The 129,840-nt window shown below is 38.5% G+C and overlaps 13 protein-coding genes across 21 annotated transcripts; 7 read left to right on the forward strand and 6 right to left on the reverse strand.

The window, feature by feature from the left end:
- Positions 1-7,516: 7,516 nt before the first annotated feature.
- Positions 7,517-13,798, forward strand: LOC121979733 (alpha-1,4 glucan phosphorylase L isozyme, chloroplastic/amyloplastic-like). Of its 2 annotated transcripts, none has more exons than XM_042531719.1 (15): positions 7,517-7,861; positions 8,027-8,265; positions 8,351-8,452; positions 8,662-8,838; positions 8,970-9,245; positions 9,885-10,156; positions 10,779-10,896; positions 10,979-11,404; positions 11,538-11,690; positions 11,986-12,114; positions 12,201-12,437; positions 12,589-12,665; positions 12,934-13,120; positions 13,200-13,400; positions 13,496-13,798. In XM_042531719.1, the coding sequence occupies exons 1-15, from the start codon at positions 7,645-7,647 to the stop codon at positions 13,610-13,612; spliced, it is 2,928 nt and encodes a 975-aa protein (XP_042387653.1). In that variant the 5' UTR covers positions 7,517-7,644; the 3' UTR covers positions 13,613-13,798. The 2 variants fall into 2 exon arrangements, with proteins under 2 accessions (XP_042387653.1, XP_042387654.1); XM_042531720.1 differs by having other exon boundaries at positions 7,517-7,858.
- Positions 13,799-14,293: 495 nt separating this feature from the next.
- On the forward strand, positions 14,294-33,549 carry LOC121979737 (probable inactive purple acid phosphatase 27). 3 transcript variants are annotated; one of them, XM_042531725.1, is made up of 13 exons: positions 14,294-14,450; positions 14,811-14,994; positions 16,363-16,454; positions 16,682-16,748; positions 16,862-16,984; positions 17,379-17,471; positions 18,336-18,465; positions 22,915-22,996; positions 23,140-23,272; positions 26,503-26,708; positions 26,785-26,910; positions 32,506-32,815; positions 32,933-33,549. In XM_042531725.1, the coding sequence occupies exons 2-13, from the start codon at positions 14,824-14,826 to the stop codon at positions 33,236-33,238; spliced, it is 1,839 nt and encodes a 612-aa protein (XP_042387659.1). In that variant the 5' UTR covers positions 14,294-14,450; positions 14,811-14,823; the 3' UTR covers positions 33,239-33,549. The 3 variants fall into 3 exon arrangements, with proteins under 3 accessions (XP_042387659.1, XP_042387660.1, XP_042387657.1); XM_042531726.1 differs by having other exon boundaries at positions 14,299-14,414; XM_042531723.1 differs by lacking the exon at positions 14,294-14,450 and adding an exon at positions 14,698-14,729.
- Positions 29,307-31,417, forward strand: LOC121979738. The gene is made up of 3 exons (XM_042531727.1): positions 29,307-30,102; positions 30,173-30,379; positions 30,461-31,417. Exons 1-3 carry the CDS (start codon positions 29,322-29,324, stop codon positions 31,354-31,356), a joined length of 1,884 nt encoding a protein of 627 aa, XP_042387661.1. The 5' UTR covers positions 29,307-29,321; the 3' UTR covers positions 31,357-31,417.
- A 507-nt stretch (positions 33,550-34,056) lies between the features above and the next one.
- On the reverse strand, positions 34,057-36,163 carry LOC121979739 (ninja-family protein 3-like). The gene is made up of 2 exons (XM_042531728.1): positions 34,951-36,163; positions 34,057-34,643 (listed from the first exon to the last, which is right to left on the reverse strand). The coding sequence occupies exons 1-2, from the start codon at positions 35,558-35,560 to the stop codon at positions 34,228-34,230; spliced, it is 1,026 nt and encodes a 341-aa protein (XP_042387662.1). The 5' UTR covers positions 35,561-36,163; the 3' UTR covers positions 34,057-34,227.
- An 11,367-nt stretch (positions 36,164-47,530) lies between these two features.
- Positions 47,531-54,846, forward strand: LOC121979742. The gene is made up of 2 exons (XM_042531731.1): positions 47,531-47,994; positions 54,586-54,846. Exon 1 carries the CDS (start codon positions 47,607-47,609, stop codon positions 47,985-47,987), a length of 381 nt encoding a protein of 126 aa, XP_042387665.1. The 5' UTR covers positions 47,531-47,606; the 3' UTR covers positions 47,988-47,994; positions 54,586-54,846.
- A 78-nt stretch (positions 54,847-54,924) lies between these two features.
- Positions 54,925-56,102, reverse strand: LOC121979741 (protein PYRICULARIA ORYZAE RESISTANCE 21-like). Its single transcript, XM_042531730.1, has 3 exons — positions 55,914-56,102; positions 55,694-55,775; positions 54,925-55,551 (listed from the first exon to the last, which is right to left on the reverse strand). The coding sequence occupies exons 1-3, from the start codon at positions 55,959-55,961 to the stop codon at positions 55,079-55,081; spliced, it is 603 nt and encodes a 200-aa protein (XP_042387664.1). The 5' UTR covers positions 55,962-56,102; the 3' UTR covers positions 54,925-55,078.
- Positions 56,103-73,141: 17,039 nt separating this feature from the next.
- On the reverse strand, positions 73,142-76,160 carry LOC121979755 (leucine-rich repeat extensin-like protein 3). Of its 3 annotated transcripts, none has more exons than XM_042531745.1 (5): positions 74,869-76,160; positions 74,645-74,691; positions 74,257-74,533; positions 74,048-74,129; positions 73,142-73,908 (listed from the first exon to the last, which is right to left on the reverse strand). In XM_042531745.1, the coding sequence occupies exons 3-5, from the start codon at positions 74,299-74,301 to the stop codon at positions 73,295-73,297; spliced, it is 741 nt and encodes a 246-aa protein (XP_042387679.1). In that variant the 5' UTR covers positions 74,302-74,533; positions 74,645-74,691; positions 74,869-76,160; the 3' UTR covers positions 73,142-73,294. The 3 variants fall into 3 exon arrangements, with proteins under 3 accessions (XP_042387679.1, XP_042387680.1, XP_042387678.1); XM_042531746.1 differs by having other exon boundaries at positions 74,603-74,691; XM_042531744.1 differs by having other exon boundaries at positions 74,257-74,691.
- A 2,029-nt stretch (positions 76,161-78,189) lies between these two features.
- LOC121979753 (chlorophyll a-b binding protein 5, chloroplastic) lies at positions 78,190-79,269 on the forward strand. Its single transcript, XM_042531743.1, has 2 exons — positions 78,190-78,393; positions 78,483-79,269. Exons 1-2 carry the CDS (start codon positions 78,248-78,250, stop codon positions 79,132-79,134), a joined length of 798 nt encoding a protein of 265 aa, XP_042387677.1. The 5' UTR covers positions 78,190-78,247; the 3' UTR covers positions 79,135-79,269.
- A 7,675-nt stretch (positions 79,270-86,944) lies between these two features.
- Positions 86,945-91,395, reverse strand: LOC121979752 (inositol monophosphatase 3-like). The gene is made up of 12 exons (XM_042531742.1): positions 91,255-91,395; positions 91,120-91,181; positions 91,002-91,052; positions 90,088-90,168; positions 89,886-89,989; positions 89,727-89,811; positions 89,067-89,121; positions 88,876-88,919; positions 87,697-87,765; positions 87,529-87,629; positions 87,396-87,452; positions 86,945-87,302 (listed from the first exon to the last, which is right to left on the reverse strand). Exons 1-12 carry the CDS (start codon positions 91,268-91,270, stop codon positions 87,206-87,208), a joined length of 822 nt encoding a protein of 273 aa, XP_042387676.1. The 5' UTR covers positions 91,271-91,395; the 3' UTR covers positions 86,945-87,205.
- A 351-nt stretch (positions 91,396-91,746) lies between these two features.
- LOC121979751 (remorin 4.1-like) lies at positions 91,747-93,652 on the reverse strand. Its single transcript, XM_042531741.1, has 2 exons — positions 92,205-93,652; positions 91,747-92,103 (listed from the first exon to the last, which is right to left on the reverse strand). Exons 1-2 carry the CDS (start codon positions 92,835-92,837, stop codon positions 91,912-91,914), a joined length of 825 nt encoding a protein of 274 aa, XP_042387675.1. The 5' UTR covers positions 92,838-93,652; the 3' UTR covers positions 91,747-91,911.
- Positions 92,791-94,935, reverse strand: LOC121979750 (extensin-like). Of its 2 annotated transcripts, XM_042531740.1 has the most exons (3): positions 94,813-94,935; positions 93,824-94,726; positions 92,791-93,735 (listed from the first exon to the last, which is right to left on the reverse strand). In XM_042531740.1, the coding sequence occupies exons 1-3, from the start codon at positions 94,883-94,885 to the stop codon at positions 93,704-93,706; spliced, it is 1,008 nt and encodes a 335-aa protein (XP_042387674.1). In that variant the 5' UTR covers positions 94,886-94,935; the 3' UTR covers positions 92,791-93,703. The 2 variants fall into 2 exon arrangements, with proteins under 2 accessions (XP_042387674.1, XP_042387673.1); XM_042531739.1 differs by having other exon boundaries at positions 93,385-94,726.
- Positions 94,936-104,374: 9,439 nt separating this feature from the next.
- LOC121979756 (G patch domain-containing protein 8-like) lies at positions 104,375-111,489 on the forward strand. 2 transcript variants are annotated; one of them, XM_042531749.1, is made up of 9 exons: positions 104,375-104,532; positions 104,623-104,737; positions 107,419-107,505; positions 107,776-107,971; positions 109,148-109,302; positions 109,551-109,694; positions 110,191-110,291; positions 110,418-110,601; positions 111,264-111,489. In XM_042531749.1, exons 3-9 carry the CDS (start codon positions 107,437-107,439, stop codon positions 111,267-111,269), a joined length of 855 nt encoding a protein of 284 aa, XP_042387683.1. In that variant the 5' UTR covers positions 104,375-104,532; positions 104,623-104,737; positions 107,419-107,436; the 3' UTR covers positions 111,270-111,489. The 2 variants fall into 2 exon arrangements, with proteins under 2 accessions (XP_042387683.1, XP_042387682.1); XM_042531748.1 differs by having other exon boundaries at positions 104,413-104,534; positions 111,250-111,489.
- Positions 111,490-113,163: 1,674 nt separating this feature from the next.
- Positions 113,164-114,652, forward strand: LOC121982611. 2 transcript variants are annotated; one of them, XM_042535751.1, is made up of 4 exons: positions 113,164-113,580; positions 113,889-114,153; positions 114,234-114,387; positions 114,533-114,652. In XM_042535751.1, exons 1-4 carry the CDS (start codon positions 113,429-113,431, stop codon positions 114,547-114,549), a joined length of 588 nt encoding a protein of 195 aa, XP_042391685.1. In that variant the 5' UTR covers positions 113,164-113,428; the 3' UTR covers positions 114,550-114,652. The 2 variants fall into 2 exon arrangements, with proteins under 2 accessions (XP_042391685.1, XP_042391684.1); XM_042535750.1 differs by lacking the exon at positions 114,533-114,652 and having other exon boundaries at positions 114,234-114,462.
- Positions 114,653-129,840: the final 15,188 nt, after the last annotated feature.

Below are 129,840 nucleotides of genomic sequence, written 5' to 3' on the forward strand. Positions count from 1 at the left end.
AAGCTTCAATCGGGTGCTTACTACTTGGAAAGCGAGGATGGATGACGGCTCGAACGACCATAGAGCGCAAACCACTTCCAACCATACCATGCTGGGTAAAAGGTGCGCCAGTGTAATTCATTGTGTATGCTCCATGCGTCTGTATCCTTTGGCTGCAGGAGTAGAGATTAACAAAATAACAAAGGATATGAACATTGGGTGCCGAACGACAAAGCTCCATAAAGACCGTCGAGCGGCGACGTTAAACTCTAGAGTCGGACCGACGACTATAAAACCCCCGGCCCGAAGACCGTCGAGAAGTGACATTAAACTCTAGAGTCGGACCGACGACTATAAACCCCCCGGCTTGAAGACCGTCGAGCGGAGATGTTAAACTCTAGAGTCAGACCGGCGACTATAAACCCTCCAGTCGGAAGACCGTCGAGCGGCGACGTTAAACTCTAGAGTCGGGCAGGCAACTATAAACCTCCCGGCTTGAAGACCGTCGAGCGGCGACGTTAAACTCTAGAGTTGGACCGGCGACTATAAACCCTTCGGTCGGAAGATCGTCGAGCGGCGACGTTAAATTCTAGAGTCGGACCGGCGACTATAAACCCCCCGGCTTGAAGACCGTCGAGCGGCGACGTTAAACTCTAGAGTCGGACCGGCAACTATAAACCCCCCGGTTTGAAGACCGTCGAGCGGCGCCGTTAAACCCTAGAGTCGGACCGGCGACTATAAATCCCCCGGCTTGAAGACCGTCGAGCGGCGACGTTAAACTCTAGAGTCGGACCGGCGACTATAAATCCTCCAGTCGGAAGACCGTCGAGCGGCGACGTTAAACTCTAGAGTCCGACCGACGACTATAAACCCCCCGCTTGAAGACCATCGAGCGGCGACGTTAAACTCTAGAGTCGGACCGGCGACTATAAACCCCCCGGCTTGAAGACCGTCGAGCGGCGACGTTAAACTCTAGGGTCGGACCGGCGACTATAAACCCCCCGGACAGGATAGCATCGCGTAGATATACTAAGGCCTAGCGTCTAGGGCCGATGATCAGCAAGACTTGATCCTAAGGACAAGGAGAAAACAATGGCATGCGCCTACCAGCGCCAACCAGCGAAAAGCTAACGGAATGGAAGGTCGTTCGACCGAGCGACGTAGTTGAGAAAAATACTTCAACGAAAAACTAACAGAAGTTCCATGCGGAATGAAGGTCGTTCGACCGAGCTGTGCAGTTACAAGAAACACTTCACGGAAGGCTAACAGAGCAAAAATTGGCATTCCAAAGTTACATTTATAAGTTCGTCGATCAGGAGGGTTACAGAAAACACTTCATTCAAGATAATTGAAAACATGCTTTGGAATGGTGGTAAGAAGCGCCGCATGCTCCGTAGCAGGGATGACCACGGATTCGGGGAGCTGACCCTTGGACTTCAGATAGTCCGCCGTGGCGGTGATGGCCAACTCGAAGGCAATGACCATCCGGTCGCAGACCTTCTCAGCAAATTCCGCCGAGCGGATGTACTTCTGCCTCAAGGTGGCGACACGGCCTGGCTCCGCCTCCTGGTACTCCTTGAAGGCGGCACGAGAAGCGTCGAGAGCTTCCTGCAAGGCCTTCAATTCGTCCTTGAGTTTGGTCACCTCCTCCGAACGACCTTTTTGCTCTCCGTCCAGCAATTCGGCTAGCTCCTTCACACACTGCTCCAAAGCTCGGGCCTCCACATTCTTCGCTTCCAGATCGGCGATAGCGGATTTTTCCGAGTGGTTGCGAGTTCTATCTTGCGGTCATAAGTTTTGACCCGCTGTTCGAGCTGGGACAGCATGTATGCCTGGTCAGCCGTCTTCTTCCGCTCGGTCTCCAACAGGTCCTTGGTCTTCGTAAGCTCCTTCTGCAGCTCGGCATATAACGGGCTTTGAGAAGAAGACAGGTCGCCTAGACTCTTCAGTCTCTTCAGCTCCTCCTCCACCATGGCCAAGCGGTTGGCAACAGCGATGTCTTCCACCCATCTCTGATGTACGTTGGAGTGTTAAAATGCCGACCTGGAAGACTACATAAAAGAGCAGAAATGAGGCTTACCCCTGTGGACTGCTGCATGTGGCTGTCAGCCAGTTTGTCGAGCGGTATCATGGCAACACGGGCACGGGAGTCCGCCCACATCACAGCAAGGGACCCCTTGATAGTGATCATGTGTTCAGGAGCCGTCGGCTGATTTGACTCGGCCATAAACGCCTCAGTGGGGAGGTGCAGGGTGACCTTAATAGTGTGGTGCCGGTCCGGAGTTGTGTGAGCGGACGCCGAGGGATCGGAGGCGGGGCTGGACATCGAGGACAGAATGTCCGAGCGACGGACTCGGCGGGGTACAGGAGGAAGAGAACTGACCGGCACCACTTCGATGGGGTCCGCAGGCGGATCCAGTTGGGAGGGGGTCCGGTCGGAGGAGAGCGCCTCAACCGATGGCGCTTTGCCGCGGGGAGATGCGATGCTCGTCCGCTCGGATGCTTGCACTGCGGAGGTGGCCGAACGGAGGGGCATCTCAACACGCCGTCTCTTCTGGTTGAGTGGGAGCTCGTCCTCCGGATCAGATCCCACCTCCCGAACGGTCGGCTCCCGACTGGAAGTCACTTCCGCAGGCGAAGCCTGAGCAGCCGACTCCCCTGCATTTGCCTCGCTCTCACCCTCGTGAGAGCCGACCGGGGTGAGGCCCAACTGCTCCATTTCCTTGGCAGCGGCCGCCTCGAGCACCGCCGCTTTTTTCTTCAAGATCCCGAACAGCACAGACTCCATTACGATGTTCGCTGCAAGGAAAGGGGAAGAAAATCAGTTAGAACTCAAGGCAAATGCACAAGTAAATTTCTTACCAAAGCTGCTCGGGAGGGGGGACCGGCTCGGACTCAAGCCAAACATATACATCACGCCTTCAGGAAGAATCTTATTGATGTCGAGCTTCAGACCGGCGAGCATATTGGCTGCCTAAAGATAATCCAATTGGGTTTTATACCTCTTTAGTTCGGGGGAGGTGGGCGGTCTGACCTGCCATTTGGTCCGAAAAGGAAGCCGACCGGGGATATGAAGAGAAAAGTAGTACTCTTTCCAATGCTTGTTGGAAGAGGGCAGTTTATCAAAAAATATTAAACCGGGCCGAGCCTGAAATAGATAAGTGCCCGGCTCGGACTGCTTGGGATAGTAGAAATAATAGAAGGCCTCCGGGAGGAGGGGAATGTTGTGTATCTTAAATAATACCACAACTCCGCACAGAAGGCGAAAAGTGTTGGGAACCAACTGGGCGAGCGGAATGCCAAAGAAGTTGCAAACTTCAACGATGAAGGGGTGGAGAGGAAACCGCAGACCGGCTATGAATTGGTAGCGGAAAAGATAAAAAGCGCCGCGCGGAGGGTTGTGTGGCCGAGCAGAAGGCGAGGGTAAAATCAGTTCGAAATCAGAAGGGATGTCAAAAGCGTTTATCAGGCTCTCGACATCACGCCGATCGAACCGCGACTCCATGGTAGTATACCATGGGCCGAGAGCGAGGTCCGCGGGCTGGGAAGAGTTAGCCATCGTCGGAACAGTGACCGAAAGGCAAGAACGCGGCAAGGAACGCAAAGAAAACATGAGAACCGAAGGGGGAAAGGCAGAAAACCTTACAGAAAAGATGAGGATCGAAAGAAGAGGGCAAGGGGTCGTCGGAGTGCCGAGGAACGAGGTCACCGGAGCAAGGAGCGCATGAAAAGGCTTTTGAGCACGCAGCGGCGAAAGTGCGGCGGAAGAAGGCGACGAGAACTTTATAAGGATGGGCTCGATCCGCCCGAGTCGTCGGATGCAGGTCACATAACCCGAGGCCTGCATCTAACCGTCCATTTCAAACCGATGAACGTCGCATCGGGCATAAGACAGCGGGCGTACGATGACGTCAACAGCGCCACGTGGCACTCGGTCAGAGGAGAGCATTTAATGAGCCCCATCACGAGGCAGAACCCGCGTGCTCAACCATAATGGCGGAGATTTGCACGTATTCCGAGAAGATCCCGCGGACATCATCACAGGCCATCGACATGCTAGTTGGGCAGCCCTCGGCAATTAGCCGACCAGCGCTATTCGACCCCATAGTGGCCGAGTGGAGGTACACTTTCGGGAGTGGTAGGATGGCTGTCACTTGGCCAAACTCATAGTCCAGTCAGTCGGACTTAGCGCCTCCTTCGACTAGACTTGAGGGGGAGGCATGTGATCTGGTGGTAAGGACGGAGGACCCTCGTTGGCGGGAGGTCAACGACACGTAGAGGTCAATGGTTAAGAGGGTCAACCCCAAGGTCGTGCCGAGCGGACAAAGGTTATGTCGAGCGGACTGGCGGGCTGACCGAGCATCCGACCGACCGAAATCCGGCCAGGGGTCTCCCAGGCCGGACGAAAGACAACCCGACCAGAGGTCGAGTTTCCGATGCTCAAGGTAATAGAGTCTCTGGGCCGAGCGGACAGGCCGCTCGGCCGAGCCACAGGACAATAAGGCGCAATTCCATTCGAGCACATGAGCAGGGTTTCCCCGCCCGGTCCGAGGTATGGGCATTCCCGGAGGCCATGAGCGCCGAGCGACCGGTCCGCTCGGCCCGGGAACAGGTAAGAGGCACAAAGGGACAGAAGGGACCGCTGGTAACATTATCCTCGAGGCACCTGCCGCCGACAAACAACATGGTTGGCTGCCGGAGCGGGCAGAGTATCGTACGGTGGAAGTTTCTACCGTCACGTCAGGGATATGCTCGGACGATTACGGAATGGCGTCAGACATGCTTTTCTGACACAACCCTACTGAAGTATGTTTGGGGAAGCGTGCATGCATCAAGAAGCGTGCCCACACCTCCCCGGGGGTCTTATATAAGGACCCCCAGACTTCGATGGAGGTATGCGATTCTCATCACTGTAGCCACAGTAGCGTTACTTTGCTCCTCTTCTTCTTCACTGCCTGACTTGAGCGTCGGAGGGTCGTCGCCGGGAAACCCCTCCCGGCTCGGCTTCTTTGCAGGTTCGCCGGAGGTCTACACCATCATCAGAGGATAGCGGAGAGAGCCATATCCCCAGCATCCATCGACTCAACGTTCGGACAGGATCACCAAGGATCCACATACGATGCTCACTCCACTAATAAAACTCTCATTCTTAGTAACTACCGGAGGTGGAGAAACCTCACACAACATTCACACATATAAGAACTCAACGTAAGAAGAAAAATACAATGAATACAAATGCAAAACTCTCTTCTTGCTCATTTGTTGCTTGTAGTTGTCTCTTGAACCTTGGAAGTACACCAGCACTTGTCCCCAAGAACTTCTAAGAACCGGTGAGAAGTGTCGGAGAAGCTCGCGTGAAGATCAAGAAGAAGGATTTTCGCGTTTGAATGATTAGTCGCCTTTATATTTACGCTTCTAGGACTTCCAATCGATTGGGGCTCCTCCATATTGATTGTCACGCCAGATCCCAGCCATCTCGACCGTCCAAAACTTACATCCTATGCAACGATCGTATCCCAATTGATTGGGGAGGCTTGAATTGATCGGCTAATCAATTCAGAGCCCCTTTGTGCTCTTCGCTGGAAAAGCCTGAATCGATCAACTGATTGATTCAGCTTTCTCGCTTCACACGCGATTTCCAGCTCCTAATCAATTGGCTGATCGATTGACGGTTCCCAATTGATCGACTGATCGATTGGGAAACATTCTGTTTGCGCGATATAAGCTCCCAATCGATCGACTGATCGATTGGGCTGCTGTTTATCACAATACTCTCCCAATTGATCGGCTGATTGATTGAACTTCGGTTCAATCGATCGGTTGATCAATTGACCACCATTGACTTGTTTAACTTAAGCTTAAGGGCCTCCAATTCCAACATCCGGTCAACCGTGACCTGTTGGAACTCCTTATGACTAGCATCCAGTTAACCTTGACCTGTCGGGACTTCTTCACCAAGTGCCTGGTCAATTATTTGACCCACTTGGACTTTTCTCCTCGTGCCAAGTGTCTAGTCAACCTTGATCCACTTGGACTTACCATCTCGTGTCGAGTGTCTGATTCTCCATGGCTCACTTAGACTTCCACTAGATGTCCGACCACCCTTGACCCATCTGAATTTCCTCATGTCTGACTTTACTCATCAAGTCTTTCCATTTGTCTAGCTTCACTCACTAGGACTTTCCATCTGTTTTACTTCATTCACTAGGACTTTCCATCTACCTGATTTCACTCATGAGGACTTTCACCTAGCTTCACTCACTAGGATTTGCCCATTGTCCGACTTCACTCACAAGGACTTTCACTTGTCTAGCTTTACTCACTATATCTTTCACCTGGCTTCACTCATCAGGATTTCCAACTGCCTAATCTCCAGTTAGGATTTTCCCAGTCAAGTATCCGGTCAACCCTTTGACCTACTTGACTCTTCTTCACAATCTCCCTAATAGGATGATTGCTCCTGCAATCTCCATATATTGTAAAATATCGAAACCCAAACATCAAAACTTAAGCTTGAGCCAACTTAAGCTCAGTCAACCTAGTCAATCTTAATCCAGAGATATTACACCAACAGACAATTGTTACCATATAAAAATTAAATATTTCATTAAAATCTTAAATCCTAAATTATAAACTCTCAATACTATTATATTAAAAATATTTTTACCAATTTAATTTAATTAATTATTTTATCAAAATCATTAAAAATGGATTTAAATCATTTGAAAACAGTTGTATAAAATATATAAGTAGGTGCTACTAACTGACCGTTACAATATTATATTAAGTGTTTTACATATTAACTATTACAATATTATATTAAGTGTTTTACATATTAACTATTACAATATTATATTAAGTGTTTTACATATTAACTATTACAATATTATATTAAGTGTTTTGCGTTGAAGTAGTTATCTAATAATTATACATTAAAATAACTATTTTGTAATTTTTCTATGTTTTAATCATTAATCGTAGTTAATTCTTCTCACCCTTAGTCAATTTAACTGTATTGATTTTCTATTTATATAATTTAGAGATGAATTATGATGAGATAAATGTCCTCTTCCATTTATTATTTTAAAAATTAATAGTTATTCATGATTTATTTTATTAATTTTAGGATGAATTGACATCTAGATGAGCATAATTTTCATCTTAATGATAGATTATGAGAGACGTTTCGAGTAATTGTAATCAATTTTTGTTATAATAAACAATCGTAGTTGCTGGAGAAAATAATTTGACGTAGTTTTTTATATATGATGTTCTTTTGATTTATTTAATTTAGACGCTCTTTCATTCTTTTTCTTCCTTTCATATTTTAATTTGAGGATTATGGGTCCACGTGGCCCCTCCGTACTCCCTCACAGGATCATGCTTCCTGCCGAGGCAGGTAATTAATAAAGAAGTTAAAACGTGCGGTGGAAAGCTTCTTTATGTGCAAATCAGGTGAAAAGTAAGGTGGATTATGGAAATTTGAATTCCTCGCCTCAACTATATAAGCCACCGAAACTGCCACTCCGCTACAAAACAAAGCTCACAGAGATCGAGAGCAAACGAAGCCGAAAGAATGGAGATCTTTTGACCCCTCTCTCTCTCCCTCCCATCTCGCTCTTCCCTTCTTTTATCGAGTCACGATCCGCCTTCTGGGCTGGCGCGATGGCGTCTTCGCCGATCTTTCCTCGATCCGCTTCCTTCTCCCGAGTCGGATCCACTCCGAGATCGCCGTTTTTTCTTTCCTCGGCCGGCGTCGTCGTCCCGGCCGTCTTTTTCGGCGGGATCGGTAGCAGGTGCCGCAGCCGCCTTCTCGGCAGATCTATCTCCGTCAGGAGCGTCGCCAGCGACCGGGAGGTCAAGCGTTCCGTCAATGATGGTGGTAAAGGAATTGTCCTGGCTTCGGTCTTTCTGGCTTAATTTTTATTGTACTAGTTCCGATTAGCTTTTCCTTTTCCCCCCTTTGTTTTGGTTCTAATACTACGACATTTTCTTTGATTTCGTGATTTGCATGTGAGTTTTATTAACTGTTAAAATGATCTTGTAGGTACCCCAAGTTTCAAGAAATCTATTGCAAATGATGCCTCAACTATAGCATCAAATATAAAGTACCATGCTGATTTCACTCCCTCATTCTCTCGGGAGAGTTCCGATCTTCCAAAGGTTTACTTTGCTACTGCTCAAAGTGTTCGTGATGCACTAATAATAAATTGGAATGCGACTTATGAATACTATGAAAAGATGAATGTGAAACAGGCTTACTATCTTTCAATGGAGTTTCTTCAGGTTCAATGATTTCACAGGTAGTATTGTTTTAAGTTCAACTTATATTTCCTTACTAATTCTTTTTATTCCTTATTGAGAACTTTAGGGAAGAGCACTGTTAAATGCAATTGGTAATTTGGAGCTAACCGGCCAATATGCAGAAGCATTGAGGCAACTAGGACACACTCTTGAGAATGTTGCGGAGAAGGTCAGACAATTTTTTCTGCTCTTCTTTTGTCTCCGTGGTCCTAAAGTGATTTGATCTCATATAAGGCCCGTATTTTCTCATTGAATTTACACTGGCTAATATTATTATTTTTGTAATTATTTGGGCTAATAAATGTTGATTATGTCTCTCTTCTTTCTACTTCATTATACCTTCACGACTTCTTAGCTCTGTGCAATAATCTTATGCAGGAACCAGATGCTGCACTTGGGAATGGAGGTCTAGGACGTCTAGCTTCGTGCTTTTTGGATTCCTTGGCAACTTTGAATTATCCTGCTTGGGGGTATGGGCTTCGTTACAGATATGGTTTATTCAAACAGAATATCACAAAAGATGGACAGGAGGAAGTTGCAGAAAATTGGCTTGAGGTGTGTCTCCTAACCTTGGTTTTAAGTCATCTGATTTTTTGTTCCTGTTCATTATGGTTGTCATTTGATTTCATTCTACAATTTCATACAAATCTTCATGGCTTTCCACTGATAAAATATTTGTGCTACAGATGGGAAATCCCTGGGAAATTGTTCGAAATGATGTCTTGTATCGTATAAAATTTTACGGCAAGGTGGTCATTGGTTCAGATGGAAAGAAGCATTGGATTGGTGGGGAGAATATTGAAGTTATTGCCCATGATGTACCAATTCCTGGATACAAAACTACAACCACAATTAACTTGCGTCTCTGGTCAACAAGAGTGCCATCCGAAAATTTTGATTTGGGAGCTTTTAATTCTGGAGAACATGCCAAAGCATCCAAGGCACATTCAGATGCTGAAAAGGTTTCTGCTTCATCGTATCATTAACAGAACTCTAAATTGTTACTTTTATAAAAGTAGCAATTTTAAACGCATAATCACAAAGTTTAGGAAGGCGAACTTTTCTTGAACCATTTATTCATGATATTTATTTTTATGGCTATTTGATTACCTCCCTAAAAAGTTTCTATGTCCTTGATTGTTATTGTTTCTCCGGCTTATCTTAGTTCATTTTAGTTATTACAACATTTTAATCGTGAAGGAACATGATGTATAGAGGATCAATCTCTAACTACAAATATGCATGTTCTCGTATAGCTGCAACACATTTCAGAGTAGCAGTATGTGTTTATTGTTAATTCCGTGGTGATTCCCAAAAGCATAGGTGCCTATGTTATGTTTAGAGGGTTCTACACGCTAAAGATTACATTTAAGATGTATTTATCAAGATGCCTTTCTGTTAGTGCACAGGCCTCTGATGCATAATTTTTGAAGATAACGATTCTTGATATTGTAAGGATGTGTTATTCAAATCTTTCTTATGTTCCTATCCTTATTTTAATTGATACTTTTAAATGCTTCAGTTCTTGCTCAGTTGATACTTTTAAACAATGCCTAGTACATTAAACGAGTATCCACTGGTCAATACTCTTCCTGATGCAGATATGCTATATATTATATCCTGGAGATGATTCTCTAGAGGGAAAAATTCTGCGGTTAAAACAACAATATACACTTTGTTCGGCCTCTCTTCAGGATATTATCGTGCGCTTTGAGAAGCGCTCTGGAAGTTCCATTAATTGGGAAGAATTTCCTAACAAGGTTGCAGTACAAATGAATGATACTCACCCTACTCTGTGCATCCCAGAATTAATGAGGATACTGATTGATGTGAAAGGTTTAAACTGGGATCAGGCTTGGAAAATCACTCAGAGGTATTTGCCTAGGTTTTCTTGTAGTTCTGAAGATCATGATTCTTTTTATTTCTCCACTTCTAGAAATTTCCAGGAAGAATTGAGCGAAACCTTTTTTATTAATAAAGATTAGGCCAAACCAAAAGTTCTGAGCTTGATTGTTTTTAGTTTGGATTGAATATCAGATATTCCTTAAATTCTAAAGGTGCGGGGCAAGATTTGTTCAAAATTGTTTGATACCTAACTGGTTGGGACCAAGTGGTACCAATCCATTCATTTAGCCAACGTAGTTTGGTTTTAATGTTGTGCTTGCTCTGTATGGACTGGAATTTCAAACCGTGCTTGTAGTAACTTGGTCTTACATGCTAAAAGGAAGGCAAAAGTCATTTATGAACTCCTTTATTGTGTTCCTTTGAAATAACTTTTTAGTGTAAGCCATATTTCTTCCTCTCTTATGTCACTTAAAATTTTATGTATTATAAATGCAAATTTCCTGGTAGATAAATTCTTACATTATTTATTTATTTATTTATTTCAGGTGCTAAAGTTAGTCACTGATATTTCTCACTTCCGCTAGAATGTGATCTACTTGTTTCTTGTTGCACCCTCTCTGTTAGATTCTAATTTGTACTTGCATTTCTAGAACTGTCGCATATACAAACCATACAGTTCTTCCTGAAGCTTTAGAGAAGTGGAGTTTGGAGTTGATGCAGAAGTTACTTCCACGACATGTGGAGATCATAGAAAAGATAGATGATGAGGTACATGGTTTTGCTTATAATTTGTTGTATGATTTAACATTAGAGAATCACCATTTACTTGTTTGTTTATTGATACAAACAGTTGCTTAAGAACATCATTTCGGAAAATGGAAAGGAAGATCTTGAACTTTTGGAGAAGAAACTCAAAGATATGAGAATTTTGGACAATGTTGACTTTCCAGATCCAGTTCAGAAATTGTTCCACAAACCAAAGAAAGAGACCATAAAAGGGAGCCTAAAAAAGATCTTGACAGAAGCTCCCCTTCAAGCTGTACAAAATCTTCTAGTGAAAAATTCCAGTGTTCTGGAAGAAGATTTGTCTGAAAAAGCTGAAGCAGAGGAAGAAGATCCTGAAGATGGAGAACCAACATTTTTGAAATCTAATCTACAGTTACCTAAGATGGTTCGCATGGCAAATCTCTGTGTTGTTGGTGGCCATGCAGTGAATGGAGTTGCTGAAATACACAGTGACATAGTTAAAAAGGAAGTGTTCCACAGCTTCTATGAGGTAAATGTTACTTCAATTCTTACGTGTTGCAAAATCAGCTAATTCAATGTAGTTCAATCTAATGTCACATGGTACAGATGATGTACGAATAAGATAAATGGTGTAGTCAATCTAATGTATTATCATGTCGCAGTTATGGCCAGAAAAATTTCAGAATAAGACAAATGGTGTAACTCCTCGTCGCTGGATACGTTTTTGCAATCCTGAATTGAGTGGTGTATTAACTAAGTGGCTTGGTACAGATGAATGGGTTCTGAACACTGAGAAGCTAGCAGAACTTAGGAAGGTAACTAAGAGTCTGACTGCTCCTTTGGCTTTGGTTCGTTCGAGCATCTGTTAGTCTTCAGTGACTTTATTATTACCTAGACATGTATTTTAATGTTTTTACCAAATTTTTGTAATGAATAAGCCATCAATTAACTATTTTGAATCTGTGATAACTGGAGAAGTTAACTAGCCTTTATCTATACCATCATGCTCATCCCTTTTTATAGAATAAAATATGCATATATGCATTAACTTTTTAACTAGCGTTATCATTTTCTTTGCATTCTCTAACATATGTACGCAAATCTTGACAGTTTGCAGATAATGAGGACCTCCATTTGGAATGGAGAGCTGTTAAAAGAAACAACAAAACTAAAGTTGCTTCATTTATAAAAGAAAAAACAGGATATATGGTCAGCCCAGATTCTATGTTTGATATTCAGGTTGTACATATATAAAAAATTATCAATAATTGCAAGTTTTTTTTTTTTAATGCTGAGATTACAAGGCTTGATTTATTTCTCATCAGGTGAAGCGGATTCATGAATATAAGCGTCAGCTATTGAATATCCTAGGAATTGTCTACCGCTATAAGAAAATGAAAGAAATGAGTGCAAAAGAGAGATTATCCAGTTTTGTACCTAGGGTCTGTATATTTGGCGGGAAAGCTTTTTCTACATATGTTCAAGCCAAGAGAATAGTTAAGTTCATCACAGATGTTGGGTTCACAATAAATCATGATTCAGATATTGGAGATTTACTGAAGGTATGTTAATCTTACACTGAAGGTATGTTTTGCCAAAAGTCATGGTTGAATCCTAATCACAGTTCCCCTTTGCTATTAGTTTTATACTCTGAAGAAAATATACCCTTGAGGTATGTTTTGTGCCAACAACAATTTTACCTTTTGTTTCCAGGTTGTCTTTGTTCCTGACTACAATGTCAGCGTTGCTGAGATGCTCATACCAGCCAGCGAGTTATCCCAACATATCAGGTAGCTCTAACAACCATTCAACATTAAATATTCCCATGATCCCGTTGACTTAGTGATTTGTTTGCTATATTTGGTAAATGAGCTTCATGCTGTGATCAATTGTCTTTCTACTCTTACCACCAATTCCCCTATTATAAACAACACTTTCATGATGTGACTTGTGTTGCTGAGTAATTATGAGCAGCACTGAATTAGAGATGAGAATTTTCTTGTTAACCTTTGTGGTCTCAAACATGGCATTTATTATTCAATTTTGTCAATGTCATAGCACTGCTGGCATGGAAGCAAGTGGAACCAGCAACATGAAGTTTGCAATGAATGGCTGCATCCTAATTGGAACTTTGGATGGAGCCAACGTTGAGATAAGGGAAGAAGTCGGAGAAGATAACTTCTTCCTCTTTGGTGCTCGCGCTCACCAAATCGCTGGTTTGAGGAAAGAAAGAGCGGAGGGAAAGGTAATTTTATTTTCTTCATTGGAAAAGATTCAATAGTTTAACTAATTGAATAAGCATATTTGCTCCATCCTGCTTATAGTTTATACCGGACCCACGATTTGAGGAGGTAAAGAAATTTGTCCGGAGCGGTATATTTGGATCCCGTAACTACAACGAGCTTATGGAATCCTTGGAAGGGAATGAAGGATTTGGTCGTGCAGATTATTTTCTTGTCGGCAAGGACTTTCCAAGTTACCTCGAATGCCAAGAGAAAGTTGACGAAGCATTCCGTGATCAAAAGGTAATCAATCATCATTCTAACAGCTCTCAGTATTTAGTCAACTTCAAATAATGTCTGCTATGCTAATTGTTCTAAGCTGTTTCTTTTACTTACAGAGATGGACAAAAATGTCAATCTTGAACACAGCCGGCTCCTTCAAGTTTAGCAGTGACCGGACGATTCACGAGTACGCAAAGGACATCTGGGACATCAAACCTGTTCTCTTGCCTTGAAAGAGAAGCTGAATCAACTACAGTTCTTTGAAATAAGTCGACGCGTTATCATCCTTTTCCAGCTTGCATGTTCATGTTTGTATCATTGCTTGGAAAGGAGGCGTCACATATCCTCGCAAGAAAATGTTCAGGAAACACACAACTGTTTATTTCTCAATGCATTTCCCTAGTCTCTTTTTTCGTGTTTCTGGAATATAAACACTTAATAGTTTAAGTGGGTTTAAAATTTCAAACAAAAAAATTATAAACATACTGAGGGACTATTAAAAATGCAACAAATTTAATACAAATCTAAAATTTTAGAGTCAAATATTTTGAACTATAAAAGTATAAATGAACACAAGGAACCACTAGAAGTGTGATGCTAATTTGGTATGAGCACGAGACATTTAAACTTATCGAACTCTTTTACTTAAATAACAAGGGTAATGATGTAAATTTCGTACAAATATAGCTTGTACTTTTTTAAAAGATATTTAAAGATCGAATTTGGGAATTAATTGATTTTTTTTTTTAATGAAAAGATGATTAAAAATATTGAATTGATGGATCATTACTAAAAATATTGAATTGATGGACCACTAATTATTATTGGATAGGAAATGTATACTATATTCAATAAATATCAAGATGCCTTTTGCGGTATTTGCTGAAAATGTTTTATAGGGATATCAGAAAATTTGGGGGTCCATTATAAAATTTCCGATTCCGAGATATTCTTCGCCACTACGCGAGGAAGGATGAATTCCCCGTTGTAGGTTGCTGTCCCGTGACAAAATCGACTACAGCAAGCCTTGGGAGGGGAAGCGGGACGAGTCCGCGGGCTTGATCTCTCGAGGTCTCCTCCTCTAGCCCGATCGGGGAGTCGCCGACTTGTTATTTTTCCTTTTTCTGGCCCTAATACTTTATTTTTCGTATATTCGTTTCCTTATTGTTTGTGTGATTTTTTGCTGTAATTTGGTGGATTTTGCCTACTCTTTTCTGAATACTTTTTTTTTCCTTAACAAACTTTTATGTTTGGTAATGGTTTAGACTTTCATAGGAAAGATACGATTTTTTTAATTAAATTTTCAGGTGGATTTCGCACGTTGAAGTTCGAAATGGGAAATTTTGTTTCGTAATACTTTGTTAATCACTATTTTTTTTTCTTTGTTTGGTTATTTTCCTCAACTCTTATCATGATAGTGAATGGTTACAGGATCTTGGAAACGATGAATTCGTATGGATTTAATTTTTGGGGAATTATATGGGCCTTAATCTGTTTTTGCACTTTGGCGGATATTGAGGAGCAGCCCCTTTCAAAAATTGCCATCCATAAGACAACATTGGCTTTGAATTTCTCAGCTCGTATCAGCGCCTCTCCTTTGGTTCTCGGGACTGAGGTGCGCCTTCTAAAGAACTTCTGAGTTTACTGCGGCATTTGTATTTGATTTGTGTGGTATTACAGTTGTGCAAATGTTTCCGACAAGAAACGAATATTGTAACACAGGGTCTTATCATTGCAAGAATGATCTTCTACTAGGATGTGTTATAGAAAGAACACATATTATAGTTGACGGGTCTGGTTAAATTATCCAGGCCCTGACTTCCCCTTTGCTTTGACTGATGTCTTCGAAACTTCTCCCACAAAGTAAAACCCAAAACACCAACTCACCAAGGAAGCTCATGCGTGATGAGGCTTATAGCTGATGAAACCCACAACTAGCAGCCACCCTTCATGGGACATGATCGCCAACCATATGGCACGTTAAATGACATATCTCACCTTGCTTTTAACGTGATGTATTGCATCACATTAAATACTGTACAGGACCTCGTCGACAGACTTGCAACAACTCTAATTATAGCCTGTTGTGCCAATGAAAAATCCAGGGATGTTATGAACACATTGCCCGGGGGGCAATTTGAGCACAGTGATGAGAAGGAACTACATTTGAACCGACGAGAAAGCCTCTCCATCGAGATCAAGTGGAAGCTTCTCATGCCAACCACCACCACCTAGAGTAGGTAGAATTAAGTCATATTGAAATGGTTCAATGATGAGAGTGAATTCTAATAACTGGTATTTAATCAAAGATTGTACCGGTTTAACTTTCAGATGGAGAGTTTGTTCAAGAAAAGACCAACAAATAACTTGTGAATATTTACAGCTAAAAAAACTTCATGTAGAGGTGCAATTACACAGTAATGCTCACGTGTTCTGGATTAGCATCAATACTGATGGCACATATATCATTGTGAATAAATATGTGTATACACACACACACACAGATACATACATATATGTACACACACAATATGTTCTTGAGTTACTGGATTAGTAGCAAATTCTATGCTGGAAGTATTTGTGTATCGTTGTGTATATATACCAGATAAAGTTGAGAACTCAAATATGTAGCTGTCTTAACTAGATCAGATACAACCTGTCTGATCCCCTTACAATACCAATAATGGTTTAGTGCATTTGAGACAATATGATGCGAGTTCTCACAAAATTCCTTCAAAGATGTTGGCAATGTTTTCACTATTTAAACCTAATGCACAGAAGAAAATTACTTTGATGAATTGCCAGTACCATGAAATAAGCATTTGCACATTCAACTAATGACCAACAAGTCGCTATTCCTCTTGTTTGACAAACTGTAGACCATATTATTTTTGAAGCAAGGAAATAATTAGTCTTGTTTCAGTTTTTGAAAAACTGTAGACCATTCTTTGTTTGAAAAACTGACATCTTTATGATGTTACAGGGTCAATCAATTGAGTGGGTTACTGTCAAATACACACACCCAGATCCATCAAATGATGACTGGATAGGGGTATTTTCTCCAGCAAATTTCAGGTAAAAACATTTTCTTTACATCTTGATTATAAACTTTGAAGTTTAAAAGGAGTATGAAGAGCTTTTCTAATGTCAGAGGTTTAATATAAGTCTTAAATAATAATGGTTGCAAGGGGATGCTTTTCATAGCTGCAATCTGTAATTTTTATTTGGCAAGGAAATTAAATTAATTGAACTTCTAAAGGTGTAACGGTTTAACAACTCTTGGTGTCAACTTTAATTTTCAGTGCTGCAGAATGCCAACCAGATACTGGTAAGGAATATGAACCGCTGTTATGCACCGCTCCCATCAAGGTCAGTTGTATAGCTGTTATATTCTGGCTGCTACTGGATTTTTAAGCATTCTTAGTTTTTTTTTTATGTTGTTTCAGTTTCTCTAACTGTAGAAGATATACACTATTTTGCAGTATCAGTTTGCAAATTATAAAAATGATGATTACATCAGAACTGGAATGGGATATCTGAAGCTTCAATTGATCAATCAAAGGGCGGAGTTCTCTTTTGCGTTATTCTCTGGTGGTCTTTCAAATGTATGTCATCAGATGGACATTTAGGTTGTAGTTAAAATATTTGCTCTTAGAACTATCTGGATAAACCCAACCCCCACCCCTGAATTTAGGTTCCTTGTTTGCTTTCATAACCCTCAATTTGTTGTTGGCTTGGACAAGATCAAAATTGTTATCTAAGCATGATTACTCTTTTTGTAATTTAAGTTGCATTAAAATACTATGGAGTATGGACAAAGATATTTGCAATATGACCAATCTCTAAATAACTAATGGTCTAATACATAGCCTATGGAAATTTAGTTACGTGGTGGAAAAAATAGTTTATCAGAAAACCTAGTTGTATGAGGAAAATCATTTTTGTTTTATTTAAATCAGAAAATCTGTATTTAATTGGTAGCTCTTTTGGGTTTGACAGCCAAAGCTTATTGCTGTCTCTAACATCATCAGTTTTGCAAATCCAAAAGCTCCTGTATTTCCTCGGATAGCTCAAGGGAAATCTTGGAATGAAGTAAGTAGTCTATTCGTCTATTCATTTGCTTTCTTGAGAAGTTACAAAGACCTGGAATTTTGTACTACATTCTGAGGCTCCAATTACAGAATCTTGTTGTTTTTAGTAAAAGGGCATGGTAAAATTTGGTACAGTAACAGTGTTCTGAAAACAGATGCATGCAAATTGATATGCATTTTTTTTTATAAAATATTTTATCTTTACCTAAGAATTTAGGTCATTCTTGAGAGCTGTGCTTGAGTTATGTTTTTAATAGTATTGCATTAAATGCATAAACATAACAATGTTGAGTCTCAGATCAAGAGAGAAGTAAACATGTTACTCATCTTCCTCCTGTTTTGAGGTGATAAAATTTTGGAAAGTTTCCAATCAACAGGTATCGCTCAGCAGCCACTTTTGCTCAAGATATTCAAGTCCCTTATTCTAGAAATCTGTTAATTGATTTTAAGTATGTATGAGCCGAAGTAGTTGTGGTGCATGATTTTCATCTCTTGGCCAACTCATGTAGTCTATTAAGGAGAATCTTGTGAATAGATGGCATATTGGTATGGTTCTACATCCAGACAACTAAGCATGTGAGATGCAATTATTTAGTAGCTATTTGGTGGAATGGTTGGTGCTGTAAATCGAGTGCTTGTAAATGGAAGCACGATTGTATAGGTTGTTAAAAAAACAAGACTGGGGAAAAAGGACATTTTTTCCACAATTATAGAAAGAAATGTAGAAAATAATATTCACTATTTTTATGGTTATTCTGGCTTGTTATGTTTGATTATAAATTTCCCTCAAAAAAATGTTGGTTTATGATTTGAACTAGGTTTTGCCAAGATGTTTTAGAATCTGACTTGGTGAACTTGAAATCAGATGGTAGTCACTTGGACAAGTGGTTATAGTTCTGAAGAGGCAGTCCCATTTGTTGAATGGGGTGAACTAGGAGGAACCCAAAGACGGTCACCAGCAGGGACTTTAACTTTCACTAGGAACAGCATGTGTGGTATTTTTTCCGTCCTGTTATCCTTTTTTCCTTGTATCTGTAACAACTTGATAGTTGGATTGTCAATGCCTTATGCTTATATTATACTAAAAGAAAATTGAGTTTTTTTCCCCTAGTACTGTTGTTTCAAATGCCAAATTTTAGGAAATTTGAAAATGATCAATTATTTGATTTGCTACTAGTGCAACAACTTACGGCCACTTTCATGGTGATCAAGAAAGAGGATAGAAACTCACAATTCCTGGGCTCTACACTTGGGATAAAAAACCTATAGAGTCAAAACCTTATTTTTGACACATGTTCTTTACAATGACTGTTTTATCATATTTAAGATAATGTATTTCACATGTGAGTTTAAGCTTTTATAGTCTGATAGAATATTTAAAATATCTTTTTGTTGGGGTTTTGATCCCAAGTCAGAACGAACGATACAGTGTTAGCATTATATTATGCCAACACTTGATACACATTGAAATGTGTGTTGAGATGAATCTTAGTAAGCTTTACTCCTTTGATATCTTCCACTTAAAAGTAAGACTTAGCAATTTGATAATCAATTAAATTAAAATTTTGTAGTAAAATGTTGTGTTGATTTTTTTTACTTCTAAAAATAAGACAATATTGATTAGTTGAAACAAAGAAGAATTTTGTTCAAGTGTTTTACCTCAATGAATGTTGAGATGAATTCACATAAATTTTACTTGCTAATTTTGTTCAACTTATCTTGTTTACTTTTAAAAATTAGATTATAGCAATTCAATAATTAATTGATAGAATTTAAAAAATAAATAAATTATGAAAAAATAACACTAGTTGATTTCATCTCAACACAGTTAGATGCTTGCTAAAGTGTGTACCAAGATACTCATTGCAATTCAATAATCAATTGAATTAGAATTTTAAAAAACAAAAAATTATAAAAAATAACAACCACTAGTTGATTTCATCTTAACATGATTAACTGATTGCTAAAGTGTAACAAGATACTTATTGCCACAAACCACATGGTAGGCATGGGTGAAAATACCTCCGCTAATATTAAGTTTTTGTGATTTAGCTGAATGGGTACATTTTGCTTGTCGCTCGACATGACACGAGATTTTAAATCTTATATGAGTCACTATTCTATTTTTAGGAATAATGATGGTTTAAATGTTATCATATTCAATTTGTCTACATGTTACTAATTTGGAAAAAAATATACGTGTCACCATTGTAATTACTTTGCCTTCTAAATTGATTTTGGTTATAGTCTATTGTTCCTATTCGTGTAAGCTCTCCATATTCATAGAACATAGAAATTCATTTATGAAACTGCTTCTTTTTCTTTCACGGGCATGAGCTACCTATCCTTGTGTGTGTGTTATGTGGATCCTCCTCTCCTACGCCATTGAGATTTACTAACATAAGTTCATTAAAATAGTAAAATATCCCTATTATTGACATGAAATTTAGTTTAATCATCAATCCTCTGATTTTCCGTTGGTTCATACCATACTGACATACTGGACACGACAACATATTGTATATTTGGCAACCATATCCAGAGGATAATGTTTACATTCCTTTGGCAGCACCATATAAGATCCTCTTTGGATCAAGCTGTCACGCCCCAGAGGAGTCCCTGTCCGAAGAAATTTCGGCAGCATCTCCCCTGTACGGGTGACAATCTGAAGTATTACTTACTACATATAAAATATACCTCAGCCACACTCGGCTGGAATATATATACAAAATATAAACAACAGAACACGCAATTTAATATACTCAGCCTACCCGGCTGGACAAAAATAAAATAAACACAACCACGCAGTTTAATAAGCCTACACGGCTGGAAACATGCACTGCGGAAGACACAAAATAATACGAACGTAAAACCAACAACGGCACTAACAAAAATACCTACAACCACCAGACTAGACTCTAAAAAAAACACATCGACTTGTTCAAAACCAAAATACGCAAAACTAATATACATCCAAACAATGACAAGACCCAAAAGAAACTATCCTCGAGTGTGACGTGGGACCCAGGACTGGCAGCCGACATCTCTCCAAGCATCCATGATTCATCTACCTGTTACCTGGCGAAAGAAAACCATTCTGTGGGGTGGTGAGTATTGAAACTCAGCGGGTAAGGAAAAGATAGTGCATGAACAAAATAAACTAATAGAGAATGCCAAAAGGAATACAGTCTTATAAGAGAAATAACAGATACTACAATAGAACCAAAATAATTGTTCATACCTGAAACCATATCCTAGGCTAGGTATAGTAGGTCAGAACTGGCACTACAGTACTGCTCATAACTACAGAGGTAATAAGCAAGGTATATACAAATATCAAATGACTAAACATCTACGATGAGAATATATCTCAACACAAGTAAGCATATCAGCACAAGTGAACAACAGCAGTAAGCAATAACAGCATATATAAACAGCAGCAGCCATAGCAAATATAATAACAACAGCGTATGCACGGATGGTCACTCCCGCCCACCTCTCTGCACCATGACCCCTGTATGGTCGAGAGGCCGGGTCAGTGACAGACTGTACACCACTCCAGCTACCACTCACACGAGTGGCCGAGGGGACAGTTGCATAGTAGCTAACTAGCTACATCTGCGACGGGGTCCCTACTGCTCGTACTCCAGCTACCACTCACACGAGTGGCCGAGTGCGGCACGACAGGACAAGCGGCATCAACTCCAGCTACCACTCTCTTGAGTGGCCGAGGATGCGGCATGCATGCAATGACATGATGCGCACAATGCAACAGTCATCATATATATATAAGAAGAAACAGGTATGCTACATGAAGCCAGTATGCTCAATATCGTACATAAATAAGCAACAGTCAAAGCATACAAACATGGTATCTAGTATCTGCGACTGATCATGGACAACAACAAGAGACTGTATAGATATGGAACGAATTTCTCAAAGGTTGTGTGGAAGTATCAAGCGCAGGAAAGTAAGAGTGGAGTCAAGGTAAACAGTCCTTATCCAAAATAATTCATGCACTAAGGTCAAAGTACTAAAAGAAAATAAAACAAGAAGTACTCGCCTTTATTGCAAAGATCGTGTCAACCGTCTCCAATAGGTCCAAAAGTTAACGTCCAACTCAATCCCTACAAATACAAGACATGAGGCACAACTAAGGATCCTAATCCTGGTATCAACTACTAATCAAGTTAAATTGATCCATACTCTTCCTCCACATGTTTCACTTTAATCCAAGAAGGACATAAACTAACAATATAGGATCAAGGCACTTTAACCATTCCACAACAAACACTCCATATATGAAATTAAACCTAATTTACTGATCAACAACCCTTTTAAACCAGAGATCTTACCCTCAATTGATCCATAACTTCCGGCCGGATCGATAATACTTGCTAAATCTTATCAGAACAGTGCTCCTTGGAGGTTCTGGCCGAAAGCTTCTCATGGGACCAAAAAGGGCTTAAGAATAGAAGGGTAACTGGTGGTTGACAGAGCCGTGCAGATAGCTCATAGTGGCAGTGGCCGGCGATGACGCGATCTCGGCATCAGATGCTCGCGTGGACGAACGGCAACACCGGCGGCCAACACACGGTGGCGACAATGCTTAGGGGAACCACTGGTTTCCTGCTCGTGACCGAAGAAGGGCCGACTGCCGCTCCCACAACGACCGGTAGAATCGGTGCTCGATGGCTTGACGGGGACGGCGCGATTAGGGCATCGCGAGAGGGAAGGGCAGCGGCGATCGGCGCGCAGCGTCGCAAGCAGATGCGACAGTTGCACGGGCTCAGCGGTCGTGAGGAGGCGGCGGTCACGAGGAGGCGGCGGTCGCGCGGTGGCGGCGGTCGCCCGGGCACAGCGTGATCGTGGACACGCGTGAGGAGGGAGACGGCACATACTTAGGGGTTAATAATAAAAAACCTAACTTCATCTCAAGCAATCCCTCTTTAAATAGGGTATTTTAAAACAGGCTTTAAATCCTACCCGTTGATCCCTAAAAAACTAAAACGTCTCATTTAAAATCTAGAAAAAATCCATAAATTTTCTAAAATTCACCCGAACTTATTTCCGGATAAATTATCTGACCAATATATTTATTTTCCTTATTTACATTTTTTTTTCGTATATTACACGAGCTCAATTATTTGTCACAGTTTTGGTATTTTCTTTACCTATCTCACACTACCTTTCTCAGCTTTTGATCTAATTGAATTATGATTTTTTATAATATTTCATTATCTTTCCAGTTTACACTTGCACCTCTTTTCTTTCCTTTTATTCATAATGCTTATGATTGTCTTAAGCTTCTCAAAATGACTACAAGCATTGCCTTCCATTGTCATTTCTCAATTGTTCTTGTAGTTGCATCTGATAATGTTTTTGAACTTTTAGTGGTCAAACCATATAGTTGTTTGATCGATTTCACACAACAATTTGTGCAGGTTCACCTGCAAGAACAGTGGGATGGCGTGATCCTGGTTTTATCCACACAAGTTCTCTGAAAGATCTGTGGCCTAATTTAGTGTACTCTCTCCTAATTTCACATTAGATTATTCTGTAGTGCATGTTTTTAGTGTTTCTTTCTGCCAGTTAATGCCACTGGCTTGGGTGGTTGTGGCATCTATTGCTTTCTGAAATAACATATTGGCAAAAAAAAATCATTGCAGGTATGCCTACAAGCTTGGGCATCGACTGTTCAATGGAACTTATATTTGGAGCCAATCATACACCTTCAAGGCATCTCCCTACCCTGGACAAACTTCTCTTCAGCGTGTGGTTATTTTTGGTGACATGGGAAAGGTAAAGTCTTATTTAGTTTGGTACATGAACTCAGAGGTGAGAGATTAATTTAAATTTTGTACAAGTAATGCAAACTAGGAATTTGATTTTTAAAATTTTAAGATTGTACCAGTTTATTTTTGTAGGTTCTCCTCTTTAGAAGTGTTTGAAGGAAAATTCTAAGTTAGAAATTATCTTATTTTTTAGTATTAAAACAAAAATTGGATACAAAAGAAGGGAAAGAGATATTTATAATTTATTTAAGATAGATGTAATAGGGTACTAATAAATAATGGAAAAATAAAAGAGCAGTGGAAGATGTATTTTCATCAACTTTTTAATGAAGTTTAGGTAGCCAATTTAACTTAGGTAATTTAAGTAGGTCAAATGAACATAGAAATTTAAATTTTTATAATAGAATTCAAACTTCAAGTAGAACAAGCTTTAAATGGGATGCAAATGAAAAAGTCGTTGGAGCAGATGATATTCCAATAGAGGTATGAAAGTGTTTAGGGAAATAAGGTAATGAATGACTTAAAAAATTATTTAACATGATATTGAAAATGAAAAAAAATGCTTGATCAATGCAGGATAAGTACTTTAGTTCCCTTATATAAGAACAAGGGAGAGATACAAAATTGTGCAAACTATAGGGATATTAAAATAACGAGTCATACCATGAAACTTTGGGAAAAAATAATAGAAAAAAGATTAAGGAAGGAGACCATGGTAACCGAAAATCAATTTGGGTTCATGGCTTGAAGTTCGATAATAGAAGTTATACATCTTGTTAGATAGTTAATTGAAAAATATCGGGAGCAAAAACAAGATCTACACATAATATTCATTGACTTAGAAAAAACTTATGATAGAGTCCCAAGAGAAATTATATGGAGAATTCTAGAAAAGAGAGGTGTTAGTGTAACATATATTCGAACTAATTAAGGATATGTACGAGAATGTAATGACTTCAAACGGAGTTACTTCCTAGAAAAGAGAGGTGTTAGTATAACATATATTCGAACTAATTAAGGATATGTACGAGAATGTAATGACTTCAAACGGAGTAACTGAAGTATTTCCAATGAAGATAGGGTTACATCAAGAATCCGCTCTAGATCCCTATCTTTTTACACTAATTATGGACGAACTCAATGCACACATTCAAGATACAGTACTGTGATGCATGTTGTTTACAGATGATATTGTTTTGGTAGATGAAATACGTGAAGGAGTAAATGTTAAACTACAATCTTGGTGGGAAACACTAGAAGAGAAATGTTTTAAACTTAGTAGAATAAAGACAGAATATATGGAATTTAAGTTTAGCAATATTACATAATGAGACAATTATTAAGATAGGAGATGACGAGTTGCTTGGAACCAAGAGCTTTAAATATTTAGGATTATTTTTGCAAAATGATGGAGGGATTGAGAGAGATGTTTTACATAGGTTAAAATGGAGGAGAGCGTCGGGTGTTTTACGTGACTGTACTCTAAAACTTAAAGAAAAATTCTATAAAACCGCAGTTAGATCTGGCATGTTATATGGAGTTGAATGTTGGATTATGACTAGAGCATATGAGCAGAAGATGAGAGTTGCAGAGATGAGGATGTTAAGGTGAATGTGTGGACATATGAGAATGGACAGAATAAGAAATGAGAGCATTAGAAAGAAAGTTGGAGTTGCATCTATTGAGGGAAAACTTCGAGAGACACGTTTAAGATGGTACATGCATGTACTTAGACGACCAATAAATGCTCCAGTTAGGCGATGTGAAACTATGACAAACACGCATATCAAACGAGGAAGAGGAAGACCAAAAAAGACTTGGTTAGCAACAATAAAACAAGATAAAATTTATTTAAGTATGGATAATGATATAGTAGGAGATAGAGCTCAATGGCATAAAAGGATCCATATAGTTGACCCCACCTAGTGGGATAAGACTTGGTTGTTGTAGGATTCTAGGTAAGTTTAGTAGAAGTTTAAGTTAATTGAGTTTGTTCATACTTTGTAATTAGATTTATTTCCTGATTTAATTAAATCCTTAAGTGTAGATTCATTTCCTTTGGATACTTAAAATTTTTTTCCAATTTTATTAGGTTTGAGCCTTTAGAAGAAACCCAATCCTCTCATGTAATTCAATCTTTTGTATAATAATATGCCTCTACATTTTTTGTGCACTGTACTAAACCAAAAATCTTTAAGTATTCGACCAATATCCCGCATGCATAGTAGAGACATGTTGGGACTTTTTGCAAGAACCTTAGTATCTCACATATAGATGGGAGAGGTACACTGCTAGAGGCTGGTTGTTAACAAGGTGTACTAATGTGATTTTGGTTGGAGCTGGCACTGGTGAATTAGGTGACCCTGATAGTACCTGGGCCATCAGTTACACCAACAGTTTGAAGAGTTTAAAGCTTGGTTGGTCATGTTGGTGAATGCCTCCAAGGTGATGAGCATCAAATTTGAAGCCTGTAACAATATCTCTGAACCCAATGGCAACATTCGATAATTGGACAGCATGTTCGATGTTGTTGTGAGGGGTTGGTGCCAATTTTCTATTGCCTGAGTTAGATCACGTTGGAAAATTTCCTATGTTGGATCAATATCTATCACAAAATAAGGATGACAGTGAGAATGGGGCCTGATAGGGCCCTAATTTGATGCCTAAATTATCTCTTATCTCATGTTTAATAGATTTAAAATCTATTTTCTACTTCATGTGGAGTATTTGTAGTGTGGAAGTAGCAAAGAGTCTGTGGATTGGATATTGAATGGCCCACTATAAATGAACATGGCTGTGAGTTGAAGACATGTTAATGACATATTCTAGAAGTGGTTAGGCATGCCGTAGTCCACAGTCAACGACAATGATTGGAATAAAAAACAGCCATTATTGTCATGAATGATCGACATTAGATTGGAGAGGAATCTTTTCCCTAGGATCAGTCCCTGCTGACTTTCACATCTGGTTGGACTCTTTTTGCTCGCCTGGGTGAGTTAGCAACCACATCCGACCCCCATCCCGTCAGATTGTTTATTTTGTAATGTAATTGACAGCCCAGGATAACTCATAATGTATCATATTTATGATTTTCAAAGGATCTTTGGTTCAACTGTTGGCATTGCTATGAATAAATTTTTCTTCACCTTAGATCATGTGGTGGGCAAGAGAACACATTGCAATTTCCGTTGAAGATACAGAACTTTCAACAATTCTGATAGTTTGCATAATTTTCAGGCAGAGGCAGATGGTTCCAACGAGTATAACAATTACCAGCCAGGCTCTCTTAATACAACATATCAAATTACTAGGGACTTGGAAAATATTGACATCGTTTTTCATATTGGTGACATATGCTATGCAAATGGTTATCTGTCACAGTGGGATCAATTCACAGCTCAAGTTGAGCCAATTGCTTCTGCTGTGCCTTATATGATTGGAAGGTTATTTTCATATATGAAAATAGTACTATGTTCCTTCTTCTGATATAAATTCTTCTCATATTCTCCTTGTGTCCAGTGGCAATCATGAGCGGGATTGGCCTGGGACTGGATCTTTCTATGGCAACAAGGACTCTGGTGGAGAATGTGGGGTATTAGCTGAAACTATGTTTTATATTCCAGCTGAGAATACACAAAAGTTCTGGTATAGTACTTGAGAAAATCTACTTCCGTTGGTTTATTAAATATACTCTTTTAATGGCTTGATTCTTAATTGTATGATGTCTGCCTTCAACTTTCCTAGTCTCATTACCTCCAGCCCAAGGTTTGGAATACCGTTTCGTGCCGGGCGGCACGGACGGTTTTTACCGTTCCGTCGCCCGGCCGAAACCGGCACTCGACACGCAGAAGTTTCGGCGCGTGATACGCGCAGGCGTGGCGCTGTGCTTTCGGCGCTCGTTGATGGGCGCCAGCACGCGCGAGAGTGTCGCGATCGAAAAAATCGTGCGACAGAAGGAATCGAATCGATTCCTTCTGTCGCGCGATCGATTACAGAAGGAATCGATTCCTTCTGTAATCGATCGCGCGACAGAAGGAATCGATTCGATTCCTTCTGTCGCTCGCAAAAAACCTATAAAAACGTACCAGCGATCGATTAGCAGCAGCGAGCAGCGGAGAGGCGAGGCGAGGCGGCGAGGCAAGGCGCGGCGAGGCGTGGCGTGGCGAGGCGAGGCAAGGTGAAGCGAGGCGAGGCGAAGCTAGGCGCGGCGAGCAGCGGCGACGCGCGACGAGCAGCGAGGTACGATTTCGTTATGCATCGAAGGCGGCGCCGAAGGAGTCGCCGGACGCCTCCGGCGCCGCCGGACCCCTGCGATCCACTGCTGCCGAGCGGCGTGATCCGCCGGCGCCGTGCACGCCGCGTGCCCGCGTGCCCTAACAGAAGGAAATTAAATATAATTTAAATTTATAACAATTCCTTTAAATTTTCTCAAAAAAATTAAAATATATAAAAAAAATATATTTAAAAATTAAAATTTTAATTAATATTCTGAAATTTTAATTTTCAATGTTTTAAATTGTATTTAAAATTTTTTTAAAAATTATAAAAAATCTGTTTAAAATTTTTATAAAAAATTATAAGAAATCTGATATATATTATAATATTTTTTATTATTTAAAATTTAATTTAAAATTTTTTAATAATAATAATAATTCAGATTTATATTCTAATACTCTAAAAAAATAAAAATTATAAAAAAACTAATAAATTAAATTTATATTTTGATATTTTTATTATGTTATATTTTTACAAATAATAATTAATTAATTAATTAATTTGTATAATTATTATATATAAAGTAACATCTTAAAAATAATTTATATATTTATTATAGATAATATTTAATATTGGAATTAATTTAAAATTTGGATCCATGAATATTAATTTTTTACTTTTGTAATATGTTTAAAAATATTACAAGTCTTTTATTTTAAAAATTTGGACATGTTTATGATTCATAATAAAACACTTATAATCTTGTGCAATTCTGATCAATCTAAATTGAGAAAGATAAATTAATATTTTTAAGAGATTGTTTCAAATTTCATAAGTTGTTGTTTAGAGTTTATATACTTAATTTGTAAATTTACAATGATAAATACATTTTTGACATTATAAAATGATGATCATTACCTAGAAATGAATATTATCCTTACTTTTTTATAATGCATAGGCAATGGCACCCAAATAACAATCTCATGATCCAGCTTGGAGACACGCACGTCGATTAGAAAATCGATTCCATTGGCAATGTTTGCATTGCGATATGATTAGACGCAGCGGTGGAATCACACGCCTAAAACAGCATCTTGCTGGTGGATATCCGGATGTCTCTAATTGTCCAAAAGTTTCTCAAGAAGTTCGTCGTGCAATGAAAGACGAACTTGATGGCAAAAAAGCATTAAAGTATAAACAACAACGAGAACGGGAACTTGTTGATAGTCGAAGCTCTAAAGAACCAATCTATGATAAATTTGAAGGTCATGGTGAAGTTCCAAATGATGAAGACTTTTTAGCAGCTCTCAACGCCTCTCGAACTCACTATGATTATGAGCAAAATATGCGATATAGAAGTGGCTCTGGTGCCAGTGGAAGTGGCTCAACTACTGCATCAACATTAGGAAAGAGTGCAAGTGTTCATCTTCCTTCAACACAAGGCGGTATTGGTCGTTTTTTTCCTTCTATGGGACGAAGACGTGCAGTCGATATTGTTGATATTGATCCACTGGCATTCCCAGACCAAGCTAGCAAACAGACTAGGATTGATGATGCATATGCAAAAGAGAAGAAGAAATCAATCGGTAAAAGTATTGCTAAATTTTTTAATTTTAATCATATTCCCCCCTAATGCAGCAAACAACACATACTATCGTAGCATGGTATCCAACATCCAAAAATCTGGTCCTGGTATTCAACCTCGGACTGCATATGAAATTGTCGGTCCATATTTAGATGAACAAGTGGAGGAGATCAAGACTTGGATCCTATCATGCAAGAAGCAATGAAGCTTATGTGGGGTTACGTTGATGTGTGATGGCTGGATAGGACCTACACGGATGAGCATTATCAACTTTCTACTATACTGTAATAGAAAGGTGATATTTCATAAATCCATTGATGCAACTACAGACTATCATGATGCACTCTACATATTTCGTTTGATGGATAGTGTAGTTCACGAGATAGGTGCAGAACATATAGTACAGGTGATTACAGATAATGGTGCCAACTTTAAAAGGGCTGGAGAGATATTGGAGCAAAGGTATCAAACATTATTTTGGACACCATGCGCAGCACACTGTATCGATTTGATGATGGCAGATATCGGTAAGCTCGATATAGTGAAGAAGGTAGTGAAAAAAGGTCAATCTTTAACAAAATTCATCTATAATCATCATTGGGTTCATGGATTAATGAGGAAATTTATTAATGGGGAGATTCTGCGACCAGGAGCGACTAGATTTGCCACTCACTTTCTACTGTTAAAATCGTTGAATCAGAAAAAAGTCGGATTAAAGGCCATGTTCTCTTCTGATGATTGGGAAGCCTCTCGATATTCTAACACGACTGAAGGTAAGGAGGTGCAAAAAATTATTATGTCTGTCAGATTTTGGGACTATATTGCAGATATTCTTATAGCAGTAGAACCATTGTACGTTGTTCTACGTAAAGTTGATATGGACAAGAAGCCACAAATGGGCAACGTTTACTGCCTAATTCATGAAGCAAAAGAGGAAATTAAGAGGCGTCTACAATTACCGACCAAGTATCAACATTACATTGATATAATCACTAAAAGATGGGATGATCAAATGGGAAAACCTATTCATTTGGCCGGTACGTATTTTTTAATGATAACGAATTTTTAATATTGTTATTAATAATTATATATGTTTAATTATTATAGGCTATTATCTCAATCCGGCATATCAATATCGTTATAATCTTGGCACAAATGATGATTTATTAGTGGCCCTCAGACATGTAATATCAAGACTGCATACAAACACAGAATCAATTGCTGAGACTATTAATGAAAGTCGATTATTTCGAGAGGCATATGGTTCTTTTAGTGATCCTATTGCAGTTTCATGCAGATATAAAATGGATGCAGGTAAATATAGTAAAAATTATTACTAATTATTGTCAACAAATATAAATAATTATTTTAATTTTGTTCTTATTTTTCTTACAGCTGAGTGGTGGTTACAATATGGAGGATCAGCTCCAAATTTGAAAAAGATTGCAGTACGAATTCTCTCACAGACAACGTCTTCAAGCGGTTGTGAAAGAAATTGGTCAACTTTCTCCCTCATTCATACAAAAGTACGAAATCGTCTTTCTTATCGTCGCTTGGAGAAGATGGTCTACGTTCATTATAATATGCGTCTTCAACTAAGAGCAATAACAGAAGAGAATGAAGAACAGGAGTCTGGTGATGTAGACCCATTTGATATTGGATTTGTCCAGACTGAGAATGATCCAATGATGGATTGGTGGAGCGCTGTTGAGGCTGAGAATCCATTACTTGATGAAGCAGGAGACCCACCACGACCATCTCAATTTCTTACTCAACAGATTGAAAAAATACAAGCTAGAGGAGATATCTGCGAGGAAGAAGATGATGAAGCTTTTGATCAAGAATTTCGATTTTCTGGATCTCGGTCTAGGCGTTCTCAAACATCACAAACCCAACCAAAGTCCATAGATAAAGGCAAAGGCAAAGCTCTTGCAATTTTTACTAAAAAGAAAGAAAAAGGCAAACCTCCTACTTTTATGGGAAGTGGTCCATTTAGAATTAAAGACAATCCACTCGATGCAATTGATGAGCAAGAACATGATGACAGTGATGAAACATCATCACCTTCTGATACTGTAGTCCGACGAGAAGTTCGAAATGAGGATAGTGATGTTGATAGCAGTGCGAGTACTCATGGAAGTGATGACAGTGGTGATGCATCTAGTGGTAAAAATTATGTCCCCCCTACTCTAGCACTAGAGCCATGGACATGTGAGATAGATTACACACATGCAACTCAAGATGATGATCATGGAGCTAGAGGTAGCTATTCAATATCAACGTCGATATAAGGGTGACAAACAAAAGAAAGCTCATAATTATCAAGATATGCGGGAGAGTTTAGCTGAGATTGATTCTAGTCGAAGTTCATCATACTCACAACCTTCTTATTATAACTTTGATGCATCATATGGTGATCCGTCATACCAAAGCTCGCGGACGTATACTTATCCTTATCCTGTGCCTGTACCTGTACCCGTTCCGATTTCAGTGTGCCAGTTCAAATCCAACATCCAGTGATGAATCGAGACACCCTGATGAACATGTGAAGAAATCAATATCAATATTGCATGTCATGGGATGCTTATTTAATCTGGTCATTGGAGAACTATGGAGTTGACCTAAGCAGAATGTCGCAAGAACCAATGCTTCCATCTGATTCACGCCACTCCTTTTGGTATTAATAAGGTAACATATTATGATGTATCAATTTTAATTCAAGTTATTCATAGATCAACTTTTTTTAAAGAAAACTATATTTAATTATTTTTTCTAACCATATTAAGTTGTTCAATAATTAAGAATTTATATAAAATTAATATACAACTTATTTTTAAAGTATACACAATAAACATATTTATCTAATAATTACTATATATAAATAAAAAAAATACCGAAACAGTATCGGCACGGCACGATACGATACCGAAACCGTATCGTTCCGGTCCGGGACCGAAACCTCGGCACGGGTCGAGATTTTAAACCTTGCTCCAGCCTCTTATTGCTTTAATAGTTATATTGTTGCATTTTTCTATAAGACAAATCATTTTTTTTCCTGATCATCATGATAATGTTGCCTCTATATAATTGTAATATAAATACGCTTGAAAACATCCATCCACATCCATCCTGTTCAATGCAGTTACTTTATTAAATTCCTTGCACTTCAGGATTCACAGAATAGTAATTTTGTATTTCGTAATGTACTTTGTATCTTTTCCTATTAGCCTTCTGGTTTGAAGTGCCTAAGTAAAACTCTAGCAAGGTGTAGTCATCAATGCCAAGCATCATTAGCCAGTTATGTGAAGTTGTAATTTATTCTATTTATTTGTAGATGTCTTGTTTGTAAGACATGGTGACTTTTAACTCCTTGATATTTTTCTGTTATCGCCTTTGACATGTTAGTCTCATCTCTTAAGTTGACATTGTTAACCTTGCAGGTATAAAACAGATTTTGGCATGTTTCGCTTCTGCATCGCCGATACTGAGCAGGATTGGAGACCTGGCACCGAACAATACAAATTTATTGAGCATTGCCTGTCTACAGCAGATAGAGAAAAACAACCGTGGCTTATCTTTCTGGCACATAGGGTGCTTGGTTATTCTTCTGGATATTTTTATGGCATTGAAGGAACCTTTGAGGAACCAATGGGAAGGGAGAGCCTTCAAGAACTTTGGCAGAAGTATAAGGTTGACATTGCCATGTACGGTCATGTTCACAACTACGAAAGAACATGCCCAGTTTACCAGGTTGGTAATGACTCTTCGAGTGCTTGCAAAATTCCTTAGAAATAAAACATTCAATAAAACTTTCTTGTATTTCATTAAGCCAGAAAATCAAGTACATGCTCCTTTTGTTGAATGCAGAATGCATGTGTACGTGAAGCTTCGCACCATTATGACGGGCCTTTTGTAGCAACTACCCATGTTGTCGTTGGAGGTGGAGGCTCAGGTCTTGCTGAATTTACCCCTCTTCGGACTCGATGGAGTTTCTTCCAAGACTATGATTTTGGGTTTGTGAAATTAACTGCTTTCAACAAGACAACCCTGTTGCTTGAGTATAAGAAAAGCAGAGACGGGATGGTCTATGATTACTTCACGATAACACGGGATTATCGTGACATATTGGCGTGCGCCGTTGAGAGCTGCTACTCACAAACCTTGGCAACTTGAGCCAATATGCTTGAAACCAGTGATGTCTTAATCTGAAGACTTTCGACAGTGTTCGTATGTATATACGAAGGAGAAAGCAAATAGTTCACAAGAAATTCTATGTTTCCATACCCTGCAATAAACTGCTTAAAACTGTGATTCTTGAATGACTGGACTTGTGGAGGCTTGAGCAAATATGCTTCAATGATGTTATAATATCGATCACAACTTGTCAAAAGAAACAGAAAAAATAAAGTTATTGAGAATGTGACAGTTTCCATTGCATGTGTATTATTATTTTTTTAACGGATAAGTGAAATATTTTACTAAAAGGCCATGTTTATTTCAGTGTTCCTCAGCATTTGGAATGAAATGGATATATTTCAGATAGATGTGCATATTTATATAGATTAGGCCATGTCTATTTCAGGTCTGATGGTCATACATTTATTACTTCAGTTCATGTTTATCTCTGATAGATGGATAGCCATGTTATCAATTTCATGATAGCATTGATACTTTTTTGAGACATTCTTTCCTTTTCAGATTAGTGTGTTGATTTTGTTCTCTTTGATGCTAGAAATTTAGATATGTTGCCACAGCTTCGACGACTTTGATAGCATCCAACACATGGTTCTTGGTTCTTGGCTAGAATCTGAATGCGCACCAAGTCTTTTTGATGCAATGCTTTATGCTTGCCAGAAACTGAACATGTTCTTCTAGGTTCTTGCTAGAGTATCAAGCCTCCTGTAAGTTTATCTTACGAACAGTTGATACAGTTCTTCAATTGTAGTTCTTGTTCTGCTGTTGAAAGCAACATATGTGCTGGAAGTTAGAGGTATCAGACTGAAGAACCATGCATCATTCCACATATGTAAACATTTCTGATGAAACAGTGTGCAATCCTTAAGCTTGCTCATGCCAACTTGCCAACAAAAGTTAACAGATCTCCTACACCTTGCTAAGATCAAGTTCACTGCTAAAAAGTAGAGAAAAATGAAAGCAATCGATCAGAGGATCGATGTCGGTGCCGGGTTCACCACAATGTGCCTGAGTGGATGAGCCACTTCGCCGCCACCGGCATGCTTGACGAACTCAGCAGGAGTGAAGAACCTGCCATGGCACACGCACACAATTCTCACTTCCTCCCCTTTCCTGTACTTGTACAAGAAACCTTCAATCCTCCGGCAATTAGGCCCTCCTCTGGTGGAAACACAGGGCATTTCCTTCATCATGTCCCTCTCTGCTTCCTTCGCGAACAGCTTGGCCCTCCGCGATTCATTCTCAGTGCCAGAGACAGCACGACTCGTGGTGGTCGGAGGAGGATCGATCGCCGGAGCACGATTCTTTTGCTGGGGGAAGAATGCTATTGCGGGGGATGCGCTCTTAGCCTCCGAGGAACTGTTTGATCCCAAGATGTTGAATCCTAACCAACAAATTACAAAACTCAGCAATGGCCATGAAGCTTTACAGCAATCAAGAAATATGCATGATAATAGAGAAATTGATTAGGTTATTTGATAGCAAAAAGAAGAAAAAACAGATTCAAGTTCATGGCTTCTTGAGATGATGATGATAAACAAGGTGGCATCGGTTAGAGTTCAACTAAATTCATTCCATCATGTCGATAATTTGGGAAGATATGGTGATATTTTAAGCACCTGTTAACCTCGAATTGATCGAACTCTAATGATAAATTCTCAAAATCTAATTATCTAGTGATCAATACGCACCTTGCTTCCCTCTGCAAGCGAGGTCGTAGACACCGGAATAGCTACTTCCCTGAGATTCAAAGGACGCTTGAGTCTCTGGTGCCGCGAAGCATTTGGATCCATCACGAACTCGAGCTCGGTCCCTCCTCGCCGGCGGCGTCGGCAGAAGAGAGGGAACGGCTCTGTTAGACCGAATTTGGCTAGCGTCCAGATCATCGTCCGCCAAAATGTCACCTTTTGGGTCTTCCTTGGAACTCGGAACGCTCTTTTCCGACCTCTTCCTCTTCGCCTCCGACCTCTTGAGGCTTTGCAACTCCTTCCGCTTCTTCTTCTCCTGGGCGTCCGCCGGCAACGAGAGAGTCCTCGCGAGAGGAGCCGCCGCCGCCGCCGCTGCAGCGGGAAAGTCGTTCCCGTGGGAAAATAAGGAGGAGAGAGAGTCAATCGAGGGGGACCGGAGGAAGCACCCATCTTTGGGCGCGGAGCACCCGCCCATGGACAGACCGAGGCTGAGCTCCACCTCCGATAGCGCTCCCTTGTTACCCTCCACCACTATCTCGCCGCCGCCGCTCCCGAACCGCTTCAAGAAATCTCTCGGATAGCACTGCATTCGATCCGATACCTTTTTCTCCATCACGAACCAACCACCGCCACCGCCTCCCGCTGTCTACGAGTTGCTCGATAAAATCAACGTCTCAATTCAAAGTTCAATCTTTGCTCGCGAGGAACACGAGAAATCTACCAAAGACGCCCTGAGATCGCCACCAGCCTACGACCGCGAATACATTCTCCAAGAATGACGCTGTACGATGTTAAGATTCAAATCACAACCCAACATTGTCCTCCCCGGCGCCACGTCCGTCCGAACAACATCGAGATCGGGAGACGACGACCGTCAGGAATTGAGATTTGACAGAGACGACGGAGAAGAGAGAGGAGGAAGGGGGGGCTCTTTTCGAGTGTCACGGGAAAAACGGATTCCCCAAACTGTCCCTGCGGGAAGACCGAGACTCCCTCCACGCGTCTCTCGTCGCACCACGCGTCCTTCCCTGGGCGCCGTGAGGCCGCGCGAAACCAGGCGCGACCCTCTCGCTGCCGGCGCGGCCGTGGCGCCCGTGGTCGTTGGCGTCGCCACCTGGTGGCCCCCCGACGCGCGTGATCTAGCTTTCCTTCCTCCCTCCGCTCGCCGTCCGACACGCGTCCCCGCCGCTCCTCGGTCTCCCCGCCCTTGGACGTCCCCTCCGCGCCTATATCCGCAAAACGTCCTGTTTACGTTTCTCGCTACGTGTCGACTCTCCTGCGGCTCTACGTACGTGTAATTCCGGGGGCCCCACGTGCCCTCGCCACCTGGTACCAGTTCGGCGCGGCTCTTTTTCGACTCCCTACTCTACCGCCTTACGATTAGCCACATCGCACGGGGCCCACCGAAAAAGAAACGGACCGTTCTCACTTGACCCCGGTCCGGAAACACTCCGCCACGTAGCTCGTCCTTTCTCGAGGAGATGGACACGTGGCGTGGAGAGAAGGATGGTTGATAAAGACGTGTCGCGATGGTTGTCGGGGACTTTTCGGGGACTGCGCAGAACTCGTAGGCCACCACGATGGCGACGTTAACTCATCGGATGGACACGTGTCGAGTAAATGACGCGCGTAGATGGTGGTGGCTGATTGCTCACCGATGGTTCGTGGACACGTGCCCTGTTAAGAATCTTCTCGATGATCCGTTTGGTACGTAATCCGTTGACTACTAATGCTTCGACTTCTCATGCAATTCTGCATCGCTCAGGGTTCCATCTGGATGTAACAGGCCGGCCTATGACAGGCGCCCGGTCCGTGGCGCCGCGGACCGGTCCATAGATCGGTAAATCTCTAATCCAATTATAAATTATTTAAAATAATGTTCCTTTTTATTTTTCATTTTAATATTAATAATTATAAATTATTTTAATTTATCAAAATTATTATAATTGTATCAAATTCATTTTTATATTATTATAAAATTTATTTAAAATTATTATAATGTGTAATATCGTCAATCCAAATTAATTAAGCGTACAAAATTATATATAATTTTAATAAAATTATTTTATATTATAATAATTTTATATATGGTATAATGATTTTAAATAAAATTATTACACGAGCAACATTTTAGAATAAAATTAATTGCTATATGTTATAAAAATTTTGATCAAAATTTTTATAATATTTAATAAAAAAAATAAAAGAACATCTTTTATTATCAGTTTCATTAAAAAAAATAGAAAATAAAATAAAAATACCATTCTTTTTATTTAGAATTATTTTTATTTCAATATTATTATAATAACCATAATTACTATATCATCTGATAATTATGGTCAATACCAATTATAAATTTAATTGATAATTATATTACATGCGTTATATCTATATGTACAGACTAACTACCTACATATTATAGGATGAAATTAGAAGATATTAAATCTAATATCTTAAAAAAAATTGAAGATCTTCTAGATATCACTATATAAAAAAATTGAATTGGTCTAAACTCTTCATTTGACAGATTTTTTTTTTCTAAATTTTAATTAGAGGTTAATTAATAATGATGAATAAGAGTATTTTCGCAACAAAATTAGCAACGAAGAAGTTATATCGTAAATTAGCAATAAATAATATTTTGTTGCAAAAATCATTGCCAATTAACAATGAAATTCGATATGCGTAGTAGAGTTTGCGACGAATTCCATATTCGTCACAAAGTTTGTGACAAATTCCATATTTGTTACAAATTTTACAATGAAAATGATATTCGTTGCAAACTCTATAACAAATTTAGAATTCGTTGCACAAGCTTGCAATAATATAGGCATTGTTGTAGCCAATTTTGTGACGATAATGAATTCGTTGCAAAATTTTAAAAAATAAAAATAAAAATAAATGAGTTCAAAATATGTTTTAGTCACATTTATTTTTTTAAAAAATAATTCAATTTACTAGCGATGAATGTATGAATTCATCGGAGAATTGAAAAAAAAAAAAATAAAAATAAAAAATTAAATGTGCCCAAAATCGGTTGAGAGATTTAGAGAGTTCGGAATGACATGAACCAAATTTTTATGTGTTTATCTAGTTCTCCTTATTTTATAAATGTCTTCAACCATTAATTGGAACCAATATATTGATATTAGTATTTTTGTTAACATAAGTTAGATTTTGTTAAAAAAAAAACTAATTTCAATATATTCAGACAAATTGATGTTTAAGAGCATTTATATGATCAGTAGAATTAAACGAACGCATATGAACTGGTTTCATGTCATTATGAGTTTCTCAATAAGTTTCAGACACATTTATTTTTTATTTTAATTTTTATTCATCCTGTAATGAATTTTGCGACTAATCCATGGATTCAACACAAAATTAAAATAAACGTGTCTAAAATTGGTTAAGGGACCAAGAGACATCAAAATGACATGAAACCAGTTCTTATATATTTGTCTAGTTCTCTTGATTATATAAATGTCTTTAAACATTAATTTGACTCAATATATTATATTGAGGTTACTAATTTTTTAACATTAAAATGACTCTAAATGTCTCTAAAACTTGTTGCTGGACCTAAAGAGCTCGGAGTGATACAAAACTAGTTCTTATATGTCAGCCTAATTCTTTTGATAATATAAATGCTCTCAAATATTAATTTGACATAATATATATTTTTTAATAGCTAAGATAAATAAATAGATTGTAAAATACTAAAAAAGTTATTGATTAAATATGTTATAGTTATTTTGATGTTAAAAAATCATTGTTCTTAATATATTGGGTCAAATTAATATTTGAGGGTATTTATATAATTAGGAGAACTAAATGAACATATGCAACTAGGTTTATATCATTTCGATCTCTCTAGATCTCTCAACTGGTTTCTGATACATTTATTTTTTATTTTATTTTTTTTCAATTCTGTGACTAATTCATGGATTCATCACAGAATTGGTGACGAAACCATAGATTTGTCGTAGACTAAATTAAAAATTACAAAAAAATAAATGTGACAAAAATCGGGAGATGGACGTAAAGAGCTTGGAATGACATGAAATCAGTTCTTATGCATTCGTCTTTTTCTCCTAATTATATAAATGCCCTCAAACATCAATTTGACCAAATATATTGAAATCAGTGATTTTTTTAACATGAATATGCTTAAAAAATCTAATTTATGTTAAAAAACTACTGATCTCAATATATTGATTCAAATTGATGTTTGAGAACATTTATATAATTAGAAGATTTAAATGAACACATAGATATTGATTTCATGTCATTCCGAGCTCTCTAGGTTACTCAACCGATTTTGTACATATTTATTTTTTTCAATTTTACGATGAATGCATGGATTTGTCGCATAATTGGCAACGAATAATTTTCATCACCAAACCCCTAAAAATTCACACTTATCTGATTCCCCTATTTCCCTATTCTTTTTCCCCTCGACGACGGTGACTTTGGCGATGATTCCACTCCTACGACGACAATCTTCGGCTAGTAAGCTCCCTCTCTCTCCCTTACCCTTTTCTCTCGTCTTTGACTGGCAGCTAGCCTTGACTGGCCATGGGCGGCTGCGACTGGCCTTGGTTGGTTGCGGGTGACCATGGCTAGCTGCGGCTGGCCTTAGCCTGTCGATTTTGGTCTTGCCTAGCCGCGGGCGGCTGCGGCTGGCCTTCGTAGTGTCTAGCCAAGGCTAGCCGCACCCGATAGCGGCTAGGCAAGGCCAAAACTAGAGCGGCTTGGCTGGCCTTCACTGGTCGCGACTGCCCTTGACCAGCCTTAGCTGCCCTTGGCAGGCCTTGCCTGGCCGTGCTTATTTGTATTTGTTATTATAATATCTCATTGTAATATTGTTTGTGCAAGGTCTTTATTTGACATGTTTGGAGAGACACTCGTGTTTGCTGGCCTTTGTTAGGTATACCTACACTTGTTTTAATAACAATAGCATTAGTGTACTATCTCATGCTATTGATTTTATTTGTTATATCTACTATCCATTTGTATGTAAGCTAAGTGCGTATTGACCATTAGTATACTATCTAATTTTTATGTGTAGTAGTTTTTATTAATGTTATGATAAATTGGAAAAAGATAAAATACAGAATGAAAGAAGTTGGATGTATAAAAACAATTTACCTGACTGTTGGAGTTTAACTAATGAGTTCATGACTGGGTTGATCTAATTTTTAAAATTTTGCATCTAGTAAAGTTGAGTACATAGATGATAATAAGATAAGATGTCTGTGTAGAAAGTGTCACAATTATAAATTTTTACACTGACAAAAAGTTTTAGAACATCTTTGTAGATTTAGTTTTACCTTGAATTACTATAATTAGATATGCCATGGTGAACCATTCATATCTGATGATGATTATGGATGAAACATACAAGTCTTTATTAGTGGTGATCAGAGTTATTATAATCAATTAAATATATATAAGAGGATCGTAATTAATACAGTGGGTCATATTTCATTCTCGAACTGCATAGTGCAAGTTCTAGTTGTCCTCTAATAGTTGAACAAATATTTACTACTTATACATCATCCTTGAAGGAGAAAGAAGTACTAGGTGTTGATGAAACATATCTCTAATTTTAGAAAGTGTTGAGTGTTGCAGATGAATCATTAGGGGTTGGTTATGACAGTTTCACTAAATTATCTCTTACCGCAAGACTATTGAATGTCAAGGCAGAGCATAATGTGCCACAAGATTATTTTAATGATTTTTTTTCAAGTTATTGGAGAGACATTGCCATGTGATCACATATTGCCTAATAATTTTTACAGTATAAAAAAACTTGTGAAAGAATTAGGTCTTTCGATGGAAAGAATTAATTTTACAAAGATGGTTATATGTTATATTGGGGAGAAAATGAAAATGCAGATGTTTGTAAATTCTATAATCAAGATAGGTACAGGAGTACCAGAAGAAGTCAATAGCGACATAGATCATACAGTCAGTTGTTTTATTTGTCTTTAATTCCTAGATTATAGGCTTTATGCATCTAAGATAACTGTTAAATACATGACTTGATATACAAATCATCAAACAGAAGAAGGGCTAATGTGTCATTCATCAGATGCACACACATGGAAAATTTTTGATAGAACATATCTGGAATTTACAAAGGAGACTCGAAATATTAGATTAGGTCTCTGTTGATGGATTTGCTCCATTTGCAATCAGGAAGAAATTATTCTTGTTGGCCTGCTTTCTTCACTTCGTATAATCTTCCACCTGAGATGTGCATGAAAACACCCTTTATGTGTTTAACATTAGTTGTGCCTGGTCCACAAAATCCGAAGAAGTTAATAAATATTTATATGCAACCACTGATTGCAGAGATGAAACAACTATAGGATGAAGGTTTTCCTATATACGATATTTATACTAATCAGATGTTTGTAATGAAAGTTGCTTTTCTTTGGACCATAAATGACTTTCCGACTTATGGTATGCTATCAGATTGGAGTATTGCTGAGATCTTAGGATGCCTAATATGTATGGAGAGATCAAAGTCAATTAAATTAAAACATAAAAAGAACCCGAGTTATTCTGATTGTCATACATAATTTTTACCACCAAATCATAATTTTAGAAAGAATAAAGTTGAATTAAATAAGAATAGAATTGAAAGAACACATCCATTGAGATTAACAGGTGAACATATTTAGTTTGTAGTGTTTAACTTTTCATCTGTTATTGAAGAGTCACATGGTACATCATATGAATATGGAAGCACACATAAATGAACTATTGTTGGAGCAATCTAGATGCCCTAGGTTTTGATGTTTGGACAAAGGTTTAAGTTTGGTTTATTGTTGTATTTGATATGCATTGTGAGTGTGCAGGATACAAGTACAATAAGGAAAGTCCAAGTGTGATCTTGGCAAATGAGGAAAGTTCAAGAATGAGTCTTGGCGGTGTCCAAGGTTAAGGACAAGAAGAAATTAACCAAAGACAATATGTCTAAGGTTAAGAATGTGAGTTGTGTAGGCCAAGTGTCACCCGAGGTGCACCGAAGTGGCCTAGCCATAGTCGATGAGTCACCAAGGGAGGTGACTAAGGTTAAGATTCCTAAGGTTAGGAAGATCCTTTGGGACCCATGGTAGATGGGTTATCAAATATACCAAGTGGTTAGGAGACGGACTTAAGTCTCTAACCTAGTGGGTTAGCACAATTGGGATGTGTTTCATGCATAAAAATATGACATTGGGGGTCACATTGCATAAAAATTAGTTTTTGATGTATAGATGTCATATAAACTCATGCTAGGGAAGTATTGTGATTTAGTATGGGCAGATACATCAAGAGAAAGCCAAAACTAGGACTTTAGGTCACTGTCAATTGAACTATTTAGCTAGTTTTAAATTTTATGCCAATCTTGGGATCTGTGATAAATATATTCATATATATATTTTTTCAAAGTAGACATGGATAAAATATACTTCTCCACAAAATTTGGGATTTTTTGGAGGTCAGTGGAATTTTTGGCGCATTTCTGAAAGTAAGTAAAAAAGACTGATTTTTACTAAAAAGAGTACCAGTCGACTGGTACAGTTACCAGTCGACTGGTAACAATGTTTTTGAGCACAGAATGTCTCTGTAAGCTCATTTTGATGAGGCCAGTCGACTGGTTCCGATACCAGTCGACTGGTAACAGTGTATTTCGAACACAGAAGGTTCTGTGAGTGGAAATTGAAGGGGGTAGTCGACTGGTACCTAGTTCAGTCGACTGATACCAGCCTAAAAGTGTTTTTCAATGTTGTTCTTGACCGTGTCAACTCATTTAAATGTATGAAATCCATGGGGGGTAAATACATGAGTTTAGGGTTAATTTGGATGACATGTTTTCAACAATTGGGATATTGTTGGAGCTCTTTTTGATGTATGGCTAAGGGGGAGAAGTTTAGGTTTAAGTGGGAAACCTATACACCTTTGTAAGAAATTCTAGCTCGAGGGGGAGCTTAGGTGAAGGGGGAGCGATTGTTTAGGCAAAGGGGGAGAAGTTTACCTTTGCGGGAAATCCTAGCTCAAGGGAGAGTTTAGGTGAAGGGGGAGCCTAAGGATTTAGGTTCCATTATTTATGCATGAATTGATTTGCATATTTATTTGCATAGGTATTGCATTTATGTTTCCCTAACTTAAACAGGTTGTCAAATATCAAAAAGGGGTAGATTGTTGGAGCAATCTAGATGTCCTAGATTTTGATGTTTGGGCAAAGGTTTAAGTTATGTTTATTGTTGTATTTGATATGCATTGTGAGTGTGCAGGATACAAGTACAATAAGGAAAGTCCAAGTGTGATCTTGGCAAATGAGGAAAGTCCAAGAATGAGTCTTGGCGGTGTAAGTCTAAGCATGTAGTCTTGGCAACATAAGTCCAAGTGTGACTTGGCAATGGATGAAGTCCCGGAGGTGAGGAGCCTCTTGGCAAAGGAAGACCCGACAATATAGACAAGGCCGAAGGAAGCTCCAGAAGGCAAGACGTGAAGGATGGGGAGACATCTGAGGGACGCGAGGCTGATAGAGGAGGCTAGGTCTAGGTTGGTCGGGTGAGGACGAGTGCTGAGTGATTGTACTCAGGGTAAAATTCTATGTGTTCTAGGATTTACTGTAGCAGTACTGTAGCGATATTGAATCAGCACTGTAGCGACACTGTAGCAGTACTGTTGCAAAAATGTAGCAGTCAACTGGTACACTGTAGCAGTCAACTAGTAGCCGAACGTTGGGTAACGGTCGGCTTCACTTAAAGGACCAGTCGACTGATAGCGGAAAAATAGCTTAGTGTTTTCCGGGAAAACAGCGCTATTTAATAGAGCTCGAGATGTTTGGGCATGGTTGACGAAATAGACTTGGTTAAAGCCTATTAGAGTCTCCCAAGCCTTCGTGTGATCGGTGTGCTTGTATTCAAGTGTTTGTGGCGAGGTTTCTCCACCGATAAGGAGCTTGAGCTAGCTGGAGGTTTTCCGGGGAGTCATCCACCGACGGATCGGGATCGTCCACCTTACGGACAGTCGTGGAGTAGGAGCTTTATCTCCGAACTACGTTAAATCAACGTGTTAGGTTTGCTTTCTCTTGTTAGTATTTGTTTTTATATTTCCGCTGTGCACTAACATTATAGGAAGCGATCGATTTGGGTGAGACGCTATTCACCCCCTTCTAGCGGGCGTCAAGGTTCCAACACTAAACAGAGTATATTTTGGGATATACCATATTAGTTTAGTCATTTGATTCATTATAATCTCAATATAATGCATATTAAGGAAAATATTTTTGATAATATGATAAATACAACGATGGATATCAATAGAAAAACCAAAGATAATATGAATGCAAGAAAAGATATGTGACTCCTTTATAAAAGATCCACTCTTGATGTCGATAAAAGTAGTAGGGGACCAAAGCCAATGACGATTTATACATTGAATAAGGATTAGAGACGTGTTGTTTGTGAATAGTTAAAATCATTGAAACTTCTAGATGGTTATGTCTGTAATCTCGAAAGATGTGTCCATGTGAAGGAATGCAAATTGATTGATTTGAAAAGTCATGACTGCTATATAATCATGCAAAAGCTCATTTCTATTGCTTTAAAGGAACTTTAACTAAATTTTATATGGGGTGCCATTACTGAGTTAAATATTTTCCTACATTATATTTGCTCAATAGTTTAAAGATATTCACACATGGAGATGTTAGAGAGAGACATTCTAATCATTTTATGTAATTTGGAAAGAATATTTCTACCCTCATTTTTTAATTCCATGAAATATCTTTTGGCTCACTTATCATATGAGGCCTAAGTTGGAGGACCTATCTATTTTCCATGGATGTATTCATTTGAAAGGAAAAATTTGCATCTTTGATACTTTGACAATCTGAATGAAGTTACTAATTTTGTTATATATTAATATCTAATACAATTTGTTTTATTATCATCAGATTCCTTTATCATTTGAAGCAAAAAAAATAATAATAATAAGGCATGAGTTGAACCTTCTATTGTTAATGCATATATTATGGAGAAAGTAACAACTTTTGTATCATATTATTTTGAACCTTATGTTCAGAGCAAAAAGGTGAAGAGCAGGAAGAAATGATGAGAGTTCTATTGATCCTAAGTTGAACTCATTTTCAATTTTAACTATCTTAGTTGACTAAGTAGACCATGTAAACAGAGATACTTAATTGGTCAAGAATGGCGGCCAACGTAGACATATATTTTACTAAATTATCTAGAAATATCATAATATTACGAGTTAGTACATAATTTTTTATTTTTTTATTATTTCTTATGTCGTAAATTGTTTGTTTTATAATTTATTTTTTTATAGTATAATTTTCCAAAACCTATATCCTGAATTGTCAACACAAGAGTTTGATCGCTTATGTGAAGAAAAATTTGTACCATGGTTCAAATCCTATGTAAGTAGACAATCTAAATTTGGTTTACACATATGCATACTTTTAACAATTGACGAAGTTGACTTTAGGTTCATGATAATGAAGCTCACCTTGACAGTATTTGTTAATTCATCTGTCATGGGGTCTAAAAGATTTCTTACGCACTTAGCCAACATATTTAATAAATAGATATAATTATTAAGAAAGGTTACGAAGGGATCAAGAAAGGTTACGAAGGGATTAAGAAATTAGAGATTTATGCCGGCAACAAAACTTTATAATGCAATATTTTCAATTGAGCTCTGCCCCAAGTAAGATTCCTCTCCCAGTGATGATGGTGGCGATGACGATGACGACGATGATAATGGTAATGATGGTTCTTCATGACTTTATTTATATATGAATGTTATTTGTCTCATAATTAATATTTTTAAATATTAATTATTTTATTGTGAACTTTTTATTTTTTTATTTTTATATTTTTATATTTTTAATTAATATTGTTAATTTATTTTAAACGGGTTAGTAAATATTAAGTTTTATGTTAGTTTATAAGATTATTTTTATTTTTTATAAATAATTCTTTTTGTTTGTTTGTTTTTATTCAGGAAAAGAAGAATAACGGAAGGAGAAAAAAATATTTGTCATGGAAGAAGAAGATGATTTGGTGATGTAACCTATTGAATTGTATGGATTTGATTGACTTGTTTGCATGAATTTGATTTGGATTTGATATGTAAGATGTTTGTTTGTATGGATTTGATTTGTAACCTATTGACTTGTTTATTTGGTTTTATTTTAACAATTTTTGACTTGTATGATTGTAGATTTGGTTTAAAATATAAATAGGATGTGCATGTTATGAAATAGGATGTGTTGTTAAATAGAATGTCTTGGATGTATATGTTAAATATGATGTGTTATATAAACTGGTTTAGAAATAGTTGATATATTATATTAACATGATAAAATGGAGAAATGGCCAAGTTCTAGTCAAAATTTTAGTATTTTAGGACGAATTTGGCGATAAATTATTTTCATTGCCAAATTATCGTAAATTATTATGTATCACAAATCTGTGACGAATCCGTTTTTCATAGCTGAATTGGTGATGAATCTATGAATTCGTCGCCAAATTTGTGGCTAAAACATAATTCATCGTAGATTTGACAAATTAGCAGATTGACGATGAATCTATATTCCTTGCAAATATGTGACAAAAATAGTATTCATCGCCAAATCTGGGGCACACTGGGGATTCGTTGCAAACCATATTTGGCAACGAATACTATTTTGTCACTAAATATGGGACGAAAACCAGATTAGTCGTCAAATTTGGGACGAAAATAGAATTTCGTCGCATGATGAATTTTGTTTTTGTTGCAAAATTACAACGAATTTTATCACAAAAATATAATTCATCACAAATTTTACGACAAATTAACATATTTTCATTGCAGAATTTGACCACGCCTTATTTTCAAAGAAAAATTTTCCATCTCAAAATTCATCACAAAATTAGTTCCAAAAAATCTTTTTTTAGTGACACATCTCTAGGCAACCTATGTGCACATACTGTTATTTTTTTTTAAAAAAAAAATCATTTTCGTATACCTAAATATTAAATCCTAGAAAAATATAATACTATTTTTTTTAGCATAAATCCTAAACCTTAAATTCTAAAAAATAATTAAAAATTAGATACTCACGGATTGTCCATAAATGATTATGTAGGGTAACAAATATAATTTTGTTAACTTGTACATCCATTTATGGACAACATGTGTACTTGGTGCTAATTTAATTAAAAAAAAATTCACTTGCTTTTGTCTAAATACTAAACTCTAAAAAAATATAATACTATTTATTTAGTCTAAATATTAAATCCTAAAAAAATTTAATAAATTAGATGCCCATGAAATATCCATAGAGTCCTAAAATTTAGAATAGTGTGAGCGGAATCATTTATTAGGAGTTTGTTCAATTAAACTGAATTATTCATTGGAATTGAAAAGTTTAGTTAATTTAGAAATTCTATTTTTTTTTAATATTGATTAATTTGGATAATTTACATCATTTGGATTTTAAAATTTTAAATTCGATTAAATTGATTAAAAAAATCGATTATAGGCCAGGGTGTGAATAAATGACCTTGCATAACCCTAACCCTTCTAAATTTTAACAACAAGCGTTTTTTCCTTGCTCCGAATTCCCAATCCCTAGATCTCGCCCAACAATGGCGTCTTTCGTCAAGTCTGCGTTGCAGTCGTTGCGGAAGTATATCAAGAAGCCATGGGAGATCACAGGTCCTTGCGCCGACCCCGAGTATCGGTCAGCCATTCCCATGGCCATGGAGTACCGCCCCTTCAGTCCGGCCACCCCGCCGGCGAAGGTCTGCATCCCCACCTCCGAGCCCGAGACCGTCTTCGACATCAAATACTACACTCGTGATAGACGCCGCAACCGCCCTCCCGTTCGACGAACCGTCCTCAGGAAGGCTGACGTCGAGCGGATCATGGCAGCCAAGACCTTCGGCTCTGATGATTTCCCCAAAGTGTACCTTACTAAGACGATCGAAGAGGACCAAAACACCCACGGTGGTGGCTATCAGAAGTAAAAAAAAGGTTTGATTTCCGCACTCGATTCTTTTCATCTCCTTTCCTGTCGCGATTGTGGTTTCTCTATCCTTCCGTGGTTTGAAATTATGGATGAATTATATATTCGTTTATCTATAATCAGTCTGATAATATATGTATTTTTTTTCTCTCCGAATAGTGGTTCCTCAATAAGGATTCTTTGTTTCCCATCTGCTATGTTTTTCGAGATTGGCCCGATATTGCCTTTCCTTGAACTTAATAAATGGATATATTTGACCTTTCCAGGTAGTTTTTCACATATCCTGAAACCTCCAATTTTTCTCTTTTTCTTTTCAGCATGAGACCTCTAAGCTATTTTTTGTTCAGCCCATTTTGATTAACTCTACGAGTCTTTTGGTGTCATGTGTATTACACTTACCTGGTATCCCGTCTTACGTCCGTGTGCGTTTGGTCATTTTGCAATTCATTGGTTGCTGGAATAGGAGTTGGGGAATGATGATGATACAAATATGTTTTTTCTATAGGTGACTAGATATGAATTTACCTTTGAAATCATCTGGAAATTTAGCAACCTATGATCTTTTCAGCTAAGATAATAGAACATAAATATTCTTGTATCGCCCAATCATATCAAAATAAATCACCTAAGTGAATTTTATTTGTAGATGTTATTGTGCTAATTGGTGAGTGTACTTTGATTGACTTGGAAACTTGAATTGTGGAGAAAAATTTAGAAACCCGAAATTTTAACTTAAGAAAAACTAAGACTATATATATGAAATATAATTTCAAGAATAACAAAAAAAAAAGAGGAAATTGTTTAGACATATGAACATAAAATTCTTGTAAGTAAGAATTGTAGATATATTGAGGCTATTATTCAACAAGAATGAGACATGGATAAAGATATCATTAAGATAAAGAATGTAGAATTCAAATGGAGAGTAGCTTCTGTAGTCTCGTTGGATCCTGATGTGCCTCTTATGCTAAAAGGAAAATATGAGGTATGATCCTCATACTTTAAAGGTTGGAGTATTGGGCCATTAAGAGATAATACGTGCAAGTTAATGTAACAGAGATGCAAAAGCTAAGATAGATGTGTGAAGTTTCTGTAAAGAATAAATAAAAAGCAAGGAAAATTGGACATATATTACTTGGATCATATTCACAATTTATTTCGATACTATAACTAAAATAATGTTTGCAGCTGCAACCAATAATAAAATGAGAGGAAATATTCAAAGACAACAGATAGAGTTTATAGGTAGAAGAGTTGAATCAATTATAAAATAAGTACAAGATAAAAGGAGATTGAAGAAAAAGTAGTTAATTTATTTAAAAAATAATTTAATCGATTTGATATTACGAGAGATAAAGCTTTGCATGAGTGTAATTGTGGAATAAAATTCATGTAGCTAGCCACAAATAGTTGGGACAAACAAGTGTGATCTTATATTAGCCCTTGCTCAAGTCTTATTAGTTGGAAACATAATTACTTTTTAGAGGAATCTCATAAAATATAAGATAACATACCATAACAACAACCAAGTCTTATCCCATTAGGTGGAGTTGGCTATATGAATCCTTCTACATCATTAAGCTCTATTCGCTATTATATCATCATTTATATTTGAATAAATTTTTATTTTATTTTATTATTGCTAACCAAGTTTTTTTTTACTCTTTCTTATTGATGTGCATATTTGTTTTAGTTTCATATCGTCTAATTTGAGTATTTATTGGTCGTCTAAGTACATGTCCATAACTTCTTAAACGTGTCTTTTGAAATTTTCCCTCAATAGATACAACTCTGACTCTCTCTAATGTTCTCATTTTTATTTTGTGTATCCTTGTATGTCCACACATTCACCTTGACATCCTCATCTTTACAACACTCATCTTTTGCTCATGTGCTTAAGTCATAGCGTAACATTCAGTGTTATATGACATAGCAAGTCTAACCATTATTTTGTAGAGCTTCTCTTTAAGTTTTAGAGGTACTTGACAATCACATAAAACACCTGACACACTCCTCCATTTCAACTTGCTTGTACTTTATGTAAGATATCTCTCCTAATCCCTCTATCGTTTTGCAAAAATGATCCTAAATACTTAAAGCTCTCAGTTCTAGACAATTCGTCATCTCCTATCTTAACAATTGTCTCATTACATCTAATATTGTTAAACTTAAATTTCATTTATTTTATCTTTATTCTGCTAAGCCTAAAACCTTTTACTTTTAGTGTTTTTTGCGAAGATTCTAATTTAGCATTTACTCCTTGCAAAATTGAGATCCAAATCGCAGGATCATATGATTCTATGATCTTGAAACACAAAATCGATCCAAGGTCGTTCAAGATTGTCTTTTGTGGTAGAATCATGGTAGGATTGTTAGAATCATATAGGATCGGTAGAATCATGTCGATTTCACGATCCAGTGATCTTGCACACTTTTTGGGTTAGGACTTGTTTTGTAAGCTTTAAACTAGGTTGTGACTCCTTTTTCCCCCAAAGACCCAGCCCAACCCAAAATTTTATTAGGTCTTTTTTTCATTGAGTTCATTCCATTCCGCAATAGCCATGGGCCAACGATCGTTTATCTTCTCATCCCGCAACCGCCAATATTGACGTCACCGACCCTCGTACGGTCGAGGCTGCGACTGGAGGCAAGAGGGACTCGACCGATGTCGTCGTGGATTTTTCGCCAGGAGGCTCGATAGCTATGCTAGAACTATAGCAGCAGATGCCCACAATGCCGAATCCATCCTCTAGTGGCCTCCGGCTTCGTAGATCCTTAAGCATATCGATGAAGGTGGTACTTTTAGGGTTTCTATTTGTTTTGTGCTAGTTATTGATTATTCTTCAATTTGGTAATCCACATTTTGATGAGGTTCTTGCAATTTCAAGAAACTTTGTCATGATAGAGGCATTACAAGCAATTAGATTTCTCTTTTTTTAAATATATATTTAGAGAAGATAAAGTTGTTGCTTTGTGACCAAAAGTCACGGGTTCGAATTTTGGAAGCAGCCTCTTGTAAAAAATAGGGTAAGGTTGTGTACAATGGATCCTTCCTCGGGACCCCGCATTGCGGGAGCTTCGTGCACCGGCCTGCCTTTTTTTATATATATTTAGAGAAGATAAAATGACCCTCTTCATTTTCTATATGAATTATTAATCATAAAATTTTTAGGGATTTTGATAGGATCATATATTTCTACAATTCTAATTCAATCTTGACCTAAAATTGATCCTGGGTAGGATCACGATTCTACATACTACTCTCATCTACCAAAACGATATGATCTGCAAATAACATGCATTAATGTGTCTTGAATGCGTCCATGTTCATAAAGGGCGCCTGGTGCACGAAGCTCCCACCATACAGGGTCCCGGGGAAGGATCCATTGTACGTAGCCTTATCTTACTTTTTGCAAGAGATTGTTTCTAGGATTCAAACTCGTGACCTTTAGGTCACAAAGCAACAACTTTACCGTTGCGCCAAGGCTCTTTTACGTTCATGGTTAGGTTAAAAAGATAGAGATTTAGAGTTGATCTTTGATATAATCCTATCTTTATTGGAAAAGCTTCTTTACTGGTCGTTACATCTCATACATTACATATTCTTAATTAGTTCAATATATGTTACACTAACATCTCTCTTTTCTAGAATTCTCTATATACTCTATCATAAGATTTTTCTAAGTCAAATGAATACCATATGTAGATCTTGCTTTTGCTCCCAATACTTTTCGATTAGTTGTCTGAGAAGATGTATAACTTCTATCATCGATCTTCTAGGTATAAACTAAAATTGATTTTTGGTTATCTTAATCTCCTTAGTTAATCTTTTTTATATTACTCTTTGCTAAAGTTTCATGGTATGACTCATTAATTTAATACACTTATAGTTTGTACAGTTTTGTACGTCTCTCTTGTTTTTTATATAAGGGAACTAGAGTACTTATCCTCCATTGATTAGATATTTTTTATTTTTAATATCATGTTAAATAATTTTGTAAGTCACAATACCTTATTTCCCTAAAACATAATACAAGAATATTTAGGAACGTAGTTGTTAGACTCATATGATTCCGGATTTATCAAAAACAATTGCGATGATATATTTTGATACAATATGATTCAATACAAATACTATTTTATACAATGTTTTGCTTCAAACAATTAAAATAATTCCAACTTACCAAGGCATTAAATTAAATTCAATAGATGGATTTTAATTTTATGTTATATGCTAGAAGAATAGAGGTCGAAGAGAGTGGAATCTCAAATTCAATGATGACATATAAGTAGAAAACATCTTGTCATGTGGTGACATAGGATTGATGATTGGCTAAGATGGTTTTGACACCTAAATCTAACAATGATTAGTGAATAGCTCCATGAGGTTCCAGACTTGTGAGTGCTTTCTTCAACTCATAGACAGTCACAAATAGCTTTGATCGAGTGAGGAAGAAACATCTAGAATAATTTCTCTAGGTGTGTAGCTATTCTTCTTTCTTCATTATTTAATTTGCCACTGACACCAAAGTTTGTCAGTCTGGCATGGAACCAAATCTGTCTTGTCTCTTCGACCACCAAAACTCTGCAAAATGACTTTAATCCTTGGTTTAGATTTACTTGGAACAAAAAATCAAATTAAGATACCATAAGAAATTTGTAGCTTGGAAGTGTAATAATTGAATTAAGAAATACAATCTAAGCTTCAAAAAAAACATCAAAGTACACAAATGAGATGACATATGGCAAATGCAATAAGTTACTATAATTGGTTTAAATGACATAAATCGACACAAATTATGATTCCTCTATTAAATCATAAATTGTCAAGAGATTTCTCTAATGCAATGCACATCATGGATTGATAAAGAACTGGTGTTTCATGTCATTACATTTCAGAAATAATTGATTGATGCCAGATCACACTCCATTTTTTTTTAAAAATAATAAATTCATTTATAGTTATTCAAATAACCTTAATTAAGCATTGGTTAACCAGATTTGTTTAAATTAATTATAGGAAAAGGAAAGCTAGCTAACTCAATTGGCTTCCAAATTGCCAATCCACAGATTCTGTCTTCATTAGAATGCATTTAATCTTTGTTATATACTCATATTTGAATTGGATTATAAGAATGATTCTCTTGCTCATTTACTTTCTATATTGGCATCATTGATAATTGCCCTGTTAATTTTTTTTGCTGTTTGGTTAGCAAAATTGTTTACTACTATATGCTTTATGCTAGCGTGAGATTTCAACTGTAGAAGCTGCATACTCACAACCAAGGTTGTGGGCTTGCTAGTAGAAAAATGGGTGACAATCAATGATAGTTTGAATTGTTAACTGCACAAATATCATTAAAAAATTGCACGATAGTGATACATGTCAGATATTCCCCTTTTGTCGCGCCAGCTTACTCACCGAACATTGTTTAAACGATATAGTTGAGATAACTAAGGTTATATCCATAATTCCATATTATTAAAAAATTGCATGATAGTGATACATGTCAGAATTTCCCCTTTTGGCGCGCCAGCTTACTCACAGAACATCGTTTAAATGATAGTTGAGATAACTAAGGTTATATCCATAATTCCATATTATAGAGATATTATTTGTACAAAGAAGAACAAGTGATGACTGATATTAATTATCTCAGGTGCCATGATATCATCTTTTCGTGACAGGGATTAGATCCAATATGCTCAACCCAGGATGACCAATGAAATGACGTAGGCTAAACATTTTTATCTTAAATTTTACATCTCAAAGAGAACTTATTAATGGTTTAATGATACAAATTGTTTTTGTGACGAATTCTATATAATCTGATAATAAAAAGTTGATCCCTCTACAGGAGGTGCCACGAATATCCATATGGCTCAAAAGGCAGTGTAATCTCTTCAGATATTCTATTAGAATCATAGATAACAAGGAAGAGATGTAATTTACATTAAACTGTCTTGTTTGACGTCTCTTGACCGAAAAAAGAAGGCCAAAATGGGAGAGTAGGCTTTGCTGATACAATCCTGACCATTATTGTTTTTACTTAGCATCCATAGCATGTTTAGCATGAATCAGCATTGTTATGTGAAGTTTTGTTTTATGGGTGATAATCCATGCCTACCTGTCACAAGTTCCATGCAAGAATTTTCTCTGGAATAGGGATAGATATTTACCATGTGATTTACTGAGAAAGATGCGGAGACCTGCCAAAAGTGAGTAGTTTAATCCTTTGTAACTGAAGTTAGTACCTCCCTGAGTTTGAATTCTTCTGTTGTATGAGCTATTATGTCAAGTTCCTCTTGTATTAAAAAAAAAACAGATGCTGTTTTGGTCAGCACAAGCGAAATATCTTGTTCCATCAGCTAACCGACACTTGTATAGTACTGAATAGGCGATTGTGACAGTCCTGTTCAAGACTGACATGTTACTTGTCCTGCCTAGTCCTGTAGTGACCTTGACAACCCACTAACCTGAGTAGTTAATACATGGTGTTAAAGTGATTTGAGCAGTTGATTTATTACCTTTCAATATTCGAAGTAATTAGATAGACCCACATTCTTTTTTTGCTTGATGCTTCTCATCTTCCTTGCAGGTTTCAAGTCGTTGGGCTCGGTCTTTGTGGTCTCCATTTCTTTTGCTGGATTGAACTATGGAAAGGTGTTGCCCCACCTCTATGTTTTCTTCCTTCATAGAACTGATATTGTCATATTGTCGACTGAAGCTTCCTCAGATAAGATTATCTGAGAAATGCCTAGTTGCTCTATTGCCCTGCTGTCTTTCTGGATGTTGCTCGCCCTGTACCTGCAGGCCAATACTTGAATAATGTGACCATAATCATTGGCTTTTGTTTCCACTGCCGTTTTAATGCATTTCTCCCTCAGCTGCGACGGTGCAGCATCGGCCGCCGGTGAACTCACATCGACGCGATATATAAAGAGAAGTAGACTGTATATTTCTAGATAGACAAGCAACTCGATTGACGGTAAATTAAGTTTGCGTACATTATTGCGTTCCGAGGTTGACGTTCCTCAACCTCAAGATCCGCTCAGTGAATTATTTATGTGCGAAGTTATAAGAGAATTGAACTACATGATGGAGCAGATGGGGGAAGGCTCGGACTCGCACACGATTTTGAAGCATGGACAGTCGGTATTACATATGTGTGGCGGCCACGTTGGCGGCCAAATCGGCGGCCACTCTGGCGGTCTAATTGGCGGACACTGGCAGTGACGGCAGGGCTTGGTCGGCGGACACTGCTGCGGGCATGGAGGCGGACACGGCTTGATTGGCGGACACTGGCAGTTACAGCAGGGCTGGGTCGGCGGACACGGCGGCAGGCACAGATGCAGACACGGAGGCAGACACAGCGGCGGACATGGTGGTGGCGGCGGCGCAGGAGGCGGCTTGGGCGGTGGGTCCGGTTTGATAGAGACGTCTTTGATCACCTTGGAGGCCATGCAGCAGAGCTGCTTTATGAAGGCGTTGGGGTCGAAGGGGCCGGAGACCGTCACAGTGTTCTTCTCCTTATCGAACCCGAAGGAACTGATCGTGAATCGCTCTAAAAAAATCGCACAGAATCCAACAACATCAAGAAAAACAAAAAAAAAAAAACAAAAAACAGAATAAGCCACGATTAAAATTTCCTTGTATTCCTATCCATCTACTCAAAAACACAATAGACGAACGAATCGCGTGCTCACTCTGGAGCTTGCACAGAGTGCTCTTTATCTTCTTGGCGCAGCATCGGCATCCAAGATCAACCTTTATGATAACCGTGACGACCTGTCACAGTTCAAAAAAAAAATCCCAGTTTGACATGCGCGCGCACACGCACAAGTCAAATTGCATTAAACAGCTACCAAATGCTCACTACAAAAGAATTAATTAATAGTTCTCAAGGAGGAATTGGAAACTGAGTACCTTTGGGCCTTTCTTCTCCTCCTTCTTCTCCTTCTCCTTCTCAGCCATCTAAAGACTGAATCCGGTAGGCCTGAAAGAGGATGGGCAATGGGTCTCTCTTTTATAGCCATAATTCTATTTTGTTTCTTGTAATTATATTCTTATCTTAATTATCTCTCTTATCCTAGTTGGAGACAAATCAGTGACCATGAACCATAACGTTAACACTTGATGCGCCTAGGAGCTTTGTAGATGTACTCGACAGTCACTGCGTGCTCCAGTCGTGTCCAATGCATGAATCATGCAGCTTCAGCTTCTCTGTACGTAGGAGACTCACTGTACTTGTTAACGAAGTCAAGTAGCGTGCATGACTAAAGTATAGACTGGACCACCCACGTACAATAATTCATCTGTACCTGCAAGCAGAGACTTCTCTCCCTGCGTCATCCCCGAAGCATTCGTGATCTTAATTAACTGAGCTTTTCGAAAAAAAACAAGGAGTTAAACTCATAGGAAAATACAGAATAGCAATCGGCTCACAGATTGTTTGAACTTGTCTATGACAACATTCCAAATCACTCGAGATACTCAAAAACGCACGTACTGTATTTACTAAATTAAAGAGTCACTGATTCTCTAAAATCCTCTTCCATCTATTACAGCCCCAAACCGTCCTTGGCCGTGAGCTCACGGTGGAGCTCGCCAAACATATCACGAGCATTCGTGGCCACCTACCTGGTCATAATTTTGCAGGTGCATTCATTCTCATGGCCATTTCCAGCTAGTCGATCCCAATTTCGCGGCTGCTATTAATGGTGGCTAGCTCACGGTCAAAAACCACAGACAAAGTTGTTGCCAATGGCTTTTTAGTAAGGGAAGAGGTAATTTAGGGGATAAGTGCGTCCTTTAATAAATAAATATCAAACCAAGGTGCGCATTTTAAGTATTTTTTAAACTCGCCCTTCATTTGGGCTTCAAAAGTTCAAGTGATATCCGACCTCAATGAGCCCATAAACAAAGGAGAGGCTAACATTGGGTCGACTAACCCAAATCATTTGGAATCAGATTCTAGATCGATTTGAAATCAAGTAGCATTTTGGTTTTTAAATTTTTCATAAATGCCTCCCCGTCGCCCCCATAGGCATAGCTAAATTGGTACTTGGATAGTAAATTATCACATGTGAGTAGGAATCAAATATCCAAAGGAACAGTCTCTTAAGTAATAAAATCTTTCACATTTAAAGAGGTCACTCAGTCACCATAATATACTCCATCTTACTATGAAACCAACGATGAAGGACTCTTGGGATAAATGAATCACCTTTTACTATATAAATGTCTCCGTGTCTCTATGAATTTGACCGCATATCAAGCTTTTCATTTTATATCTAACAATGTAAGTAGCTTTAGCATCTAATTATGTATTGTTTTCCTGTCCTCTTCTGGTGAACGGAGCAAAATCCATAATGTCATAATTTTTAATTCAGATATTAGAATAAACATTTTTTTAAAAAATCAAAACTCGTCGAAAATCTAGATTTATTACTGAGTAGAACCCGTAATCGACCAACTTTCAGATCCAAAAAATATCGTTTAGGATCTTTTCAGCTTCTTCGAATATCTTTTTTTAATTATTTTTGATAATTTTTTATTTTAGATATTTGAGGGTATTTTTATCTTTTGGAAGTTAGGTCTTGAGTTTATTTAAATGCATGTTTAGTTGTTTTGATTTAGTTTTGATTAATATTATTTTTCAGTTGTCGTTTCCTTCTTGGGAATGTCGAGTATTTCTTATTTTCTAGTATTCCTTCTAGTATTTGTGTGTGCATTTTTTGTGTCACTAGCAGAGAGAATGACGCCGGCAACGTACAAGGACAAGAGGAGGTCGGAGAAGATCTGATGTCAAAGTGGCTAGCAGCGAGGGAGAGCGTCAACGTATGGTGCATGTGGAGAGGAAGAAAATGACGAGAGCCCTCGCATGAGGGAAGGCAACCTCGACATCATGAGGAGAAGAGGCGGCTAGAACCATGGCCAGCGGCGGTGTTCGTCGCGGAAGGAGAGGCCGTTGGAGAGAGGGAGAGAAATCATGAGAGAAACGTGTGAGAGAGAGATAGAGAGAGAGAGAGAGAGATGTTAGAGCTAGAGAGAGGGTGTGGGAGAGAGAGGGGGGCTGATGGTGCCCTTACGCTTGGAATCACTTTTCCTTCCCTCAATCCCAACCCTAAAAAGGGAAGAAAAGATGAAAAAGACAAAAATAAAAAAATATCCTCATCTATGTGGAGCTTATTTCCTATCTCAGCATCACATTGGAAGACGAGTATAAGAACTAAAATTCATTATTTTCGTGATAGCTTACCACTTGAGGAATTTCTAGATTGACTAATCTCTGTAGAGGAAATCTTGGCTTTTAAAGAGGAGCCTGAAGACAAGCAGACAAGCATGTACTCTTGGTTGCAACCAGATTACACGAGAAAGCGACTGCAACTGTATAGTAGCAACAAGTAAAATTGACCTTAAATAGGTTGAGTAAGGTAAAAATTATCAACTGAGAGAAGATAAAGAAACTCACGCAGGAAACCTTTTTACCATACAATTTCTAGCAATTAATGTATCAAAGGTTATAGAATCTGATGCAAGTCACCAAGTCAATGGAAGAGTATACCTCTGTTTTTTTTTTCAATTCGTTGCCAGGAATGAAATACATGAGATGAAAGATCAATTGGTGGCACGGGGTTTAAAATACTAGGTCCAGGACATTGTGAATATGTTTGATCCTATTTCTATATCTGATGCACACAAAGAGTGTTGGTTGTGGAAAAACATGCACGTCAAAATAGAGAAATTTTCTTGACAAACATTGCAAGCGGAGGTCTGAGTGTAGTGACTATTTACAATAATAGTGGTGTGGGAGGACATAAAGGTATCAGACAATTTAACAGAGAAAGTAGTAGAAGTGATAGTTTAAAGTGTTTTAAATATAAAGAGATCAAACACAAGGAGTCAGAATGTAAAAAAAATATAGGAAAAAATCACTATTTGTTGACAATGAAGATTGTGAAGAGAAAGGAGTAGAGATCACGGGAGACCCAGTGTATGACGAGGATGTCGTAAATGAAGTACTTAGAAGGAGATGTTGGGATGACACTAATAGTTTGACTCTTCTATTTAGCGTCGAAGTCAATAGCAGACGATGATTAGCTGTGAAGTAATATTTTTTAGTTGACTTGTACTATCTTTGGCAAGATATGTCACTTTGTGATCGATGTAGAAAGTTGTGAAAATATTGTGTCTGTTGAAGTTGTGCAGAAACTAACCAGATTGAGAATCATCCTAAACCCTATAAATTAGAGTGGCTTAAGAAGAGTAGTGAGGTATCGGTATCTATGAGGATTCTTCCATTTTCTATTGGTCTTAAATATAAAAATGTTATTTGGTGTGATGTAGTAGCGATAGACGATTGCCACTTGTTATTAGGCCGATCATGGCAATATGATAGAGGCATACATCACGATCGACGAACCAATACTTATAGTTTTGTGTTTGAGGGGATTAAATTATGCTCCTACCTTGCAGAGAGTCGGTGGAACAATCCAAATATGTAGGCAAAGTTGTGGCTTTATTATCTCGGGCTCAGTTTGATGAGGAGTTATTCGAAGCCGAAAAGGGTATATATTGATGGGAAAGGAGGTGACCGAATCCAACACCGATCCATAATTTATGGCTGCGCTAATTATCGAATTTAGTGAGCTTTTCCTGAAGAGTTACCAGGCGAATTGCCTCCACTACATGATATTCATCATCATATTGATACAGAGCTTGGACCCCCAACACTACCGAACAGAACACATTATAGGATGAGCCTACGTGAACATGAGGAGTTAAGACGATAGGTTAAAGAACTGTTATTTAAAGGTCATATAAGGGAGAGCATGAGCCCTTTTGTTGTACATATCCTTTTATTACCAAAATAGGATGACTCTTGGCATATGTGTGTGGACAACAAGGTCATCAATAAGATTACTGTCAGATATCATTTTTCCATTTCTTGTTTAGATGATTTCCTTGACCAAATTAGTGGATCTACTGTGTTTACTAAATTGGACTTGAAGAGTGGGTACTATTAGATTCATATCCGTCATGGAGATTAATGGAAGATAACTTTTAAGACTAGGAAAAGAGTGTACGAATGGCTAGTGATGCTTTTTGTGTTATCCAATGCCCATAGTACTCTCATGCGAGTGATAAATTAGTTATTATGGTCATTTATTAGTAAATTTATTGTGGTGTACTTTGATGATATTTTGATATATAGTGTGACCCATGAAAAACATCTTCAGCATATAAGGGAGGTTTTTAATGTGTTGTGGTGGGAGAAATTTTATATTGCAATGAAGAAGTGTATGTCCATGGCCCCCAAAGAGTTGTTTTTGGGTTATGTGATTTCAAGAGAAGGTTGGAAGTCAATGAATCTAAGGTACAAACAATGAAAGAATGGCACACACCGATGACCTTAACATAAGAGGAGTTTTCACGGTCTAGCTTCATTTTACATGCATTTCAATGCTTCTTTCAGCACTATCGTGGCTCCTATAACAAATTAATAAAGGGTGACCGATTTGAATGGACTAAGATGGCAAATTCAATTTTCCTATTGATTAAAGAACAACTCACAACAGTGTCAATCTTAGTACTTCCAAATTTTTCTTGACCTTTTGAGTTACACACAGATGCCTCTAAATTTGGTATTGTCATAGTACTTAGTTAGAACAACTGAGCTATAGTATTTTCCAGTGAAAAGTTATCTAGAGCAAAACCTAACTAAAATACTTATGACCTATTTGTTTCATTGAAAATTTATTTTGTACACGGATCATGATCATTAAGACACTTCACCAGCAGAACAAAGTGTCATCCTGACATGCGAGGTGGGTTGCTTATTCGGAGCAATTCACTTATGTGGCTAGACATAAAGTAGACATTACTAATTGGGTGTCAGATGCTTTAAGTCGCAAGAGTGGCTTACTAGTTATTATGTGGGTTGAGGTGTCAAGTTTTGACTCCTTTTGTGATTTTCTTGCTATACTTTTTTGTGATACTGCAAGATGTACAGGTTGGGAAGAAAATAATTTTTTTACTGCATGATGGTTCCTATTTAAAGGTAATCAATTATACATTGTAGATTGTAGTTTCCTCTTACAGATAATCAAGGAGTTGCATGGTGAGGGGCATGTTAGTCGAGATAGAACATTACAGTTGGTTTAAATTTCCTACTGTTGGCATATATTACGACGAGAAGTCGAGGAGTATATGTGCAGCGATGCAAAATTTGATAAGTCTCAAAGGAGTACATGTCTTTGCTAGTCCCTTCATGTCCTTGGGTTGATATCAGCATGAATTTTGTGCTAGGTTTGCCACGTACCCAGCGATGTACTGATTCCTGTTGGTGCATGTAGAGTTGACAGAGAGGGGTGAATTGCTTGAAAAATAAAGATAATCCTTTCTCGATCTTTGGGCTTAATTAGTTATACACAATTAATTAAATAATATAAAAATGTATGAAATTAATAACTTTAAAGAGAATAGTAAGAATGCTAGATTTACTTAGTTACAACCTAGGTGGTTGTTAATCCAAGGCGTTGAAAAAACTTCACTAGAAATCTCCTTTGTTAAATGTGGAGTAGTCTCTTACAGACGTTGACAACTCAAGAAAGATGCTAGGAAGTGTTTACAGAAATTGTAGTCCAGTTGTTGTTGAATTCCTAGCTCTAGAAGGATTTTTATAACTTCCTAAAAAATATTACCGTTGCTTGGAGGCACCTTCAAAGAGGTCCAGGGCACCTCCAAGAGGATAGAGTTTTATCTTCTTTGTCACGGTAGCCTAACGACTACTGGAGGTGCCTCAATGACTTGAGGGTGCCACCCAAAAAGACACGAGGGCACCTTTAAAGGCTTGAGGACGCCTTCGCTGCCCAACCTAGGTGAGGCTCCTGGACCGGGTCCAGGCGGCCAGAGTCTAGGCGCCTGAACAAGCAGCACTTTCTCCTTTTGCTTGGGTGATTTCAGTCATTTGGAATTGGGCTCACCTAAACTCATCTCTTGACCTTCTTCTCGAGCAATCTTCCACTCCAGCTTCTCGTCCCTTCGAAACGTCACATGCTTCCTTCTTGTCCGCCAATGTACTCTTCCGCAGAATCTCGCCCCTCGAGCTCGTCGACTCTCTTCTCATGTCATCCTTTTTACTAGCTGCGTCTTCTGTTCGACTTCTTGTATTCCTAAACTCCTGCACACTTAGACATAAAGATAAAACCCAATAGAATCTAACTTAACCTAGTTTATCACATTAAAACTAACCCGAGGTACTTACAATCTCCTTATTTTTGATGTGCATCAACTCAAGTTAATTTAGGGTTAAACTAATATAAAATTATTTGACTAATTAAATGAAAATTACAATTATAATAGAAAATTTGCAAGTAAGTACAAGGATAGATTTATAATTATCCTACCTCCCCCTTAATCATATCTCTCCCCCTTTGATCACATCAAAAAATTAGGAAAAATATGAAAAAATAGTTATAAAAAATGTTGAAAAGTTTTCTAAGGGATCATGAAGAGAATTAACAGTAATATAACATTTTTCAAACATAATTTTCAAAAATATTGTAATTTTACTAATTAATTCTCTGTTTTGATAAAAATAATTTAAAAAATTATTTTATATTTTGAAAAATCTTGAAATTTTTTTTGTCAAAGTCAAAAAGAAGCAGTTATATAAATAAAAAAAATTCATGAAAAATATGTTTTATTTTGACAGACATAAATCATTTCATTATATAACCCTATTTTTAGAAAAATAAATATTAAAAATAGATTTTGATATAGAAAGATCTTGCTAATTTTTCTAAGTTGTAAAACCAAATAAACATCTGCAAAAAAAAATAAAATTTTCATATTTAATTTTTAATATTAAAAATAAAATTTTCAATAACTAATTCATAGAAAATTTATTATTAATTAGAAAATTTTAAAAAATAATTAATTTAACATATAATATGCTGTTCTATCATTATATAAATTTTGAATACAAAATTATAAACAAAAGATTGTATGAGAAATATTTTTCTAAGTAATTTCTACCATGGTAAATCAATTAAATGGAGGATTTATTCTAGATTTGATTTTGGAACCCAATATAGATTCCTACCATTTATCAAAAACTCTGGTGGAATATAATTTATAGGAAATTTTCTAATTTTTCCTCTTTGGTTCCTATAAATCAATTGAGTTTTCCATAATTACTAAAATTTAACTTTTGTAAAATATTGGATTTTAAGCATGCATAATCATTTTTCAAAGATTCTATTTGTTCTTTCAATTTTTCATTTCAAATTTTAATTTATCAAAATCTTTTAGTTGGCATGCATTTGCTAAGGTTAATTTTAACTTTATATTTTCTTTTTCTAATTTACATATATTTTTAGAAAGTATTTTCATAAATTCATATAATTGTTCAGGAGGTAGGGAACGTACCTCACTTACCTCATGATCTAACGCTCCTTCATCGTTGCTTCCATCCGTTGACGATCCCTCTTCGTCGATACTCATTTCTGAGGTACTTTTTTCATCCCTCTTTCGCCATTAGTGTCAGTCCGACATAGGCCTTGATCTCAGATTCAGAAGACGAGAATTCATCCCACATAACTTTTGAGTTTCTCTACTTCGTTCATCTTGGCCCATTTTCTTTTTCTTTCTCCTTATTATTTAGTTTAGGGTAGTCATCCTTGATGTGTCCTTCTTCTTGACAGTTGTAGCATCGAACCTTCATTTTGCTTCGAAGGTGTTTCTTTGCCTGCGACCTGTGAAATTTGTTAGATTTAAAAAATTTACTAAAGTTTCTTACCATGAGGGATGCTTTGTCTTCGTCGATAGAAGCTTCGGAGTCTGGTTCATCCATTTTTACCTTTAGAGCAATATTCTAATTTGACTCCTTAGTTCTATACATATAGATTCGTAAAGTTCTAAAGTAGAAAATAAACTTTCTAATGAACTTACCTCTAGATCTTTAAAGATATAATAAGAGTCAATTATGGACATCCACTCGAGTGCTCTTGAGAAAGCGTTTAGTGCATACCTTAGTAAATCTCGATTTGTTAGTATTTCTCTGAAATTCGTGAATCCGGTGATCAGCTCCTTCAGTTTGGCATGTAGTTGAGCGACTACTCTCCTTTTTTCAACCGAAGGTTCGTTAGTTGATTCTGGAGCAAGTCTTGTTTCGCGAGCTTGGCTTCGGAAACCTCGTCATGCAGCTCCAGGAATTTCTCCTAGAGTTCTTTTGTTGATCCGTAGGCACCGATTCTGCTGACTTCCTACGGTGGTAACACACTTAGGAGGTGGAATTTCACTCGTTCGTTCCAGTTAGCTTGTTCCTTCTTGGTCCATAGATACTCTGTTTTCTTCTCCTTGTTGATCTTTAGGTGCTATAAAATTATATTTAATTATTAATAATAAATCAAAATCTATTTTAAAAAATACCTCTATTTTATTTTTCCATGTAGCGAACTCCCCCTCAAAATTTGGCAGTTAGATACTTGGTCCGGTCATTGTCTCATTGCTTCAGTTGACGATTAGTCTTTCCAAGACAATTGAGCTTTGATATCAATTGTTGGTGCACATGGAGCCGATAAGAGGGGAGTGAATTGTCTGAAAAATAAAGACAAACCCTTTCTCGATCTTTAGACTTGATTAGTTATGCACAATTAATTAAACAAAATAAAAATGCATGAAATTAACAACTTTAAAGAGAATAGTAAGAAGGCTACATTTACTTGGTTATAACTTATAAGTTGGTTGTTAATCTATAGCATTGAAAAAGCTCCACTAGAAATCTCCTTTGTTGAAGGAGGAATAACCTCTTATAGACGTTGACAGCTCAAGGAAGATACTAGAAAGTGATTACAGAAGTTATAGTTCAATTATTGTTGAATTCCTAGCTTCAGGAGTTTTTTTTTATAGTTTCCTAAAAATGTTACCGTCAGTTGGAGGCGCCTCCAGAAGCCTAGGCCACTTCCAACAGTAACCTAATAGCTACTAGAGGCGCCTCAATGGCTTGAGGGTGCCTCCCAAAAAGGCGTCAAGGCGCCTTCAAAGGCTTGAGGGTGCCTTTGCTACCCAACCTAGGCGGGGTATCTGAACAGGTAGCACTTACTCCTTTCTCTTAGGTGATTTTAGTCTTCCGGAATTAGGCTCACACGAACCCATCTTCCAACCTTCTTTTCGAGCAATCTTCTTCTCCAACTTCTTATCCCTTGGAAACGCCGTGCGCTTCCTTCTCGTCCGCCAATATATTCTTCCGTAGCACCTCGTCCCTCGGACACATCGAGCCAGTCGACTCCCTTCTCATGTCATCATTCTCCCTAGCTGTCTTCCGCTCAACTTCTTGTGTTCCTAAGCTCATGCACACTTAGACACAAGGATTAAATCCAATAGAGTGATCGAGGATTAAATCATGCGAATGGTGCATGACACAAAGCATGGCACAATACTGAGCAGCATAGCAATATCAATGTATAAATATAAAATGTGTACCATAGAACAATGAGCCAAATCAAAGGTACATAGATCAGATAAGGTATCAAAAACCCTAGGTCCTGAACATAATAAATAACATGGTTATGTCACTACCCCTATAAGCATGTATAATCAGATAAGGTCTAACATGATGTGCGTACAAATAAACAAACAAGCATGTAATAGGTCGGGTAGTGATCAACCAAAGCAAATGAGAAACACAATCATTGCTATATGTTAAAAACATTATTATGCATATCAAATGACATAAAGTCAAAAGTACCCGCCTCCAATAAGAAAGGTCCAATCCGGTCCCAATTTGACGTCGAGATACTCGTCTCACGTCAAAGTCCAGTGTCAACCAATATATATACTTTTATTTAGCTACAACTCAAGTGAATCAAACAGCTAAGTAAAATACCCAAATTACTCCATTGCTCAACTAGGGTTATTTCCTTAACCCTAATCATTATTTATCACCCTAATCACCCTATCCCTTTCATAGCTAGAATTAAATCTAGTTCGTATTCGAAATTACCTCCTCCACTTACCTAATTCAGAAGCCTCAGTCGGTGACAATCAATGGGTGACAATCAATGACAGTTTGAATTGTTAACTGCACAAATATTATTAAAAAATTACATGATAGTGACACATGTCAGAAATTCCCCTTTTGTCGTGCCAGCTTACTCACAGAACATTGTTTAAATGATAGTAGAGATAACTAAGTTTATATCCATAATTCCATTTTACTCTTCTTTAAGCGTAGAGATATTATTTGTACAAAGAAGAACAAGTGATGGCTGATATTAATCATCTCAGGTGCCATGGTAACATCTTTTTGTGACAGGGATTAGACCCAATATGCTCGACCCAGGATGACCAATGAAATGATGTAGGCTAAACATTTTTATCTTAAATTTTACATCTCAAAGAGAACTTATTAATGGTTTAGTGATACAGATTCTTTTTAGTGACGAATTCTATATATATAATCTGCTAAAAAAAAGCCGATCCCCTACAGGAGGAGCCTCGAATATCAATATGGCTCAAAAGGTAGTCCTGTAATCTCTTCAGATATTCTATTAGAATCATAGACAACAAGGAAGACATGTAATTAAAAGAGATAAAAGAGAATTATCAGAATTGATCGAATCAAATCATCAAATCAAATCAAATTAGTTTTAGAATTATTCTAATAATTCTGTTATAATTATTAGAATAATTTTTAGAATTATTCTGTTATTTATTAATTGGTTAATTGACCGAGTACTTGTTTAAACCCTATATATTGTATTGTCTTGAGAACAAGCATCAATGAACAATAAGATTAATTATTACTCTCATATTTTTATCTTCTTTCTATTTTTTTCTTTTAACATGGTATCAGAGTCATGATCCTTCATTCCTTCTCTTTCTCTTAATTCTCCCATCATAACCATGTCTGTCTCCTTTCACCGCTTACATTATCTCGTTTCTATTTCCATTCTCTTATTATTATTATTTTTCTTTTAATTAATTTTTTCTTTCCTCTCTCCTGTTTCTCTTCTCTCTCCCTCACAAATCCTCTTCCCTTCTTTTTTCTGCCGCCGCCCAAGACAAAAGAGGAGTTTCTTTTTTGAAACTGCAAAACAAGACGACAAAAGGGCTTCTCCTTTTGTGCTACTGTCGCTGTCCACCGAATGCCGGCCAAACCTCGACGTCGACAACAAGTGGTTGCTCCAGCCAAGGCTTCTATTTCCTCCAAGGGGAGTTTCTCCAGGCGAAAGGCCCCCTTTCCGGCGATCCAGTCTCTTTACAAGATAAGTTATTTTTACTTTAGATGTCAAATACTCAACACTATCAAGGAGGCCAAAAATAAAATTCAGTCCGATGTCAAATTTGTCGCATCATTGGTCATACTGGAAATCTATGCCCTAAAAGACTTGATTGCTCTCAGGTAAAATGTCAAATTTGTCATATCATTGGTCATCCTGAAAATCTATGCCCTAAAAGATTTGCCTCAAATTTCATTGGTGGTTCTACAGCCTCAAGACAACCGTCTATTTCACAAGCATATCCTAAAGCTCTCTCATCTGTGCCTACTTGCGATAAAATCCCAGAGTTTTCATCTACTGATTGGTATATTGACACTAGAGCAACTCATCATGTCACATCGGATTATAATATCCTTACAAACGTAATGTCATATTATGGCTCAGATACGGTTCAAGTAGGCGATGACTCAGGTTTGCAAATTGCTAATCTTGGAAACACATATATTCATTTATCTAATCGAACTTTTCACATGCGCGATGTCTTTCATGTTCCATCTATCACTAAAAATTTACTTTCTACCCGTCAGTTTTGTCTTGATAACAATGTCATTTTTTAGTTTCATCATAATCATTATCTTATAAAGGATAAAAGAACAAATGCTATTGTGTTTCATGGGAGAATCAAAAATAGCCTCTACTATCTTCAAAGTTCTTCAATCAAAGCTTTTGTTGGTGAACGCATAAATAAATCAGCTTGGCATGCTCGACTTGGTCATCCTTCTCTTCATCTTGTCCAGTCAATCATCAATAGGTATGGTTTACCTACTTCCATTACCTCCTCTCCATCTCATTCATGTAGGCATGCATGGAATCTAAAAGTCATAAGCTACCTTTCTATTCATCTGATTATGTTTCTAATTTCTCACTTGAATTAATTCATTCTGATGTTTGGGGCCCTGCACCTGTTTTATCTAACCAAGGTTTCTAATATTATGTTACCTTTATTGATCATTTTAGTAAATATACTTGGCTATATCCTATTAAAAGAAAATTTGATTTATTGGATATATTCTGTAAATTTCAAAATCAAGTTGAACGATATTTTAATCATAAAATACTTTCTTTTCATTCTGATTGGGGAGGTGAATATCAAGCTCTCCATCGTCATCTTATCTCTTGTGGAATTGTTCATCGAGTCTCTTGTCCTCACACTCCAGAACAAAATGACTCTGCTGAGAGAAAACATAGACACATAGTCGAAACTGCTTTAGCTCTTCTACATCATGCATCAGTTCCACGTAAATTTTGGGATGAAGCTGTTACCACTGCTGTATATCTCATAAATCAACTCCCTACTCCATTGCTCAATCATAAATTTCCTTTTGAAACACTTTATAATCAAACTCCTAATTACACTTTCCTTCAAATTTTTGGTTGCGCATGTTATCCATGGTTACGCCCCTACTCTAAACACAAACTTGACTCTCGTTTACTACAATGTGTTTTCCTTGGTTACAGCAATTTGCACCATGGTTATCGTTGCTTACATATACCAACAGGTCGAATTTATATTTCACGACATGTTACTTTTGATGAGGCTCTATTTCCTTTTTCAGTATCTTCTTCGATCTCTCCTCCAAATACAAGTGGTATCTTCTTAATACCACCTAATATTGTCAGAAATGATGGCATCCTAGGTCCTGCTCCGCTCTCTAATAACTCCCCTATACCTTCAGAATCACCTCAGGATGCTGCTCCAATCTTGGAAGCCTCGCCGGTCGAAGATAATATGCTCTCTAGTTCTGGATCATCAGATAATGCAAGTCCGTCATCTACATCACCTTGTCAGCCTACTTCCTCATCACCATCAACAAGTGATTCAGATGATAATGCTCCTCGTCGCATGCTTCCCATTAGTGACATTTATGAACGTTGCCCACCAAATGCGACTCGATATCCTCTTCCACAGGCTCTAGTGGTCTCTTCAAAATCTATTGAACCAACTTGTTTTACGCAAGCAAACAAGGATCCAAATTGGCGTAGTGCAATGGCTACAGAATTTAATGCACTCCTTCGCAATGGAACATGGAGTCTAGTTCCGCGCACTTCCTCAATGAATGTTGTGGGCTCTAAATGGGTATTCCGCCTTAAGTATCGAGCTGATGGTTCTCTTGAACGACACAAAACTCGACTTGTAGCCAAAGGTTTTAGTCAGCAACCAGGTATTGACTTCAATGACACTTTTAGTCCAGTCATCAAGATTACATCTGTCAGACTATTATTATCGATAGCTGTTAGTTCCAATTGGCCTGTACGCCAATTGGACATCTCAAATGCGTTTCTCCATGGTCATCTTGAGGAAACTGTATTTATGGAGCAACCACCTGGGTTCATTCATCCACAATTTCCATCTCATGTTTGTCAACTTAAGAAATCCTTATATGGTCTTCGACAAGCTCCTCGTGCATGGTTTCATCGACTATCCAATTTGTTACAAGCTCAAGGATTTTCTGGATCAAAAATTGACTCATCTCTATTTCATAAATATAATGGTTGGTCCATGATATTTTTTCTTATTTATGTGGATGACATCCTGATAACTGGTAATGATCACAAGGGCATCATAACTTTATTAAGTCTTCTCAATCAAGAATTTCCTACTCGAGATTTGGGCATTGCTCATTTTTTTCTTGGTATTGAGTTTATTCCACATGAAGATGGCTGGCTATCTTCTCTCTCAGAGCAAATACATTACTGGACTTCTTCAAAGAGCCAAAATGGATGGAGCACGTCCGGTCTCTACACCAATTGCTATAAACAACTCTCCATCTTCATCCTCTCCTGCTCTGTCTGATCCACAGATTTCTCGAAGCATTGTTGGAGCTTTACAATATGTCACTATCATACGCCCTGATATTACTTTTGCAGTAAATCGTGCTTGTCAATTCATGCATGCTCCAACTGAACAAAATTGGGATAGTGTAAAAAGAATACTTCGCTATCTCAAATGTACTATTCTACATAGTCTTCTTTTATATCGTCAACCGTCTCGAGATTTACATGCCTATAGTGATGTGGATTGGGCAAGTTCTCCTGAAGAAAGACGCTCTACTAATGGATATGCAATATTTTTTGGACGAAATCTTATCTCATGGAATTCAAAGAAGCAACCTACGATATCTCGTTCAAGTATTGAGGCAGAATATAAAGTTATAGCAAATACAACGTCTGAAATTATTTGGCTTCAATCACTTCTCTCTAAACTTCATCTTGCATCAAATATTGCACCAAAAATTTGGTGCGACAATATTGGAGCAACAGATCTCACAGCAAATCCAATCTTTCATGCTCGTACAAAACATGTGGAGATTGATTTTCATTTTGTTCGTGAACGTGTGGCAAGTTAACAATTATCCGTCTCTTATATCTATGCTGAGGATCAAATTGTTGATATATTTACTAAGCCATTATTCAGACAACATTTCAACAAGTTAGCAAGCAAACTCAACGTCAAAGATCTCCCGTTAAGTTTGTCGGGGGGTAAAAGAGATAAAAGAGAATTACTAGAATTGACCGAATCAAATCATCAAATCAAATCAAATTAGTTTTAGAATTATTCTAATAATTCTGTTATAATTATTAGAATAATTCTCAGAATAATTTTTAAAATTATTCTGTTATTTATTAATTGGTTAATTGACCGAGTACTTGTTTAAACCTTATATATTGTATTGTCTTGAGGACAAATATCAATAAACAATAAGATTAATTATTATTCTCATATTTTTACCTTCTTTCTATTCTTCTTTTAACAGTAATTTACATTAAATTGTCTTGTTTGACATCTCTTGACTGAAAAAAGAAGACCAAAATGGGAGAGTAGGCTTTGCTACAATCTTGGCCATTATTGTTTTTAGTTAGCATCCATAGTTTATCTGTTGTTTAGCATGAATGGCATTGTTATCCATGTCTAACTATCACAAGTTTCATGCAAGGATATTCTCTGGCATAGGGATAGATATTTACCATATGATTTGTTGAGAAAGATGTGGAGAGCTGCCAAAAGTGTGAGTAACTGAAGTTAGTACCCTGAGTTTGAATTCTTCTGGTGTATGAATTCTTCTGTTAGTGACCTTGACAAAGAGAAGAACACCTTACTGATACTACCCACTAACCTGAGTAGTTGATACATGGTGCTAAAGTGATTTGAGCAGTTGATTTATTAGCTTTCAATATTCGAAGTAATTAATTAGACAGACCCACATTCTCTTTTTGTTTGATGCTTCTCATCTTCCCTGCAGGTTTCAAGTCGTTGGCTCCGTCTTTGTGGTCACCATTTCTGCTGCTGGATTGAACTACGGTGGGTGTTGTCCCACCTCTATGTTTTCTTCCTTCATAGAACTGATATTGTCATATTGTCAACTGATCAAGCTTCCTCAGATAAGATAATCTGAGAAATGCCTAGTTGCTATATATATTGCCCTTTTGTCTTTCTGGATGTTGCTCGTCCTGTACCTGCAGGCCAATACTTGAATAATGTGACCATAATCATTGGCTTAATTTGTTTCATTTGCTATGCGCTGCTTCAATCGACTTTCAAGTGTTAATGTGGTCACGTAGAACTGAAATTTTGGTTGAAGCACAGAGAAGACTTGAATTATTTGGTATTCATTATTAGAATTTTGCAATTTTTTCCAAATTAAGTTTTGTTATTTATTGTTTATTGTCATCATTTTTAATCACATGTGCTAGCTGTTTTGTCTTTCAGGACCACAGATTTAACTTTCATTATTACTACTTCAGACAAAATATATATAAAATGAGACATTATTGTTTTTTTACTTTATGAACTTTTATAAATCTATATCTATTTTTATTATTATCATATTAGTATCGTAAATAAGTCATATTATATATATATATATACTATTTTTGCTCCATAGGTTAAATATTGAATATTTTTATTTCATATTTAAAAAATAATAATATTCACATACTTTTTTTATTTATATTTTTAAATTAATTAATTTAGTATATCCGATGGTTAATTTCAGTTAATTTTACCCGCACGATAAGAAAGTTTATTTCTTTTCTCGTCACATTATCACATCTCCATCTTCAACTACGTGAGCCATGAGCATCCGTGAGCATTCTGTGAGTAAGGGTGAATAAGAATTTGATAAAATTAAATTAATAGAACTGATCAAATTAAGAAATTCAGTTCAGTTAATTCAATTTTTATTTTTTTTAAATTCATTTTGATTTTGAGTTAATTTAATTTGATTTCGGTTTTAAAATTCATAATTTGATTAAATTAAAAATATTAATTTAGTTTTTTATTTTAAAATATAATTAATTAAATAAATTTTAAATTTAATTAGTTTAGTTTTAAATTTTTTATTAGTTCGATCGAATGCTGATATTTAATTCGTTCGATTTATTTAATTTTTTAAAGAAAATTTGGTCTAGTTTTAAAAAAAAATAATTTATTTGATTAGGTTATCACTGAACGTTCAAATATAAACATTTAATGAATGAATATTTCTCTAGATAAAAGAATGATAGAAATTTAAGCTTAAAACCTTCTCAAACTCCACGTGTTTTCCATCCCTGTCCGGCCCGGGCTACAAACACAATCCACATTGCCTTCTGCCGACCGGACCGGTCCACTCCTCGTCTACATTCATTAAGAATCACAAATGGATCCACTGTGGACCCGGTTTTTTTTGTTAACCAAACCATTTGTCCTCACCCGCGGCAGGTAGGTGGTCGATCCCCCTCGCCGCTCGCCTCCATGGGTCCGTCCACGTCCCCTCACTGTCTCACAAAGGAATGCAGCCCCGGTGGACCACCGCCATTTTCATGCATTCCTCCCTCGTCGGGGACGGTGCAACGTCGCCCGCCGGTGAATTCACATCGACGCGATAAATAGAAGCAGATTATATATTTATTTCTAGATAGAGAAGCAACTCGATAACGGTACAGTTTGCTTACAATATTGCGTTCCGAGGTTGACGTTCCTCAACCTCAAGATCCGCTCAGTGAATTATTTATGTGCGAAGTTATAAGAGAATTGAACTACATGATGGTGCAAACGGGGGAAGGCTCGGGCTCGCACACGATTTTGAAGCATGGCCAGTCGGTATTACATATGTCTGGCGGCCACGTTGGCGGCCAAATCGGCGGCCACACTGGCGGCCTAATCGGCGGACACAGCGGCGGACACTCTGGCGGCCACACTGGCGGCCTAATCGGAGGACACAGCGGCGGACACTCCGGCGGCCACACTGTCGGCGGACACGGCTTGGTCGGAGGACACTGGCAGTTACAGCAGGGCTTGGTCGGCGGACACGGCTGCGGACACGGAGGCGGACACGGCTTGGTCGGCGGACACTGGCAGTTACAGCAGGGCTTGGGAGGCGGACACGGCGGCAGGCACAGAGGGGGACACGGCGGCGGACACGGAGGCAGACACACAGGCGGCCACAGCGGCGGACATGGCGGCGGCGGAGGAGGAGGCGGCGGCGGCGGAGGCGGCGGAGGTGGTGGGTCCGGTTTGATAGAGACGTCTTTGATCACCTTGTAGGCCATGCAGCAGAGCTGCTTTATGAAGGCGTTGGGGTCGAAGGGGCCGGAGACCGTCACAGTGTTCTTCTCCTCATCGAACACGATGGAACTGATCTTGAATCGCTCTAAAAATCGCACATAATCCAACAACATCAAGAAAAACAAAAAAAAAACCAAAAAAACAGAATAAGCCACGATTAAAATTTCCTTGTATTCCTATCCATCTACTCAAAAACACAATAGACGAACGAATCGCGTGCTCACTCTGGAGCTTGCACAGAGTGCTCTTTATCTTCTTGGCGCAGCATCGGCATCCAAGATCAACCCTTATGATAACCGTGACGACCTGTCACAGTTCAAAAAGAATTCCCAGTTTGACATGCACACAAGTCAAGTTGCATTAAACAGCTACCAAATGCACACTACAAAAGAATTAATTAATAGTTCTCAAGGAGGAATTGGAAACTGAGTACCTTTGGGCCTTTCTTCTCCTCCTTCTTCTCCTTCTTCTCAGCCATCTAAAGACTGAATCCGGTAGGCCTGAAAGAGGATGGGCAATGGGTCTCTCTTTTATAGCCATAATTTTATTTTGTTTCTTGTAATTATATTCTTATCTTAATTATCTCTCTTATCCTAGTTGGAGCTAAATCAGTGGCCATGAACCATAACGTTGGAGCTTTGTAGATATACTCGACGGTAGCTGCGTGCTCCAATCGTGTTCAATGCATGAATCATGCAGCTTTAGCTTCTCTGTGGGAGATTGTATTTGTCAGCAAGTTATACGAATTCAAGTAGCATTATTGAAGTATATAGGACCACCCGCGGACAATAATTCATCAGTTCCTGCAAGCAGAGACAGACTTCTCTACCGGCAACATCCTCGAAGCCTTCGTGATCTTAATTATTAACTGGACAATTCAAAAAGACAAGGAGTTAAACTGATAGGAAAATACAGAATGGCAATCAGCTCACAGATTGTTTGAACTTGTCTATGACAGCATTCCAAATCACTCAAAAAACACCTACTGTATTTACTAAAGAGAATCACTAATTCTCTAAACGACATCAAACTGTTTTTCTCTTACCTGACTGAATCTCTCTTCTCTTCGTCCATGGACCATAGAATATAATCCCTCCTTTGGACAAGAGATTACGGCCTCTGAGATTTCCCATCCGGACCACGAGCATTCATAGCTGCCTGCCGTGAGCTCACAGTGGAACTCATGACTGCATAATCATACCATCTGGCTATAAACCATTTGCAGCTAGGTGACCGCAATTTCGCAGCTGCTATGAATGGTTGCTAGCTCACGGCCACAAAACCACACAAAGTGGTTGCAAATGCTCACGTTCTGGCTTTGAAATTATGGCCAAGCAGCGGCCGTGATTTCACAGCCGCGAGCTCTACCATGAGCTCACGGCCAAGCAATCGTGAATGCTCATGCTCTAGCCACAAAATCACCACGACAAAAGAGGAGAAAACAACAGTTTGCCAGTTCAATTAGGGTAAAAAAAATTGATTTGATTTGGATTGGGATTGGGATTGGGATTGGGATTGATTTAGGTGTCATGATATTTATCTAGAACACTAGATTTTTATAGACGACGACAAACATGAATTAGTAAAAGAATTATATCGAGAGTTAGATTCGCATGCTTTGAGTGTCAATTATGATGCTTCTCTAAGGTGATTAAGGATCTATGGAGAGGCAGTGGCCAAGGATGATGATAGAGATGTGGGTCTTCCATGGTTGGAGACTGAGGTTGGCAAAGGAGGTCAAGGGGATAGCATCAATGAATATAACTTAAGTTGCAAAAGGTGGAACCGTCACCTTAGCAGCCCCCTGGGCCCGGCCCCACAAATATCCAGAGGGGATAAATCACGGTTAAGCTGGGCAGGAGGAGTGACTGGGGGTCGAGTGGAATTTAAAGCGCAGCAGATCGAGGTTTTACGTCCATGTGCAACTGGCGACCCTCGACTCCTGAACCTCCGTTGCAAGCGTCAGACACCCTTCCAGCTGATCCAGCTCGTGGGGGCAATATAACTTAAGTGATACTTGATTTGGTGGCTAAGGTATTCTTAAGTTGTATTTATTGATTAAGTATTACACATTAAGTCAACATACAATTAGTTGTAGTCTGACTAACACTTAAGATCAAATTGACAATCTTTAATGCCTAACAATTTGGGTTTTCCCTCTTGAACTGGAACTCAAAATTGGAAATTCACCACTTCATTCAACCTTCTTTTTATATATAATAAAAATTTGTTATTGAATGGACTAGATAAGTCTCACTCAATATTGGAGAAGTAGCTGGATCACCCGTTACTAAAGGCATTCACAATAATGAAACCTCTCCATGAACTCTTTCGTTGTCATATCCGCACTAGGTCGAAAGTACAAAACCTTACACATCTTTCCACTATAATAAAAAAAACCTCTCTTTTCATTATATATATATATATATATATATATATATATATATATTCTTCCTATTCTACATTATATATAATTAAATTTTAAAAAAAAATTATAAATGGTTAATATGAATCACCATTAATTAAAAAAATATAAAAATATTACCGTACATGTATGACAATTAATAAATTATTTTTTTTATTGATCACAACCATAGTGTGCCCAAATATACTCAACCAAGCCAGTTCGAAGTTGATGATGCAGTTAATTATTAATATTTGAGATAAAGGATCTCCTTTATCATTCAACCAATTGACTACTATATCTCCCTTATTTTTCAATAATCATGTTGTGCAAAATAATGATGTATACATGATGTCTTTCAAATTATCCTTATACCAAAAACGTCCAAAACCTCTGATCATTGTCAATCGAGATTGGAGCACCCCAAATGTCCACTCGACATCTTTTCTCATGTCCTCTTATCGTTCCTTAAACATTTTTCTCTTGGGATCCTAAGAGCATGGAAAGCTCTTGACGAAAAGTAATCCATTCTAAATAAATCACATAGTTAGATAGTATCATTTTGTATATTGTGTATTATTAACCATAAAATTAACCTCGGGTGCATTTCCTTATAAGATGTTGAATAAAAGTGATTCGTTAAGCACGTTGATATCATTATGCGATTCTACAATTCAAAAAAAATGTGTCATATCCATAAGTCCACAGATGTGACTACTTCAAGCACAATTATTGGGATGTCATGATCTCCCTTAGTAATTAAACTGGCCTTTCAAACGACAGGACAATTTTTTCAGTGTCAATGTATACAATCAGACTATGTCGGAGAAATCATGTCTCTGCTCATGCATTTCAAGTATTGGATATCAGTAGCATTAGATCTTCTCAAATATTGGGCCCCGAACACTTCAATTACACATCAACAGAAGTTTAATATGCATTGGATGACAGTTGTTTCAGCAATTCGTAGGTACTTATCATAATGATCAGCAAGGACTCAATATGCCAATTGACGGATAGCCATCGTGCATTTTGAATGATCAGCACGGCCTCGAAATCTTTTTTTCCCGTCACATCGATCTTCCATTGAAAATATTCTAAATGATTTTTTAAGACATCAACTATACCTGGAAATAATTCTCTTTGCATTCGGAATCGACATCGGAATATATCATCAAAATATATTGGCTCATCATATAAGTAATCATTGAAAAGACGAACATGTCCGACTTCACGATCTAGATTCAATCCTATGTGTTCTACTAGAAGAACTTTGAGCTCTGTGATGTACCGTTTGTTGTTGCTCATATTGTCAGAGCATTCTTTGTTCATTTATATCTTCCATCAATTCATTTCTCCAGAATTCACGAAGCCTAGATCGATCTGGATTTTCAGCCATTGAAATAAATCAAGATATGTTCATGGATGAAAGAAGTAAAGAAATGAGAAAATGATAAGAAAAATAAAAGATTAAAATAATATATTTATAGATAATTTTTTAAATAAAAATATAATATAATAGTTGAACAACAACGATTAAAAATTAACGTTTCTTTAATGTTTAATATTTGTATTTTTTTTAAATAGAAATAAAAAAATATTTAATTTAAAAAAAAACACACAACGAACTTCTTCAAAATTTATGAAGGAGGGGAAGGGGGCTCCTTCTCTGCATCCACGTCACAGTGGAGATGCTATAAATAATGTCCACTTATTTCTCCGCCTAGATTTTTTCCAGGAACCTAGCGGGCATGACCCTGAGAACCATATCAAACCGCCAACGTGTCGTCCCCTAATTGGTTCGTCCCAAGACAAATCATCCGGACTGGATTCTCACAATATCTAGGAATCGAACGACCACCAATGGCCTCCCACTGACGTGGCGGCCTCCTCGGCCACTACTTCCCTTCCTCCGCTCCCTATTAATAAAGCCACCACCTCCCTCCACTCAGACTCGCTCACTCGTCCTTAACCACAACAACTAGAACTCCACCTCGGTCGAGCTCCGGCGGTAAAATTCATGGCTACATCTGCAGTGCAGCACTCGGCATTCGCCGGCCAGACCGTGCTCCGGCAGCAGAGCGAGCTAGCGCGCAAGGCTGGCGCCGCCAACAAAGGCCGGTTCTACATGCGCCGCACCGTCGCCAGCGCTCCCAAGAGCATCTGGTATCTAATCCTCATCTATTTAATATATTATTAATTAATTAATTAATTATATTTGAAAAATATGTAATTAATTAAATTCGTAAATAAAGGTATGGGCCAGACAGGCCCAAGTACTTGGGCCCGTTTTCGGAGCAGACGCCCTCGTACCTGACAGGGGAGTTCCCCGGCGACTACGGCTGGGACACCGCCGGCCTCTCCGCGGACCCAGAGACCTTCGCCAAGAACCGCGAGCTGGAGGTGATCCACTGCCGGTGGGCCATGATGGGCGCCCTCGGATGCGTCTTCCCGGAGATCCTCTCCAAGAACGGGGTCAAGTTCGGCGAGGCGGTGTGGTTCAAGGCGGGGTCGCAGATCTTCTCGGAGGGCGGACTGGACTATCTGGGAAACCCTAATTTGGTGCACGCGCAGAGCATCCTCGCGATCTGGGCCTCGCAGGTGGTGCTGATGGGGCTGGCGGAGGGGTACCGCGTGGGCGGCGGTCCGCTGGGGGAGGGGCTCGACCCCATCTACCCCGGCGGCGCCTTCGACCCGCTGGGCCTGGCTGACGACCCGGACGCGTTCGCGGAGCTGAAGGTGAAGGAGGTCAAGAACGGGAGGCTGGCGATGTTCTCCATGTTCGGGTTCTTCGTGCAGGCGATCGTGACGGGGAAGGGGCCGATCGAGAACCTCCTCGATCACATCGCCGATCCCGTCAACAACAACGCCTGGGCGTACGCCACCAATTTCGTCCCCGGCAAGTGAGAGGGTCGATTAGGTTTCGCCTGCGTCGCTCGCTCGCTCGCTCGCTCGCTGCTTCCCCTTTCTAGTCTTCAATTTCTTCTACTCGTCCGTGTAACAGTGTGCCGATGGAACAGAAGTATATAACGCCGTTTTATATCTGTGCTTTAATCGCTGTGGATGAAAACGATATTTCGTCTTTCTGTTTCCTTGTTAAACCAACGCGATCAAGTGAACTGTGAATCTCAAACAGACTGAATCAATCAAACTGGAAAGTCTACTGCAAAGATATATCTCTTAGACGTCTACTTATACAATTATATCATTTTAAATATATTTTTAAAAAAACTTTCTGCACAATTTAACTTTTTTCTAATATTTATATTTTTTTATCAGGTTTATCATTGCACATACACTTTGATATTTATCTTTTAAGACTTTGTGTGGTACTCCAACATCCAACTTTAAGTATGATAGTAAATCTATCATTTTATAAAACTAAGATAAAAATCAAAAGGAGATCCTTCATATTATAAATTGACTTTTATAATTTACCTCTTTTTATATAATCTGAAGACAGACTGTGAAAGACATCTAATATGAACATAATCACTTTTTGTTATAATTAGATGAGCACTTCTTTTTAAAAAAATGTCAGACGGGTACTCTATTTAAAGTGAACAGTCCAAAATACTCTTAATATAGATTTGATTTGAAAATTGTGTGTTTCTGAACCAAGTTTACTAGTTAGGGTTTAAATCACAGCTCTACTACACTTTGAGGAAGTTAGTAATCAGCTGTTACATGTTGTAACTGTAGATCTCGTGCGATCGGTAAGAGCGGAGTGGATTGTCCTAAAAAGTTAAATATACCCTTCTCGAGAATTTCGACATTAATTAAGACAAATATTTTAATAAACAAAAACTATATTGCATATATTAAAAGAGGTTACTTATTTTTATTTGATACAACCAGGGAGATTTGTTAATCCAAGACGTTGAAAGCACTAATAAAATTCTCCTTTCGTCGTAGACGAAAAAGTCTCTTACAAGCGTTAAAAACATAGAACAACGAAGACAGAAAAAATAATTTGAGTACAAGTATTATTTGTAATGAAGAAGATTAGAGCTCTATTTATAACTCACTAGTCAAAAATAACTGTTTGTTGACGTGGCAAATCCAGGCCCCTGGAGACTCCAGGCGCCCCTAGCTGTGCGCCTGATTATTGAAGAAAATTAGAGCTCTATTTATAGCTCGCTGTCAAAAATAATTGTTTGTTGACGTGGCAAAGCAGGGCTCCTGGAGTCGCTCGATGCGCCCCTAGCTGTGCGCCTGATTTGCTTGCAATGGCTATGTAACGATGCGAAGATAAAGTTTTATCACAGTCCGGGTGCCTCGACCAACACTGAGCGCCCAGAATGCTGCTAACGTGGACTCAACATTGATCCTCAACAACGGGCTTCGTCGAGGCGCCTGCTCAGCACCAAAGTGGTCCAAGCGCTCGGACCAGCTCTGGGCGTCCGGACTCCGAGTGCCTAGACATAGTCCAGGAGCCCAAACAGGGCAACTCCAAGTTGACTTTATCTGGTCTTACACTCCAATCGTTTGGGTGATTTTCCGGATTTCCGAAGTTTAGCTCACCTGAACCGAACTCCTGCCTTCTTTCCTCGAGCAGTCTTCTGCTCCGGCTTCTCATCCCTCGGAAGCGTCGCTCATGTCCTTCTCGCTCCACCAGCGTACTCTTCCGTAGATTCTTGTCCCTCGGATACATCAAGCCCGTCAACTTGATTCCTGTGCCATTATCGTCTGTAATGTCTTTTGCTCGACTTCTTGTGTTTCTAAGTCCTTGCACACTCAAATATAAAACATCAAATACACAGAACCTAACTTGATTTGGTTAATCACATCAAAACTAAGACAAGTTATTTACAGTAACAATATAATTGTTTATTTGAAATACAGTGAGTATCACGAAGTTCCCTTCATTTGTTCTCATTGAAAAATTATTTTAACCATATTATCATTCCTCAATAACTAAAATAAACATAAGATAATGGCATTGTTGTAAAAACTAACAACTATCCTAGTTTCTAATTGTGATCAATAATATTCATTTAAAATATCTAGGTGTCATGAAATATCCTTTGTTTTGTGAGATTACACACTAACAATAAAACAAGACACATGAAACTGAATGCATCAGAGTTTATAACAAACAAAAACTGTCTTTAAAATAAGAAAATGAGAAGAAAAAAAATTATCATGCAAATAGGATCATAAAAAAACCTACAAATGAAAAAAGAAAAAATAAATAAATCCTACATTGGGAGGAAAAGTTAAACTCTAAATTAAAGAAGGGAGAAAGAAGAGAAGGCGTTTTAGGTTGAAGCTCGAGTTTAGGTTGAAACTCCATGAGGTTAAGCTCAAACCCTAGACGCCAAATCCGGTTCAGAAACATATAAAATTTAAATAAGATCTACTTGTTAAGGGTATTTCGAACACTTTAATTTAAATGGGACGCTCATGTGATGTTTTTTTTTTGGCAAATGATGAAAGCATTTTTTATTTTTTCCCCATAAAACTTCCTTCAAATAAAAAAAAAAAAGCTTACAATCATAAACAACACTGGACAAAATCTTTACTTATATTTTATATATCTATAGCTATCAACCTTTTATCATTTTGCAAAAACAATCAAAATACAATCCTCCCCGGTCATCCCACACAGAAGAGTTAACAAAAAAGTTGATTTGCATAGGGGTGCAAACGAATCGAGCCGGCTCGTGAGCTTTTCGAGCCAGTTCGAATAATATTTGATTCGTATTCGAAATTATCGAGCTCGAGCCGAACTCGAACATGTTCGATACTATTTTCGAGCCGAATTCGAATACTTAATAATTTGTTCGAGTGTTCGCTAATCGCTCGTGAGCTTTTATTTAATTTATTATATATTTATTTTTTTAGATAACTGAATAATGATTAATGGGTTATATTTTAATATGTTATTGGGTTAATGGGCTAAAGGGTTAAGTGATTACCTATCCATTAGTATTTGTACATTTCCACTACCAATATATAATCTAATAACCCTAATGTTTACAAACCCTAGCCCTGCTTCAAGTTTTTTTCCCTTCGACGTCGTCGCTGCCCGCTGCAAACATCAACGAGTGGATCAGTGGAAGGAGATAGCCTTGCTTCCAGTTTTTTCCCTTCGACGTCGCCGCTGCCCGCTGCAAACATCAACGAGTGGATCAGTGGAAGGAGATAGCCCTGCTTCGAGTTTTTTCCCTTCGATGTCGCCGCTGTAGACATCAATGAGTGGAAGGAGGTTGAAGGCGACGAGTCGACCATAGAAAGTTGAGAAAGTTGAGAGTAGAATCACATTGAGGACTCGAGGTTGTGTGATCGTGCTTCTAGTGGTCGGGAACTCGAGATCTAAAGAGTGGAGATCATACGCAAGCTTCTTTTCTGCTTCAACGCTCTTCATCAACGAAAATATGAGACGTAAGTTCCTTTTTTTCTCTTCACAATATCTGTTTTACTTACTATTTGTTTTAATTTGTATATTCATTTTTTTTCGTGATGAAATAGAAGCTGCTCGTGTGAACATGCTTCTAGTGGTCGGTAACTTGGGATCTAAAGAGTGGAGACCACAGACGAGTTTCTTTCTCTACCTCAAGCCCTCAACATTTTAATCAGAGGAAATCTAAAAAGTAAGTCTCTTTTTTCTCTTCTCAACCTTTCTCTTCTTTTTTTTTGTTGAAGCATAGAATTACTCTAGTTCTGTAAGAATCTGTATCATTCTTAGTTTTTTTAAAATTTTTCTTTTAGAAGAAATTACTTCTTGTTGTTTTAATCTGCCTGCTCATTTTATTCTTGAAGAAACGAAAGCTATTAGATATTATTTTCAATGGAATAGTATTGATTTTGATAACTTTTCGAGTTTATAGTCTTGCACATTTAACTAGAGTAATGTTCGTTTCCATGAAATTTATTTGAGAAAATTTATTCCTTGCTCTTGAAGATATGTTAATTTCATAGGATAATTTCTCTTTCAATCTTCAAAGAATATGGTTGATTCTGCTCCAGCAGCAAATTCAGCTATTCAAGTTTCGTTAGATTCAAATGAAATCCCAGAACAGATAAGCGATAAAGGGGATAGTGTGAATAATAATGTGACTGGGGATGATAATTTAAGTCCTAAGTTAAAGAAACAAAAGAGATCTCATGTATGGTTAGAAATGATTGATGTTGAGGATCCAAAAGGTGATAAGTATAAGTGCATGCAAACACTGTCAACTATTCCTTGCAAAAATGAAGACAGGTACTACAACACACTTAAAACGACACTTGGATCATTGTGCTAAACACTTATAGTCTAAAAAGAAACTTGAAGATAAACTCAAACAACAACGACTATTGTTAGGATTTGAAAGTGTTGATACAACTATGCCACCTTTGTTACATGATGGAAAATTTTGTATGGAACGCATGAAAGAAGCAGCTGCCTCATGGATTTTAATGCATGAACATCCATTTACATTATTAGAAGAAGAAGGTTTTAATATGTTTTGTAGACGTGGAATGCCTGAGTGGACTCGTATATCACGAACAACAGGAAAAAAGAGTTGTTTTGCAATATATGAAGCTGAGAAGAAAAAATTACATAGTTTGCTGAAAAATGTAACAAAGATCAGTCTCACAACAGATTTGTGGAAGTCAAAAAGTCAAAAAATCAAAAAATAGAGTACATGGTTATCATTGGTCATTGGATTGACTCTTCTTGGAAATTGAATAAACGTGTTCTCAATTTTTTTAATATACCTCCTCCTCGTGGTGATCCTCAAATTTCAGATACCCTTCTTAAGTGTGCAAGGACATGGGAGATTGAAAATAAAATATATATTATTTCTGTTGATAATGCGAGTGCTAATGATGCTGCAATTAAATATATGAAGGAAGATTTCTTGAAAATAAATAACAATATGATTTTTAGGGGAAAATTATTCCATGTTCGGTGTTGTGCACATATTTTAAATCTTATAGCTCAGGATGGTCTCAATGAAATTAAGGATATTATTCATGTTATTCGTCAGAGTGTGGATTTCATTAGAAGAACAAATGCTAGACTCATTCAATTTGCTGAAATTGTGAAGCAATTGAGTTACAAGAAAGAAAATTGGTTGATGATTGTAAAATAAGATGGAATTCAACTTATGAGATGTTGAGAACAGCAATTGCTTTCAAAGAAGTTTTTCCAAGATTTAAAGATCGGGAACCTAACTATGTTCATTGTCCAACAAAATCTGATTGGGAGAAATTGCTTAAAGTATTTTCAGTTTTGAAAGTTTTTTATCAAGCAACCAAAATTATTTCTAGAAGTGAGTATCCTACTACCAACCTTTTTCTAAATGAAGTTTATCGAGTAAAATTAATCTTGGATGAGAAATCTTGTGATGAAGAAGAGTTTATTAGAAAAATGGTGCAAAAAATGAGGAAAAGTTTGATAAATATTGGGGTGAATGCAATTTATTAATGGCTGTTGGTTCAATTTTGGATCCTAAATGCAAAATGCGATTACTTGAATTCACTTTTCCTAAACTTTATAACACATTTGAATCAGAGAGTAATATTAGAGAGGTCCAAAAGCTTTTGTATGCAATTTATAAAGAATATGCAGATGCAGCAATTGAAAATCTTCAAGGATCGAAATCCAATTCTAAATCTCAATCTAGCAACAACTCAACTCAATATATTAGAGAGCAAGCTACCTTTTCTTCTGGATGGTCTGAGTTCTCATCTTATTTAAAAGAAATTGAAATGGTACAACTTGAAAAATCTGAGCTAGATGTGAATTTAGAGGAAGGGTGTCTAATCCAAATGATGCATTTGATGCTTTTGGTTGGTGGAAGCTTAATACATACAAATTTCTAGTGTTATCAACTTTGGCTAGAGATATATTAGCAATACCCATTACAACAGTAGCTTCAGAGGTAACCTTTAGTGCTAGAGGTCGTGTCATTGACAAGTATCGTGCTTCTTTAGCTCGTGCAACAGTAGAAATGCTAATGTGTGGTAGAGATTGGTGTCGAAAACGACATGGAGTGACTAAAAAGACTAAGGTATGCCACTAAGAGATTTTGCTTTTGTTTTTAGCTTCCAATCAGAAAGTTTATTTTAAAAAATAAATGATACATTTTATTCTTATTGTTGTAGGTTGAAAAATAACTTTTGACAATTGATTTGCCCATAGATTAAATGAATCATTTTAGGTTGAAATTTGAAAAATCAGTCATGCCACTAAGATACAAGTTCAGTTTAATTTTTAGCCTTTTATATTTGAGTTTACTAACATGTGTTATATTTTATCTTGTGATGTTTTGCCAAATTGAAGAGGTGGAAGTATCAAACTTTTTAATTTTATGAAGCTTTTGTATATTTTGCTGAACTGAAATTGTTGGTAGCTGAACTGGGAAGGGATAAAAGTACGAACTGTGAGTGTTAGTGTCTCAATTCTCAAATGTAATTTCTTATAATTGATGAAGTAGATAGAATATTATTAGAGGCTATCTCTATGGAAGACATGAACTAGATATTTAAACATTTACCAAAGGTATGCTATTTAGTTTCCTGGGTAGTCTTTAATGTTACATAACATTTACCAAAGGTATGGTGCAAAGTTTGCATAAGATTTTTTTTAATGTTACATGCATTGTTTGTTCATTCTTTAATGGAATATTTAGTCTCCAGCTAACACCAGCTTAACACATAATAATAATATGCAGACAATGCAAATTTCTATATTTACAGTCATCGAGACTAAGCAGATTCGATCTGCTTCAAACCTTTGGTAGAAGTATTAGTTTTTGCTTGTTTTTATAATGACAAAACTTGTTTTTATAATGATAGGTTGAAGATGGTAGATTGAAGCAGGGGTAGCAGCATGAACTTTTGTATTTTCATTAGTTTTGTATGTTTTTTAAACTGGGAAATGTAAGGGCGGAATGAAGATATAGAATACAGATTGAAGCTGGGATAGATTGACTGACTGTACGAACTTGTTATCTTCAGTTCTTGTTTGTTTTTCAAAACTCTGAAATGGATGTTGGGTGTTGTATGTTGGGTGTTGTATTTAAAACTTTTAATCTGCTAAATTTGGATGTTGGGTGTTGTATGTTTCAAAACATAAGAACATCTTATATTTTTATTATAAATTATTGAACTATCATTTTGTTTATTGGCCTTAGTTTTATGTTTATTGTTCTTAGTTTTTATTTGTCTAGATTTATTTTATTTCTGTCTTATTTTATTTCTGTCCAAATTATTGGAATGGAAAATGGTGTTATATTAAATTTTTATTCTGTTTTTATATATATATTTTTTTGATGTATTTATCATTTTATTTATTTTTTTCTATTGCATATAGTTTTAGTGTAAATGAAGCTATTTTGAATCATTGGAATAGTTCGAATTCAAGACATTTTAAGCTAAAGTTCGATTTAGTTCGAATCGAAGTTCGATTAATTCGAATCGAATTCGAATTCATTTCGAATCGAGCTCGAGTCATGGTGATTAGTATTTTCAAACTTCGAATTCGAATAGTATATATATATATTTCGAGCTCGAATCCGAATATTAATATTTTTATAATATTCGACTCGATTCAATTCGTTTGCACCTCTAGATTTGCATACCAAACTTTTCATGCTGTCTCAATCATAAACAAGATAGAAGAATTCATCTGTCATATTTGGCTTCGTTTTTTCCTCATTAGATGACATTTCTTGTGCATGCAGAAGAAAATATCAAAACTATGTGCAGAAAACAATCAGAATTGGATTGGCAGAATATATTCACTGAGGCATCGAATAAGCTTTGCGAGAGCCGAGAGAGGCCTTCACAATGTGTTTTCTAAAGCCTCGCCTGCAGCTATTGAATTTGAGTATAATAGATATTTTAATCTGTATATTAAATGACACTAGTTGAATCTACAACTTGTGAGATGGTTTCTGTAATGTTTTCTCTATGCTCGATAGTTTTATCAGTAGGAAAATTAAATAGCTAGAAATTGATTTCAAACCAGCTCAATAAAGTATTACTCAGATTTATTTAATTCTCGAATGAAGGCATCCTTCAAGTGGCTATTTGATGCTGCAGCTCTTTGAGACATTAGATCGAAATCTCCACCAGATCTGATGCAGCACCAAAAGAAAATTTTCAGAATACCTTAGGAGATACAATTGACGACGAACAAATAGACAAGAATGATGTTAAAGACTTCTTACGGGTCAAACACATGTCCACCTGCTTCTCGAACAATTATGGCACCAGCTGCTACATCCCTGTGATTAGCAACTGATTAAACGAAAGAAAACCTTTAATTCACATGTTTTGAATGTTCATATTAACAATAAGTACCATGGTCCACCAAATCCTATCTCATAGCACAAGTCCAGCCTCCCGCATGCAATACCACAAAAGTTCAGAGCAAGGGAACCACACATCCTGAGAGACCTTACCTGAGTAAAAGAAATACAGTTAGTAAACAGTACTATTCAGATGTGCGCACTGCAAATTTCCACTTACTTTGTAAAGTAATTTGTTGATTTTGCTGGTTGTGTTATCGACTGTCTCTTTATCACGCTTTGTACCAACCTGCACAATTTAACCTTGTCCGTTAATCTTGTGTTAATTACTAGTTCGAACTGCCACACTTAAAACACGGATTTCACAAGCTAATGCACAAAAAACTTAGATACTCCAACATATCAAATGAGAATATGATGGAAGAAGAAACCTTATATTCTTCAATGCAAATTCCAACATACTAGAACGTACACACGTGTAGAAACAACAGAAACGCCAGTGCAGTGGTAATACGGTAAAACTGGTACGGTTAGCTATTTGATTCACTTTATAAGCACATGCAGATTGTTCCATTCTTCATTGATAGATACTGATAAGTTATGGCAAAAAGCGCAAAGAGGAATTGAACTATTTGGGTTAACAAACCAAAGCATGTGACATGGATACAATTAAGAATTAAGAAGGATGATCATTAATAACACTTAATAGGTAAAAGAAATCAACTTCAGAAAAGGAACTATCAAATCTTTCTCAGAAGTTATTATATGTGCATAATTTCCAGATATAGTTGTCATGGAAATCAAAGAAAATACTTGAGCACATTAAAATTGCTAAGCATAGATTAAATTTCTTTGTCCCATTGCCTAGTAGCAAACAGGAACAACGAAACCGAATTTGGATGTTTTTCCAGTTAGATTAGTGTGACTTACTTCTCAGGCCATCTTTTTCTTATTCAATGATTACAAAAATATATAGATATATGAATCAAGCTTATCACCTGAGCATCTAGGCATCAAGCTGTTTATTGAGTTTTCACTACTCTTCCATTAGCAGATATGTTAATTGAAGTAGTTCTTCTGCAGCATTTACTTCTGGCAATATGCCATGAAGTTAATGAACAAACACTCAGCTATCTGATCATCATCATTTAAAATTATAATGAACTACTTTAGGAAAAATTTTCCAAAAACATGTAGAACATGTAATACAAATAGAGGTGAGTCCATGTTCCAGAAGATAATGGAAATAATAAATCATCACAACTGACAATTCCAGTATCAATGTGAACAATGAAAGTGACCACAAAATGCATTGGGAGGAACTACAACCCCACTGCACTGCTGGTTAGTGAAAGATGTATTATTATAAGAACGTACAGATTATACAGATATTGCTGACCTCGGTGACAAGAAGGGCCTTGACTAGTTCATTTTGAGATGAAGCTGCAAAACCAAAAAAATTTAGTTACATAAGTGGAATTTCCAACACTTGTATGTTCTCATGTTCCTCAAATATAGACAAGCACACAAAGAGTATTAAAAAAAAAGGTAAATAACATTTTAAGGTTCCATCTCAATATTGTAATATACCTTTTATAGGAGTTCCATTAAGGAAGGCACCTTGTCCAAGAACTCCAGTAAAGAGCTGCAAAGAATAACAGGTAATTAAACACTGTAGACAGATAAACAAATTCAGCTATAAACATGAGCAATTAACAAATTATAAATAAAAGCATGAAATCTATCATCATAATCAATATATATTACAGATCATATTGATGCCATATTTTATAAAGCTTGGCATGTTAGTGCAAAGCAAACATGACTCAGAGTGATAGTGAAGACATCCAAGATAACAAGGCAATAATAATTATAAGTCGTATGTCCTAAGAACAATGTGAATATCTAATTGCTCTTGTTGTTGTTGACATAAAAATTGCTCATCTAGTTAAACATCTACATTCATATGTTACATGAAATAACATCAAAGGACAAAACTTGGGTAACATTGCTAACTCTTAGTTGATTATCCTCCAAAATAAATAAATGAACTTACCCAAAATTTGTGAAGCACTACTTGTAGCTAAAACTATATCAAATGGAAATTATCTAGCCATTAACTTATAGTAGAATAACAAAAATAGAAAGAAGAATACCAAACAGTTTAGTAATGATTTTCTTTAAAAGAAAAAAAAAAAGAAAATACAGATTCTCTATCATTTTGGTTCGTCTAATATTCCAAGGGCATACCTCCTTAATTATCGGATTATAGACAACACCAACAGTTGGAACCTTTCCAATTGAGAGACCAATGGAGACACAGACAAAGGGGAAGCTGCATGAAATTGCAGAGGAATGAATAAGACAGAAGCAAGAGAGAAGATTAGCAGTGTTCTTTGATTGGTATACCCATGGACAAAATTAGTGGTTCCATCCAGTGGATCAACAATCCAGGTAGGTTCATCGGTCAGCTCAGAAATGCCAAAAGCGGCAGAAGTTTCTTCACCAATAAACTGCAACAAATAGTTAACACGTGAAACATAAAAGGTGCCAGTTGGCCCAAAAAATAAACCAAAATTAATCTACTAGATTACAAAGACACAAGATGTACTTTATGGCAAGGGTAGTGCTTCTTAAGGTAATTGAAGATGAGTTCTTCGCATGCCTTATCAGTTTCAGTGACTAAATCCACCTGCATTCCCATAATGATTGCAATTGTCATCTCTCTTTTGTAGGCTCAGAAAGAATGTGTTAATTTTTCATTCCCTCTTGGGAGACAAGGCAAACTAAAACTACTCTAATTTGAGAATCTAACACTATTCATTGGGCCCAAAAAAAAATCAGCATTAAAGAAATTGAAAAGTGAAAACAAAATCAGTGTAGAATAACTCACACAGAACTTGAGTGTAAGTAAATTTGGCCTGAAGATATTCATTATTTCTAATCTCTAAATTCCATTCTACTTCATATATTTATCATGAAAATAAAAGAAGTCCCAGGGATTGCACTTGAGAAACAAAAAGGACGAGAATAAGCTGCCTTGGTTAGAATGCTATGGAGTTATATATCTTTGTAGTTTGTAGCACGTAAGCACATCAGCTTCATACAATTGTTTGAAACACTTAACGAACAGAGTACAGAAAAGAAAATGTCTCCAACTTTACTGCATGAATTTTTAAACTTTTTCCGATGTTCCCAATCTGCATTTCGATAGTCAACAATCCACAATGTTTAATAGTAAAGAATGTATGAACTGATAGAATAAACTCCTATTGCCAGCATCATTCTAGAGCATATATTCAAATTCTGCAACTGCACAATATCATGCATAGAAATGGGAAATGTCCGATAAATTAAGGAAAAAAGAAATTCTCCATTTTGGCAGACATTTTCGAACGCAAGCTTCACTGAAGCATCTAAACCATTCTAAATCAAACAATCAACAATCTCTATTCCGATTGCGCACACAAAAGTTTTTTTTTAAAAAAAAAGTGAAAATCCAGGACGAGCGAAAAAAAAACGCACCTGGCCCTTGTGCTCCACATGCTTCGTCTGGTAAAACCCTTGGCGAATAATCTAAGAGAAAACGAACGATCAAGGTCGACAATGGATTAAAAATCAGAAGGGTTAACGGATCGAATACCTCTCCGGCACTCTTAGCGGCGTCCACTGCGACGGCGAGGAACCCATCGAGGACCGAGGCATCTGAGATCAAAACCGATGAGGACGAAAAGCGATTGATTGATCGGGACGACGAAAAGTGAGACGAGAAACGCACCGTAGTTTTCTCCCATTTCGGATCGGAGTTCTGCCGTCGCCTGCGCTCTCTGCCGTGTGAGCTGAAGAATAAATAGAAAAGCAATCGGGGAGGAGGGAGGGGTATATTCCCTACCATATGGGGCGGATCCGCGGATGCGTTCTCCCCACGGAGGATTGGCTACGCACAGAAGACAGCGTCCACCTTAGGATGACACCAACCTGGTGGGCCCTACCACTAGCTGAACCGACTCAGCGAGATGGATCTCGCCGTTGACGACACCCCTGGCTGTAAACGTGGATAGGATCTATCGGACAGGATTTATTTATTTTATTAATTTCAGTAAAAGGATTTTTTTTTTTTAACCGGATCTCCCAGACATTGGAGGAAGACAAAGCTTCACGGCTCTCACCCAATCGATCACATCCATCCAATTCATGTTTAATTCCCCTGTAAATGTTTTCAATCGTTTTCTTTCTATGATTTCGAAGAAAAGGAGGATGCTTACGAACAGAACCAGTAACCAAACATTATTGATCTCATCTTCCCAACAATACAGGAATATGGTACTATATTACAGGACAATTCGACCTCTCGACTTACAATTTTCAGCCTGTTCATCTTTCCATATATGCAGATCGCTCGATTCGAGTTCTACGATTTCAGTAATCCAAGCTGCTAGAAGAAGGATCGCTTGGATGGAGCTCTGCCCACGGCTCTCATGAAATTGGCAAGCTCGAGCACCTTGGTGATCTTGGTTCCCCTCTTGGACTCCGCCGACGCCCGCCTTTCCGCCGCCTTCTGTTGCGCCCTCGCCACGTCGTTCTGCATCTTCTCCGTCGCCTTGGCTCGCTGCTCGTCCAACTTCCGCTGCTCCGTTCCGACAGACAGAAATCGAATTAATGGAAAGAAAAGGAAAAATTGGATCTTTCGTTGGCAATCAATCGATTTGATCGAATAGGATTAGGCACCTCAACTTTCTTCAGCCAAGTCGTGGCTTTCTCCGTCTGGTTGTTCTCCCACCCGTTGATGACCACTTCCTCGCGCTTGAACCTGTTGTTGATCTTCGCGACTTCGGCGACCTGCCATGCGGCGATCTTTGTCTCCACCTCCTCCTTCTTGACGACGTGGACAGGGACCCCGACGGAGGAGGAGGAGGAGGACTCGCCGCCGCCGGCCGCGGATGATGGGCGGCGGGGGGAGGGAAAGGGGTTATTGTCAGGGACGATTGCCAGCGGATTGATCTCCTCCAGCTCGTCCTCGCCGATGCGCGTAAGCTGATCGTCAGCCACGCTGCCGCCGCCATCGTTCTGCTGCTGCTGAAAGTTGGAGCCTGCGACGACCATGGCGTTGAACTCCCTGCTCATACTAGTGAAGCCGCCCTCGTTGACGCCTTCCGCACTCCCGACGGAGAGGGAGGCCGTTGAGCGGACGCTGCCGCCTTCCCAAAGGTCCCCGAGGCGGCCGCGGCCGAGGTGCGAGGTCGGCGGGGCTAACACGTGGATGTCACGGAACTCTGCGGCGTCCCCGGCGGTAGCGTCTTCATGGTCGGCAGCGGCGGCGGCGGCGGCGGCGGCGGTGCGGGGCCTGGGATCATTCAACATGTCCAAGACAGAGGGGCGGCTAGATTAGTAGAAGTGGTGAGCAGTGTGTGTGGATAAGATGGTGGTGGGAAAAAAACATGGTGCGTGTTAGTTCAGTGAGAACGATAGGGAGACCCAGCTTGTCGCTTCCTGCGATTGATCTACTGCGTGGAACCAACCCAACTCTGTTTTCGTATGCCATTTTTCGTTAAAAAAAGGGAAAAGAAAGATTGATTCATGCTGAATACAATCAACTTCGGAACTCCCTGCGAACGAGGCAGTGTGGTATGCCGGGCATGGAAATGGTACGTGACGCCACGGCTGTCGACAGAGTAAGCTCTCCCTCACGACGCGTGTGCGCCTTTCTGCCCCACTAGAACACGATTCTACACCGCCCCCACTGTCGTCGTTACAACGCCGGGCCACCGATGCCAACGCCGAAAGCGACGCGGCCGCCGCTGCGAGCGCAACACCGAGGCCTCCTCCGGAGGCCAATGGAGGCGGAGCACCTGGAGAGCGCTGATGCGCGGCTTCGCCGGTATATTGAAAGACGCGTAAGGCCACGTCGCCAAGTACTAGTATTTTTTTTAGATTAATTACAATATTAAATACACACGAAGGAACCAATAATTTAGCTGATATCAATTGTTAACTAGTGATTTCTGAACATAAAAAACTATAAGAAACTGAGCAATTTCGTTTCGAGTAGACAGTTCACACAGTTTCTCCACTTTCTTCTAAATCTCAAAATGTCTATATCCGAGAAAAATAACCCAGAATTGTTTTTTTTACATGGCTAACAAATTTGAATTAACCATTTGGGAGAAAATTGTAGCACTTAAATTGCTCTTTCCCTGGAACTTTTCTTGAGACTGTCGTCGAGTCTTTCAATAGATGATGAAATGGCAGCCGTCGTAACCTGGAGAAAGGGTGCGAAGCATGATTTATGTGATCAACAGTAAGATGCAACGATCTCTGTAACAAATTTAAGACGAAGAATGACTGACTTGGATCTTTGGTGACCAGCATGGCGGTTCCCCCGAAGTCGCAGGTCCCTCCGGCGACCTTGGTCCGCTGCCAGTAGCCGTTGAAGGCGAAGGAGGCATGGCCGATCATGGTGTTGGGCTCGTAGCAGGGGCCGCTGGGCTGGATCGAGTCGCAGTCCGCTCCGGAGCCGCAGGCGTAGTTCATCGCCTCCTGGATGATCGGGTCCGGCACGGACGGCTTCGCCACGCACCACCGCCCGCGCACCTGGGGCGGCGGAGCTAACGGCGACGGGTACACCACCGGAGGCAGGAAAATAGGAGGCCCCGGCACGAATTCCGGCGGGCTCGGCACGAACTCCGGCGGGCTCGGCACGAAACCCGGCGGAGTTGGGAACACGTAGATCGGCTGCGGCGGCGGCGGCGGCGGCGGGAAAGGAACCAACTCCGGCGTGCCTGGGACGATATAGCTCGGCGGCGGCGGGGACGGCAGGAACCCTGGCGTGCCGGGGATGGTAAAGCTCGGCGGCGGCGGGCTCGGCACGAAGCCCGTTGGGCTGGGGACAGCAGTTGGCGGATTGGGCTCGTACACGGGCGGGATCGGCACCGTCTCGGGCGGGCCGGGGATGTAGACCGGCGGGCTTGGCACGGGGAACTCAGGCGGATTGGTGGACTCCAACGGCGGCGGCGGCGGGGAAGGGAGGTAAGGAGTCATAGTCGGCGGCAGCGGAGTGAGCGGCGGGTAGATGCAAAAGGGAGGGTAGTCTTGCGCGGAAGAGGAACCAGGACCCATGGCGTCTCCATAGGGAGGCATCGAGAATGGCGAACCCGCGTAGTAGTACGGATCAGAGGTCTCATAGCTCGTGCCTAAATGACTCAACGCCTTCACCTTGTGCCGCTCGCCATCGCGTCTCAAGCTTCTACTCTCTGCCCATACACTAATCATTCAGGACAAGAACACATTGATAAAACGACGACAACAAGAATGCAAAATCGTGAGGCTTCGTATTCACCTGCACTCTCGACAAGAAGCAGAAGAAGAAGAATAAAGCAAACGAGATGAGAGAGCTGTCTCCATGACTCCATAGATTGGCAATGGCTCGTGCATGTAAGACATTGCAGTGAGAGTGAGGTAGTTATAGTGGTGGTGGTGGTCTGTGTTGTGCATGGAAGGAGAGGCTGGCCAGCAAAAAAGTGGAGGAAGGGGCTGCCTTTCTGAGCAGAACATAAAGAAATGGGATCGAGGTTTGGAAAGAGGGTGGGATGTGGACTTGTTAATGGGTTGGGCGGTTGGTTTAAGCGGACGCAACGAGGCCGACCGCCGCTTTTGTTTCTTTCTTTCGCCTGGTCGAGTTTTGGTATATGTGCTTGCTTGGGGTCGGAGAAAACGGAAGGACGAATCGGGGGAATTTCTTTCCTTCTCTTTTGCTTCTCTGCCACTCAATTCAGATCTTTCTGCATCATTCCGAGATGATGGTAATCCTATATATGAGCTTTAATTATTGGACCCTATGCAACTAGACCTAGACCTGATTCCTTAGCCCATATTTGTATAGATCATGGGATGAAATTGTGATCAGATCATGGTAACGATCCGATCGTAATTGATTGTCATTTTTTTCTAGATTCATCATCTCCCAGATTATAATTTAGATCGAAACGGTTAACCAGAGACCGTCCGAAGGTCGTCGGTGGTGGACAAGTGATCAGATTACTAGTCGCTAAGTTGGGGTGGCCTTCAGGCGATCTCGAGCCACCCGTCCCGACCTAAATTATAATCTGAAGGGACGATGAATCCAGTGAGGGATCGTAATCGATTGCAACTAGATCACCGTCACGATTCGATCGTAATTATATATACGATTCATTTTCTGATCCATAAAAATATAGACCTAGAGATCTCTTTCCTATGTCGCACGAGTAATAAAGTCTTACCTTTATCGGGATAAATTTAAGACTTAAATTTATCAATTTATTCAGGGAGACTCGTCTAACTAAAGACTATTTAAATCTAGCTTTTTGTATTTAAATTTATTTAATAAGTAATAAAGTCAAAATTTATAATGTTAAAGTTTATTTGGTAAAATAATTAAGTCAAGCGTAACTAAAATGAATTAAGTTATTAAAACAATTATTTCCTAAAAATATTATTAAATTTAAATTTTATTATTAAATTCGGTCCCTAGATAGAAATAAAAAAATATTTTCGTTACTAATAGTGATAAATTAATTTTCAACGCTAAAATAATTATGAAATTAATTTTTTATCACTATTTTAGAGTCAAATATTTATTTTAACAATTTGGCTCATTTTATGTTTAGATTGACTTGATTAACTTATCAAATAAGTTTAGACAACGTATAATTTAATTTTAAATGACTTATTTACAATTCTATTCATCGTAATAAATAAAAAAATACTTCATTCTATAAAATTCTTTTTGTAGGACAATTGAGTTTTCTAATATAATAAAATTGTCATTTTCATTTTTTGCTGTGTAATATCAGCTAAGAGAATGAATTCATATTCAAATATTTAACGACAATTAATCCAGAGATAATGAAATTTTCAAAAGCCACGTCTAATTTTTAAATTTGTAAAAAGTCATATTTATTTTTCATTTTATTGGTTTCGTCGATAAGTGATGTTGCACTAACAATATCATTATAATATTAGTCTTAAAAAAATATCATCTATTGCATAAATTATAAAATAAGTATAAGCAGTATTGTTCTTTAAATGAACAATAACTTGAGTGAAAGAGCTTTCAGTCATGGATGTCCACTTCTGAGAGAGAGACTCCAATCTTTTTCTAGAATTTTTTATCATCTTTCATATGATGAAATGAGTGATTTCTAGGCTCTTTTTTCAATGACTTTAAAAGGACTCTCCTCAGTTTTTCTCTTCCTCTTGGTGGCAATCGTCCACTTGTGATGGACGACGTCTCTCTAAAGGTTCTTGGGTGGAGTTGGAGGGTGCAAAGAGGATATTCTATTGGCTATATCGGAATGTTCTTCTCCGACATAGGGGTTATCGTCTCACCGATTTACCGTCCAACTTCTCGATAAACTTGTTTTTATCCCCTCCTCTTCTACTTCAGTTTTCTTTTAGTTTTCTTTGGTTTTCTTCCTCTCCCCTTTTCCCTCCGATGTCCTAGTGCTCGAAGGAAGGATGTGATTGGTCAAATTCATATTGCTTCACACATCACTTGAGGTTCACCGACGTTTTCAAAATCTGTGCATTTTCCAGCCGGCAAGCTCCAAAGAAGGAATCTCTTGGACTAACTATTTAACATTAATAGACAATAATTTCAACGGATATTGGCTTTAGTTGAAGTTGTTCGCATTTGGAAATATTGGTGGCATTCTAACTTAGTCTCGGTGTGGATTGATTGCATTTCTTCTGATTTGGAAGTCATCGGTGGCATTTTGAATTTGATTTTACTTTTGGCATGGACCATTGATTGCTTGGACGTTGATTCCAATTTATTGAATGCATGCATGTTGCTTCTCCAATTTTACACGGTGATTAATTGGAAATTTGGGCATTTGGAAGGCTTGGTTGTAACCTTTGACTTTTGACTTTTGATTTCACATGGACACTTGACAATGGGTAAAAAGAAAAAAGATTTCAAATATTCTCGCTTGAGTGAAATTCATGCAAAGGTCTCATTTAAAGAATAAAAGTTTGCCAACATGGAAATTTCGGTGGCTAACATGTCAGTTGACTTTATCATGGAGTGTGATATGGAAAGAGGTGATGATATGACTCTGAATGTGGGCATTTCATTTCAGGTGATTGGTGCGACTGATGACATGGTGGCTCATGGGTCCTATGTGGCGGGCACGATGTGTTGACCCCGTGGGTGTTTTGATGTGATCAACCAAGTTGGTTAGATCCTGCTTTGTTTGATCCATGTGTCTGAGTGTGCAGGAACATAGGAGCGTAGGAAGTCGAGCGGAAGATGCAGCTGGCGAGAAGGACGACAAGGGAAGAGAGCCGACGGACTCGATGCGTCCGAAGGACGAGAGAGCTGCGGAAGAGTACACCGGTGGACGAGAAGAACGTGTGCAGCGTTCGAGGGACGTTAAGCCGGGGAGGAAGACTGCTCGAGGAGAAGGCGGGGAATTGGGTTCAGGTGAGCCCTATTCCGGTTGGCCGCAATCACCCAAAAGATCGGAGTGTTGGAAGTCAAAGCGAAGCAAAGAAGCAAGCTGGAATCCAAGCCTGATAGAGGCGCCTCCAGCTTGAAGGCGCCTTCAGCCTTGTTGAAGGCGCCTTCAACAGGTCAAAACTGACTATTTACGCTGCGGATAAAGTTTTATCCGCTCACCCATTGGAGGCGCCTTGGACCCTCGAGATCAGATTTCCAGAGGCTATTTAAAGGCCCCTGGAGCTAGGAATTCAATACAAACTCAAGTAATCAATTGTATAGTCTTTCCTAGCAATAGTTCTAAGTTTCAAAGTGTAAAAGACTTCTTCGCCTTCAACAAAAGGAGATCTTCTACTGCGCTTTTGTCACTGCCCTGGATTAACAACCCTTTTGGTTGTAACCAGGTTAAATTCATGTCTTCTACTTAATTTCTATTTCTTTATTTGTTATTATTTTTCTATTGCTTTTCTGAGTTGAAATCCGAGGAGGGTATAGTTTATTTTTGATTTCAGCAATTCACCCCCCTCTTGCCGGCCTCCGCTGCACCTACACGATGGAATGTCAAGTTGACATGAATCATGCAGTTGATGTGGCTAACTTGCCACTTGGGACATTAGAGTTTCCTCCCCTCCCTCCCCTAGGCATGCTCAAGGAGTGCCACGGTCACCATCGCCAGAGGTGGTGGGGGAGTTCCTACCGTAATAGCAACCTTCGACAACAAATAGTCTTACGGAAGAATGCAACAGGGCTAATGGAAATGGAGGGGACAAGGAACCTCAACAAAAGAAGTATTGGGCCAATCTCTTCAAGGATAATCAGAAGACGAAGCTCGCCTTGTCGCTAGAGTAAAAGACTTACTTTTGACTACGATGATATAGATAGTGTTGAAGATGCATTGGGATTCTATCTTGCCGGTTGCTTCACGGGCCCGCACCCTGGGATAGATGGCGTAAAAAATATTGGTGCTCACTGGAAGATTAAGCACACATATTTATTGCACATAAATGGGTGGGCAGTCTACCGCTTTGACACAAAAGAAGATCGAGAAAAGGTTCTACAGAGAGGGCCATATTTTATCTTTGGTATTCCTATTTTCTTGAAGATCATGTCAAGATGTTTTCTCTTTAATGAAGATTGTTGCTTTGTTCCTACTTGGATTCAAATCCATGGGCTACCGTCGGATTGTTGGACGCAAAAGGTGCTAAGTATGATTGGATTGGAGGTTGGAAAACCATTGTACATTGATAACTTGACGCGTACGAGGGACCAGTTGGAGTATGCTAGACTCTTGGTGAAAATTTCGCCCATTGGAGGAGGGTGTATGAGGTTCACATCACTTTGCCTACTGAAGTTTAAGTTGACCTTCGTATCGTTTATGAAAGCTTACCAGATTTCTGTGAAATGTGTAAAAGATTGGGCCATCGTTTGGGCACTTGTCGTCGAGGTGATGACTCGATGAGGCAGTAAGCAACTTGGTCAGGAGATAATGTGCAAAATGGTGCCAATGAGCAGCGGCAATGGAGGCCAAGGTCACAATCAACAAAGAGTCAGGGGAGAACAAGATTGCGGTAGCAATGGAGGTCGGCACAACAAAGACAAAATGTGGAAGCATCGGTTGAGCGTAACAACTTGGAGAATATCGTGGCAAATTCTACTCCAGTGTCTATGGAACCTCTTATTACTCATACCAATAGGGGAAACGAAATTACTGTTGAAGTTCAAGGTGTTGGAGTCAAAGAGTCATTGACCAAAATGTAGTCCAAGGTGTTGTTGACCACACCGTTGAAATCCAAAATGTTGAAGTCCAAGATGTTGTTGCTCAAGTGGAAGCCCAAGATGTTGACCAAAATGGGATTAAGATGTTGACCAAGATGGGATACAATATGTTGACAAAGATGGGATACAAGATGTGGATCACGTTGGTGTGGAGGCAATACAGACGGTAGAGGAGGAGCAACCACAAAAGTTGCCCATTTAGTATGTTCCAGCTTGGGAAGTTCATCCTCTTCGTCCTCATCGGTTGAACAAAGCAATATTGCACCAAGTGAGACAATACATACCACATATGAGGTGTCAACTTTATCTTTACCGTCAACCACATCTTTGAGTGCAAGTGGGGGTGCTGGAGCTATCATGCCGACACCAAGTTGTGGGAGACAACTTCGAGCGCGAGTAGGGATCCTCTGGTCCGCATTTAGCGGACCAAGCCCTGGTCCACTGCAATGATTGGAGGAATTCAATAGTCCCCATCTGTTAAACAGGTGAGAACCATTCAATCCCTCCAATCCCTCCAATCACCAGGGTAGATGGGACCAGAGGATTCCGTCTGCTTTGGGCGTGAGCAACTCGCCGCGCGAGGTGGTCAATGAAGGATGTCGCTTGGAATATTACAGGATTTCATAAGCCCCTAAAACAAGGGGGAGTGCAACACCTCCTCAAACACAAAGACATCCAAGTAATTACTCTATTAGAGACAAAGTTGAAAGAGGAATCTCTAGCTCCAATTCTACAAAGGCGTTTCATAGGTATGAGTTGTGCTCATAATTTTAATATGTCTAGCTATATGGTCGTATTTTGCTTCTTTGGGATTTACAAAAAGTAGACATGGAGGTTTTTAAGACAACGGATCAAATCATTCATTGTCAAATCAAATGCAACATATCCAGAAGGAGTTTCTTGGTGACAGTGGTTTATGGGCTGCATTCGATTGTCACTCGAACGCCTCTATGGGAGACACTTGATGAGCTTGGTGTCGTTATTTCTGAACCTTGGATCGTAATGGGGGATTTCAATTCTATATTATTTATACATGACAAGGAGGCTCACCGATCACCAATCATGAAATGCGAGTTTTTTAAAACTTTGTGTAAGCGTGTAAACTAGTGGACCTTCACTCCATTGGATGTCGACTTACTTGGGCAAATGGTACGGTCTCCTCCAAATTGGATAGAGTTTTGGTTAATTCCTTTTGGTTAATGGCAGACTTTGATGCGTATGTGGAGTTTACGGCTCATGGATGACTCTCGGATCACTCTTGTGGCATAATGCACAAATGGCAAAAGATCAGCCTCCAAACTAGCCTTTTAAATTCCTAAACATGTGGGCTCTTCATGAGGATTTTCAAAGGATTGTGAGGGACTCCTGGACAGCCCCGACCGAAGGACATGCTCAATTCGTGCTCAAGTTAAAATTGAACCAATTAAAAGGCCGATTGCAGGAATTGAACAAGAAAAAGTTTGGGCACGTCTCAGAGAAGACAAGAAGAGCAAATGCAGAATTAAAAGGGATGCAAAGAGATATATTAGAGGGAAGGACTTCCCCTACAAAGTATATACATGCCCAGAGGCGAGCCACACTTCTTGCGGAGGCGAAAAAGTAATTTTACCAATAAAGGGCAAAAAATGCGTATCTAAAGAGCTCATATAAATGTACTAAATTCTTTTATGATGTGGTAAAGAAGAACAACAAGAGAAATGCTATTATTACACTCACCAGAAGGGATGGGGAGCAAACATCAAGCATTCGTGAAATGGCGGAGAAATTTGTAAGCTCCTTTCATGACTTATTTGGCAAAACTGAAACATGCAGTCTTATGGACAACAATAGTATCCCTGGAAGGAAGCTAAATGGAACCCAATCAGATGGGTTGACAAGGTCGGTGGGTGAGGGTGAGATCAAAGAAGCCTTACATGACATTAGATGTGACAAGGCACCAGGTCCGAATGGCTATCGAGCGAAATTTTTCACTTCATCATGGGAGATAGTAGATCCGGATTTTGTGGTAATAGTTCAAGAGTTCTTTTAAGAAGGGAAATTGCTTAAACAGTGAAATCATACATTGACCACCTTGGTGCCAAAGGCAGATCATGCCCTGGGGTATCGGATTATTGGCCTATCTCATGCTGTAATGTTTTATATACATTTAGCCAAGATCTTGGCAAGTCGATTAGCTTCGGTTTTGAGCTTCTTGTTGGATCCGGCTCAAGTAGCATTTATGCAAGGAAGATCAATTGGAGACAACATTAATTTGACCCAAGAATTGCTAAGGAAACATGCGCGGAAAAGAATATCACCAAGGTGCATGATCAAGGTTGATCTGAAGAAGGCATTTGATACGGTGGATTGGGAATTTCTCATGGAGGCACTCATTGGTTTTGGTTTTCCCTAACGGTATTGTGAGTGGATTAGAGAATGCGTAACTACGACCTCTTATTCAATTTCCCTCAATGGCGACATCTATAGATACTTTAACGGATAACGTGGTTTGAGGCAAGGTGATCCTTTATCTCCTCTCTTATTCGGTTTATGTATAGAAGTACTCTCAAGAAGGTTGTAGGTTGCTTGTTTTCACCCTCATTTCTCCATCATCCTATGTGCAAAGAGGTTGACATCACCCATCTAGCTTACACCGACGATTTGATGTTGTTTGCCTGGGCGGATGAAACCTCCATCAATGTTTTAGCGGGTTGTTTAGAACAATTTGGTTGTGAGGCAGGCCTGAAGACCAATCCGTTGAAATCTCACATATATATAGTTGTGGTTGATGTGGGGATGAAGGGTCGGCTCCTACAGATAATTGGATTTCAAGAAGGAACTTTTCCATTCCAATTTTGGGTATTCCACTTGCGTCAAAAAAGTTACAGATTGCCAACTATGACCTCCTATTTGAGATTATTATAAAGAAGATTAACTCTTGGCCAAAACATACATTATCATACACAAGCCGACTTGAATTGGTGCGAACGGTACTACAAGATATGGAGTGCTATTGGCTTTCTTTGCTTCCTATACCTGAAGGGGGTTATTAAAAAAATTAAAACAATATGTCGGATGTTTGTATGGTCTACTAAGTTCCCTCCAATTGCATGGGGCACTTTTTGTCTCCCTAAATAAGATGATGGCTATGACCTCCGAGATCTAAGTGCGTGGAATAAAGCTCTTTTAAGCAAAACCCTCTGGGAAATCCAATCAAAGTCAGACTCGCTTTGGGTAAGATGGGTTCATCATCACTATGTTAAAGGGCTGATTTTTGGCAATGGAAGACTAAGGCTTTGGATTCACCACTTATTAAAAGACTTGTGCAAATTCAGGACAAGATTCAAGTAGCTAGGAATGGAAATGGAGCAACAAATATGAAGTTGATTGAGTGGCTTGCGGTGAAGAAAAAAGGGGGTGGCAAATGCTTATGATTTCTTTAGACCGAGAGGGGCTTCGGTGACTTGGGGATCTTTGATTTGGAGGCCGAAAATCTTACCAAAACATCGATTCATTGTTTGGTTACTTGTACATAGGAAGCTACGAATGACGGATAGAATGCTCTATGAACCGAACAAGAAGTGTATGCTTTGTCGGCAACAAGATGAGTCAAATAGACATTTGTTCTTTGAATGCCCCATAACATGTGAGCTATGGAAGAAGGTAAAGCCTTGGTTGGAGTTTCAACATGACTTCAGATCAGCAGGGGAGTTGCTGTAAGTTTTTGGATAACATTATAAAGAAGACAATTGCAAAACAAAGACTCGATACCTGAGCATTTCCAACATGATTTATACTCTATGGGAAAGCCACCAATAGATGCAGATATAAAGGGATGGCTCCTGATATTGGGAGGGTGTTTCACAAGATTCAAATCCATGTCCATCGGTTCATCGACTTATCCTCAGCGTAACACTCATCTGTTCTATATTGAAAGACATTTGATTGCTGCCCGTTTTCTGGAATTGTTGTTCGTGTTTTAAATGTGTCCGCTAGCTGGAATTGCAATCCATGATTTGATTATTATCCGTGTGTGTGAATTTTTGTAAGCATCATGTGGCCGTGTGATGCAATCATTGACTCGCGTGTGTGCATGCAAGTCAACATGTGAACTTGTGTGTGTGTGAAAGGTCACAAGTAGATTAGTGGTGAGATGTGTACGTGTCTTGTGCATGGTGGATTTTGAGAACATCACAATGGGTGTCATGTGCCCATGTGATATGTGATTGAGGGTGTGTGGAGTTTGCCTCAACTATAGAGGTGAATCTCCTAGCTATCTTGTATGTTTAACATTTGGTTTCAGAATCTTCACCTCTTAAATCAGTTTCTATATATATATATATCTATTTTCCGTGAATTTGAAGAGGGATCATAATCAATTGTGATATAATTCTAACCACGATCTAATTATAATTGTAAAAGAGATCAAAAGAAGATCATAAAAAAATAGATCCAAAGAATCTACCCTCCTCAGCTATGCCTTGGGACATCAAATCTATGATTATGAAATTTGGAAGGATTATTGATTAATCAACAACTATTCGATGAAATTGACTTGGATAATTTGATGAAATTATTATTTTTCTTATTATTTTTTAAATTTTGTTGCGAGTTTTAACCAAGTCCAAAATAGGCTACCCGTTAATCCACCCCGCTAGCCCGATAACCCACAAATTGAATATCTGCAAACCCTAAATTACCAGATCAGGAGAGAGGGCAGGGCCACTGCGGTTGCTGGCCTGCCCCCTTCGCATCCGCTGGTTTTCCACGCTGCTGCGCGCGGCGAGCATCGAGCGTCTGGGGAAACTCAGGCGACCCAAAACCGTGTCGGCCTCTTCCGTTATTTCGATCTCACAGCAATGATTTTCCTTGTTCTGCATCGTATTAAGTCGCCTTCCTTTTCGTTCGTCGCAGTGTTTGATTCTGGCCTCGCCTTGGCTACGGCGAACCAGAAATTGTAGCTCTAGCGAGGCCGAGCGGTTCAAACGATTGGAACGGCAATTGATTCGCGTCCTTCGTTCTATCCCGGGTACATGTCTATTCTAACTCATTTTGTTATTTGCGTTGTCAACTTGATATTCAGTTTTTTGAAGTAATGAACGACTGATCAAATATTAAATTAGTTACAATTTGTACTTTTTATCTGTTTTATAGTCCATAATTTGTTGCTTCTGTTGTGCTGCTGCATGGTTTATTATTTGTGCTAAAATGTGTCTAGGGCTGCAACTGTTAATTTTGTAGAACTTACAGTGTTTGTGGGAAAGATAACAAATAATTAGCAACTACCTAACTTACAGTGTTAATAATCTGTGTTATTTCCTACTTATAGCCCAAAACATATCAAATATGATTACAACTTCTTATTCAACTTGCATTACGTTGCTTCTTTTCTATTCTCTTATCGCAATGTTTTGATACAATTTAATATTGCGTAAACCACATCTCCTCTTTTTTTTTTTTTTTTTTTTCCTTCTCATATTGATTTATTTTGACATACTTGAATCTTTTTATAGACTTGTATTCTTTGTCCAATTGGAGTTGGGACAGAGAAATTTTGATAAATACATGAGACAAAAGTCTTTATGATATGAGACAGTTGTTAGAGATTTTAGTTTGAACGTGCTGAGTGGAATATCGGTGTAATCCCTTTTCAGTTTTAGGTTAGAATCTCTTATGATGTATGATGAATCAATTGTCGTAATTCATCTTTCTCGATTAAATTACCTATATTCTCCAGATATAATTGATGATTTTTGGTAATGCAACTTCGATAGACATCTTTTCCATACATTCAAGTTTTTTTTAATGGATTTGCATATTTTATTTAGTTGCTTTTAAAATTAGCAATAGAATACATGAACCATTCAATTCGGTATTTGTATTTGTTAATATGCCCTAATAGTTTAACATTTTAAGATGACTTTTACCTTTTTGTTGCAATAATTTATTTTTTAATGCTAATTGTTAAAATCCATTGTATGTCAGTTCATTCTTTTGTTGTACAAATTACAGCAACACAGTAACAATAAATTTCGAAAGTCATGCCAAATAATTGTTGACAATTTCCTATATTTTCTCTTTAAGAACAAAAGTTTTACAAACATTACAAGACAGATTTTTACTAGCCTATTTGCTGGCCATTACCAATCTTTGGGTTGCTGAAAGCTACTGCAATTAATAAAGTTTTATTGTGGAATTGGCCGGCCCGTCATGGAAGGAGGGTCTTCTGACCATTCTACTTGGTCGTGGAAAATGAACTATCTTCCTCCAATAAGACTTATAGTTGTGATGAGTAATGTACAGCCGGAGAATGTCTTGGTCATTGAATAGTAGTTTTTCAGTAACCATGTTGACTTTGTTGTAGCTGCCTTGGTTGCGGATAATTAGTTTCCAGACTTTTATTTCTTAATAATGACCAATTTAATCACTGCTTATCACATTACAAATACAAACCAATACATTCATCAAATATGATGATTTATAATATGAAATTCAATTCGCATTCAACTAATTCACTATGGATAATCACCTTAATTAAAATATTCCATGCATCACAATTATCTCCAAAGCTTTTCAATTTTTCAAAAACTGAACTTTCACAAAAGAGCAAATAAGAAACAAAAAACATTTAGAAATTGGTAGGAGCATCACAAAGAGTTCAATCTTGCATTCTATATCAGAACACTGATTCAAGCTACTTGAGTATTCATTAGATGCCACTAACTCCTATATTGTATTCATAGTGTGTTTTCCTAGACGCCCTTCTGTTCCCTTAATCTTACTTCGTGTTGCGTCTATCTTCTCTTATAATATTGCATTGCATGATCACTTCTTTCATCACTATCAGAAGGTGATTTTATATCTCACATATTTGTTTACATCCAAGCATTAAATTTAAGTAATCATCAATTATTGGATCTTGATCGTCTTGTGCCTATGATAATTGGAGCAATCATTTGATCCTGTAAAAATGGAGAACTATATTGTTTAATGAATTGATTGATAATGAGCATAAATAATTAAAGAAATACAACTATTATATTTACTTATTAATCTTGTCTATGTCTTAGCATGTTTCTTTGTTTTTTAATAACGAATTTCTATTGTAGTTATACAAATATCCTACAGTTGATTAACATGGATACACATGATATAAAAAATGAATACATATGTTATAAATAATAAATATAAAGAATGGGTGAACATGCACATATGTGCAAACATATATGACATAAAAAACGAGTGAGAAAACAATATGTATATGATATAAAGATGAGTTCTGGAGTTGAATAAAATGAATACACCTAATATAATGACCAAATACATATGTTAAGAAAAATATAAAGAACTGATGCACATGAATATATGTGTGAATGAATGTACATGATGTAAAAAATGATCGAGAAAACAATATAAATTTGTTATTTATATTATGGGAACTCGTTTTACTCAATTTTAGCATTCATTCTTTATATCATATGCATATTATTTTCACGATCATCTTTTATATCATGTGCTCTCAAATATATTTATTTATTCCCTAGTCACTTTTCTCTTTTGTGAATACATTGCTTCTTTTAGGTTGAGGCGTGCCTATTTCATTTGCTCTCAGTCCTACTGAAATTTTAATTGCTGTGGCACTTTATCATTAACCTTTTGTTTCTATGTTTTTCTTGAAATGACACTCCCAACTAACATTGTATTTAACAGTGTGTTAAATTCATCATAATGGAAGATGAAACATCCAGTGGTAGACATGAGGCCTTCTTTCAAAATAAACAAGAAGCAAGGGAAGAGGTAAATAACTGTTGTGTAGTTGCCTAATTGATTTTAGCATGTGTGCTGCCTGTGTTTAGACTGTTTGACCTAGCTTCTTCTATAATCTTCCCATTCTATTTGCAAGTGCCTTGAACATATATTCTTCATGATAAATGTTCTCTTATGACCCGATATACTGTATACTTCCGATATTCATACACAAAGCCATGCTCGTCACTTTGTTTTTCTTCATGGTTGAATTTGTTTGGACGCTTTCAATCTATTGATCTATTTTCTTCGTTTGAAAAGGCATACCCTGATTCCTTGGCTGAGGATGTGCCGGGAGATTTTCGTCTGCCTATATCTCATAGGCCCACAGAAAACCTTGATACTGATAACCTGGAGCAAGCATCTTTGGATACACAACTAACATCATCCAATGTAGGATTTAGACTTCTGCAGAAGATGGGGTGGAAAGGAAAGGGTCTTGGGAAGAATGAGCAAGGTACTTGATTTCGCTATTGCTTTAGGATGTTGTTAGACTCTGCCTTTGGACTGTTGGTGTGTCAATGATTACTTATTTCTTCTGTGTTAAACTGCTTCTATCATGTGGATCAGTTATTTCTTCTATGATTTCTTTATTCTTTCATATGTGAAAGGGCTTTAGTTCTTATCAGATCGTTAATGCTTTGCGAACTTCTTTTGTTCGTCTTGCATTAGGAAATATGAATTTCTATGCTTTGTTTTTATTAGCTTATTGGATAGTATACCCTTGCAAGTCAAGAAGATGAATATGTGACTCCACTCTTGGTATCCATGATATATTGCTTGTTGATGGGGTTTCCTTCTCATGTTATGAACTTTATAACAGGGTTATTATTTCACATTTGGCTCTTTATCAAGAATCAAATTTTGGACTAGACAGTTTAAGCTATTTAATTGTTTCCTCTGGTCAATTGATTGGTATTTTCACATATCAATTTTCTTTCTATTTGTAGACTGACATGCACAATTTTCCAACCAAATCAAGAGGTTGATATGACAATGTAAAGAGTTTGAAATTCTGAATGAGGTTTGAATGGTTTGAAGAAAAAGTAGATGAATTCGTTTGAAATCCACTTATTTAGTCAAAGTATTGAAAAATGTTTCGTCTGTTTCCCATGAAATTTGAAATGTGACTATCACTCATGGTAGTCTTTAAATTGTTTAGTTGGTTGGTTAAATAATTTTTTCTCTGCCGTCATGTTCCCTAAGATTCTCTGTTCCCCATTATCTCATGAGGCATGAAGTATTCCATCCCTGAGCGCATGATCTCATAGGATTGTCCATATGTAGTTTGTTTTGCATTGGGGACAGTTTACCTTTCAAGACACAATTTGAGCTCTTTCCAAATCTCATTGTCTTCCTATACTCCTTTCTGAATCAGGAGATGATAATAGTTATCACAAGACTATCTGGATATTTCGATGAGAAATTGGTTATAGCTTAAATCAGAAATTTCTGAGTCAGAAATTAGTTATCTGACTATTTGATCTCTCCTTGCGGAACCATAAATTTAGTGATAGTAGATTTATATCTTGAACTTGCATAATTGTCTGAAGCAATTTTTTATGCATTGATCTTATAGTTCCACGGCTTTACTATTTTTACTGAGCTTGTATTTTTTGATGTGGGCATGCAGGCATTACAGAGCCCATAAAAGCTGGAATGAGGGACCCAAAGCTTGGGGTTGGAAAGCAAGAAGAGGATGATTTTTTCACTGCTGAAGGAAACGTCCAAAGAAGGAAGCTTGATGTTGAATTAGCTGAGACTGAAGAAAATATAAAAAAGCGGGAGGTATGGTTTCTGATGCTAGCATTTATTTGATTGTTGTGTTTCCAGTGTTAGATGCTTTGAGGTTGATGCTTGACATTGTAAACCTGCATTATAGTATAAGGCAGCATACTATCATATATGCCTGTCTTTTTTGATGGGAATGATATATCATAAGGAAGCATCAACTCTCGAGGGTCTTGAGAATTTCGTGCACTTTTTATTACCTGGTGGCTTCTTCTGCCTGCTTCGTGCCAATGATGACAATCCAGGTTGTAGCAGAGCGCGAGCAGAAAATCGAATCTGAGGTCAAGGAAATAAAAAAGGTCTTTTTTTGCAATCTCTGCAACAAACAGTACAAATTGGCAATAGAATTTGAAAGTCATCTGAGCTCTTATGACCACAATCATAGAAAGGTAACTTGTGTTATTCAGTATCAGCTTTTTTTTCCCTTTAAGATTGTTCCAATTTTTTGCAAGATACTATCTGGATTTTGCATGGACGGACTAATTGGTTTATATAAGTTCTGCAAGAGATTTTTTAACTCCCATGTTCTGTTACATATTTTGTTCTAATGGAGATTAAGTGCCTTCTAGCTCCCAATTCCAATAGTTGGTAAAAGATAGATGATAAAGCGATTAATGTTCTTGGTTTTTGAAATGGAGCCAATTTTATTAGTAAAATTATCTAGGGTAATTCACATCAATGTTCACTAAATTTTTTTATTGCGCCAAACTCCAAGAAACAAGTACATTTTTTGGTATTCCTTTCCATTGTCATTAAAAAAGTTTCTTAAATGGATCTCAGTTTCATGGTTGTAACTAAATTGATAGTCTCATCTGTAACCTTATTAGAATAATGATCGTCCCTACAACATGTCAATGTGGCACTTATGCTTTCTAAAATCTACAGAGATTCAAAGAAATGAGAGAAATGCATGGAAGCAGCCGTGATGATAGGCAGAAAAGAGAACAATTACGTCAAGAGAAGGAAATGGCCAAGTTTGCACAAATGTATCCTATATACTTTTGCTTTCTTACACCTCCCTGCACTTTTATTTAATTTTTTTTTTCGTGTGTATATGTGTGTGAACCATAGAGCATCACATCTTGTTTGCATGTTTATTTACTCTTTTGCAGGGCAGATGCACATAAACAACGCCAACAACAGCAACAACAGCAGCACCAACAACAGCAGCAGCAACAGCAGGAAGGTTCTGGGACCTCCTGCGATGTCAGTGCACCAAAGGTTTCTGCAAAAGTACTACAACAGGACCAGCGACAGGCTCTGAAATTTGGCTTCTCTAAGCAAGGCAATGCCAAGGTTGGTTATTTTGGATCCCATCTTGTTAATTGAGGTTTCGTTTTTGTTACTTCTAAGTTTAGGATACTGTATAATGTAAGCTGTGTTGTTACAACATAGCTTGCTGATCAAATATCAGATCCGACAATGCTTGATAATATAACCCTTATTTAATAGCTGCATATGATCCTAAATCGTTAGGGCTCACAGTTTATCATTGTTGTTGAACCTCTGCGCTAGTTGGATTGAGTTGATAGTAGATACTCCCTCCTTTACATCAATTTCTAATTAGCATGTACTTATACATCAATGTTGCTATATAGATTCAATGCGTCTATCATAAATATAATAATGAAGACGCAGAATGCATGGTGTTTTCAATAATGAAATTGTTGGAAACATAATGCATGATGTATAAATGGTTTCTCAGAAAATTCAGAATTATCTATGTCGAAACAGGATACAATATATCTGGCACAAACAACTTACTTCTGTTTGCTTTGATAGAAAAGCTATATGATTTAACCGAGTATGCTCTTTTGTTTTCTCAGTAGGCAGTTTATTCAGTTTGGGTAACATGAATGATTTCCATATTTACTTATCCATGATATCAAACTTTTGTAGCAGCAAAACTACTTGTTACTCGTTTTCTTGTTCACCATCTGACAGACTTCAACTGGTAGCAATAGTAAGAAGCCAAAGGTGGCTATCAAGGTGTCTTCAATCTTCGGCAACGACGATAGCGATGAGGAGTCGTAGGAATTTCCTTGGAAGGCTATCAGTTTGACGAAAGCTGTAATACTATTTCTTGGCCGAATGGCCTTAGAATGTGCACTGTAAAATCTGATGCAAATCGACCAACATATGTTGACATTTCTTGTGTATTTTAACCTTTAATTTTAATCTTCATCCCGTGCTTCAATTCTTGTGTTTCTTGCTGTACTAATCATGTTTCAGAATTTTAGGTCAGAGATTCAAGTGTCTTTTTTCGTTTTACTTGTGTCAAATATTTGACAGTGAATTAATAGAAGCATGAAATCTAATATTTTTTTGAAAGTTCATACTCTTTTAAATATTTTGCCCGAAATGGGTGCGTATATCTCTCCCGTTAAAATCCCGTGTGGGGTCCACTGCAGCTGTGGCGTTGACTTTACAGAAATACCCCTACGGCGTTGACCGTTGAGCAATTCAAACTACGAACGAAATGTGTGCTGACGGACGAGCGCGCTCATCGGTCCGATCCATGCGCCAACCCGACGACCATTCGGACGGCCGGCCGCAACAGTCCGCCTCCGCCGCCCAAATCTTTCAAGTTCGAAATCTCTCCATCAATCCCTCTGACGGCGCTCGTAACTGCTTCTTCCCCGCTACATTCTCATCACGCGCCCCGCATGCGAACCCATTAAATTCCCCTAACCAAATCCAAAGCCCGCTCCATCAGCACCAGCCGTCCGTTCCATGGCAACAACCAACGGCAATCCCGCCGCGGAACTGCTCCGCCCTCAGAATAGAAGAGCGCCGGACGGATTCCCAGCTCCTACAATTATAGGATGATTACGATCAGCGATTGCAATCTCGCCAATCCCTTCTTCTCCGGCTCCGCCATCGTCCTCTGATTACGCTCTCTTCTCATGGCTTCCTCCGTCGCCCGCATTTCGGTCTCCCATAAGTGGTTCGAACTCGCCGGACTCTCCAACGCCGACGCCCTTGGCGGTTGCTCCTTCAACCCTTCTCACCTCCACAAGGTCATCGCCCCTCAGCGCCAAACCGCAGATGTGCGCTCCCCCTCCCCCGACCGGTCCGAGGAGGACGGGGGGTCTCCGGGGATCCTGGAACGGTGGGAGTCGCTGCAGGCGCGAGAGCTGGTCACGACCCTCGACCGGCAGGCCCGCGAGGCTGAAATATCGGCGCTGGCCACCGTCTCCCGGCCCGTCTCCGCCCGCGCCAAATCCTTTCTGCGCGAGGCTTCTGATTCTTCCTCCGCTGGCACCGCCGCAGCCTCCGCCGTCGATCTTCCGCGCAGCGTCCGGGCGTCGTCGCTGATACAGATGTGGCGGGGGTTGGAGGCCGACGCGGCGGTCAGTCCCAAGAACAGCCCGGAGAACAGCGGCGACAACGCCACCTCCACCGCTGCTTCCTCGTCGGCGGACGAGCTTTTCAGCGACAACTCAGGGGATTCGGATTCCGACATCGCGGCCGCCCCAAATTCTTCCTCCTCGTCGAGGGAGAGGACCGGCCGGGTGGAGAACATCGTGAGGATGCTGAGTTCCGGGAGCAGCACGCCAGCCGTCGCTTCCTCTCCAAAAAATCCGGCGCCGACGGCAGATAACACATCAAGCGATCGACGATACACGAAAGATTTCGTGGCGGGAATGGAACAGGAAAGGCGGCGTGAGCTTGCTGCACTGACCGAGCTCCTCTGCGTCTCTCAGTTCCAGCACCATCGCCTTCTTTGTGTAATCTGCAACCTAAACTCCAATAACTCATCCTCAATTTCATTCTCATAGTTCATGTTCATCTTTGCAGGCAACATTTGGGCTCACAGAACTTTCAACACCGATGGAGTTTGATGAATTGCATAAACGAACAGCAATCTCACATCCCAGGTAAACACAAGGATTGCTTCACTTGCCAATTGGTTTGGTTCTTGTAGTGAATATGTGCTTTACTTGATCATTGTGGTAGGAGGAACCAATTTCTCGAGAAACAGTGCAAAGATGAAGATTCTTATCTTGCTGATCAGTTTAATGCTAAAAGATATGGTTCAGAAAGCACTTACCCTAACACCAACTCGTCGCGGGAAGGAAATCATAGCACAATTGGTTCATGGGATGAAAGAAATTTGTGTATGGCAGACTTGTTACCTTCGAACGGTTGGCACGGTGAGGTGCACCAGCCCTCCGGTTCGCGGAGACAATGGACAGTCAGAAGGCAACCAATGTGTGCTGGATTCTTTCAGAAATTTGCAGATAATGCCGAAATGATTGAGCTTTATGAAAGGTAATTCTCCCAAGTAGTTGTTGAATTATCTGATTGAAAGTGTCATGAGATGAACTTCAATGCATTCTTTTTCTTATGCAAGAAATTTGATACATTTTTCAGTTCATTTTCTCGAGCTATTAGTCACTGCATTATCCAAAAATTTAGGTACTACTTCATTTCAAGTAACTTAAACATAACTGACTGAATCTTCATCTTCATCTATTGTGCTTTTCTAAATAGTTGGAACTTTCATAGTTTTATGATGAGTTTAGTTTATAGAGTTCCGAGTGTTTTAGTTTTTAATCATGTCGTCCGATATTGTCCAGGAGAAGAGTCTCGGATTCCCTTGATAGTGACTTTTGCAATGAGTTAAACACGATGGTCTTATCATTGTTAGAGATGCAAAGGAAACGAACTTTTGCTCAAGATGATATTTCAAATGATGAAGATCATCCATTTTGGCAAAAAATGGAGGAGTGTAGTAACAATTCTGAGAGTGTTGTTGATATCTTCTCATCATGTTCAACTGCTCAAAACCACACCATGTGCCAGTCGGAATGTCGGAAACATGCTTCATCCCCTCACCGAAATGTACTTAGAAGTTCAATTTTCTCCAAATTCCCTCAACAAGAAAAATTGTGATACACTGACATTTGTTTGCAACTTAGCAGGATCTTGAATATACGGATGAATTAAGAGACGGTATCGTGCAGATACACGTAGAACTTCAGGAACTTCGCAAGTTAGTCGAGAGTTGTCTGAAGAAGCAAGTTGAACTGCATGACTCTATCAAGGAAGACATTTTTGATGCAATTAGACAATCAAGTGAGTGCTACTTGTTCCACTCTGATGAAAGACCACTTTTACATTGAAATCTGTCACCTGATTCTTTAAGGAATTGGCTCTGATTTTATTCATTTTCGATTAATCAATTAACTATTTCCAACTATTGAAAAGCATTTTTGATCAGTTCTTATGCAGATCTAACCGGGAGTATCTTGAATGGCTATCTGCAACAAACAGGAACAAAAGGCAGATGCTGTATCTGTTTCGATACTCCGCGAGTGAACTAGTTAGTGCATAGATAGGTATATCTTCTATTGCACTAGACTAGAGCTATCAATGAGTTGTCTTTACCTTCTAGTTTGCTTACATTTTGTTTCTCAACGCGAGCAAATTGCGATCTTGTACACAATTCTGATGCCAAAACATGTGCTGTTATCTTTAGGTGTGCCCGTGAACTACAACGAGGCTGGTAGATCTTCGATGGTCGATATCGTTCAAGCATTTCACATCCCTTGAAGAGATTTGTTCTCTTTCTTGAGGATAGCAAACTCTCTCTAGATTCCATCCAATAGCACTGGAATCTAGATTAGATCTCGAGTTAATAGATGTTCAGGATCTTTTAACACAATTTTTAATATATTTTTTTTAACATTTAATTTTTGTTGTTCTTTTGTTTTTGGAGTAAAAAAGGCCATTCGAGTTGTGCAATATTCACATCTCAGATATGAGCTGCATTTATATGTGAAGTACTAAGCTCCCGTTAATGTGGTTCCGAAGAAAAGTTTATTGTACCATCTTATTTTATTTGGTAAGATGTTATTTTGGGGATGACTTTAGGAGAATTTTCTGATTTATTTTGATGATAGGTAGAAATTTTTTATAAAATCAAATCGGTTATTTCTAGGATTAGTCGATTTGAAGAGATGAATATTTGAATTAAAAAAATAAAAAATTATTATTTTTAATTGATATCAGGTATTTAGCTTTTTAAACCGACTAATTTTGAGAGTAACTGCGTCGATCTCACAGAAGTTTCTCATCGGTCACCAAAATAAATCAGAAAGTACTCATGAAGGTTCATTCAGACGACCAGCGTTCTTAGATCCGCTTAGGTTTGCCACTTGAATGAGTCTTCGTGAATATTTTCTAATTTTCTTTGGAGAAAATTTTATGTGGAATCAGACTGGTCATCTATCGAATTAATCAATTCGAAAACCTAGATTAAAAAAAAACAAGAGGTTGTTTTTTTAAGCTAGCATCATATTCTTTTTTTTAATCCAAATATTAAGTTATTCAAACCGACTAATCCTAAGATGATCAAGTCGGATCTACGAAAGTTTCTCATGAATTATCAGGTTAAATAGAAAAATACTCATAAAAGTCCATTCATTCTTAAATCCACTTTTTCACTAGAGAAAAAATTATCTACAATGCGGCACAGTTAAAATTTAAATTTTAGATTAGATGATTATACGTGAAACGACCTAACTATTGCGCCTTTATTTCGAATTTGTATATGAAGTATGATGAGAAAATTTCACGGTCCTAAAGTTTAAAGCAGTCCGAAAATAAATTCTAACGTAGATAAATAATATTGACTGTGTTCAAAAAATAAAGTAACCAAATATGATGCTTATTAAGTACTAGTGTGTCTCCTGGGTTATGATATCGTGGTAGGATATTTAGATTGTCATTCAAACATCCGTGGTTCGAATCTCAGGTATGGCGTATTTGTAGGAATTTTTCTTTTAAATGGGCGGTGCAATCAAAAGATGCTGGACTTCTGGGCTGACTGTCGCGTGTGCTTGAAAATTCCAATAGTAAATTATTGTAACATACTTCTTTTTGAAAAAATTAATATTACATTTAATCTTAGCTAAAAGACTTGCTCAAGGTATTTACATAAACTTCTCCACTTGCGGTATTGTCAACGTGGAACTAAAGAAAATTATGACGGTGCATATTTTTTTATATAAAAAGTAATCATAAAAATTATTAATAAATCTTAAAATTATTTCCAGATAATTTAATGAAATATTTATATTATATATTTAAATACTAATGATAGAGGATGCATTTGGATGGAGTTCATTATTTTAACAGGACCTAATGATGATAGTTTCTCCTACTATCCTTAATAATTTGGTATTAAAGCACTAATTATCATTAATATATTGGTATGTATTGGTGGCAAAAGATGAAATCGTCACGGTTCCTTCAGGATAGTCCCCCATTATTAGAAAGGGAGATAAATCATGGGGAATTTCGTTCAGCAACAACAGTAGCACAAGGGGTTGAGGCAACCAATATTCCACACTTACTGAAAATCGACCTTAGATCTATTGACATAAACATCTTTGCATGAACCAATTACGTCAACCTATGAGGATATAATCATCATCAACATTGTTAGCATAATTGATAGCTTTGATGGCTCCTGTGGGGTAGCTAAGTTGGTACTCAAGCGAGGAGTTACTGTTGGTAATTTTGAGAGCATGAAACAGAAACAAAATAATACGGTAACCACTCATAGTGATCTCTTGAATATATCACAACTGAAGACGCTGTCGATCGACGAAGAGGTTGCCGCTGTCGGAAGCACGATCACGGAGTAACCAGAAAGCACTTCAAGGTTCACGAGCCAAATCCCAGCCGCTGGATGTTCTCCTTTGCTCTCACACGATTACCTCACGGCTACGCTCTCTAATCACCTTCGCAACACCAGTCGCTCGCACACCCCTCTCCTCTTTGGATATGTGCTTGGGCGCTGCTTTTATAGGAAGCCTGAGGAAGACGAAGGGGAAATGACCCCTTCGTCTCCTTGGCGTTTGCAACAAAGGGAGTAACGAAGGGGAACCCTTCGTCTCCAGTAACGCCTCACATCTCTCACTTGTCCAAGTCAATCCATATGGTCACATAGACTACAAGGTGATCATGTCACGAAGACCAAAGCGAAATTAGTCACAAAGACTAAATAAGTCACGTAGACTTTATGAGGATCAAGTCACAAAGACCAGAGAAAAATTTAGTCACAAAGACCAAATAACTCACGAAGACTTTATGAGAATCAAGTCACAAAGACCAGAGCAAAATTTAGTCACAAAGACCAAATAAGTCACGAAGACTTTATGAGGATCAAGTCACGAAAACCAGAGCAAAATTTAGTCACAAAGACCAAATAAGAACATCCATTCCATATATTAGGGAAAATGGTTCGTGTGACAACAAGCACAGTGAGCATTCAATTGCTAAAAAGATTGTTACATCTTACTTAGCTACTCCATAGAGCGAATCAAAGACATAAATGCTCATAGAACAAATCAAAGACATAAATGACTTGCCTTTACCCCAGATTAAATTATTACATCATTATGAACATCTCTAATCCCTCATATTGACCATATGTCAAGAGCATGCTCAATATCTCCAATCAAACAAATTATTCACAATTACATTTTATGTACTGAACTAAAAATGTAACCGGTACCAGTGAATAAATGTCATAGATGTAAATCAATCTTAATCTTCCTTTTTAGCTAGAATCCATTTATTCTAATCAGTCGCTTTCCTAGTTATGCTCTATAGACCGAATCATCCATAGCCAATAGGAAACATGCTAAAGTAGCAGACACTGATCAGAACTTCAAGTAGACAGCTAAATAGTCACTTAGGGTAAAATCGAGATTAACTTATAATCTCAAGGGTCTCACATAGTAGAGAAGCAAGGATCCATTCTCCTACTACCCTTCTTGTCGCCATAGCACATATGGTATGAATCACATGCTACGATGTTATTTTCTTTACCAAAAAGAGCGCATATTTTTTTCAAAATTTAACATCATACAGATTTCGATCTAGACATTCCCAATGTCTATTCCTAAATTCAACATATGAATTCTAATCTGGCCTCAAGCAGATTCAGTAAATGGTGGGTGCATTTACTCCAATCATTACACAAATGATCTCATCTTGATATAAATATCAATGCGACTTTAACTTATGGGTATGTCTATATTCACAGCTACATAAGCTATTCCATAAGCAATGGTCTTACCTCTATTTGTACTTAATAAATAGAGATGATTGTCCATGTGAGTGGACCAATCCCAATCTGCCAACATGCTTATCGAGACTTTTATTCGAATGTAACTAAGACATATACACTGAATAGATCATGACATTTTTCATTTATCAAAATATCTTTACAATTGTTACATTCTTCAAAGTCCCAAAGACTTCATATGCCCATGAAATGACTCTTTAGTCAATAGCTTAGTAAAAGGATTAGCCAGCATATTTCGTGTAGGGATGTACTCAAGAATCACCTTTTTCTTGTCAACAATATCCCTTACAAAATTATACTTAATTTCTATATGCTTGCCTTTGCTGTGACATTTGGGATCCTTGGAAAAAGCTATCGCAGGTTGACTGTCACAGTACACAGTAACAGGACTCCCACTATCCTCAACAATCTTCAGATGCTTCAGGAACCTTCTTAGCCAGACAACCACTTGCACAGTCGCTGCACAAGCCACATACTCAGCTTCCATTGTCGACAAGGCTACACAAGCCTGCTTCTCGCTGTTCCATGAGATGACGCCACCATTCAGCAAGAAGACATAGTCAGATGTGGATTTCCTGTCATCAAGGTCCCCTGACCAATCTGCATTTGAGTAACCACTTAGGCTCATATATGATCCTTGGAAACAGAAGCAATAATCAGTTGTTCCTTTAAGATATCTGAATATCCTCTTCACCGCTTTCCAGTGTCTCGATCCTAGGTTTGACTGGAAACGATTAACTAAGCCAACAACATAGCTTATATCGGGACGAGTACACAACATAGTGTACATCAAACTACCAATAACACTGGTATATGGTTTCTTCTTCATTTCGGCTATTTCCTCAGGAGTCTTGGAATATGTACTTTTGATCAAGACAATACCTTTCGTTATAAGCGTTTGTTCAATGTTGCAATCTGACATTTGAAGTGTTGCAGCATCTTAGTGATATAAGCTTCTTGAGACAAACTCAAAAGCTTCTTTGATTGGTCTCTAATGATCTTTACTCCTAAGATGTACTCTGCTTCTCCCATATCTATTATGTCAAATTGTGATGAAAGCCAACTTTTGACTTCTATCACACACTTTATGTCGCTTTCAGCTATTAGCATATCATCAACATATAATGATAAAATGACAAGCTTTCCTTTTTCCTTTCTTAGGTAAACACAATGATCCTCATTGATCATTTCGAAACCATAAGACAATATTACTTCATTAAATCTTATGTTCCATTGTCTTGACACTTGCTTTAGCCCATATATAGACTTCCGAAGTCTACATATTCTTTTCTCTTGGCCTTCAGCAACATAACCTTCTGGTTGTACCATATAGATTTCTTCGTCAAGGTTACCATTAAGGAAAACCGTTTTTACATCCATCTGATGTAATTCCCTATCATATTGTGCTACTATAGCTAGGATGACACGTATTGACACAAACTTTACAACGGGAGAGAATGTCTCTTCAAAGTCAATACTCTCCATTTGGGTATATCCTTTTGCAACTGATCGAGCTTTGTATCGATTAATCGATCCATCTACTTTCCTCTTTACTTTGAGAATCCACTTATTCCCAATAGCCCTTCGGCCTGGAGGAAGATCGACTAAATCATAAACTTGATTCTTTCTCATTGACTCCATTTCTTCATCCATTATAATTTTCCATTCTTTTCTAACTGAGCTTCTCAAAACTTCCTCAACTATTCGAGGTTCCTCATCATCAACTAGGAGAACCATCAATGCCTTATTCTCTATATCAAACCTTATCCGAGGAATAATCTGACGACTACTTCTTTGAAGGTTAGACTGTTGAGAAATTGACTCATTCAGTGGCAAATTACTCTCACTCGGTTGACTAGATTCAGGCATCTCCTGATCTGTTGATAAAGAAACATTATCCTCCTCCTCTATCTCCTATAGAGGAATTGTCTTATCAACTTCATCTCAGGTTGGGAACTCAGTTTCTAGAAAAGTTGCATCTCTTGACTCTATTTCAGAGATGGTTCCATCTTGTTGCTCACCAATAAAAACATAACCCTTAGAAGTCTCAGAGTACCTTATAAAGTTACACTTCTTACCTCTGGGTCCTAATTTTCCATATTCGTGAGTTTTATCATGAACGTAGGCAGCTGACCCCCAAGGTCTCAGATTACTCAAATTTGGCTTTCTGCCTGTCCAACGTTCATGTGGGGTAGATGAAACTGACTTTGAAGGCACTTTGTTAAGTATATAGGCCGCAACTAATAATGCATCTCCCCAATAGGAGATTGACAAATTAGCCTGCGCCATCATAGACCTAACTATTTCAAGAAGAGTTCTATTTCTTCTTTCAACAACCCCATTTTGCTGTGGAGTTCCAGGGACAGTTAGCTGTCTAATAATTTTTTTCTCATTACATATTGTCTTGAACTAATCAGACAAATATTCTCCTCCACGGTCAGTGCACAAGGTTTTAACCTTACGTTCCAATTGATTCTCAATTTCGTTCAAGTAACGAATAAAGCAATCCAATGCTTCAAATTTGTGAGAAATCAAATACACATGATCAATGTTAGAGTGTATACTAAAAGTTTAGCTTTTGTATAAATATATAAAAATCACATTGGTTAAATGTCTACATTTATTTGTTAAGTGTAGTTGCTCAATTAATTTATATTGTAGATAACATGGTGTGTGGTGTCACACACAGAAGATCATGATATTAGTTCTTTATAAATTATAAACAGTTGCTCACGACTAAGATGGAAAGGAATAAAGCATTGAAATAGTCGTAGTGTAATTAGGTATTAGTTTATCTTGACTAATAAATTACACTAGTACACTCTAAGTGTATTGAGTAGGACCATTTTAGGTAAGTTCTTTTTATACTGACTTAATAAAAGAACTAGACCTTAGTTATTATAGAAGTGTGTGCTTTTAATCCTAATATAATAACAAGCATATATATTTAGTATTTATTTCTTAACTTATCAAAGGGTGAGATTTAACTCGATAAATCAAAAGACCTGTTAAGTTGGGAAACTGTGTCCTAGAAATCTAGGTTGAGAATGTCCCCAAGAGAAGTTCATAAGGATGGTCGTGTTAAACCCTGCAGACGGACTTAGTCCGACATGACAATGAGGTTGAGTGGTACTACTCTTGGACTAAGACATTAATTATAGTGAGTTGTCAGTAACTCAATTAAATTAATGGACATTCGATATCTTAAACACAGGGAGACTAACACACTCATAATAAGAAGGAGCCCATAATATAATTTGGGATTGGTGCTGTAGTGCAATAATAACTCTCTAGTGAAATGAGTTATTATTGATGAACTTGAGTTGTGTGTTCAGGGCGAACACGGGATACTCAAGCTTGTCGGAAGGTCAAAACCAATTTCTCCTCTAGGTCCCTGTCGTAGCCTCATTAAAGCCTCAAGTCCATCCATATAAAAGTCCATCTTGGTGTCCAAGAAGGGGGCCGACCCAAGGCTTGGTGACCAAGCCAAGGGCCGGCCACTATCTCCTAAAAGAGGACCGGCCCTTTTGCTTGGTGCCCAAGCAATGAGGGGTCGGCCACCATAATCTAAATAAGGAGGGGTGTTTTAAGTTTTTAAAATCTTCTCTTTGTAGAAAACTATAAGTTTTAAAAGAGAGGTTTTAAAATTATAAAACTTTCCTTATTTGAATTAGGTCACATGGTTTAAAAGTTTTAAAACTTCCCTTTTTTAACCATCCTCATGATTTTTAGAAAAAAGGAAGAGAAGTTTTAAATTTGAAACTTTCTATTTTTGTAACCATGTTAAAAAAAGGAAATTTTAGAAGAGCAGTTTTAAATTTTAAAACTGTGTTTTAATTTTTAAAATTTTCTTTTTTTTAACATTCACTTTAGGAAATTAAAAGAGAGCTTGTAAAATTTTATAAGAGCTTTCCTTCTTTGCTTATAAAATTTTTACAAGAATTATTTTCTTCCTTTTAAGGGGTCGACCACCCTTGCTTGGTGCCCAAGCAAGGGGCCGGCCAATCAATGATTGAATTAATCAAGAGAAAGTAAAAGGAACAATAAAAGGGGAAAAGGAAAAACAAGAGGAAAATTTTAATTTTTGTAAAAAGTCTTTTCTTATTTGCCTTGGGCAAATAATATAAAAGAAGGAGAGGGGAGGCCTCATGTATTATCAATTTTTATTCTCTTGTTGAGCTCTCTATTGTGGTCGGCTCTCTCTCCCTTCCCTTTCCCCTTGCTCTCTTTGGTTCCTTGGTGGTGGTGGTGGCCGGATTTTAGAGAAGGAGGAAGAAGGCTTTGGGTGGTGTTCATCTTGAATGATCGTCGCCCACACGACGTCCAAGGCGAGGTGAGGAATACGGCAGAAGATCTCGAGGTTATTAGCATACAAAGAAAAGGTATAACTAGTAATTATTTTCCGCATCATGCTAGTTATTTTTGTTTGTATGAATTCCAAACACAAGAGGCATTAGATTCTAGTTTTTCGAATTTGTAATTCGAGCTTGTGTTTTTTTTTATTTTTTCGAATTTGTGATTCGATTGTTCCTTTTGGTTAAACCTAGAGTTATATAAGAAAATTAAATATTAGCTTTCCTTAAATGGATTTGTCTAGGCGGTGGTGGATGCTCCCATTCCCAAGAAGGCCATGTGCCTCGCCATACAGTCCTGAAAGTCAATTTTTGAGATTAATATTTAATTGAATTTATAACATAGGTTGATTTGGATCGATAGTGTTAAATTTCGCTTGTGATCCAAATCTAAACCATTAAGAACAGATAAGTTAAATTTGGAATCAATAATGTTAAGTTCCATTTGTGATTCCTAATTTAACTTCTAAAGAACACAATAGGTTGTTTAGGAAAGGTTTAACACTTGTACAAAATTTTTGTACAGTGGAACCGGTACGATCTTCCTAGGACCAACCAACAGACCAAAGCATGTGAAGTCATCGATAAATGTAATGACATAAGAACTCCCATTTCTAGCCTTCATATTCATTGTACCACAAATATCCGAATGAATTAATTGCAATGGTGATTCAGCCCTAATAGCCTTACCAAATGATTTTTTAGTCGTCTTTCCAGTAAAACAATGCTCACATATAAACAAGTTAATCTTAGCATGGGTGCCTAAAAGGCCCTCCTTAGTTAATCTGTTCATTCGTTCTTGTCCTATATGTCCCAATCTAGCATGCCAAATTTCATCATTAACATCAGCATTACTAGTAAGAGCAATGTTTGAAAAACAACCATCATTATTATTTGGTTCTACATCAAGAACCATAAAATTATTTGTTACAAAACCATACCCTATTAACACAGAGTTAATTCGAAGTTCCATACAACGGCTATAAAAATTTACATTGTAACCTAAATCAAGAAGACAAATGACGGAAATCAGATTCTGTCAAATCTCAGGAGCGTACAGGACATCATATAGAAATAAGGTGCCTCCACCATGTAGGTTGAGCTTTCAAGTGCCAATTCCTTTGACTTCAATTCTTGCATTGTTTTCTACATATATCCATTTGTTATCAGCTGGTACCCAACGGTACTCCACATATGTAGCTCGATCACGAGCTACGTGGTTCGTTGCTCCTGAATCTACAATCCACAAAGGATACGAATCAGCTAACAACACTGTACTTGCAACATATTGCTCGTGGAAAGAAGACAAAATGGATCTACCGTTTTAGGCTCAGTACAATCCCGAGCAAAATGACCCTTCTTGCCACAGTTGAACCAAGTCAACCTGCTCTTAGATTTTTGTCTATATTTCTTTCCTTTCTTCTTGATTTGATTTTTCACAGCAACAGCATTAGCCTCCTTTCCTTTCCCCTTTCCTTTCTTAAACCACTTATTCTTATTCTTGGAACTAGAACCTTCAGTTACAAAAGCTTAACCAGAAATCCTTGCGGATTCAATCCTCTCCACCTCAAGTTCAACATGGCGTGAGACATCGGTGAAAGTCTTGATACTCTCATTGTGGGTCACATTCTGTTTCATCATTTTCCAAGAATCAGGAAGGGAACAGATAACTGTCTGAACCTATTGTTCATCGGTCAACGTATAACCAGCAATCTTAAGCTCTCGAATCATATTACCCATCTCCCTGAGATATTGGACCATGGTAACATTCGAGCGCTTTTTACAGCTATCAAACTTGATAGTTAGCTGACGGAGCTTACTCAGACTGACTCCACTATACTTCTCTTTAAGGGCTACCCAGACAGCATGAGCAGATGGTAATGGCTCATACCCAAATACCAGGTCATCCACCATTGAACTAATCAATATACCCTTAACAATGGAGTCCTTCCTTTTCCATGTCTTATAGGCATCAAGGTCACGTCTGTGCTGTGCTGTAGAACCATCAACCAATTCCTCCATGAATTGATTCACAGCCTTTAGAACTTCTTGTTCCTCAAGAACGTATTGTATCTTGAGGTGCCAGATTTTGTAGTTATCCCCATATAATTTCCCACCCTTATTGAGTTCAGCTATGATGTTTTTAGTTGCCATGATCTACATAAATAAACAAATTATTTATTATTTCAGTGTAATTTATATATGTGCAATTATTTATTGGCTCAGTGTAAATTAGAGTTAGTTTACAAAATCAAGTGATAACATTGTTTCCACTCATCATTTGTATGTTCTAATCTAATCAATATTGATCAATTATATTACACACATTCCATCTAATGAACGAATCATTTTTCATATGAACTAATCATATGGATATATGAACTAATCATATCATGAAATGAACTAATCATTTCCAAGTTAGTTAACATATAACATAACTTTTCATTATTTAATTCTGTTTGTACAAAACGACAAAAATTATTACATGACTCAAAAACCAGATGAGCTAACACTGTTTGTACATAACGATAGTAAACAGAACACTAGTAAACTAGATAAGCTAGCACTACTCCCACTAAGATAAATGATAGAGCAGTGGGTAATTGCATCTCGTTCATCTCGGATTCTATGATAGGTGGATCAGCCTCAGATGTATCCATCATATCCATTTCTGGATCTTCTACACATTCTTGAAGATCCTCCTCTGATTCTTCTGGATCCATTTCTAGATCCTCCTTGGGATCCATCTCTGGATCCTCCTCAAAATCTTCAGGATCCATTTCTGGATCCTCTTCAAATTCTTCGAGATTCATTTCTGGATCATCTTTAGATTCTTCGGGATTTGGATCCTCCTCTAAATCTTCATAATCCATTTCTGGATCCTTCTCAGATTCTTCGAGGTTCATATCTTCGGGATCTGGATTCTCTTCAGATTCATCAGGACCCCATTCCAAATGAAGTAACTGTCTGCACATCTCTGAATATGAGATGTGCCCATCAGACTCATCCCAAAGTTGGAATGCTATCTGCCTTAGATGTTCTGATAATGAATAAATCAGATACAATCTTCTTTCTGTTTCCTGGACTGGATACCCTTCTTGCTCGAGATTCCAGAACAACCAATCGAGCCGACCAATAAGTCTACCGACTCCGTGATACGGGTCATATTCCAGCTTCTTGATCTCCTCCCATAGCTCATGTTGTTGTTCATAGCGACCAGTCATCGTGTAAATCGTTCTTTGTATCTGGAATTGAAAATCATGATGTTAGTACAAAACCGACAGACCAGTAACAAAAATTGTCTAATTCAATTCCCACATATAGAACAAAATATACAGAATACACAAGCAATTAAGAAAAATAAATTTCCTTATTTTGGGGAGTCTCATGTGACTGACACATAGGATCGGTCGATCAGGAATCCAAATCTTAAGCTTAGTCTATTGTCCTCATTATAACTAATCTAATTGGACCTATGTTCTGTTATTGTTTAAGCCCATTTGAGTCAATCTCAGACTTATTGATCAAACTCAGGTCCGTTTGATTCATCCAATGCACATTGGATTAAGTTTGACCCATTAGAACTAATCCGGTCATATTTGATCAGCCCAACTTCTGTAATCAAACTCATCCCAATTAATTCAATAATAAATTGAACTGGTTAAACCAACAAATAATTTGAACCAGCTTTAGGTATTATTGAATCAAACTGGTCTGCTTAAATCAATTAATAATTTAAACCAGACCTGAGTTTGATCGGACAAGTTGGGTTGGTTCCAATTTCAATAAATTGAACCATAAATTAATTAAATATTTATTTATTAATTAATAATATATTTACTTATGTGTTTAATTAATAAATAAATATATTTAATTAAAATTTTTCTCATGCACTGTTTATTTATCAAAATATTAATAATATTCAATTAAATCTTTAAACAGTACTTCATGCAACGAACAGGATATATATTTGTTTTTATTCTCCTGCATGGTTCACGGTGCTTCGGAAGTAAGAAAAACTTACTGTTCATGCCTTTAATCGATTCAGTGAGCTTTCACTGTGCTTCGTCAAAAACGTGTTTTCGTTTCTCTTCAATCGATTCTTGAATCAATTCAAGAATCTGCGCTTCGTCAAAACAAACTGTTCGCGTTTTTTTTTCAATCGATCCATGAATCGATTAAACTACTGTGCGTGATTTTGAATCGATTGAAACGAAATTTCAATCGATCCAATTCAATTGAATTGATTGGTTAATCGATTCAAATGACGAACAATGTTATTGTTCATCTTCTTCTTCGCGACAGAAGAAGAAAAGCGCGAGCCTTTTCACGTCGATTTTCATGATTTCAAAACCATGATGCTCTGATACCATTGTTGGTAATTTTGAGAGCATGAAACAGAAACAAAATAATGCGGTAACCACTCACAGTGATCTCCCGAAGATATCACAACTGAAGACGCCGTCGGTCGACGAAAAGGTTGTCCCTATCGGAAGCACAATCACGGAGCAACCGGAATGTAACGCTCGAAAATTCTCAAAACTATTTTAGAAATATTCTATGATTTTTCTGGAATTTTAGAATATTTTTATAGAATTTTTAGAATAGCGGAAGTAGCAAAAATAAATAGGACCGTAAAATATCCTACGCGAGAATTGAACCCGAGACCTATTGGGTCCTACGACTTATAGATAGCTTTAGTAACCGAATAAACCCAGCAGGGTCATGCTGAAAGGAAAGGGAAACAATTTTATTTAAATTAAAGTTGGGGGAAATAATTCCTTAATATAAATAGGAATTAATAAGTGGGGAGATGAGATTTAATCGGCAACTTCTCCTTTCCTCACCCTAGCCACGCCGCAACCCTCCTCCTCCTCTCTTTCTCTCGGCGCCAACCATAAGCAAGGTCAGGGTTCGACCCAAGGGCACTTTCCGGCGACGACTTCGACACGAGGACGCTCCCCTCCGTGAGAGGAACGCTTAGACGCGAGAAGATCGTCGAAAGGATCGTCTCCTCCGAAAATCTAGCGATTAGAATCGTAAGTGATCCGGCAGTAAGAATGGGGGGCCCACAGATGGGGTCCCGTCCGAGCGGAACCAGAGATTACCCAGCCAAAGGTTTGGGTTTCCGACGCCATAGTAGAACCGGAGCCGAGTGGCCGAGCGGAGGTGTCCGCTCGGCTGAGGACAGAACGGCCGAGCGGGGGTGTCTGCTCGGTCGGAATAGTGGCGAGGGAACAGTGGTTAGCCGAGCGGCCTATTCGCTCGGCTCGGGATGTGATATGTCAGCAAAGGCATGATGATGGGATATGATATGTCAGCAAAGGCATGGCGATTAGACTGTACGCCAGATAGCACTATTAAAGGCCCCACCATCACGTCACGGAAAGGTTGATACAGTAGCAGTATGGTCTTATGGATGCCCTTCTGACAGACCCATACCTGGGCATGGTCGAAAGCAGGTGATTGCTTTGATTGGCGCGCCCAGGCTCCTTCGAGAGGTCTATATAAGGTCTCCATTTCTTCACCGGAGGTACGCTGGTCTTGATCTTGCAGCCACTTTCTTCATATATTCCCTCGCCTGACTTGAGCGTCGGAGGGCCGTCGCCGGGACACCCCTCCCGGCTCGGTTTTGTTGCAGGTTCGCCGGAGCACTCGAGGATCCAGCAGGGAGCGCCACATCCCCAGCGTTCGTTGACCCCTGGTTCGGACAGGATCAATTTGGCGCCGTCTGTGGGAATCATTCCTGCATCCGAGCAAAGGCAATGGACGAGGCTGGAAGACTACATACCGTGGTACTCTCACAAGAAGAGTTGGACGCTATAGTCGAGGCGAGGGCAGCCAAGATAGTGGCGCAGCAAAAGGAGAAAGCGCAAGTCGAGCGAGCGCCGCAACAAGCAACATCAACTTCGGTCGGTCGGCCTATACCGGCGGACCGACTGGAGCCTATCTCTACTGGAGGCTTTCCTAGAGCCTTATACCGGATGTCTCTAGAAAAAAACGATCGCCCATATCGAACGGGGATCTTCTTCCGACAAAGCTCCCGTTCAGGATAATGGGAAGGGAAAGGTGCGCTAATGTAATTTACTTGTGTAGTTGTGCAATTGAAATATAGGAGTAAGAATTAGGAAATCGGCAAGGCCGCAAGCATCGTTCGCCGAACGGGGATTATAGTTCGAAACGAAGGCCCCAGAGCCGATCGGCTGGGAGGTTTATATCCGAGCTGGGAGCTCGAAAACGAAGGCCCCCGAGCCGATCGGCCGGGAGGTTTATAACCGAGCCAAGAGCTCGATGGGAAGACCCCCGTGCCGTTCGGCCGGAGGTAAATTATCCGAGCCAAAGGCTCGAGGATCAAAGGCCCCGCGTCGTTCGGCCGGAGGTAAATTGGTCGAGCCGAGCGCTCGAGGAACGAAGGCCCCGCGCCGTTCGGCCGGAGGTAAATTATCCGAGCCAAAGGCTCGAGGAACGAAGGCCCGCGCCGTTCGGCCGGAGGTAAATTGGTCGAGCCGAGCGATCGAGGAACGAAGGCCCCGCGCCGTTCGGCCGGAGGTAAATTATCCGAGCCAAAGGCTCGAGGAACGAAGGCCCGCGCCGTTCGGCCGGAAGTAAATTGGTCGAGCCGAGCGATCGAGGAACGAAGGCCCCCCGCCGTTCGGCCGGAGGTAAATTATCCGAGCCAAAGGCTCGAGGAACGAAGGCCCGCGCCGTTCGGCCGGAGGTAATTTGGTCGAGTCGAGCGATTGAGGAACGAAGGCCCCGCGCCGTTCGGCCGGAGGTAAATTATCCGAGCCAAAGGCTCGAGGAACGAAGGCCCGCGCCGTTCGGCCGGAGGTAAATTGGTCGAGCCGAGCGCTCGAGGAACGAAGGCCCCGCGCCGTTCGGCCGGAGGTAAATTGGTCGAGCCGAGCGCTCAAGGAACGAAGGCCCCGCGCCGTTTGGCCGGAGGTAAATTGGTCGAGCCGAGCGCTCGAGGATCGAAGGCCCCGCGCCGTTCGGCCGGAGGTAAATTGGTCGAGCCGAGCGCTCGAGGATCGAAGGCCCCGTACCGTTCGGACGGAGGTAAACTATCCGAGCCCA

This window comes from Zingiber officinale, chromosome 5A (assembly GCF_018446385.1).
Source record: "Zingiber officinale cultivar Zhangliang chromosome 5A, Zo_v1.1, whole genome shotgun sequence".
Classification (NCBI taxonomy): Eukaryota; Viridiplantae; Streptophyta; class Magnoliopsida; order Zingiberales; family Zingiberaceae; genus Zingiber; species Zingiber officinale.

What these genes read in the sequence shown, in the direction of transcription:
- LOC121979738 (XM_042531727.1), top strand. Translation starts at nt 29,322, where the DNA reads ATGAGCATTATCAACTTTCTACTATACTGTAATAGAAAGGTGATATTT. An exon ending in AAAACCTATTCATTTGGCCG is followed by an intron (nt 30,103 to 30,172) that starts GTACGTATTTTT and finishes TAATTATTATAG; the next exon opens with GCTATTATCTCAATCCGGCA. An exon ending in CAGATATAAAATGGATGCAG is followed by an intron (nt 30,380 to 30,460) that starts GTAAATATAGTA and finishes TTTTTCTTACAG; the next exon opens with CTGAGTGGTGGTTACAATAT.
- LOC121979737 (XM_042531723.1), top strand. An exon ending in TTTTTGGTGACATGGGAAAG is followed by an intron (nt 23,273 to 26,502) that starts GTAAAGTCTTAT and finishes CATAATTTTCAG; the next exon opens with GCAGAGGCAGATGGTTCCAA. An exon ending in GAACATGCCCAGTTTACCAG is followed by an intron (nt 32,816 to 32,932) that starts GTTGGTAATGAC and finishes TGTTGAATGCAG; the next exon opens with AATGCATGTGTACGTGAAGC.
- LOC121979742 (XM_042531731.1), top strand. Translation starts at nt 47,607, where the DNA reads ATGGCGTCTTTCGTCAAGTCTGCGTTGCAGTCGTTGCGGAAGTATATC.
- LOC121979753 (XM_042531743.1), top strand. Translation starts at nt 78,248, where the DNA reads ATGGCTACATCTGCAGTGCAGCACTCGGCATTCGCCGGCCAGACCGTG. An exon ending in AGCGCTCCCAAGAGCATCTG is followed by an intron (nt 78,394 to 78,482) that starts GTATCTAATCCT and finishes TCGTAAATAAAG; the next exon opens with GTATGGGCCAGACAGGCCCA.
- LOC121979733 (XM_042531719.1), top strand. Translation starts at nt 7,645, where the DNA reads ATGGCGTCTTCGCCGATCTTTCCTCGATCCGCTTCCTTCTCCCGAGTC. An exon ending in GCTTGGAAAATCACTCAGAG is followed by an intron (nt 10,157 to 10,778) that starts GTATTTGCCTAG and finishes TTGCATTTCTAG; the next exon opens with AACTGTCGCATATACAAACC. An exon ending in TAGAAAAGATAGATGATGAG is followed by an intron (nt 10,897 to 10,978) that starts GTACATGGTTTT and finishes TGATACAAACAG; the next exon opens with TTGCTTAAGAACATCATTTC.
- LOC121979741 (XM_042531730.1), bottom strand. Translation starts at nt 55,961, where the DNA reads ATGGCTGAGAAGGAGAAGGAGAAGAAGGAGGAGAAGAAAGGCCCAAAG. An exon ending in AGGAGAAGAAAGGCCCAAAG is followed by an intron (nt 55,776 to 55,913) that starts GTACTCAGTTTC and finishes GAACTGTGACAG; the next exon opens with GTCGTCACGGTTATCATAAA. An exon ending in CACTCTGTGCAAGCTCCAGA is followed by an intron (nt 55,552 to 55,693) that starts GTGAGCACGCGA and finishes CGATTTTTTTAG; the next exon opens with AGCGATTCACGATCAGTTCC.
- LOC121979739 (XM_042531728.1), bottom strand. Translation starts at nt 35,560, where the DNA reads ATGGAGAAAAAGGTATCGGATCGAATGCAGTGCTATCCGAGAGATTTC. An exon ending in CGCTTGCAGAGGGAAGCAAG is followed by an intron (nt 34,644 to 34,950) that starts GTGCGTATTGAT and finishes TTTGTTGGTTAG; the next exon opens with GATTCAACATCTTGGGATCA.
- LOC121982611 (XM_042535750.1), top strand. Translation starts at nt 113,429, where the DNA reads ATGGCAGACTTGTTACCTTCGAACGGTTGGCACGGTGAGGTGCACCAG. An exon ending in ATGATTGAGCTTTATGAAAG is followed by an intron (nt 113,581 to 113,888) that starts GTAATTCTCCCA and finishes GATATTGTCCAG; the next exon opens with GAGAAGAGTCTCGGATTCCC. An exon ending in CTTCATCCCCTCACCGAAAT is followed by an intron (nt 114,154 to 114,233) that starts GTACTTAGAAGT and finishes GCAACTTAGCAG; the next exon opens with GATCTTGAATATACGGATGA.
- LOC121979756 (XM_042531748.1), top strand. Translation starts at nt 107,437, where the DNA reads ATGGAAGATGAAACATCCAGTGGTAGACATGAGGCCTTCTTTCAAAAT. An exon ending in AACAAGAAGCAAGGGAAGAG is followed by an intron (nt 107,506 to 107,775) that starts GTAAATAACTGT and finishes TCGTTTGAAAAG; the next exon opens with GCATACCCTGATTCCTTGGC. An exon ending in ATGGCCAAGTTTGCACAAAT is followed by an intron (nt 110,292 to 110,417) that starts GTATCCTATATA and finishes ACTCTTTTGCAG; the next exon opens with GGCAGATGCACATAAACAAC.
- LOC121979750 (XM_042531739.1), bottom strand. Translation starts at nt 94,885, where the DNA reads ATGGAGTCATGGAGACAGCTCTCTCATCTCGTTTGCTTTATTCTTCTT. An exon ending in GCTTCTTGTCGAGAGTGCAG is followed by an intron (nt 94,727 to 94,812) that starts GTGAATACGAAG and finishes GTGTATGGGCAG; the next exon opens with AGAGTAGAAGCTTGAGACGC.
- LOC121979752 (XM_042531742.1), bottom strand. An exon ending in AGCACTACCCTTGCCATAAA is followed by an intron (nt 89,990 to 90,087) that starts GTACATCTTGTG and finishes TATTTGTTGCAG; the next exon opens with TTTATTGGTGAAGAAACTTC. An exon ending in TAATGGAACTCCTATAAAAG is followed by an intron (nt 88,920 to 89,066) that starts GTATATTACAAT and finishes TTGGTTTTGCAG; the next exon opens with CTTCATCTCAAAATGAACTA.
- LOC121979751 (XM_042531741.1), bottom strand. Translation starts at nt 92,837, where the DNA reads ATGTTGAATGATCCCAGGCCCCGCACCGCCGCCGCCGCCGCCGCCGCC. An exon ending in CTTGGCTGAAGAAAGTTGAG is followed by an intron (nt 92,104 to 92,204) that starts GTGCCTAATCCT and finishes GGAACGGAGCAG; the next exon opens with CGGAAGTTGGACGAGCAGCG.
- LOC121979755 (XM_042531745.1), bottom strand. Translation starts at nt 74,301, where the DNA reads ATGGCTGAGAAGAAGGAGAAGAAGGAGGAGAAGAAAGGCCCAAAG. An exon ending in AGGAGAAGAAAGGCCCAAAG is followed by an intron (nt 74,130 to 74,256) that starts GTACTCAGTTTC and finishes GAACTGTGACAG; the next exon opens with GTCGTCACGGTTATCATAAG. An exon ending in CACTCTGTGCAAGCTCCAGA is followed by an intron (nt 73,909 to 74,047) that starts GTGAGCACGCGA and finishes TGCGATTTTTAG; the next exon opens with AGCGATTCAAGATCAGTTCC.